The sequence below is a fragment of the Aricia agestis genome, chromosome 17 (genome assembly GCF_905147365.1).
Source record: "Aricia agestis chromosome 17, ilAriAges1.1, whole genome shotgun sequence".
Taxonomy (NCBI): domain Eukaryota; kingdom Metazoa; phylum Arthropoda; class Insecta; order Lepidoptera; family Lycaenidae; genus Aricia; species Aricia agestis.
This window is the reverse complement of record NC_056422.1, coordinates 10,105,129-10,220,290: the sequence shown is the minus strand read 5'-3', so window position 1 is coordinate 10,220,290 and position 115,162 is coordinate 10,105,129. Positions and strand designations below refer to the sequence as shown.

The window sequence follows — 115,162 nt, the reverse complement described above, 5'->3', positions numbered from 1 at the left end:
TTTTTGCTCTATCACGGTACAGAACCCTTTATGAGCGAGTCAGACTCGTGGGCGGGGGCGCTGCTGATATAGGAGAACTGTCAAAAATTTGTTTTTGTATGATGGCAGCGTTAGTTGCTTTTTTCGCCACGTTCATTCAAAGCATTGTCAGCTGTAACGACAAAACTCAATAAAACTAAGTGTGTTTCGTTTTCGCATTTTTGGTTTCAAACATCTCTTTTTTTTCAATTACCAAAAGTAACGTAAAAGTAACATCTGTAGTCATGTCGAGGCAACGCTGAACTGAGTGATTCTTCAAAAATTATTCTCCGCCTCACTTTCGTGGTAATTTTTTATTTTCGAGTTATCTTTAAATAAATGCAAATACCTTTAAGGTGCTCTAAAGATAATTAATACGATCTTTAAGGCATGTAAATCGGTCCATAAACTACTGAGATAATCAAATTTGAAATTTCGGTCCCCACGAAAGTTGCAACAAACTCCACGAAAGTTATGATTACATTTTCTAGGAACAAAATATGGATTGATATCTTTTTTCCTTAAAAAATAAAATAAATTATTATTTAATTAATCAGTTTTTATTAAGATCAACAATACTAAAGATCATGGAGCTTTAATTTGTTGCTTGATCTGTCAAGTAACCGATCCTGAAATTCTGTGATATTTTCGAGGTTCAGGTGATTTTATTTGAAGTTCGTGAAGAATAAGTGATTTAGGAGGTCATATAAGGAGGTTTTGAACTAAATATGGAGATTTAGGACACAAGATCATAATATTTTCTTCGATTCAGTTTGTGGGGTATATACGAAGGCTCGCTTCGCTCGCTCTCGTCTGAGTATCGTATCGCATTGCATTTGGATTGAGGATGTTCACGTAAATCCACTAGATTAGAAGCAGATTCGATATATTTGGGGAAAAGATCAGAAGTTAGATTGATGCATAAAGCCACATATGTTTTGTTTTTCAAAAAAAGCTTGTAGAGTGAAAAATTAGTTCTGGGTACCAAAACCATAGCTGGAAATACTATACTATAGTCAATTCACATAGGAAAACGGTGTACAAAACAGGAAAGTTACCTAGGTCACTAGGTAACTTTCATGGGTGAAAATCCACGAAAGTTACGAAAATTTTACATTTTTTAGAATTATGATTAAAGTAATAGGTAAATAAACAAACAAAGTACTAGGAAATAATCTCGATCATATACCTTATTCCTTAATTTGATATGAGTGTCATAATTATAAATTATTATCATTCAAAACATACTCGCAAAAGTTACGTGACTACAGCGACCACAAAATTTTTAAGGAATATCTTATCTTATATTTTTTTTGTTTTGAAGCAACGAGGGTTTGAGTCCCCTGTACTGATGCTGGAAAGACACTGAGCGTTGGTGCAGCTAAAACGTGTAACCACAAGTCGTCGCGTTCGGAAGATAGGTGCAGTTTTATTACCCGCTTGTGAAACTAGCAAAATCGTGTGACACAGACGTTATGCCTATTAACTTTTTTAACTTAAGGTATAACATTATTTTATTTTAGGAATTAGGTAGCCCAGTTAATCTAGATTGTTTTGATGTATCACACTCTATGGTAAATAAATAGAATACAAAAGTTATTAAAGCTTTCCGTAAGCGCGAACAGAGTGTGACACGCGGAGAACACCGATTTTGCCCCCGATTTCGACATTTAATTAACCATTATACAAAAACTATAAATAATTATAGATGTTTTTTATTGAAATCAGATACTTAAATAAATGAGGAATAACGTGTGTTTGGTCCTAACGCTGTATGTTTATTAGGGTAGTAGTAAAGAGCGTGTGACCACATTTTGAGGGGCCTCGGAGAATTACTCCACTAGTCTCCAACTAGTCTAGACTCTATTCTCTACTTTTTAAGGACCTTTTTGTACAGTCTGTCAAGATTCAAGAAAGAGTCGACGCAGAAAAAATTTTCTAATGCCGCGGCCGCCGGCCGCATACGCATCTATCGTACGATTCGTACGAAGCTTCGTGCTATGAGATGAGAGTGATGCCGCGGCCGCATACATGCGTAGTGCTTCCAGGCGCGGTCCTAAGGGGACATGCCCCCCCCAAAATCTAAGGTAAAATTGAAAAATCTCAAAATCTTCCTAAATATTAAAAGGAAATTTCTTGATATCCCCTAACCACCACTTCGTCTGACCTTAGACAGCTGCTGTGAACCCAGAACCGTCCGAGGACGCAGATAAAAAAAATAGTGAAGTGACTACTGAGTGACCCCCCTAAAATTTCAGGCTGCGACCGCGCCTGAGTGCGCTAAGCGCTAAAAACTATACTATTGGGCGATCTGCGTGTATCGTCCAATAGTATCGTCTCTTTCATAGCACGAAGCTTCGGAGTTTGGACGATACACGCGGGTGCGGCCGGGCCAAGTACAATGCACAGAATACTAATACTCCTAGTCCAATGGTATCGTTTTAAGCAAGAAGCACTGCGTTATTTATTTATTTATTTTATTTATTCTACGCAGGTGCGGCCCGGGCATAAACTTAATCACGCTCAAAAGTCGTTTGATGTTTCTTTTATCTCGATTTAATAAGTTTTTTATATTTTTATGTGATTGCAAAATTGTGTACAGCATATCTAGCTCTTTTCGACAAGCTATAATAATATATTGTAAAAATAATAATCATAATAATTCCTATCAACAATGATTTAAAACTGAGTAGATCCAAGATATCTTTGGTATGGTCATGTGGGTCAAGTGTGCGCAGCGTGTAAGTGTGCGCATTGTAAATATCTCGAAAAATATACGACGCTAAGGAACGGCAACTCCCCTCTTCAATAACCCACAGGCACAGCCCACAGGACGCCCTACGAAGCGCTCGTGTCCCAACAGCTACGCGCGCGCCATTTTGGATTAACAGATAAATGAAGATTTTTGCACAAATATTTACGATATTTTGTAATTTTTAATCCGTAATCTTTTGAAGTCATGTACCTACTTCTTGTTTTTTTAAATAAGCTTTTTGCTATCCAGTGCACCATAATATCAAGTTTGTTATTTGCCAGTGCTTAGGATATTATGATGATGCAATAATTAATTACATTCGTTTTTGTTGTTTAATTTAAGTATGTATAAGTAGCTAAAATTTTAAATAATACAAGAATATCGTTTATGTTCTAAAATATATATATTTTGTTGTTGCGTACTCTTACCCAAAGTGCTGCGTACACATACCCCGATACCCGACTCTTACTCCAGTGGGTAAGAGTGCGCAAATGGAAGGGTTATTGTTTTCGAAAGTTTCTTAAAATATAAGCTACTGAAAAATACTATTGTTGTGTTTAAGTTGGTTACAAATAAACAGTCTTACAAATTAACACACTTTTGTTTCATTGTACTATACTCCACTCGGGCTAACTTGTCGCTAGCGGTCATTGACTCTCTGTCAAAAAGTTGTCATTTTCCATATAAAACCACGATTGATAACATCTGACACTTCATTGTCAATCGCGGTTTATATGGAAAATGACAAGTCTTTGACAGGGAGTCAATGACCTCTAGAGACAAGTTAGCCCGAGTGGAGTATAATTATTATATTTGAGTTTTTTCAGCGTTGCCAGAATGTTACTTTTGTAACATTTTACGTTACTTTTGACCCTTGCATGTTACATTCATGTGACATGACTACAGATGTTACTTTTACGTTACTTTTGGTAATTGAAAAAAAAAGATGTTTAAAACCAAAAATGCAAAAACGAAACGCACTAAGTTTTATTGAGTTTTGTTGTTACAGCTGACAAGGCTTTAAATGAACGTGGCGAAAAAAGGAACTAACGCTGCCATCATACAAAAACGCCATTTTTGACAGTTCTCCTTTATCAGCAGCGCCCCCGCCCATGTTTATATAATTTAAGTTTTGTTTAATGACCGTCATGTTGGTAGACTTGGAGCTAAGCAAAATAAAATGCCTTCGTAAAAATAAAATATAATCGGCCAAGTGTGAATCTGACTCGCTCATAAAGGGTTCCGTACCGTGATAGAGAAAAATAGGCCAAAAATTGTGTTTTTTTTTGTATAGAGATTATTTTATTAAATTTTCATTTTAATTTTTTTTTATTAATAAATAAAGTACACATATTTAATAAAGGATTTTGTGGAGATATCAAGTGCCTACCAGTTACCATTATAGATATCCAGCAAAAAATTCCAAAAATCAAGTTAGTTGTATCGGAGCCCCTTTTAACTATTATATTTTATATTTTGTTTTTAGCATTTGTGTTATAGAATACATAATCATGTGAAAACTTCATAAATCTAGCTATAGTGGTTCTTGCGATACAGCCTGGAGACAGACACACGAACAGACGGACGTACATCAAAGTCTTAATAATAGAGTCCCGTTTTACCCTTTGGGTACGGAACCCTAAAACTCACTTCATCTCTATATGTATAGTATTTTTCGTGCATTCTGGATTCTGGATTCCCCCCCCCCCCGTTCATTTAAAATATTAAAAAATACGAAATGTTACTTTTCGCCTAAAAATGTTACTTTTCGCATGACAGTAACTTTGGAACATACATCACTGGCAAAACTGAGTTTTTAAACCATCAAAGTTTAAATGCGCACACTTGACCTGTGTGTGTGTACAGACTATCATTGACTTCTGACTTCTGACGATGTGATCCAGTAAAAAATTCGTTGCCTAGCAACGGTATCACTCATTTTGTTGATTTCAAATCTGTCAAAAATTCGAAACCAAAAATTTGTGTACCACTTGGTACCTACCTAATTTTTACAATATTTTGTTGATTTCTTAAATAAATTAACACTATTTGATATCTTAAAAGTTAAGCATAGAAAAAAGCAGTTGAATTCTTAGAATTTATACTTAATCAGTTGCCAATAACCATGGATCAGTTAGCTAAGTGTGAAATTAATTATTCAAACGATAATAGCACTAAGGAATTTTTATTAAATGAAAAGACTTGTGAAATGTATAAAGATAGCGATGACGAAATGAAGATGATATTCAGCGAAATAAAGAAATTGTCTGACACCAAGAACAATTTCTCTGATGTGGGAGAGGATAGTGAGGATGTGGAATTAATTTTGAAAAAGGCAGAGGACATAGCATTGGAAACTGAGAATTTACTGAAAGTTGGACCTCCTCTGCCCAACAGCATCTGTACCTCGAAGAGTGCTAACAATATTCCTGATATAAGAATCACAAGTTCCAATGAAAATGATGTTACTACTAAGAAAGATACTAAGGTAAGGGTAATTTATTAAAGTTTAGTATGGGTAAAAATGAGGTAAGTACTTAAAATAAATTTATTTTGGAATATTTATTCACATAATTTATATAAATAAATAATTTATCAAATATGAATTCACAACCTTCACTCTTTAATGTCAATCAAATGTTGCATTAAGCTTCATTAAGTTTCCTAGCCAGCACTCGCAGACCTGCCAATGATTCCTTAGCCACGGGTTCAATAAAGGATGTTGGTAAAATGAAACCATAGCGACCAGTGTCACTGAGCTCAATAGTGTAGGAGTATTTGATGCCCTGAGCCTTTGCCCAGTCGTCAGAGCCCCCAGAGGCAGGGTATAAAACACCGCTAGAGGAACCCACTGTGTATTTTGAACCACCAACTCTCTGAATTTCCTGCAACCAGAAAAAAAAAGATTTTATAATAGTTTTTTGCATAGCCATAGCTGCATACTATAATCTAGTAAATTAATTATTTTTTTGCCATTTAAAATTTTCTTGTCCATATTCTACCATCTTTCATATTATTTTTAAAATGAACCAAAAAGAAAGACAAATTTTAACAAACCTGTGCAATTTCTTTGCCAACAATGTCTAGGTCTTTGTAATCTGGAGGCACAGCATCATCATAACCCCATGGGTACAGAAGATATTGACCGTAGCTGTGGTAAGTCAAGTACGCCTTAAATTCAGCTGCACTATTCAAAATAAAGTCCTGTAAAAATAAGCTATATTAGTCAAAAATATTCAAGGTATTGAAAGTATACAGAGTGTTTTTTCGCCAAGTTTGAGCTTATAGAACTGACAGGCATTGTCAATAAATAAGAACTGGTGTTCTGTAAACAACTTACTGAAACAGCCTTAGATTCTGGTTCAGAGAAAGCCTTGGAACCGCGGTATATGTCACTGCAGGGATTGCCTGATGATCCCTTACCACCCCAGTGGTGACTGAAAGAAAAACGAAATTATTGTTAAAATTCACAGTTGATTATGAATAGCCAAAATAGTCTAGTAATTCCGGCTCCTCACGGCGCGTAATATATGAGCGCAGCGCCAGCTCGAGCCACACGCGTATGAAGGGGGTGGCTCGAGGTGGCGCGGGCTGGCTCGAGCAGGCTCGTCCGATCCGATTGAAGTCGGTACAACTTCAAAGGCGCGGCTCGTCGCGACTCGAGCGATATTACGCGCCGTGAGAAGCCAGCTTCAGATTGTCTTTTCCGCCATTATCATTCATTTCTCCATATCTAGTTTTTACCCGAAGTTCCTGTTAAGATCAGTGCCCAAGCATTGTCTTGTGCCCGCAGGGCGACGGTTCTTCCTCCATAGACGATCGACTTGGTGGGTGTATTCATATCCATCAGGGTTGACCACTGGCAGGAAGTACCTGGGAAAAGTTATAGCAATAAAACGCGTCCGCTTACATCCCTGAACTATGTGTTGCCAGAAAATTCGTTTGGTTAGAAATTACTTTTAATTTGCGCTGGACCTAATTTTTTTTACGGTAAAAAGTGAACCCTAAAGGTGGCTTTCGGATCTTGTCGCGAGCGACCGCGACCGGTAAAAATTCAAATAAAAATTATGACATAGAATATAGGTATCATTTTCTGCTGACATTTGCGTGGCGACGCATGCTGCCGCCGGCGGCGGCGTAAAAGCTAGTGGTAGAGTAAAATGACACCTATAGCCTATGGCATAAAGTGGCATTTCTTTTGAATTTTCGTCGGTCGCGGTCGCTCGCGGCAAAGATCCGAAAGCCAACTTTAGACTCCATTTCCGAGCCCAACTTCCAAATATCTTCATTCAGCGGGTTTTCGCATTTATAATATTAGCAGTCACAAATATAATATTGGTCCACCTACCAGTCAATGTTTTTGACATCATCAGATTCTTCGTCAAAGTTTTCGGCGAATTGGTTGATGAAGAACGTAACGGTGGCTGGGCTGATCCACTCTCTGGCATGAATTCCACCGTCAATGAACACGGCTTTATTAGTTGGCTTGCCGTCAGAAATGCGCAATACCTAAAATATCATGAAAAACTAATGAAGAATTAATTTTCTACGGGATCAACGTCAAAGAATTATGTTAAAAAAGGGTGGTAAAGCGAAATGATTATGGTCTATGGAGGTTTGTGTAGCCTATACCTTTTTGCGTTGAACTATCATAAGAAGCAAATTACCACAAGCCAACACATACCTTGAGATCTCTTCCTAGGAAAGACTTTCCAATAGTATTGACGCTGACAATGCGTGGATACGTTTTTGCGAGATAATCCATGAAGCCGTGGATATCTGTCAATCTGTGATATTGTTTCCATGTCATACGGTGTCCTGAAAGCGAAGAGTTTGAGGTCAAATTCGAACTTTACGTGGAAAGTATTTTTTTTTTCAGTAATATTGCAGTATTTACAATTTTGTGCTATAGTTAATCACTTGGTTAAAGTATTTTGTTAATCACGATTTACTTTTGGCTTTTGTTCTATTCAGTGAATAAGATGCTCCCATTGTAAATGATCGTTTATGTCCGCGATATCTTATTAATGGACCAGCCAACATTGACCATCCCCAAACGTTGCATGGCGGTCCTTTTTACTGAAAATATATTTATTACAAATGGAATTGCCCCAATTAACACTAAATTGATAATCACACCGTCGACCAGCATTTTAGAAACATCTAACAGTTCTAACACAGCTCGTTATTACGTGAACATGCCGTTACAATTTCTCGTTGTTTTATAACGAACCCCAATTCGCATATGGCCAGTACTGCATTGGAAGGTCGAGGGAATTGTAGCCCATATAGGCACCTATAAAACTTGTGCGTCGATTGGAATCGGACACCCTGTAACGCCAAAAATTGTAAGCTCTAGCTGTAACAAAACGATGGTGACCCTGGAGTATTGTGTTTGGGTCTTTGTTGACTTAAACGGACATAGCGTATATCTTTCCTTGTATTCACCAACTCCTCGTACCTTGTCTGTCTTGTAATTCTATCTCGTTTTCATCTAATGGGGGGTTTTCTTCATCGATACGTTTTTGCAAGTCTACAATAATGACGTCAAATGGAACACTCTGTTTTCTTAACTCTTGACTAACATTGTTTATAGCCTCCGGCTTCACAAGTAAATCTATGTAGCTGTGGTTTCCTCCCCATGGAGATATCACTGAAATTAAAAATAAAATATAAATTAAAAACACTTAAAAATCCAATCAAAGTTCATCTTTAAAATTAATTCCGTGATGTATTTTAAGGGATTCTTTGAAATACATAGTAAGTTTCAAAACATAAGCTACAATGCTACATACTATTACGGCTGCGGAGATTGCCAAGTAGAGATCGGACTTTGCTGCTCGAGGTTGGGACTTTCCATACTTGGGCCCCACTGTAGTCTACTTTCTCGCTCTCTTCCAAAGATTTTACTAAAATATCATTGCTTTCTTCAGTCGGAACCACTGCTTCCAATGGGTCATTCTCAGAATCTGATGTTCTAAGAATTACATTGTTTTCTTCGGTTGTCACTTCAATAGCCTCGATAGCTGCGTCGGTTTGCTCTTCAGGTGGCAATTCAGTTGTCGAAAGATCAGATGCGTCAGTTGTAGACGTTTGCAGTTGCAGCCACACATCCTGTGGTTGCTGGACGGAGTTACGTGTAGGCCATTCTGTGAAAATAATTGGTCACTATGTGAGAAATGAGACGCCAATGCCAAATACATATTATGAAATTGCACGTAGGTATCAGTTTTATTCTTTCTCATTTGATGCTTCTAATAAAATATTTTTAATGGCAATTGTTAGAATGCTTGGCTTGGCCAGGATACGCACAAATAACAAAAAGATATTATCATTTCTGCCATTGTTATTAGACTCGGGTTTTCTATTGAATATTTTTATGTGTGATCTCGTAAGTCTGTTCCACAAGTGCCATTTTCTTCAAAACCTGATCTCCAGCACCGAAGATTATGATTTTGGGCTCATTCGATTCTGGCTATCTGATTTCTGATCTGATCTGGCGATTGATAGTATTCCCATCTAGAAGCAAAAAATAAGTGTTTGGTTTTTTTAATATTTTAAAAACTATTTGAGATAATCAAAATTTGAAAATAGATCCTTAAAGAGCAGGAAATTTCCTAAAATAAAGTCCTACCTCTCAGAACTGTATCAACAATCCTTATAATTTTAATTAAGCGAGGAAAATAACGGTAAATACGCGTAGCTCGGGTTTCGCGTGATTCGCTGCAAATTTTTTTGAACTTATTAAATATTAATTAAGGAATAATTAAGAAGACAAAGAAATTTTCCTGACGGTGTCGTGGGTGTCTGTGGTGGTATCAAATGAAAGAGCTTTATTAGCACATTTCAATTACTTATGTAAACATTATTAGCTATTTCTCACGGGTTTGCTAGCAATCACCTGATAATTGCAAGAATTAATAAATCACTTCAATGCATTAAGAAACAATAAAATATATTAAGTAACTATTCATTTGCTCACTAGAACCAAATAAATTGTAAAAAAGCCTTATGATTCTCGATCATTTGAGGAGTTGGAAAGGTTAAGAAATTTATCGAGCGAATCATAGCCCCAAAATACTTAATTGAAATAAAAATAAAGTTTAAAAAACTAAAACCTGACTACTAAAACACGCTCTAAAAAGTACGAAACAAGAAAACAGTTTATATTGATATCGAAATGTTTAAAGGCTAGCCGTGGTCTCGTATTACTATAGCAAAACAGATTCATTATATAGATAACTAGCTGTTGCCCGCGACTTCGTCCGCGTGGACTTCAGTTTATAGCGCGCGATGTCAACAAAATTGGTGTCAAAAGCTTTTATAAAAAAACCCTGGTACCCCTTAAATCAATACAGCTGTGCAGTGTGCAAACAATAAGTACTTCATTTTTGTATGTTAAACTTTATATATTATGCCAAATTTTAAAGCTTATTTAGCCCCCCAATTACACAACTTTACCCATAAACTATTTATCATTGATAGGTTTAGCCCCAATTTCACCAACGTCTGTTAGTGTTAACAGCTTGTTAAAATATCCTGTCTTCTCTTTCATTCATATGAAAAACAAAACAGCTAACGTGATACTAATTCGAGCATTAACTTTAACAGTCGTTGGTGAAATTTGATCTTAAGGTTACGTCACTGCCTGCACAGATAAAGTACTGAGTTATTTAATACCGTAGAATAGATATAACAATCGAAAAAAATCGAGACTTAAATGTAGGATGATACCACCTCTTATAGAAAGCCTTTTGAGCAAGCGTCAGCGCGATGTAGAAGACGCACGGCGCCATCTATTATGAATTTTTTGAACAAATTTACGACCCTTACAACCCTTTTTTCCAGTAAAAAAGTAGCCTATGTCCTTTCTCAGGCTTTAGACTATCAGTATACAAAATTTCATTACAATCGGTTCGGTAGTTTTGGCGTTTGGCGTGAAAGCGAGACAGACAGACAGACAGACAGAGATACTTTCGCATTCATAATATTAGTACAGATTATGTGCACACTGCACAGCTGTTTTTGGGTATTTTGATTATTATTAAGGGCCGCGCTACACCGGAATGGCAGCGGCGAGGCGAGCACTTTCAGCGCTGCCATTCCGGTGTAGCGCGGCCCTAAGAGGGGTACCACTTACCAGGGTTTTAAAAAGTTTTTAAATTTGACACAAATTTTGTTGACACCGCGCGCTATAAACTAAAGTTCACGCGGACGAAGTCGCGGGCAACAGCTAGTTATGAATAAAAACAATAATATATAATAAAGTAGGTACCGTATGATTAGTTCTGTTATAATAATGAAGTAAAAAATAAAGCGCCATCTGTTTTCATACATTAGAATTAAAATGTTGATTGCATTGATATATTTTCTGGATGGAATATAGGCCAACACAACACACTCGAACTCCTTAGAAATGCAGTAGGAGTTCTATAAGATAAGATAGATTGATTATTATTATAGCAAGTGATAATATTATTAAACATAATATTCTAACGTATTAAAAACTATAAACAAAAACATAATAACTAATAAGTATGATTAGTTTTATGTTCCAACGAAGTAAAAAAAAGCGCCATCTGTTGAATCGTATTAGAACTAAAATGTTCATTGCATCGCGTCGATATATTTCTGGATTTTTTATAATATTATACATAAAATATATTTAAGATTTTTGAAATAATATTTTAATACACATCCAAGACCCTGGAACATTGAAAACTTTTTGTTCCGCCTGCGGGACTCGAACCCAGGACCCCCGGGATGAGCGCTGGCCACGCGCAATGCGAATTCATTTTCATCGATATTTTCATGGAAATAAGATATTTTCCCACATCAAAATGTAGCCTATGTCCTTTCTCAGACTCTAGAATAACTGTGTACAAAATTTCATTGCAATCGGTTCAGTAGTTTTGGCGTGAAAGCGAGACAGACAGACAGACAGACAGACAGACAGACAGACAGAGATACTTTCGCATTTATAATATTAGTTTTTGGCGTGAAAGTGAGACAGACAGACAGACAGACAGACAGAGATACTTTCGCATTTATAATATTAGTATGGATTAGTATAGAAGTATAGATACATAAAATATATTTAAGTAAAAAATAAAACGCCATCTGTTGAATCGTATTAGAACTAAAGTAAAATAAAACGCCATCTGTTGAATCGTATTAGAACTAAATTGCATCGATATATTTCTGGATTTTTTATAATATTATACATAAAATAATTATATTTAAGATTTTTGAAATATTATTTTAATACACATCCAAGACCCAGGAACATTGAAAACTTGTTCCGCCTGCGGGACTCGAACCCAGGACCCCCGGGATGAGCGCTGGCCTGCGCAATGCGAATAAATTTTCATCGATATTTTCATGGAAATAAGATATTTTCCCACATCAAAATGTAGCCTATGTCCTTTCTCAGACTCTAGAATAACTGTGTACAAAATTTCATTGCAATCGGTTCAGTAGTTTTGGCGTGAAAGCGAGACAGACAGACAGACAGACAGACAGACAGACAGACAGACAGACAGAGATACTTTCGCATTTATAATATTAGTATAGACTAGCTGTCCCGGTGAACTTCGTGTCACTTTAAAACCTTCCCTGGACTCCTACGAATATTTTAAGACTAAAATTAACCCAATCCGTTCAGCCGTTTTCGAGTTTTAGCGTTATTAACACAATTGGAAATCCATTTTTATTTAAAAGATAATAAAATTAAATGGGCATACATACGACCACGGCTATCCTTTAAACATTTCCATATCACTATTTAAACTGTTTTCTTGTTTCGTGCTTTTTAGAGCGTGTTTTAGCAGCTTTTTTTTTTAAACTTTAGCACACAACAGCGGTTTTTAGTTTTTTAAACTTTATTTTTCAAATATTTATTAGACTTAAAAAGTTTTGAATTATTAAATATAAGTTAGAAGAAATACTTCAGTAGTGAAATACAGTTGTTTCTTTATAAGCTTCGTTTGGTACAGATTTGATAAAGATATTATCTTTACCAAATCTTTTACATACTATCTATGGTACTATGGAAGCTAAGTATCTTTAAACCGCTTTTTAAGATCGTAGTATGTATAGCGGTAGTTATTTAGTATTCATTATAATGCAAGTCCTGCTCTTGCGACGTGATAATGACTTTCTCTGTCCCAGTACACAATAGTTAAAAAGGAAAGTAAATTCATTTTCACACATTAAGAGGATAAACCAGGGGCGAGAGAAATTGAAAATAGGTATTTTAAAATGTATTGCTGTCTCACCAATCTCAAGTCTCCCACCGCAGAGCGCGATAGAGACAACACGACAAAAGTTCTAATAAAAGAACAGAAAATCTTCGATTCGTTGTCCGCTGATTCCTTCTCTAAAACTTAACCGATTTAAGTAATTTTCTAATTAAGAATTAAAGGAAGGCTTGAGCTGTGTTCCTATGTTTTATTTTTTTTGTATATTTTAGTCAGTTTTGTTTTCTGGGTGTTTGAACACAGGAAAATCTGGCCATTTTTTTTTGAGTTTTTGGACGTTCTTATCTTTTTTAATAATAAAATTATGAAAAAAAGGAAAACATAGGGACATGCTAATAGTGGCCATAGATATTCAGAAAAAAATCATAACTCTACCGGCATTATCCAGGGAGGAAACAGGGGACGACGTTTGTATGGAAAAACGGCGGTGTGGAATCCTCTTAAGAAACTTAACACGACAAAGAAAATGCTCTTAACTGCATCGGAAAAGTTTACGTTAATTTAACTTGATGATGTCAATAAAAAACTAAATAAAAATAAGGAATAGTTGTACCTTTGCTGGTAGTATTAGGTACTAAGCATAAAACATTTTGCAGGAATTCAAAAGAATTATTTGTGCTTGGTATGTATAAACTATTGTTACAAATATTTGAATGAATTACGAGGCAATTGTTCTACATAATACAATTTTGTTCAGTTTTTGATATAGTAAAAACCCTACAAAGACATGGCCAAAATTAATCTGGACTCTACCAAACTTCAGAAAGATTTTCAATGGCTTTAAAAAGGGTTTATACGTAAAATAAATTTCGTATCGAATCGCTCTCCTAACATAGTAAACTTGTACGATTTCCGGGACTTGGCTATTATTTAGCTCACGTAGCAATCAAGGTATTATATGCTTTGAATTTTTATTTTTTCCGCTAACTAGACAATAGGCTTTCTTTTTTAATCGCTACATGTATAATTTAGGTTTATTGATTATGTATATTATCATCAATATTACGGATATCATCTAGAATCTGACTAATAATATGAGCGTTATATCCAAACGCCAGGTGCGTTTAGATAAAAAGCTTCTGGATCAATAATGTCGATTCAAGTAGAAAATGAAAATAATTAATTTGCACTGCCAAAAACAGTTTGCTGTCATACATTTTTCATTAATTTCTTGTTAGTCCAGTATGTATCCAGAGTAGATTTTCTTTAAATCATTTATTTTTATACTTAGCGTTAAACAGTTAACCGTACTCGGTACTTGGTAAAAAACGAAATTATTTTTGTCCAGAAAACTTGAAGTTGTAGTTACATATTTCGTATTCTAATTTAAAAAATCGAAGTATTATTTATAAAATCGAAGTGTTATTAACTATTAGTTATACTTGCTATAATAAAACAAAACCGGCGCAAGTATTACGCCTTGTTAAAGAATCTAGATAATCCAATGATATGAGAATGAACTTGTATATAACTGCATTGAACGTAAACATACAATGGCTTCGATTTAAAAAGCTAATAAATCAATTAACGTTAAGTGAAGCATCCCTTGAAAATTGCTTCATCCTTCGAAAAAAAAAATAGGCCAAGTTATAAAATGCTTTGTGCTATTCAACTTACCTTTACCCGGTTGTAGTTTGTTGGCCAATGGTGATGATACCACCGCCGTGATGGCGACTGCAAGCACGACCAGCCTGCCCCAGGGCTCCATGTCTACTGCCAAACGCAGCGGCTGTGCTCTATAGGAAAACGATCGTGATTCACCTTTCCTCCGTGCTGTATATGTTGTATAGCGATACGGAAAATGTACGTCGATGATCTGCGAAATTGTTGAGAATTTGAAAAGCCATCGATTTATTAATTTAATGTTATTATGTTCAGATCAAACATAAATATTGTTACCTCTTCACGCCCAAACCTCTGAACCGATTTTGCTGATATTTGATATGGAAATATTTTGAGTACGGCGAAAGGATATAGGATACTTTTACTCCGAAAGAATGTACGGTTCCCGCGCGATAAACTATTTTTGGCTTGTTGTCAAGTTGTTGTTGTTTAGTTGTAAATAAATTTTAAAAGATGTAGGTTATGTAGAGACTGGTTCCAAACCTACAAAATATCTAGTTACCTTATTGCCAATTTTTGTCACCCAATATGAATTGCAGCCTGTCTTTATAGGAGGTATGAAAAATGCCATGTATTCTTTTATGTCTCTTGAGATTTGAAGGCTTAGGTAACAAAAATTATTATGAGTTGCCTTTTAACTCACTACATCTATCAACAAAAACCTTCGTGGGGTTGTTTCAGGATGAAGAAAGAAATGGAAGTTTTCTTCTCAGTTGGTAGCAGTTACTAGGTTACATATATTTTTTTAATTTACTGCAATTTTTAAACCACTCTGAAATAGAAACTTTTGACAAACTCGTGTCTTCCTGGAATTTAAATCGACCATTATTAGTCCTGCCCACAGTTAAAGAAATTAGTCCAGGACCGGAAGAAATTCAACCTGCTGACCGCCGAACTTCGATATCTTCATATAGATGCACTAGATGATGATGATATTTTTTTTTATGAAATAAGGGGGCTAACGAGCAAACGGGTCAACTGATGGAAAGCGACTTCCGTCGCCCATGGACGGTCGCAGCATCAGAAGAGCTGCAGGTGCGTTGCCGGCCTTTTAAGAGGGAATAGGGTAATAGGGAAGGGTAGGGAATGGAATAGGGGAGGGTAGGAAAGGAAATAGGGGAGGGTAGGGAAGGGAAAAGGGTAGGGGATTGGGCCTCCGGTAAACTCACTCACTCGGCGAAACACAGCGCAAGCGCTATTTCACGCCGGTTTTATGTGAGCCCGTGGTATTTCTCCGGTCGAGCCGGCCCATTCGTGCCGAAATATGGCTCTCCCTCGTTGAAAATAGTCCTGCCAGGGATCAGGATTATTGCATAACAATTTCCTTAATACTTGGGTATCTTAAAGGCGTTCTTGTTTATTTTGGGACCAGAATGACAGCCTCCGGAGCGCAGTGGCCGGTCATTGCCACCGGTTGCAGTTATTTCATCACAAGACACAACTGTTCGCTGTAAACATGTTTTTCCATAGAATTTCGATAGGAATCGCCCAAGATCCGATTTTACAGTTAATCCGTATTGACCTACTTAGGGACCAGTCTTTAAAATATTCAGTTCTTGCAGGTTGTTGGTGGACATTTGGAGCATCGGAGGCTTTTTGATGATGTTGTTGTTGTTGTTACTTATGTTAAAAAAAGCCAATTTTCTATCAAAATACATACAGTTTTTTTAAGTTTAGTTCAGCTTTGAAGTTCAGTGAATGCTCAACAAAAATTTTAGGACCTTTTATAATGCTTGCTTTATTTTTGATGGTTGACGCTGTAATCAATACTAAAATAGCAGCAAAATTCTTTCTCCTAGATTTAAGTTCTATCATGATGTTGCTTATTATCATAGTCGGTACGAAACAGTTAGACATAAATAGGTAGCAAATCTTCGCTTAATAGTCAACATGCGGGTGTTTATGTCCCTAATTCACTTTAGCACCAATTCAAAGAATCTAACTTATTCTAGCCTACTGTAAGCTGATTTATGCATGTACAATGTACATTATATGCTTTCTGTATTACTAGATGACGCCCGCAATTCCGTTGCTCCGAAATTCGTTTATTACGCGAGAACCATCCACTTTTCCGCAACTGTCCCATGTAAAAGACATGGGATAGTCTCTCAAATGTTATTTAAATCGGTTCAGCTATTTTAGCTTGAAGAGGTAACAGACAGACAGACATACTTTAGCATTTATAACATTAGGAAGGACGTGAAGGAAGAAAAATACGTTTTGAAGTTAATCATCAAGGTGTGACCGACTATTAGACATGTTTGAAGATAATAATTTCCATAATGATAAGAGTTACTTTGTCATGTAATGTCCACCGCGAAATATTTTACGTCTTTCAGCTTAAGCACTTTTAATTATAGTACTTATTAAATATATTCATAAGTGGACAGATAAAATAACAGCATCGTTTTGAACTTACCGAACGCATGTGTTTTCGAGTGTAAATTATATTTCATAATGACCCTAGAATGGCGCCTCGTGGAACACCAACATTTTGTTAATTAAAAAAAAATGTTTCATAATACTAATATTATGCTTGTGGCGATAAACATTTATTATTCTTTACAGGTTAACAGCAAAACAGATACTCTTAATCCTAAAACACTCGGTGAAAGCCGACGCAAGCCCAAAGCGAGACCTTTCTCCGCTGGCGTAGTCGATACTAAGAAAAAGGATGCAGCTAGAAATGCTAAATCCGCAAACATTTCGCCGAAGAAAATTCAAACTTGTAAGCATGAGTCACTTGTAGAGGAATTAAAAGACACCAACGAAAGAGTAAAAGGCCTGGAAATTTTAAACGTCCAACTCACAGACGACAATAAAATGCTCAGAAAAAGATTAGAACAAATAAGTGAAGATAAACATATAGCTGAGCTAAAAGTGGCCGAATGTGAAAAATTCGTTCACAGAATTTCAAAAGAATACGAACACAAGAGTTCTGAACTTAAATCGTGTAAAGAGAACGAAAAAACTTTATCAGAAGAGTTGTTGAGAGAAAGAAACGATAGAAAGAGCATAACAGCACAAAGAGAAAAGGACGTGTCTGTTATAAAGGATCTGCAGAGACAAGTTAAAGAAATGGAAATGATTCTGAGAAGAAAACACCCAGATTCAGTTTCGGCTTTAATTGGTAAATACCTACTCGTGAATCTTATGTATAAAGTTATTATGAACTGTTAAATATAATATTTAATTGTCCTTTTGTGCTATTGAACATACTACATAATATATTATATTACTTATTCATATTTTATTCTTCCCCATTTAATGGGTTTCTAATGACAGAAAATAGTTTCAATGTTTACAATGCTCATATTATTTTATTATATTACTATAATCCGAATATTGTCTATGACTTATGTTGGTGGTAATTAGACCTGTTGTATAATTCCTTGGCCTACATACCTCGAATGGATATACTGACTAATCATAATAACTACAGTAGTATTTTTTGTTACCTATACGAATTATTTTAACTTTCATTCCACAATAAAATGCCTAATATTGTCCCAAAATATTTTAGTTGCAGCAAAATCATCATCAGTTGAAGATAATAAAAAGAAATTGCTGGAAGAACGGATCGTGCGTTTGGAACAAGAATTAAAAGACAAAGAAACACATTTCCAAGGAATACTGTTGACGCTACAAGAAAAATTCGGTGACATGAAACAAAAGTACGAAAATCATATCATCGACGTAGAAAGGCAATTGATGGACGATAGGAAAGTCAATAATGATTTGAGGAATAAGATTATAAAAGCAAATATGAGTAATGCAGAGACTCAAACTGTTATTAAGGTTCAACATTCGGCAACGCAGACGCTTTTAAAGACTGACCGAGCCTCGTCGGCCGTGAGTCGATTAACACAGAACTCTGCGCTTATTTTCAACAAGCTGAAAGAAGATAGTTATTTGGTAGCGACGATAAAAGGCCTGCAAGCCGAGTTGACGGTTAAACAGCGGACTATATCGAAGATAAACAGGGAGACGGAGGAGTTGAAGAAAAACTTACGCAACTTGCAGAGGGAGAAAGAAGGTATGTCATTTTAAAGGTAGCATATATTATTATGTTTATAAAAGTTAAATTAGCACACCAGAAGTATCCTTATAGTCTGTGGTATCAGGATGTGTCAATTTATCGCTTAACGCAACTAATTTTTGCAGTATAATTATTCTGATAAGTAGCAGATATTTTTGTATAAATTAAAAGTCTGAAACATTATGCTCAAAAGTACAAACAATCTTGAAAGCAAGAAACAGATACGTTCGAATATGCGTTCGCCTTAACATTTCGAATAGCAATGATCAAATCATATTCTTTGCAGTACTCCTAAACATAAACCCACAAAAGAAGACAAATTGTAAGCAGATCAAAGCGGCAGAGGGCGTTTTGAAAGCTCACAACGATTTGGAGGCAGAGTTGAGTGAGACGCGGAAACAGAAGGAGGTTTTGATGGAAGAAAGAGTAGGGTTGCTATCTTCATTGAAACGGACCAATGAGGACTTGATTACGCTGAAGAAGAAGAGGATTCAGGACGTGAGTTACTGTTTTTCTGCTATGCCTATAAATATAAAAGATAATATCTTAATTTCCGTTGGTCAATGGTCACGGCTGAACCAATTTTGACGTATTTTGACACAGATATTGGCTACTATTTTATGCGGCAAGTCACGGCTTCTGTAGGATTCTACCGCGTTTGAAGTCGCGAGGAACAGCTAGTTGAGAAACCTTCTGATCGTTAAACTGACTGACGCTTTTAAATATGCACATAATTTGTAATTTCTTTTTCAAGTTTTCTAATTGGTTTGAACCGTAACGATGTGATCTGGAGTTGGAGGGTGTGTAACTGAAAATGATAAACTATATTGTAATTATTTTCAGTTACACACCCTCCAACTGGCTCACGAGAAGGAACTAATGCAGATGAACCTACAACTCTATCCCCTACACGAAGAGATCAAAATCCTCAACCGGACAGTGGAAATACTCCAAGAGCGCCTTCGTACCGCTGACGACAAACTGCTGAAGTATGAGAGCAAAGTAATTGTACACGCGGGAGGAGATGGGAAGAGTACTCGTTGATGAAAATGGAGACTAAAAGGTTTGATTTTATTTAAAAGTGAGCATAAGGCGGATATTAAACGCGCTTTGGACGTATGGCGACATAGATTTTGATTGTTTGCACCAATCCGTTTGCTAATTTACGATGAATAATTCAATTAATCAGTTCTTTTCTGAGACTCAAAGCATCTCCTTAATAATATCATTCAGAGGTTAAGGCGTCACAAACACATTTTTGCATTTTTAATTTTACTATGGAATCATTCGAATCTCATCTGAACTCTGATCATCATATTTTGCTATATTACGCCATAGCCCATAAGCTTTAACAGGAAGAGCAAAATTTGATGTAGAAAGTTATACAACAAGTTGGGAAACTTGACTATGGAAATGTACTTTATACTTATTTAATAATAATTGATGAGTACCTATCCATTTATTTGGAAACTACGCACAAATATTATGTGAGAGTAATTCTTGTGTACAAACTATGTAGTCTGAAGTTTGAAGAATGGATATTTTAACCTAAAAATAATCGCGCAACTTTTGTGACAATACAATAGTTATACTAATAAATTTATTTAGTATTGTTAGTTTAGATTTAGGTAATGGACTTACTACTGCACAGAGTGTTAGTTTTGTCAGTTTTCAGCAATAAAAACCTAAGTTTAGTTTATTGTCACTAGATGGCGTCAAATATTGATACACCTTTAATTGTGTTTTCAAAACGTTTAAATAACTGAAGTAAAGTATAATAATTAACTGAAGTAAAGAGTACCACCCATGCCATGTTTGTGTCGTGTTTTTTAAATATTAAAGTGCTGCTTACGTGTGTCGCTTTAAGGTTTTTATTGTTTGTTTAAAAACGCATAATCAAGACGAATGCTGGCCAAAACAGAAAAAAATTAAACGTAAGACAATTTTTAGAATTAAAAAGAATATTTTTTCCCTTTAAGGGTCAGTTCAGAACGCAACGCGACGAGGCGAGGCGCGGTGCGGCATTTTGTATGCATTTGACAGATTTCAATTGCCTGAGATATCTTGCGAATCTGTCAAATCCATATAAATGGGTAGGATTTATTGAAGATTTTGGCCGACCTACTGTCCGCTACTGTTTTTTCACGTTCACGAATATTTTTGTCAAAAATGGATAGCTAACATCAATACTATTCAATACAAACAAAAAATAATCTTGGAAAACACAATGGCGGACGGGTCGGCCAGGCTCCATATAAAAATCTTCATACCCCTTTAGAAATGTATCTACGCGTCGCGTTGCGGTCTGAATCAACCCTAATTTTGAAGATATAGAGCAAAAATACTTACATTACAGAAACTTAATATAGATGGCGCGCGAGTCGCATGTGTTCACAGCTATGGAGCTAGCTATGGAGTTCTCCATAGCTAGCTGCATTTCATTATAATATTATGATGAATTTCTCAACATTTCCTGTGCATTTGAAAGGTATACTTATAACAATAGTAAAATATTAAATAGGTATAAAACAGCACACAAGTGCCTGATAATTGATATACAATATGTATGTACATATTATGAACTGTGATTGTCGGTCGATGTATTATACTCTAGTCAAGATATATTTTCGTAAGAAAATTAGCTTATAAGTCTCACCGATGTTCATGGTGCCTTGATGCTTTAAATAAAGGTTTTACTTGTCATAATATCTTTTCTTATAATCTATTATACAAAATTCCTATGTTATATTCCTGAAAACTGAAACATTATATTCACGCGTTATATTCTAACTTTTCAGACAGCATTTGGAAGTGGTTGTCTTCCTGAATGTTGAAACATAACAATATTACTAAAACATACTGACCAAAGTAATTAATTTAATTGTTTTTGGGCTACTTAAGGATGTATTTATAAATGTTATAACATTTATAAATTCAAAGATTCTGACCTAAATTCGAAATATATAGTAGAATAAAACATCCTGCATCGATTGATACCAAAAAATCAATACCTTACCGACAAGTTACGTGAAATAATTCATTTTAAAATTTTCATTTATCATACGTAATGTTTGCCGGAAGTGTTACAATTATTGAGAATTCGTCAGAATTGGGAACTTTGTATCAAAGATAAATAGCTAAAAAACTGCTTATTCATTTCTTTGTACGATTTGCGATTTTTCAAGTCCAAAAAAAAGTGGGTTCACCGGTAATTCTGAGGAAATATTTCAAATTGAAAGGACAATGCCCAAAAAAAACCCATAGTCGATTAAAATAATTTATGTACAGCAAAATAGAGCATAAATAGTAGATTGAAAATGTGCAATTCATTTTTTTCTAAACCATAACCGAAACCGATAATTTGAAAAAATAAATCTGAGATACACAGTATGGTATCTACTTCGAATCAAATAGTTATTTCCTTTGTTTTTGTGATCTTTCTCGTGAAAGCGATGTTGATAGACAATAATGTAAAATTAAATAGAAAAAAAATCGGCCAAGTGCGAGTCGGACTCGCGCACGAAGGGTTCCGTACCGCTATAGAGCGAAAGTAGAGAAAAATTGTTTTTTGTATGGGAGCCCCCCTTAATTATTTATTTTATTTTAATTTTGCGATTAAATATTAAAGTACACACATAATTGAGGATTTCGTAAAAAAATCATGTGTCTACATAATATTAGCCATTATAGATTAGGAGCCAAAAGGGCAAAAATCACGTTTTTTGTATGGGAGCCTCCCTTGATTCTTAATTTTATTTAGTTTTTAGTATCTGTTGTTATAGTGGCATCAGATATACACAATCTGTGAAGATTTCAGAAGTCTAGCTATAGTGGTTCTTAAGTAAGAGTCTGAAGACAGACAGACGGACAGATATCGAAGTCTCAGTAATAGTGGCAATGAGTGGCAGTCTTCCACCGTGCGTTTTTTGCGTAACTTTCTGCTGTGCACTGTAAAACTCTAAAATAAACTGTCACTATATTTTCAATACGACCTGCAAACCTTCAAAGGCCGGCAACGTACTTGCAGGCACGGCTGCAGCTCTTCTAATGTTGCGAGTGTCCATGGGTGACAGTATAGTTGCTTTCCATCAGGTGACCCGTTTGCTCGTTTGCCACCTTATTTTATAAATGATAAAAAAACGACCATATAACCGATATCGTGTACTTAATAATATAATCCTAAAAAAACAGTAGGTACATATTGTATAAAGATTATTTTCTATAATACCAAACTAACATTCTATAGGTACTGTCAGATATAAAAGTGATAAATATTTAAACATTAAATTCATAAATACATAATTACAACACTGTACATCTGTATTAAAAATGTTTTTACTACGTACTAATCGCCACACTTTCGTTTGTAGCATCGCGTCGTCCTGAATATCATATAGATTCCTATAAGGAAAGTCAATTAGTTACGATCGTTTTTAAAGTACTCGGTGATTGTTTAATCCAAAAAGTACATTGTATTTAGAATACAGTATAAGTAGTCTACTATGCCACATATAAATGGTTTCAATCGATTACGGGTTTTTGGTCCATACATTTTTGGGCATTCACCTTTATGAAAATTATCCTTCGAAGGGTGCGACAATACTTTATATGAACTTGGGCGGGGGCGCTGCTGGTAAAGAAGAACTGTCAAATATGTCGTTTTTGTATGTGCCAGCGTTAGTTCCTTTTTTCGCCACCTGCGAAAGCTTTGCCGAGCTTTCTTGGCCGCCATTTGCGGTAGTCAAATTACAACAAATTTTTTTTCAATAATAATTAAATATCGAATAGTTCTTTAAAAATCTATTATAATTCATAATAAGTGTCTGGGTGTCCAATTTTTTACATATTTAGTACTTTCATAATTTAATTGGATGTAGTATGGAATTTGACCTTATATACATCCTTAACATTACTTGTGTGCTTTTAGCTCTTTATATCTTAAGGTGACGCCGCGTTAAAGTAAAATCTGTGTTGGATATGTTTTAGATCGCTTGTTTTCTATGAGAAGCCGACGCGATGGAACAGCAAAAAATGGAAAGGGCGTAAGCGACAAAATGGTTTTTGTCGCGTTATTTATCTGCGAGCTCCCTTAAGCTACGGGCATTGGGCAAATTAAAGTGTATGCTTGAACCAATCTATGTACAAATTTTGTCCTCTGTTGGCAAAATACTAATCCCTTTTTTTACAGAGGTCTTTTTGATTATTTTGTGTTATAAAAGTTGACCAATCGTGTTATGCTATTTTTATTATAGGTAATTCAAAGACATGATGAATGACAATGAACTTTAATTTCTTAGCTTTAGTCATTGCTGAGAAAAATCGATATTGCCAAATTATCAAGGCGTCGCCTTAAACTTAATTATTCCCTGCAGAGCAGCAGTTGGTAATCTTTTAATATGGTACAGTCAAGTTAAAACACTGAAGTGCATGTCAGTAATATGTTTATTAACATAGTTCTAATATATACAATCATTGTATTTTTAAATAGAAACATTTTAGTGTAAAAAATCACATAAATTTATTAAAACATGGCGTTTAATAACATTAGGCTTGGTGTTTGACATTATTGCTACATCAACACTGATTTCATTTTCAATTATACCGTTCTCTTACACTATGCCATCGAACTCAACAAAATATATTATTGTTTCTCTGGTATATCACAAATGATCCACTTTACATAAATAAATTATACAATTGTCATCTTATTGTTTATTCTCGTCAATTAAAATGTCAAGAATCACTGTTCAATTCATTTGCACATCCACCATATCAAACATTAATTTCAGTTTGAATTGTTTTCTTTTACACATTTGACACAATCATCACCAATTCCCATAAACATAATGACACCTCTGTGTTTTGTCTTTTAACATTGTAGTATAAGTATGTTGAAGAACACCTTTTAAGAGTTTTAGCACTCTGTTAACCAAAGGAAGAAAGAAGTTATCAGTTACCACCTCACTATCTGTTATCACAATTTCAATTGTAATATGGTGCACTAGTTAGTAATGAAGTCTGACCACTTATGGTACATTTTGTACATAAATCCGTTGTCATGTCAGCAAAAAAATCACAACACATTCACTTTAAATGTAACATTGTGACTATGATTCACTATGTGCACTCGTGAGAAACAGTATAAGAAGCCAGTTCTAAATATATACCCTGGCAAGTATTAATGTAACACTTGAACGAAGATTCCACAGTATTGAAGATATAGAATAGTTTTTATTGTTTGTGTGCACCGAGTGCTAGTCTGCGTCACCGTTGTGCGTTAGCGGTTCTTCCTCTTCATCATAGTCCAATGATAGCACTGATGCTCTCCGCCTTTTGCCCAAGGGCGAGGCTCCACGTTCCGCAGGTCTCTTCTCAGGTGACGAAGGAGAGGGTGGCCGGTTCCCGTTGATGCCAGCGTGAGATGCTCTCAGTTCCTGCTGTAAGAACAATACCGTGCTCTGCATGCCCTCAACATCCTCGTCCAGTTCTTGAAGGAATTCATCTAGTTCTGAAATTAAAAATTATTAATGACAATAAGATTTGAAATTATTAGCATTGCAAATTACTAGAGTATAAATTTATTACAGCTTTACAAAATAAAATAAAAAACATTGTTTTTCAACATTATAAATTCACACCGACCTGATTGAGACTTTTTCACTTCTTCACTAAAACTTTTTTGCAATGCTAAATCACCTTCCAGCTTTGCTATCCTTCCACTGGATGTCATTTTTCCTAAATCCTCGTTTTCTTGATGAAGCAGTCTGCATTTCGCCATAAGTTTCTTTCCTGTATTCGAGTCGGGTGTAAATTTCCAAGCTGATAATTCATTTTGTGTTTCCTCTAATCTAGCTCTCGTCGATGTTAATTCTTGCTTTAACCTTAAAATGAGCATATTAACTGCTGGGTCTAACAAAGACGGTCTCCCGTTTAAGCTTGCATGTGAGGACTTCAATTCTGCAATTTGACTCTGAAATGGTAGAATTTTTAATGTTTATAGATAACATAACCTGAAGCTCAACTACAACAGAAATTTAGAAAAGCACACAGAGAAATGCTGACATCATATTTTTGGGTTTTGTGATGTCCCAATTGATAAGATTTTTTTGTCAAAATGCTACAAATAATAAAAACTAAGGAATCGTAACTCCCATACTATTTCCGTTTTAAATTTGGTTCCTTTTGATCTGTCATGTAACGTCAGCCTAGTACTGCTCAAGGTCACCTAAATATTGCAAATGTATTGAAATGTGTACCTAAGGTACACTTTTTTGACAAGTATTTTGGAGCATGTTTTTTGATGGAGTTACTTTTCCTTAGTTTTTATTATTCGTAGTCAAAATGTCTATTCTTATGACAGCTTGCCTTTAAGGCGGCTCATATTATAATTGTTATCATTAAGGTAACTAAGTAAGTTGATGTGGTAATATAGGCCATAAAATAGTGTATTTACCACATAGTCCTGTATTTCTTGTTCTTTAGCTGCCAGTCGTCGGACCAACACTTTTTCCCTATGTTGTGACTCAGCATACTGCTGCTTTACCCTATCTTCAATCTCTTTCGCCTTTTCCAAGCTGCCTATATACAATAAAAGGTAATTAGAAACATATTACTTGTAACAAACATATTACAAATCAACAGTCAGCAAAATTTTGGCCAGCAAGAGCCACAAGGTGGCTAAAGAAACTTTTTACAGGCCACAAATTGCCAACTGCTGATAAAAGCAAATTAAGAAGTAAATGTTTCATAAAAGCAAAGACTATTCTAATACAATTGTTTTTAACTCTATGCAGAGAGATTTTTTCTGATTTTGTAGAATAAAAAAAATGTTACACTTGATAAAGGTTTTACAATATTTTTGGCTACTTGATACATAAAAATCGACAATACCTTAACTAAACCTAACAAAATAGCAAAGTAACTTGATCATATTTTACTTGCAAAGAACAACCACTTGTCTAAATACACTAGGCCGAAGTTCGCCATGATCATGTCAGCAATGCGCTACGCAAACAATATAATGCGACGTAATTTCGGCATGGTGTGTCATTGGTAACTTAAAATACATTGCAGGCTTAATCATGCCGAACAGCCGCGGTTTTTCGGCCTAGTGTGTTTAGACATTTAATGTTTCAATGGTAAATCTTTTACAGAACAAATTTTTATGTAGCATATATTTATATCTTTGCAAGAAAAAGTAGTGAGATTTCTGTTAAAACTATATTGATACATTATTGTAGTAATATAGTTTTAGCTATCACTTTTTTGGATCTACCTAGATCTACTAAGACTTCATTGTGTTAAAACCATAATTAATAATTATTATGTCTGTCTTTTATAGCTTCACATTTAATGTAAACTTATAAAACATCTCATTCTTCTTTGTAATGTGCTTATTTCTATTATCTTATAAAACATTCTTGAGATAATGAGAAATAAGAAGAATAAAATAAATAAGGAAGGTTAATAAGTTTAAAGTTTGGACGACAAATACTTTATCAAAACAATTGATCTTTGTTTAATTCATCAAGCCCCATATGGTCACCAGTGACCGAGACAAATAGAAATTCTATTGTGTCGTGTTTTTCCACGATTGATGGGTTATAGGGCTACTACTAACTGAATATTGTAGCAACTTGGAAAAAAACATACAGCCATAAAATACAATATAAATCATCACAGAAAGAAATTCTTAGATTTCGTAAGTTTCACCACATGTGTCAGTGATGTTTTTATGTCTAGTGAATTAGTGATGGAGAGAAAAATACCACATTCAGAGATAAGTTATCCTAAACTTATCAGAAGATTATCAGATTTACCCTCCGTTATACAATTTGTTACTGATTTTATGTGATAAACTGTTAAAACAAAAGTTTAAAATATTAAACTGTTTTCAGATAGTTCACTTACAGATTACACATTAAAAAATAACATTTTATACAGTAATACTGCTTTTTATATGTAACATCATTTGTAATACTTTCTAAAGAAATTATTAGATCCTTTAAGCAGGACAGTCATATTGTACACAATAATATAATCTCCCACTAAAATGTTTACTTCATGCTTAGCTTTGTGTTAATTTGGCAGACATTTTCAATAAGTGGCTTTTACAATGTATCAGACCATCCGTAAGCATGGTGTAAACATTTTTTTGTAACAATACTGCTATGAATAGTACATATTTCACAATAAATTACAATTTAAGAATGTTAACAGTTGCAAAATAGACAGTATTAATTTCAAGTTTATAAAACTATTTTTATTCTATAAACAGAAAATATATTTACTTTCAACAGTAGACAACTTGCAGTGAAGAGATCCGCAATCGGCATATTTGTGAACACTGAACATAAACACTTCTCCACTTGGAGTATCACTGGCCGCTGGCCATCGGACATGATGCACTTCCACTGAACACTCCACTTGCACGGGATCACACAGTTCATTGCCTTTCAACACCTAGATACACCCTGAACCACATTAACAGCTAACATTATGATCACAGCAGTAAAACTAACCGAACAAGTAACATATCACTTATTATAGTTAAAGCATTGTCGATATAGTAACTAACAGTATCGCACATAGTCAACTCGGCGGCCGCAGGGACCGTGACCACTAAGAAGCCGTAACCTTGTCTTAAATACCTTCCAACTGTTTGTTCAATGATTCGAGGTGATCAATGTACAAGTCCTGATTTCTCCACGCGGCACGGAGCGAGTCATTGGCGGACTCGAGCTGCTGAGGGGTCAACAACACTCGCGCCACGTTCGAAGTCCCGCCGCCGGACCCGCCGTCGTTCCTAGACTCGCCATGCCGATCGGGATCTTCGGACATTGCCGTCTCTCAAAATTATATGTAACCACGCTCTTGACTGCAAGTAAAAACAAGTTTTTATATAGTTTTCGACCTCGATCGGTAGCCGTTACCACCTGCCATGACGCACATTACGAGCGTTTTTTTTTACATTTACGTAATACTTACAGCTTTTATCTAGCAAAAAGTACGTATCGGTTTCAACTTTACACAAATTGTTTATAATAATCACTGTTAGCAGTCACTGAAAGAAAATATCGTTAAAAATTAATCGAAAAACTGAGTAGACGCCATTTTATGTCGCTGTCGCAAACTCTGGCGGTGTTGCCAATTTCAATTCATTTTTGCGATAAATAAAAAAAAAAATTGTTGCCATTAATGATAAATAATAAAGTTCTAGACCTTAGTGTTTTGATTTTTGTTTTAGTTAAATATTTTATGTCTGCTTATTGTAAGGTATTAAATAATAATAATCTGACAAAATTAAATTTCGAAAGAAAGTTTTGTTTCAAGTCTTGTAAAAAGGTTTTGTAACTATATTGATAGATTGCGTTAAATAAGCTCTTTTTGCAACAACCAAAGATTTCTACGTCGTTATAATTATTAACATAATTATTTATGAGTAAGCTGTAAGACTGCCTATTTATTATCCCTGGGCCCCGTAACCTGTTGCCAAACAATAGGTCTGTGGGATATGTGTGTGGCAGCCAAAGGAAGATCTTCCGACCGAGCGAGGTGGTATGCTCTCGCCAGATGATCCCGACAACACTGCCAACTCTGTTGCCGATGTGGTGATGCAGGGGATGGAACTTTTCATTCCGACCTCTGTAGTGCCAACTGGCGGCAGATTTCGTCCCTGGTTTGGTTCATCCCCCAAAAAAGCTTCTCGCCGGAAGCAGGAGGCTTACCAATCCTGGGCCAACGCAGTGTCTGCTCCACGATCGAAGGCCTTTGATCGGGTTTGGCATAAAGCGCTGCTATCAAAGCTTCCATCATACGGGCTGCCCGAGAAATTATGTAAGTGGGTCACCAGTTTCTTAGCAGACAGAACAGGGCTGTAGCTACAGTCAGATTTGAGGTAGGGCAGCATTGGTTACAGGTAGGGCAGAAGTACAAAAAAATAATCATAATTTATTGATTTCTTGGGTTTTGGTATTTTTAAGGTTATAATTTTAAGGTAGGGCATTGCCCCCCAATGCCCCCCTCTAGCTACGGCCGTGAGACAGAAGCATAAAGGTCGTAGTGACGGCGAATGCTCGGAAACTCTGTCTGTTAATGCTGGTGTCCCTCAGGGCTGTGTGCTATCGCCTACTCTATTCATACTGCATATCAATGACATGTTACAAACCAACGGCATTCATTGCTATGCGGATGATAGTACAGGTGATGCTGTATATACCGGCTCCCCTAATATTTCTCGGCAAAATATCACTGAGAGTCGAAACGAACTTGTGTCTAAGGTGGAGAATTCATTAGAGAAGGTTTCTGAATGGGGTAGACGTAACTTAGTCCAATTCAACCCCAGTCCCCACCAAGACACAAGTCTGCGCGTTCACCACTAAAAAGTCACCAATGGTCGTTTATCTTCGTTTCGAGTGCACATCTTTAACCATCTCCCCTAGCATTGAGATACTTGGCGTCAACATATCGAGCGAAGTCCAGTTCCGATATCATCTTGAGGGTAAGGCCAAATTAGCCTCGAAGAAGCTTGGTGTTCTTAACAGAGCGAGACAGTACTTCAGCCCGGACCAACGCCTACAACTCTACAAGGCGCTGGTTCGGCCTCATATGGAATATTGTTCTCATCTCTGGGCAGGGGCGCCAAAATACCAACTGCTCCCTCTGGATCGTATCCAACGAAGGGCTGCTCGAATTGTTGACTGCCATAGTGTTTCAAACAGCTTGGACCCCCTGGAATTACGCCGAGATGTAGCTTCACTCTGCATCCTCTATCGGTTGTATCACGGGGAGTGCTCTAAGGAATTGTTCGGAATCATACCACCTGCAACTTTTCGCTATCGTCCCACGCGAAAAAAATACCATCCTCATCACCTTGATGAGTGGCAGTCTTCCACAGTGCGTTTTTCGCGTAACTTTCTGCCGCGCACTGTAAAACTCTGGAATGAACTGTCACCAGCAGTATTTCCGGACTGATACGACCTGCAAACCTTCAAGAAAAGAGCGTATTCCCTCTTAAAAGGCCGGCAACGCACCTGCAGCTCTTCTGATGTTGCGAGTGTCCATGGGCGACGGTAGTTGCTTACCATCAGGTGACCCGTTTGCTCGTTTGCCCCCTTATTTAATAAAAAAAAATGCTCGGTCAGGCCGAAGCCCGCGTGATACATTTCAGCTGTCGTATATTTACCGACGCACTTAGAAAACTTTGATAGTGCGATGCAGGAATGTTAGGCGAATAATTGTGGGTACCGCCACATCACTCCCCCCCGAAGACCGGAGGTCGAATCTTGAAGTCTTGTCGCTTGAGTCACCAGTGCCAAGTGAGTTCCAGTGAGTCGGAACTGTTGCAGTGAGTCCCAGTGAGTCGGAACTGTAAGCTGCTGCACGGGATCCAATGAGTCGGATAGCTGCCGTGCGGGGCCGATGCTACGTGCTGACCAGGAGAGATGAGCTCTGCTTGCTGACCGGTCGGTGTAGTGTAGGGTTGCCATCCGTCCGGATTTCCCCGAATTTGTCCTAGTTTGAAGGGCGTCCGGGGTGCGTCCGGCCGGGTTTATGAAAAGTGTCCGGTTGAAATCCAGACACTTGATAAGAAAATTTAACTTTTAAGTCATGCAGCAATAAACGAAAGATAAAAACTCGCTAAGCGTATACACGGTTTCTTGCACGGACTTGAGTTAGTCAGATTTTTACAAATTCTTGTTGGAAAAGCAAAAATTGTCAAGACGTTATCGTAAATACTGTTTAAGAGGTGTCCGGGGAAATAACCACATTTCGGCCAAATATCCGGGAATTTTGTCGTGCCTGACCGGCGAAGGGAATTTGGGTGATAGTGTAGTGAGAAAGCCCGATGATGCCGATGCGGAGTCCGCCCAGGCCGCGGTACATTGCGGCTAGTGGACGAGGTACCCGATGAGGCGATGCTGGCTGGCGCGGTGCGGAGGGGCGGGGAGTGACGATGATGAAGGAGGCGTGTTCTGTCGCGGGTCACCAATGTGGGATATGTGTGTGGCAGCCAAAGGAAGATCTTCCGACCGAGCGAGGTGGTATGCTCGGTCAGGCCGAAGCCCGCGTGATACATTTCAGCTGTCGTATATTTACCGACGCACTTAGAAAACTTTGATAGTGCGATGCAGGAATGTTAGGCGAATTGTGGGTACCGCCACAGGTCCATTATAAATTGAATATATTCAATTTATAATGGACCTGTGGCGGTACCTTTATATACTGTCTTTGGGTAGCTAACAGTCTAGACCAGGGGCTCCCAAACTTATTTTGTCTACTGCCCTTTTTGAGAAAAAATATGTTTTAGCGCCCCCATTGCATTGTTTCAATTAAAATAGCTCAATGATTTTATATTAATTATCGTTTTCATGTCAAAAAATATGTTCAAATGTTGTTTATTATGATTTTATGAACGCTATTTACGCATCCACATCCGCTGACATTATCTTTCTTTTTAACCCCCGACAAAAAAGAGGGGTGTTATAAGTTTGACGTGTCTGTCTGTCTGTCTGTTTGTCTGTGTGTGTATCTGTCCGTGGCATCGTAGCGTCCAAACGGGTGGACCGATTTTGATCTAGTTTTTTTTGTTTAAGAACTGACATGATCGAGAGTGTTCTTAGCTATAATTCATCATCATCAGCCTGCTCAGTGCTGGACAATCAGGGTTTATCTGGTTCATGAAAGGCCGTTAGCAACTTGTAGTCGTTTGATGGGTTTTATATTTCATTCTAGTTGTAAATATATAATATACGTATACACATAATAATAGAAAGTTGACCTGGTGTTGCAGCATCACCTGGTAATCAATAGGATATCCAACTCCTCGCCAACTTAGAGCAGAGGTTTCGTGTTTGGGCTCATTTTGATTGCGACAACCAGTAAGAAGTAGATAAACACTAAATATTTACATGCTGCTGCTCGGCCTCATCGAAAAGGACATTGATAAATGGTAATCATGAGAATATGATTCTGTTGATAGGAATTAATATTCTGCACTATAAACAACACAAGTTTAAAAAGTATGAAATAAAATTAAATTAAGAAATTTAAAAGAACCCCCGCCAAACAACTTTAAAAAGTAATGAAATAATATTTACTGTCTTCAAGTTCAAATAATTCCTAACTTTTTTATAATTATTATTATTATTATTATTATTATTTGTATTTTTTAAATTTTCTTTTCTCCCTTGTGGGGTAGCTACTGCAGTTGCGGGCTTGTGGCCAAACAACTGCAAGTAAATGTGAAATTAAGTGATGGATAAGAATTTTCGGACAATTCGGCATGTATTTAAGATGACTGCTTTCTGTAAGATTATGTATGTAAGTGGATGTATATTAAGTGTTTTGAGTGATATGTGTAGTGTCTTAGGTATGATGCCTGTGGTTGAGATGATGATTGGTATGATTTTAACTGTGCTTACTCTCCATTGCGCTTTTAGTTCTATTGACAAGTCTGTGTATTTTGTGAGTTTGGTTATGTGTGTACTAGTGAGGTTGTGTGAGTTAGGTATGGCGACATCTACGAGGTAGACGGTTTTGCTATGTTTGTCGTGAAGTGTGATGTCAGGTCTATTGTGATGTACGGTCTTGTCTGTCAGTATTGTCCTGTCCCAGTATAGTTTATAGTCGGGTGATTCTAGTAGTATTTGTGGTGTGTATTTGTAGTATGGTATTTTTTCTGGGATGAGGTTGTGTTTGTGTGCGAGTATCTGATGTATGATTGCTGCTACTTGGTCGTGTCTGTGTTTGTAGTCTGTCTGTGTGATGGATGAGCAGGCACCTGTAATATGCTGTATTGTTTCTGGTTGCTTATGGCAGTGGCGACAGTGGTCGCTGCTCACGTTACGGTCTCTAATAATATGCTTTCTATAGTTCTTTGTATCTATTACCTGATCTTGTATTGCGAGCATAAATCCTTCCGTCTCAGGGAACAGCTCCCCTTGCTTTAACCATGCGTTTGACGCTATTTTGTCAACGGCGTTGTTGGTAAGGTCAAGACGGTGCCGGCCATGTAGTGATTTTTGTGCCCATGCTTCGATTTTTTGCTGTTTTGTGTAAGTTTTTATAGTTTTTGCTTTATCAGCTAGTGCCAGTGGTGTGTAAGTGTCAGCATGACAAATAGCAAGGTGGAGTGTTTTTGTGTGTGCGTGGTTGTAAAAGAATGTTCTGAGTAGTGTTAATTGTCTATTGTGTAAATTTAAAATGTCGATGAGACCCCTACCGCCCTCTATTTTTGGTAAAATTAATCGTTGAAAGCAGGCTCTTGGGTGGTGCTTTCTATATTTTGTCATAGTTGTGTTTATTAATCTTTGTAAAGTTTTTAATTCTGTTAGGTTCCAGCGTATTACACCAAAGGAGTATGTGAGTATAGGTATGGCATATGTATTGATCGCTTTAATTGTGTTTTTTGCGTTCAGATGTGTGTGTAGTATTTTATGTAGCCTTGCTTTGAATTTCTGTTTGAGTAGATTTTTAGTTTCTTTATGATGTATTTGCTGTGATTGGTAGAAGCCTAGGTATTTGTATCCCTCTAATGGGTCAACTGGATCAATTATTTCGTCATTGTTAAGTTTATACTGTATATTATGTTCTATTTTACCTTTATTTATCGATTGTATTTTACATTTATCTATCCCAAACTCCATTTTTATGTCATTAGAAAAAGATTGTGTACGGTCAGCAAGAGCGTGTAAGTGGTTTAGTGTGTTTGCAAAAATTTTGATGTCATCCATATAGAGAAGATGTGAAAGTGATGTATGGTGTGAATCATATTTGATCTTAAATCCGTAGTCATTTTGGTTAAGTATAAAAGAAAGAGGGTTAAGGGCAAGGCAAAACCAAAGAGGACTTAAAGAGTCTCCTTGGAATATACCTCTCTTTATGTAAATGAAGTCAGTTTCAATAGCTTTAGTCGAGTCAAAAATTTTCAATTTGGTGTGCCAATTGGGCATAATTATTTCTAGACAATTTATTATTACGGGATTAATTTTATAATGTTTTAAAATATAAATAAGCCAGGAGTGTGGTACAGAATCGAAAGCTTTCTTATAATCTATATACATTGTATATATATTACGTTTCTGTTTAAGAGCCTGCTGTGAAATTACGGAGTCTATTATGAGTTGTTCCTTGCACCCTTGGCTAAACTTACGGCATCCTTTCTGCTCTTCAGCTAGAATATTATGTTCATTTATATGTGTATATATTAAATTGCTTATGCATGCTGTTATAATCTTGTAGATATTTTGCAGACAGGTTATAGGCCTATATTTTGCGGGGTTTGAAGTATCCGAATTATCTTTTGCTAGCATGTAAGTTATACCCTGTGTAATAAATGATGGTATTGTGTCTGGCGATTTAATGAATGAATTTATGTGCTTGAGTAGTATTGTATGTGTGGATGTAAATTTTTTAAACCAGTAATTATGTATGTGATCAGATCCGGTTGCTTTCCAATTATGCGTTTTACTTATAACTGCTTTCATATTTTCGAGCTGAATTTCTTCAAATTTCATGACAGGAATGTCTTTGACTCTATCTTTATCTTTATCAATCCATTGACTATTTTCATGTTGAACTGGATATGACCATATATTGGACCAGTAGGTATGCATGGACTCTGACGACGGTACAGGACTATAATTATTTTGTTGGCTATCATTGTTTTGAGTTAGTTTTCTGTAAAATAATTTTTCGTTATTTGTGAATTCCTTATTTTGAGTTTTTCTAATTGTGCATTCGTTATACCTTTTTAACCTGTTGGATAGTATATTTAGTTTCTGTTTTAAAGTATCTAAAAAATGTGTTATATCAGAGTTTTGGGCCTCGTGTTGGGAATGAATTTTATATCGTTGCTTAATTTTTTCTATTTGTTTTTCTAGGTAGGCTGATCGGGTACCTTTTGCATATGCCGTTAGTCGGCCTATACATGCTCTAAGTTCATTAATTCTACGTTCCAGACGTCTATGCCACCATGGTTTCGTTCGTGGTTTGTTAAAGTTAGCTGAATTGTTATTGTTGATTCTCACTCCGTTAAATTTGATTGTGGTGTATGCTGCAGTATAAATGTAAGTATGTAGCGTGTTAAAATCAGTGTCGTCTGTCAGTATGTTAGGAAGTATTTCAGTATTAAGGTAATGAACTATCTGTTTTATTTTTCTGGAGGGTTTTAATTTAGGTAAGGACGGCCGTGTTGTTGGATCGGTATCTTTAAATATATTATACGTATCTGTAAACATTTCTTTCAATTGTGCTTCTAATTCTGATGACAATTTTAAAGGTGAAGGTAAAATATTAGGACAGTCTTCAGTTGGTAAGTGAATACATTCATTTAACACGTTTTCTGTTGAATTAAGGTCAGGTGGTCTAGTCAAATCGTCTGTTTGTTCTTCATTTGAAGTATTCAACTGCTGCTGCACTTCATCGCGTATCCTTTTAAGATGGTCTTTAGATAGAAGGTGATTATTGACAATCGATCTTCGTTGGTCAGCTATTCTTTGTATTGACAGATGAGCTATTGAGGGGCATATGGTGGTAATTTCTTTATGTAATAATGGTCGGTACGTGGTGAGGTCAGTCTCTAGTTTGGTAATCCTGTAATAGGTCCGCATTATCGTTTCATTTATTTCAGTTGTCCATCTCATTTTTCGACTTCTACCGTTGGTGTCGGTAGTTTCTAATTGTGTCATATTTTGTGGAGTCAAATGCTGATTTTGGTTTTGTAGTAGAATTTTTACGTCATTTTTAATACCTATTATTTCTTGAGGGCTTAAAAGATGTCTCTGGACTATTGCTCGTCGTTGGTCACCTACTCTCTGCTTTGATGCTTCCATTTCTGGGTATTGTGATGAGAATAATGTGTGTAAATGTGATAAGTAAGATTTAGTATCGGATTCTAAATTTGTGAGTATGAAATAGTGGCGCATTATGAAAATGTTCATTTGTTTAGACCATTTTTTACGCTTGCACACCATACTGTAGGCGGGTGCAGTAACTCTGGCTGGGATAGCCTCCTGCACAACATCAACAGTAGATCTGATTGTCATAGGTGACAATGTATTTGATGAACTAGAGTGAGTAGCCATGATATATGAAGCTGGAGATGATGGTGGCGATGAAAAGAGGGATGAAATTGATGAGAGACTAGTTGGTGAGTTGTCTCGACTATGATATTGGCGTATGATAACATTGTTATTGTGTGATACGGTGCCCTCCCCAGAATACGCAGGGCAGCCCAGACCCGAGGGTCCGGGGCGGGATTCTCCATCGCGCAACGCTCCGGTACCCGCCTGGGGTATAATTCTGTTTCTTAGTCGCATCACATAATCTGGTTTCCTAAGAGAAGAGTTAACTAAACGAGAAATATAGTAAAAGGGAAAACATAGTTGGTGAAAGATAGATAAAAATAAAAATAAAGACGATTCAAAACCAAGGATTGACTAATAAAAAGACGATGAAAAGATTGATAAAGAAAGACAGAGCCGATGATCAGCCACGTGAGTACCTCACCCCGTAGAGGGTGGGGTGGCGCACCCAAGTGTTGCCCGGGGACACTAACTGGGAAGAACCGGCTTCACCCCCTTATTATTATTATTATTATTAAAGTAATATTTTAGTCCATAATTGTTGTCAAGGTGTGTCGGGGGACCGCCAAGGAAACTACAACCTACAACCGCCAAGTCGCTGCACCTGATTATCTCGATTCAGTTCGCTGTGAACTGATCCTTAAACTATAATGTTATGAGAAATCAAACATCTACATATTTAGCGGTCCCCCGACACACCTTGACATCAATTATGGACTAAAATATTACTTTACACAAGTTAGGATAATTTTGAACTTGAAAAAACTTGTTTTTTAAAATTTCTTAATTTAATTTTATTTCTTCTTCTTTTCCTTTGATATATATAGCCCCTCTTAAATATTAAATTTAATTTATTTGATGTTATAGCGGCAACAGATATACACAATCTGCGAATATTTCAGAAGTCTAGCTCTAGCGGTTCTTGAGTTACAGCCTGGAGACAGACAGACAGACGGACAGACAACGGAGTCTTAGTAATAGGGTCCCGTTTTTACCCTTAGAGGTACGGAACCCTAAAACTCAGCTCGTTAGGGTTCTATAATCAACAAAACTTAGTTGACTACTGAACCCTAAAATGGAACCCTAACAAACTGATTTTTTGTATATGTATTTGTATATGTAGGGTAATAGTAATTATATAATTTAATAGTAACATTGTCCTACAAATAGAACATTCCATATTTTAGGACCATCAAGTCAAAGTATGAAATCCTTTCTAACTCTGTTAGCTACCACTTTCAAGATTTTTCGCAGATAAAAATATTGTTCGTCTTATCAAAATGAAGCTACTCACAAAAAAATAGAGCTTGATAGTAATTTAAAAAAATTTGTTCTAGGGCATTTTCAAAAAAACGTGTACCCTTGCAAAAATATGTCTATATTTTTTAAGGTCATTTATTTACCTTTTTTTGAATGTCATATACAAGGAAAAATATTGAACTAATGGAATAAGTTAAAAAGAACGCTGAAAACGTTATATTATTCTGATATTATTGAAACAAAATCGAATTTTCGACGAAACAGATTCCGTTGTGCGACTAAATGTAAAATATAATTTAATACAAAAAAATACAGCAATAAATAGATTTCTTCGTTAATTTAATCTAGTGAAATGCATATTTAATTGTTTATTAAAAAAAAATTAGATAATTTCAAGGATCAACAAGAGTAGCAATTATTTTTAATCCATAGTGTGACTATGTGACCCAACCACTAGGTTATTTTTCATTTTTTTACATGAGTAAGTAATATTTAACATATTTGAAGGAGTTTTTATAACACAAAAACCTTTTATTTAAACATTTTTATTGTTGCACTACTTATAAAAGTAAAAAATTCTTTGATTTCATAGATTTAACTTCAATAATTAGAGGGACGAACATCTCATAATCATAAAGATGTGTTCACATGTCTACGAATTCCTAAGTTATTAATGACATCGGATTATATGCATGATCAAAGTGCCGAAATATCCATGCAAATATGCACGAAAAATGGTCAAAATATGCACAAAATATGCACAGTCAAAAGTCACATAATATTAAAATTTATTATTTTTTTGAAGACTTTTCCGGTAGTGACATTAATAAAAGCGCCAATTTTTATAATTTCACAAAATCCAGGATTTTTAATTTCTTGAAATAAAGACTTTATTTATTTATTATACGCCAATAATAATTTTCTACCAACATTTTCCGATTGCAATCTTAATGCCCATGGAAGTTAAACTACCGAAATATGCACTATCAACGAAAAATTGCCAAAATATGCACTATCGCCTAAAAAGTGACATTATATGCATTTGCATATGCAAGTATGCAAATGCATATAATCTGATGTCTAGTTATTATAAATCTGCAAATATCAACGACACAAAATGATTTTCAACTTTACTGATAGAAAAGTAGTGGAAATAAAATCAAAATTAAAAAAAAAAACTTTTAGGTACTTAAATTTTAAATAATAATTTGGCTGTAGCGATATCGATTTTTCAATGACTAAAGCTAAGAAATTAAAGTTCATTGTCAGTATTTACCATGTCTTTGTCTTTGATTTACCCATAGCATAACACGATTGGTCATCTTTTATAACACAGAATAATCAATCAAATAGACCTGTGTAAAAAAAAAGGATTCCTATTTTTCCAACAGAGGAGAGTGATTTAAGCTTCCAAATTTGTACATGGCTTGGTTCAAGCATACACTTTAAATTGCCCATAGCTTATATGAAATGTATTTATGGTTTTTAAATTACGCGACAAAACTATTTTGTCGCTTACGCCCTTTCCATTTTTTGCTGTTCCATTGCTTGTTTTCTGTGAAAGGCCGGGCCGGGCTTTCATAGAAAACTAGCAATCTAAAACATATCCAAAACGGTTTTTTACTTTAACGCGGCGTCACCTTAACACATAAGTAATAAAAAATATATTTGTACGTTAATCGTACCAGTTTAAAAATCTCCAATTTTCTTAATAAAATCTGTGAATAAAAAAATAATTTATTTAAAATGTGAACTAAGCTTTATGCTTTCCGCCTGTTGTGACTTGTCCGTTCCATTATATGTGACCATACGAAAAGTCACAAGTCGGAAGTCACGTAATATTACTTTCTTTTACTTTTAAAGTGTTTGTAAATAACCGATAATAGTTATCACAATTTCATTTTTTATACTAAATACTAAGCTAATTTTGCAACGTGTCAACAGTAGAAACAGTTGGAGAAAGTATAATAATGCTTACAAAATATGGTCACTTATCTGAACAAATAAACCGTTCCTGAAGAACCATCCAACCTGCGTCCGCGTCTTGTAGCAGATTTTTAACTACTAAATTCAAATTGAAGTTTCTCGATGTACAATGAAATATAGTGCTATCATTTAGTGCCGAAAATATTTTTGTAGTATGTTTATAAAACTAAAAAAAACGGTCACTAAACCGAACATTCCGGTCGGGTTGCTTTTTCATGATTATAATTTTAATTAATTTGTAGTTAAATTATGTTAGATTTTTCAATAACAAGACATTCAATTGATACATTAAGTATTTAGGAATCTAACATATGTTTTTTAAGTAACTTACTTTAAGAAAAAAAATAGTTATTAAAGATTTTGTTACAACTTCTGGGAAGGGGACAGGTGAATTTAATAGGTTTCGGTACTTAAAAACCCTTATAAATCTCATACTAAATAAAATTTTATACAAACGTGAATGTATTTTAATAAAAGAAAACTTGTTTATGCCCCTACATTAAAATTACAAAATGTTAGTATGTAATTTTTTACAAATAATCCGTAGCGAAGTCGAGGGACAAGGTAAAAACCAGGGGTACACATTTTTTTGAAAATGCCCTCTAGGGCTCTCGTACTAATAGAGACACATCACATTAGTCACAAAAGTGTTTAGAAAGGCTATTTTAATACAAAATCTGTTTTGTTTTTGTGAAAGCAAAATATTTTAGCAAAATAATATGTCTGTCCGTGTTTCAAATGAGCGCAATAGCCCTTCTCCTTTAGTGCGTTCGCTGCGTTAACGCGGGCGCCCGCGACGACGGTCAGCCGCGCCGGGCACACGCTCAACGCAGCGAACGCCCTTAGAAAAAACATGCGTTTTACTTTTATACAACCTGTTCACACTCGAAATTAAAACGTCATAGTGTTAACCTCCTACAAGTCTGACTAGTGATTGTCGATTGTTTCAGGACCATTTTAAGTTCAGATAAGGAGCTACCGCTGTATCTGCATTATCAATTATAGTAGGGTACGGGGCCCTGGGCCACGGGGCTACCCGCTACCCAACGTGTGTAATTTATATCTACTGTTCCTGAGGGCCTCCAAATATTTTTTTATTCGGGGCTCGACCAAGGCACAGACAGAACACTGTCGTGACTTAGGTAAGCGTTATGCCTATGTGGTAACAACTTGTCGATTGAGCAATGGGAAGGTAAAAGAAACAATGCAAAGACTTGTAATGTTAATTTATCTTAATTTAATGAATTACATTTAACAACACTTAGCATTAATGTTTAACATTAATCGTTAATTAATATTTAATATTTTGTACAATTAACGTTTAATTATATCACAATATGTACAAAGTGGAGCAATTCTCGTAAGTGTAGACTGTTCATAGTTTTATTACCCCTGAGTCTGTGAGGACCTTACGATGTGCATTGAAGGCCTCTACAAACGTAAGTAAGTACGTCCGTTTGTATGGAGGCCGGCCATGTTTGATTACATTGCGTTAGGAAGTCTTCTAAACGGCCATTTCATCAATACACATCGACCACGCTCATAGAAATTCGTGGGTAAAACGACTTTGAACGATCTTGGGGTCCGATTCTCTAACTTCGCAGTCGTTTTTATTTTAAGCACTCTCTTGTGAAAGCATGTGAGGAAGGCTGCGATTGCGACACTCGAAGTATGACAGTCGAACCCCTGAGTGCTTAGTCAAATTACATTCGCTAGTTTCGATAGCAAAATTAGATGTCAAATCAAAAACATTCTTGACTTCACCGCCCGTCGAAACTATTGAATGCACAGTCGCGAAACAATTGGGTGGCATGGCAGGGCTGGCGAAATGCCACGGGCCCCCGACCCAAGAGGACCCCAACACAAGAGGCCTCGCGCTCAGAAATATTTCTATACGTTGATAGTACATGTTTTATTATTACTTTCACAATTTTACTAATGAGGCCCCATCAACTTGCCACTGACCCTAGAAGGTATAGTTACACCACTGCGAATGCAATTAAAATTAGCACTATGTATCTATTTTGGATTCTCGAACTATTTTACGAGGCACGACCAGTTAAGAGAACGCCGGGCGCCAGACCTCCTGGCTGCTGTAGTTCATGTGTTTGACGTCCTCATGTGGGTCGCAGTTCTGTATCAGTCCACTGACTTCACTAGTCCCTGGCACCTCCGTCGTTATAGATATACCCCCATCGATATCACTGATCTTAATCTCGCTGGGCAGATACTGATCGGCGTTGTAATCCCGGCTGTGGACATGTACGTGGATTTGGTTCTGGTTGACAGTGGAATACATGCTGCCGAGGATAGGGTAAGGTGTGGACTGGATGCAGGCAGGTGGATTGTTGTTGATGTTGTTGTACTGATAGGTGCTGTAGTTGGACTGCCAGTTGTAGTAGTTGGGGTCGTATCGCTGCGGGGTGTTGAGATCGGTGATGGTGTTGGCTTTGTAGCTGGAGGCTTGGTAGCCGTAGTCCGCGTGCCCGAGCGGCAGGTCGGGTAGAACTGGAAAACAAAGAGAGTAGTTTTAAAAATTGCGATATCCTAATGATCGTTTCAATTTTCTGGTCGTCAGTCGTCACTCAAAATCGAATATAGCACCTTTTCGTTTGATATTTTGCTAGGCGATCCGCTGTGCGCACACTGCACAGCTTGCATTCTTTACTTGTAGCACTGGTCCTATCTGGATGCACGGTAGTGTTACCACCAAGACGATTCTTATTACATCCATACTTATCAATATTATTATAAACACGAAAGCGTATCTGTCGACTGTCTGTCTGTTACTTTGAGATTAAGAGATACTTAATCTCAAAGTAACAGACAGACAGTCGAGTCTCAGGAAGGACATAGCCCGGGCGCGCACTAGCGGCCAAGCCGCAGCGGCCAGGTCGCGACGGCCATCGAAAGTATGGTGTGGCCGCTGGCCGCCGTGCGGGCTACGGCCAGGTGCACTTGGTCTATGGCGGTTTCATACTATGGTATCTATCTTGATGGCCGTCGCGACCTGGCCGCTGCGGCTTGGCCACTACTCACTAGTGCTCGCCCGGGCATAGGATACTTTTTATCACAGAAAAATGTACAGCTTTTGCGCGACAAACAAATTTTGACAAACGGGCGTCATCTAGTCGGCTATATTTACCTGGTGGTATAGATATGGAGGTGTCGGGCTTGTAGTAGGTCTGTAACGGCGCGTACCCGCTGTACGCCGGGTAGCCCGTGTTCCACTCGCTCGCGCCCAGGATACCGCTGTTTTCTGGAAAGAGAAGATAAAAATTTGTTAGTGCTGATTATCTGTAGGGGAAAATAGGTAAGATGGAATCCTTTATTCATAATTTAAAACAAAAGTAGTAACAAAAAGACAGACGGACATACTCGTTTGCATTTATAATATTAGTATCCATGGATAATACAGCTGTAGTGGCTGCCAGATACTTCATACCATGAAGCTAAATATACAAAGCTTCATACTTCCAGCATCACACGGTTACCGCTACTCGATTCTAGATGTCGCTGGTAGTTGTATGACAGATTCAGTTTTTTTCAAATTGATTTTCGAACTCGGCTTGAACATGGCGTAAAGTACTAATTATATATTCCGTGGTAATACTTGAACGCATTTGTATAAGCTGCGAGCGCCAAACCGCGCGGGTCCCGCTGTGTCTGACAAGCACTTACATTAGGGAGTTACGCGAAAAACGCACTCATCAAGTTAATGAGGTATATGTTTTCCGTGGAACGAATTAATTTCTCCTACGGTACATTGCTAAGTCGTTTAGGCTATCAGTTCGCCATCGTACCAGGTGTTATATTGTGTATGTACTCAGTATGATTGTCACGTGGGCGAATGTCTGGGATTGCCTAGCTGAATCATACTTATGAGTAAGTGTTTAATAAATACTACGCACATAAGTACTATCAAATTGTTAGTGGTCTTATGGTATTTCACAAAAACTTGGTTTTTGATATCTGGTTGGGAAATTCGGCTAAACTGGTAGCTGTACTGATTAAACCGTGGGGTTGATGACTTAAAAATAATAATGAGTATTGCTATACTCCACTCGGGCTAACTTGTCGCTAGCGGTCATTGACTCCCTGTCAAAAACTTGTCATTTTCCATATAAAACCATGATTGACAATATCTGACACTTCATTGTCAATCGCGGTTTATATGGAAAATGACAAGTTTTTGAGAGGGAGTCAATGACCGCTAGCGACAAGTTAGCCCGAGTGGAGTATAGGTAGCGACATATTAACTTAATTGGAAGTTTGCCAAAATTTTTGTTTAAAAATGTTGTCTATTTTACATGGGAAAATGCCTTAAGCCTACAAAAAAATTCAGTTAAGTAATAACACAAAAACTATATCAAAATTAGTAGTTCATAGGCTCGGCATTATGTATTTATTCTCGCTTTATGCGGCCTCCTCACGTTGGCCAATGATGGACCATTTACTTATTCGTCAATCAATGTCCATGATCTATGTCGAACGTGCATCCTTATTCCTAAAGCTTCGCATTCTTGGTAATCATATTTGAACATCATGGCGAATGAGGATAACCTATAGGTTATATTATAAAGGTCATTTTAGGTGTTTTTCAACCTTTTTCATGACGCGACCCCCCTAGTATAAAAAAATCTTTTGCGACCCCCCAACCTTTGCTTTTTTTCATGCATGTATGTTATTTAATAAATTAAACTTTTGCTAAAATTATAACTTATTAATTACATGTACATAACTACTTTAAATAGTTTTCTTATTGAAATAGTTCTATATACCTCTGGCGACCCCCTTGCAGTTGCTTCTCGACCCCCAAGAGGGTCGCGACCCACAGGTTCAATCCCTGCTATAGGCTTTAATAACATACGTCTACTAGCTGATGCCCGTTACTCCATTGCGCCAAACTTCGTTTATGATGCGGGAACCGTACATTTTCCCGGAATAAAAACTATCCTATACAGGATGTGAAAACTAAGTGATAATACCTTATCACTTAGTACCTATGTATGAATCCCGTGTATAGAGTTCACTGTGAAAGTCGCAGCGCTGAGAGAGCAAAATTTTTCCACTTTTGTATGGGGAAACTCGTGACGTTGGGGCGCTTGCCCATACGAATCACTAAAAAATAATAGCGCTGCTACTTTCACAGTGAACTCTCTACAAGGAACACATACACACCCTAAAGTATTATCATGGATATCTCTCTACCAAGTTTCAGCAAAATTGGTTTAGCGGTTTGGGCGTGAAGAGGTAACAGACAGACAGCCAGACAAAGTTTCGCATTTATAATATTATGTATTAAGTAGGATGTGACTCAGTGAAAAGTTGTTGACACTTATTGAACCTGGATTATATGGAATTATGAGTAATAATTAAGTGATATAATTTGTCCACTTACTGTTATATAAAATAGTTTAGCAGAAATGTTCATTTTAGTAATTATTATCCAAGAATTTACAACTTTATTAAATGTAGCAGCTTTCATAAAACGGCCTACGGTTCCTGTGCGATAAAAAAATTCTGACAAAACTAGTGAGTAGTGACTAATGTTTAGAGAATTAATACGTTTATTATAAGTTACTAGCTATTTGACCGAGCTTTGCTCGGTATTCAATAAAACACGAATAAAATGACATTTTCTAAAAATGATTCCTAGCTAGATCGATTTATCGCCCCCGAAACCGCCTATATACTAAATTTCATGAAAATCGTTGGAGCCGATTCCGAGATTCCAATTATATATATATATATACAAGAATTGCTCGTTTAAAGATATAAGATAAGTTAGAACTGTGCAAGTTAAACGAATTTTCAAACAAAATAAATAATAAATAACGTCATTCCATTTACGTAGCCCAAAAGTTTCAGGTCGAAGTTTCGGTAAAAGCTCATTAAAAGTTATTTTACAAAGACAATAATTATGTTAACGTTAATGAATTTTGAATAAAAAATAGACTTTTGGAGCATTATTAATTTCTAAGAAAATCATGATTTAAGATATACATAAGTACATCCGCGTGCTCAACATACCGGCGCCTCACTGCCAAGATAGCCTGCAGGTCCATAAAATCTCTGTCATCATATTTCCAACCCAAGCAACTTGGTTTCGCCTGCAAAGGTGGCTGTGAGGCAGCCGTTCACTCTTTTCGCACTCATGTTCAAAATTCAAAAAATAGTATATACTTAAAGGTGGATGTTACAAACGCTTTCAATTCTGTAGACAGGGTCGCCATGTTAACACAGATAAAAACCAAAGCCCCCACCATTTTACCCTTCATGTTACAGTGCTACCGAGATCCCACTAAACTCATTTACCAGAACCATTTAATCCAGTCTGAAGTTGGCTGTCAACAGGGCGATCCTCTAGGTCCAGTAATTTTCAGTCAAGCTATTCACCCGGTCATCGAACTCCTTAATTCCAAATTCAACGTGTGGTATCTAGATGACGGGACCCTTGCCAGCGACGCATCTACAGTTCTTTCGGATTTTCAGACTCTGATTCGCGAATTCAAAATTATAGGCCTAGATTTGAACCTGGGGAAGTGTGAGCTTTTTGTCCCTGATGATTGTGGGGATAGAGATGAGATAATATTCAGTTTCAAGGCCGTCGCCCCAGAATTATCAGTGATTGAGAAGAGTGCACTTTTTCTCTTGGGTTCACCTGTTCTAGCCGATTCTTTTCCGGACTATATAAATGAAAAAGCACGAAATTTTGGTGAAAGTTTAGATCGTCTTCTCCAAATTAACAGTCACATGGCATTTACTCTGATTCGATATTGTTTATTCGTTCCAAAATTTACGTATGCTTTGCGGTGTTGTCAGCTCTGTAGTGTCCGACCGAAACTGATTTTTCAGCCGAAACCGAAACCGAAACCGAACTTTCGGCCTTACTCTTAGTTTCGGCCGAAACCGAAACCGAAACCGAAACTTGGTAAAACATTCAAAATTACGATTATTTACTGAAATTTATTGATTTTTAACATAAATTTTTAAACAATTTTTTAAACTAAAGAAAAAGTACCACAATGAATTTTTCACTTTTTGCGACATTTCTTACCATAAATATTATTATTCTTAGACTCGAATAACTTTTTGTACTATATTCCGTTTTTTATACGATTCCAAGTAGATGCGTTTCATCTCATTCACAGCAAATCCGATTTTTATCTTCTGAACGCCCAATATTCGAGTTTTAACTTCATAAAACACATGTCCTGTCGGTGTAGTATATGACAGATCGAAAAACATAGGCGAAAAAATTGTTAAGTTGACAGTTTTCACAGATATGCGCTTGGTTAGCTTATTTATCGTTTCTTGCTATATGTTACTAAAACAACGTGACAAGGCTCAAAGATGATAAAAATGTATAAAAATCATCAATCAAACGTATAACGTAAACTTAGATTCATTAATCGCGATTAAATGAAGAATGTAAAATCTATTTGAAACAAAACGAGATTCACGTCGCCATTTAAACGCGTTCATTGTTCAATGAGAACTTAGTTTAATAAAACGTTTAAGTGTGAGTGGTGAAATTCCCCTTAATTTATTATAACGAAGGATTACCCTAAGAAACAAGAGCAGAAGTTATTTGAAGTCATTTTATTTAGGTGCGATTCGCCTAAGAAATAGAACGCGCTTAGTGTACACTAAATTGGTTCTACACGTATAAACGCGTTTATAGCACCAAATTGCATTTCACTAACATAAAGTTCACAACAAATCCGAGTTTTATCTTCAGAATGTCCAATGTTGCACGGTTAAACTTCATTAAAGCCGTTAAAGTTTTACCAGTGTAGTGTCATGGCTAATCGAAAATCATAGACGAAAAAAATGATGCGTTTGGGTAGTTTTTATATCTTTTCTTGCTTTTTTATTGATCCCCGTAGGAACGCGTTTAATGAGAACTAAGTTTTATAAAACGAAGTTGTACGATTGGTGAAATCCTCCCTTAGACATACTACTGAACGTACATCGTTCAGTAGACTCCTGAAAACAAAATCAATAATTGCAGTATATTATTTTTATGGGAGTCGTGTCCATACGACCGCGGTCGAAGTTCAAAAAGAAATGATTAAGCAAACTTGCAGTTGACGTCACATTTTTTTTCTCCAGAAGGCGTTTTGCCACTAAACCTGAAAAATATACTGAGGGCCGCAAGAGTGAAGCTTACGGGGAAGTGGGCTAGATAAGATTCTAGCAGGGTAGGAACGGTCTAAGTCCTAAGAGATTGCGTGTCCAAAAAAAAAAGAGTGAGGCGAGATGATTTACTAGATAAATCTCACAAGATATATCCTAAGATATCTTATAATCTCACAGTCAAACAAAATTCTTAAGTAAATAAAGTTCACACACAATATAATCAATTTATCACAGCATTTACTAAATCGTTTGTTTGGGAAACATTGTTAAAATAGCACGTAATTTGCCAACAGTTATATATATTAAATAAGCCTGCTTTTATCGTAGAAATAAAATTCAATAATATAATTTTGATAAAAATAAGTTAAGACAGTTTAATGAAAATAAAACGAAGTGCTAATTTTTGATTTGGGACTAATCTGGAATACATAATCTCAAAACATGATTAAATAGATGGTGGCGAACTGAGCCAGGGCCTCGCTGGCAAGCAAGCTCGAGTTAATTGCGAAGTTTACCGAACGATGCTTGAGTTTCGGTTTCGGTTTCGGCTATATTTTGGCCGAAACCGACACTAAGGCTGAAACTAGATTTTTTGGCCGAAACTGGCCGAAACCGAAACCGAAATCGAAAGTTCGGTCGGTCACTACAGCTCTGGAAGTTCCCAGAACTTCTCCATAGCTTAGATGACACCCTAAAGCATACGCTTTCCACAATTTTAAACATAAAATTTGATGAACGTTCCTGGACCCAAGCTACACTACCAGTAAGGTTCGGTGGCCTGGGAATACGAAAAACATCGGACACAGCTTTACCGGCGTTCTTGTCCTCGGTCCACGCAAATCGCGCAGTAATAGCCAAAATTTTAGAGCCCTCATCTTGCCCATTCGTCATTCCCTTTGCGGACGAGGCCAAAGATGCCTGGAACATTGCTAGTGCCGGCAGCGAGGTCCCCAAGAACACATCTTCCCAAAGGCTCTCTGCGAACTGGTGCGTAATAAACTGTTTAACACGTCTACCAGCGCCGTAGAACGGGCTCGACTTTTGGCCGTGGAGAGGTGGGAGTCGGGAGCTTGGCTGCAGGCACTACCATCTAAAAATGTACATTGATTGCTGGACCGTAATACATTCCGTCTTGCCACTGCCCTGCCTCTTGGTGTCCCCCATGTCGTCCCCCATCAGTGTGTTTGCGGCGCGCGCGTTGACAGCTATGGTCACCACGGGTTGTGCTGCTCGCGAAGTGCCGGACGCTTTTAGCGGCATCACAGCCTGAATGACCTCATTCGTCGGGCTCTTGTCACTGCCGGCGTGCCAGCGATACTGGAGCCCTCCGGTTTGGCGCGCGACGATGGCAAGAGACCCGATGGAATGACCCTGGTCCCCTGGAATGTGGGTCGGGCCCTTGTGTGGGACGCTACTTGTGTCGACACACTCGCCTCGTCCCATATTCAGAGCACCTCGAGCTGTGCGGGCGCAGCCGCAAACCAAGCAGAGAACCTCAAGCGGCGCAAATATGAGAACCTCAGCGGAGATCTTATATTTGAATCGTTTGGGGTGGAAACTCTAGGCGCATGGGGTCCGGGGGCACATAAGCTTTTTAGAGGAATATCTAAGAAGCTTGTTGAAGCCTCCCGAGACCCCAGAGCTGGGAGCTACCTGGCACAGCGGATAGCAATTGCCATCCAACGTGGCAATGCTGTCAGCTTGCTGGGCACTCTGCCAGATGGGGACGACTTGGGCAAGTTTTTCTTTTTATAGTTTTATATTTAAAGTTTGTATATATAATATATCTGTATATTTTAGATTGTATTTTAGTGTTTAGATTTCTATCCTATTATTCTTAACATTTATTATTATTGTGTACAAAATAAAACTTACCTTTTGCGAATCATCCGTTGCATAAGTACATAATATAATATTATTATAAATAATTTTTATATGTACCCACCTCCTTACTAATATAAAGATCCATAAGACTATACTTGTAATTTGTATACAGACATAAGTCTGTATTACTATACGTGATACAATATATTGTATTTAAACTTTAATTAGTAAATAAATATATTCTACATTTCGACAATAGAAACTATTACAAAACTTTAATTTAAAGACTCAGTACACTATTCTGAAAATCAGGCTCAGGATATCTTTATCTAGTCAAAACAGCGAATCAAGACCAACTCTCTATCAATTATTATCAAATATCAAAGTTGATATGAATGTCTCGTTATTTTATTTATTTATTTCATAGACTCAACAACAGAACAGCATTTGGGACATTTTAAATTTGTACATAAAATTTGTTTACAGACCATTGTTAACCATTTGTTTAATTAAACCCTACGACCTTTTTCTGAAAATCGTACCCATGTAATAATCCCTTTAACACGTCTAGTGCCTACGTGTCAATAATCACACACAACACAAAGCAATCGGTATTATAGTAGTGATTCCCGTTGAATCTACGTCAATACAAGTCATACACAGTACACGATGCGTATTCTATACACGTACACATTTGCATGTGTTCCTGACCTTCGTAGTATTGTCTGTTCGGAGTTGTTTTACCTCTGATAGAACCTTTATAGCCTCGGAGTTAAGCATACTTTCTTTCTCGTATTAGCTCCGAAGAAAATTACCTTGAAAAGTGTTTTGTGGCAATTAAAAAATAATCGGTCAAAGTGCGAGTTGAACTCGCCCATGAAGGGTTACGCAGCAGCAATAAGGTTTATTTCTATGAAATTAAAAGGTTTTTGATTTAAGTATTTTTAAATTTCAGTTGATTTAATGAAAGCTAAATTAAGGTTTACCATACGTTGACGTATAAATAAAACTACTTGCTAGATCTCGTTCAAACCAATTTTCGTTGGTAGTTTTTATAGTAATGTAGATCATATATTTTTTTTAGAATTATCATGCCCCTACTTTAGAAGTTAGAGGGGGGGGGGGGACACACATTTTACCACTTTGGAAGAGTCTCTCTTGCAAACTATTCAGGTTAGAAAATAATGATACTAGAAACCTCAATATAATAGGCATGATGACTAATTTTTTTTCTTATCGGTAATTGAAAGACACTTAAAAAATAGAAACATCGTTGAAAGAATGACTCTGATAGCTTAAAAATTCACCAAGATATGACAATTCAAATATGTCATAAAAAAACCTGCCCGAAACGCTCCATACAAAGTGCTACGAAAGTATGACGTCAGTCTTTCGTAGTTTGTATGCATCGGGAGACAATTTTGTTCGACAGGTATATTAAATATTGCGTTTATGAAAGTGGTTTCATAACAAAAGTTGCTTTTAATTGCATAAGTTATCGAATTGTATACAAATATTAAGAAATTTAACTGAAAAAAAATTTGACTTGAATATCCAATTTTGAAGGCGCATAACAAAAAAAATACAAATGCTATCAAGCTGAAATTTTTTGAACACTTATTTTTTACCGTGATTTCATTCTTTTATTAACAAAATTCGCTAATCTTTGACCTTGTCATCATCCCTATTTTTGAAGACCTATCCATAGATGCCCCACACGCATAGGTTAGATGAAAAAAAAATTTTGTTTCAGTTGTACCTATGGATATGAACCCCTAAAATTTTTAATATTTTTTCCATTTTTGTATCAAAATCTTAATGCGGTTCACGGACTACATCTACTTACCAAGTTTCAATAGTATAGCTCTTATAGTTTCGGAGAAAAGTGGCTGTGACATACGGATGGACAGACAGACAGACAGACAGACAGACAGACAGACATGACGAATCTATAAGGGTTCCGTTTTTTGCCATTTGGCTACGGAACCCTAAAAAGAAGTTCTTACATTTAAAAAAATGCTCTGTCCAAATTTTTCTCTTTTTTTTTTAAAAAGACAGGCCTTTTCCTTTAGGTATATACACGAAATCATAGTAGACAATAAGTAAGTCTTTCAGCGCTGCTCACTGAGTTATATTAAGTACTACGTAGTACTTATAACTCAGTGGCGCTGCTACATTTACAGTAACTCTATCTTAGTTTAAATACCAAGAGAACTTTACACAAGGAACAACACTATACGCCCAAAGTATTATCACTAAGTTACCACCTGTATAATAACTATAGTCTGTACTTTAAGTACTTTAAGCAACTAGTCACTTTGATAACAATATGCAAATGTACCAAGTATTAATTATATATTTTAACGCATTTATTTGAATTGACGCACGTAGTCAGTAATGGATTTTCCCTGCCCGTGCTACACGTCGATTTTGACTCACGACAAATACAATAACCGGTTTACATTATTCCAATCCAGTGATCCAATCCAGCGCTGGATTACTTTTTTTTAATGAAGTAAGGGGGCAAACGAACATACGGGTCACCTGATGGAAAGCAACTTCCGTCGCCCATGGATACTCGCAGCATCAGAAGAGCTGCAGGTGCGTTGCCAGCCTTTTAAGAGGGAATAGGGTAATAGGGGAGGGTAGGGAAGGGAAAAGGGTATCGGATTGGGCCTCCGGTAAACTCACTCACTCGACGAAACACAGCGCAAGCGCTGTTTCACGCCGGTTTTCTGTGAGCCCGTGGTATTTCTCTGGGCGAGCCTGCCCATTCGTGCCGAAGCATGGCTCTCCCACGTCGTGAGACAGTGTAAAACTAATGGCTGGTTTACACGTATGTATTAAGTTCATAAGTAGTTAACTAAATTTTAACTTAATTTTAAGTTATTTAATTGCATGTAAACACACAATTTAGTAGCAAGTAGCAAGTTCAAAAGTTAAGTAAGTATAAAGTCATAAGTTAAATTTTTGTTGACTACTTTTCTAGTTAATACGTGTAAACCAGCCATAATGGGCCATTATACTAATGTAAATAATGTTCCGTTGAAAATACAATGGAGAATTTTATTTAAGAACTAGCTGTCCCGGCAAATGTTTCTTTGCCATATAAAGTATTTCGCCCGTATTATTTTATTGAAGTGACTAAATAAGTATAATGTTACCATGGCAATGTCCATCGCTATCCCGTCGCACAAACAATGGTCGCCGTCAGTCTCAAGTTGTAATAATTTACTATTATTTATTCAACAAATGCACTTATCAATATAAAAGGTACCCAGTAGCCGATTCTCAGACCCACTGAATATGCATATAAAATTTGGTTTAAATCAGTAAAGCCGTTTCGGAGGAGTACGCTATCTAACATTGACACGAGAATTTTATATATTAGATAAGAATAAGAACATTTTCTATTTTGTCACCACACAATGTTAGGCTTATTTATTTACATAAAGATGAATCATTATTATCATTTACGTCAAAATGAAATGGTTTAGCTGGCAATATTATGGTGATCCCTGAAGGTAGAGTCATGACCCAAACATTATAATTCTTCAAAAACATTTTACTAAGGGCCTGTTTCACCACTTTCTGATAAAGTGCAGAATAGGCTATTCACAACTTTTTTGACAGATTCTCCATACTTGATCTGTCAAGTTAATTGGTGGATAGCCTTTTTGTTATTATTATTATAATGAATACCAAATACTAATGTACTTGTTATTCTCATTAGGATTTTTTTTATTTAGTTTACTGCTAAGTAGAGCTTTCGTGAACGCTTTTCTTGATCCTTCTTTAAATTTTGAACTTACTATGGTAATATTAAATACTTTAATATACTATTACTTAAAGATTTATGTAAAATACAGTCTCCCTCTTTTGGAGTCAACTATCGAGGCCTCAGGACACTCCTGCCAAAAAGTTAGAAACGGGCACCAGTGTTGCCATTTCAATTCGCTAGTTCCCCCGTTGTGCACATCACATTAAAGGTGGAATGTATCAACGGCTGCATAAAACGCCTTTGTATAAAAAAATATAGCCTCCGCCTTGTGGAGTCAACTATCGAGGCCTCAGGACACTCCTGCCAAAAAGTTAGAAACGGGCACCAGTGTTGCCATTTCAATTCGCTAATTCCCCCGTTGGGCACATCACACATTATAGGTGGAATGTATCAACGGCTGCATAAAACGCATTTGTATAAAAAAATATAGCCTCTGCCTTGTGGAGTCAAATATCGAGGCCTCAAGACACTCCTGCTAAAAAGTTAGAAACGGGCACCAGTGTTGCCATTTCAATTCGCTAGTTCCCCCGTTGTGCACATCACATTAAAGGTGGAATGTATCAACGGCTGCATAAAACGCCTTTGTATAAAAAAATATAGCCTCCGCCTTGTGGAGTCAACTATCGAGGCCTCAAGACACTCCTGCCAAAAAGTTAGAAACGGGCACCAGTGTTGCCATTTCAATTCGCTAATTCCCCCGTTGGGCACATCACACATTATAGGTAGAATGTATTAGCGGCTGCATAAAACGCTCTTGCATAAAAAATATAGCCTCCGTTTTGGAGTCAACTATCGAGGCCTCAGGACACTCCTGCCAAAAAGTTAGAAACGGGCACCAGTGTTGCCATTTCAATTCGCTAGTTCCCCCTTTGTGCACATCACATTAAAGGTGGAATGTATCAACGGCTGCATAAAACGCCTTTGTATAAAAATCATATAGCCTCCGCCTTTTGGAGTCAACTATCGAGGCCTCGGACACTCCTGCTAAAAAGTTAGAAACGGGCACCAGTGTTGCCATTTCAATTCGCTAATACCGCCCCCGTTGAGTTAGGTTAGGTTCACACATCACACATTATAGGTGGAATGTATTAGCGGCATAAAACGGCGTCAAAGGAGACTAATTACGGCCCTAATCAACGGCCTTGATTGTCACGTGTTTGCGTTAGACGCTGACGAGCCATTGTTATGGGCTATTACATGTACAAACAACTATTACAGGTATGTTGTGGATGAAGGGATAATCCAAGGTAGTGATGGGATTTCTTCTACGAATAATAAAAACTAAGAAAACGTAACCCCCATACTTCAACCGTTTTGAATTTGGTTCTTTTTCGTACACTAAGAAATATGCCAATAGCTAGGAAACACTATCCTTCAAATTTAGGAAATAAATCCGTTGACATTAATAATTGTTACTTATATAAAACACAAAATTGTGTACCGAATACATGCAAGTGAGTGATGCATAAAGTATGCATGTATTCGGATCACATTTTGTAGACTCGCGGACAAAATTTTTGACTCGTAAGTCGTATCTTCCTTAGTTTTTATTATTCGTAGGATTTCTTCCTGTTTTATTGTCTGGACAGTTGTTTTTCTGCAGTTTGAAAGAAATGAAAATGAAGAAGTTTCCAACGTCTTGTCGACGAAAAAGCCAAGGACCAAATAAGAGTAAAAGCGGAATAAGTTTGTACCGTTTCCGGTTTCGAGACTTTGTAAAACTAATATATTCTGGATTATTTTTGCTGTGAAACCATGATTCCTACTTCACAGATAAATCCGCCGTTTCATACAAAGCGCTATCGCATGACATCTTAGCGCTGTTCAACCCTTTGTATAAACTATTGAAAACATCAAACAAAAAAAAAAAAACAGCTTGTATTTTTTAAAATCATTAAAAAAACAACGCAATTCCGATACTACTCGCTTAATCGTTTCGTTGTTTTCGATGCAATTTCGTCGCGCGATGTTTTGACAGCGCGGACTGCGGGGGTGTTAATGTGACATAACCCGCGGGCGACGGCGGGGGGCGAGCCGGGGGGCGGGGGGTAGTAATTATCCCACGTCACCAACAGACCTAGGCTCCCTATCCGTGACTGTATGCTACAGCTTCATAAATACAAATTGTTGCCTCAAGAAATAAGTTATAGTATTAACACGGGCGTACGCAGAGAAATTTAGATCATTTAAGCTTAATTGAAATAGGATTTTATAAGAGACAATTAATATTGTGTCAAACTCTTCATAAAATTAAAGTTAGGAAGTGATTAAATCTCTTTGAGTATGACCGTAAGCCGTAGTAGCAAAAGGTGTAAGAAAAATAATGACTTACAAAGTAAAGAGACTAAAAAAAGTTAAATAAAAAAGACCGAATCAAGAAATAGCCATTAAATTAAAGTAATTCTTTTAGGGCTAAGAATTTTAACGCTGTGAAATTAATAAGCACCTTTCCTTAGTAGTAAATAATGCTTCAAATTATTCATGTGATGATAATATGATGATGATGCTTCTATTGTAAGCTCAAACTTAGCTTGCACTAGCGCGTGTTTAGATAAAAAAAACTAAATATTTCAATTACCAACAGAGCGGTTACCCTACTCCATTTGAAGCCACCCGCATTAAACATTTCCAAAAAGTTGCACATAATTACAATATCCATTTGAAGCGTATTACATTAACAAACCAATTTTATAAATTCTGTATTAATAGCAGAATAAAAGCATCGATACTGCATTAATGGCAAACAAAACATCGCGGTTTTTCCTATATCACGAGCCGCGTTATTTTACATGACATTTTATCATACGCCGCAGCCCGCCCGCCGCCCGCGCCACCGGACTCACCCCACGGCTTTTATTTAGACACCTAATTAAATATTTATTAAGTGCATATCTCAATTATACATTAACCTGATTTTAATTTCATGTTCGAGCGCACAAAATTAGGAACAGTGGATCAGACCGCAAAATGAAGTGGGTTTGTGCAAACGAGTACACTCGTCGAATCGAAATCATTATTGGGTACTTTTCATACATTAGAGCACCGACGGGTTAGCGTAAGTCAATTAATTTTACGTCATCGAATTGTGATGTTTAAATACTATAGGTTCACCAGAATCTGATGGCAAAAAGTGAGAAAATAAATTGACTCTAACAATATCGGGGTAATTGGAATAAAACATTTTGATCCTTTTTTTTTCATATAGCGGCTGATTATGAGTGTTAAACATGCAAATATAAATTCTTCTACATAAACTAAGCGGCATTAAGAAAAGTATGTTTAAAAAAAACAATCTCATAATATCATGAGAGCATACTGGGAAGTTATCCGTAAAGTCAACGAACCTTGACAGATAAAAAGTAAAAACTTTGAGGGTTGTCACAAACTGGTCCGAAGCTGTACAAGCCATAAGATTCCCACCCCGATTCCAGCAGGATCGCTTACAGTAACACTATACATCCGCCCGCGAAGCCGACACCAAAACTCCACTGACTTACTGGTATTTTTGTCATTAATCACTTTATAGTCTGTGATTTATTTTACTTTTTTTGCGATATTTTTTGAGGCTACAAAGGTGTACTTGAAGATCGATATGATTGGAAAACTCTGTGTATTCCAAAATTAATATTATTTATATGCTAACTTAACCAAATAACATACTAAGCCCCAATTTCACCAACGACTGTTAAAGGTAAGTCTCGAATTAGTATGTATAATCTTTTGTTTTTCTTATGAATGAAAGAGATGATATGACATTTTAACAAGCTGTTAATACTAACAGACGTTGGTGAAATTGGGGCTAAATATAAGTACTAAAGTCCCTCGTTTATTGTTCTCATTCCACGAGTCACTACGCAGGGGCCTGGGACACAGTTATCCATCTCTTTATCACCTCTAGCCTCTAGGTAACGTAGAGTCTATTTTATTTGGTAGTAGGTGAATTATATTTCTTCATTAGCTCCAACATTTAGGTAACGTCGAATCTATTTTATTGGGTAGTAGGTAGTAGCTATTTATTAGTCTGACTCTGTGGTAAAACTTAGGTGGTACCTATATCTAAAAGAGGCTGCCCTTGAAAACAGAATAGAAGCAGATTACTACGGACGAACATAAAATGTAAGCAATTTATCTTCGTCAGTAAATTTCGTCGGAGGTAAGAAGGCAATATGAAGAAAAATAAAAATCTAATCCTTTACAAAGCAAAAACGGTAAAATTGTCCGGTTGAGTGCGCAAGTCGCTTAAGACACGTTCACTGCGGGTAATGTAACTTGTTGAGATTACAGTTGTGGCCACTACACCAGCGAATTTTGTTAAGAAATGTAATATAAGAAAAGTTACGCTCACGGCTCAACTTAGTTATCTTTATAAGAAATCCTATTAAATAATAAAAAAAAATTAGTAAGGTAAATTACAATATATATATACGGGTAATATATATGGGTAAGCGAAGTGGGGATAAGCATATTTGGTTCCCGTATACGGTATAGATTAAAGTGTAGACGAAGTTAACTCAAAATTATTAAAATTTTTTTTTTTCAGGCTTTTGTAAGAAAATTCATAAAACAAAATATATATTTTATTAATATGGGCAGAATTTAATGAAAGTGAATTAAAATAATTTATAACGATTGGTTCCAAATAACGAAACTGTTTAGTGTTTAAGTTAATGACTTTTGATTCAAAGCTTATGCAATATAATCATTAACAACTTCAAGAAATCATATTATTGACGTCACACCGTTTTGACAAGGCTCTGTAGCTACAGCTCTTGTATTTAATGAAGTAGCTGATAGCAAAACCTTTGTGGCTAATCGCTACTGCTCCCGCTAAACGCCTTCCTCATGGCCCCACTAAAGGTATTGTTACAGGGAATGGATCCGGGCGATTGACGATCGTTGATACAGCCCGCCGCCCGTAACACTATCCGCTGCACACGCGATACGCGGGCTAGCGTTACATCTCGACTCTACACTCACAATGACATTCTTAGTCTACCTACTGGAATAACGCCTACTTTGGGGCTCCCACACATAACTGCGAATTCGCATCGCATCGCAAATATCTCCGACAAAATTCATAATAAAAATGACATTACGATGCGATGCGATGTGAATTCGCAGATTTGTGTGGGAGCCTTAAATCTTGTGTTTAGAGATTCAGAGCTATTTTGCCTGAGAGAGACGGACGAGATAAGGAGCCCATAAACCTAAATCTTATGCGCGGACTAGTATGCTATAGCGTTACATTTGAACTCTTTAATCTACACTCACAATGAAATTCTTAGTCTACCTACTGCCTACTTTATGCTTGTCTTTAGAGTCTCCTCAGAGATATTTTTTCTCCAAGATAAGGCTGAAATAGAGCCTTTATAACATACGCGGACTAGTGGGCAAGCGTTACATCTCGACTCTACAATCTACAGTCTACACTAACAGTGACATTACTAGGCTACTTTTTTTATTTGTTAATATTAAGAGTCGGTTCCAAGCAATTTTTTTCCGTGATAAAAGCCACATAAACCAAAGAATAGACTTGATATACGCGGAGTTCCATTTCGAAGAACAGCAACGCTGTAAGAATTCGAGACATTTGCGACGAATAAAGTCATTGTAATGTAACTTCAAAAGGTTGCATCCCAGCACAATAATTTTAGTGATAGTCGACCGTAGTTGATGTTTTTCAATCGTTCAAAATTATTTTGCCAGTCATTGGAAAAAGCACAAAAACACCATATTTATTAATGTTGCTTTAAAAATTTCCTGTTTTTAAAGTAAAAGAACGCCTGTTTTTAAAGAAAAACAGTCAGTTTTTAAAGCAACGTTAATAAATATGGTGTTTTTGTGCTTTTTCCAATGACCAGTACTGTCCAATCTACTAGTAATTTACCCTACTTACTTTGCCAAGCTCTACGTGATTGATTTGAATTAAAACCTTTTAATTTTACACAACAAAATAACGGCGAAATGGGGATAATATTTTAAATATTATCAACATCAAAATAACAGTTGTTTTGTTAATAACACCAAAACAAGTTTGTAAAATTATTTCACCCCAAAAAGTAGAGGAAATACAAATGGAGGAAATTGTATTTTCCTCTACGATGCCTCTACGAACATCGTAGCATAGACAAAAACGTTGAGGAAAGCTTCGCTCATGGTCAGTCGCGTAGCTAGGTAACCGAGCACCCTGGGACAAAAAAATAGGGCCCCAAATAATGGCGACGCAACACGCAAGATTTAAAATGTAGGCGAAGCCCCTCAACACAGGCGTATTTTGAAATTAGACGTGCCAGTTAACTTTTTCAGTCTAAGTTTGTTTAAGTTCAAAACTAATTAGTTGTTAATACTTTAATATCTAAAATATACCTCAGAAAAAAAATATAATGGATACGAATCATTTGCAATTCGTGGTTTGTAAATCAGATATTGAAAAGCTAGTGAGCTCGGGGGCCCCACCTTGTCCCTTAATGCTACGCCACTGTTTCGTGGTCAGTATGCCACCAAACCATATTTGGATAATATCTGGATTGTTCCATGGTGACCACGGATATACCAGGATAGTGCAGGTTATACAATAATTAACAAGATAAAATTAGCTTCCTGTCCAGCCTTTTCTGACTATTCAATAGCCAAATGAAATAATTTCACGAGAAAAAAGTCGACGAAATATTATGTAGGTATAGATCCAATGAGCGTCCGTGGTCTAATGGGTAGACCTTTGGTTCGCACTCTTAGAGGGTGCAGGTTCGAACCCGGGTGGAGGCGTGTACCTATGAGACATTTTCTGATCTCAAGTACATAATACGGACGCTCGTACGGGGAAGGAAAACCGATGTTTTCCTTCACCGAGGAAACCCGCACATAGTTGATCCCAGACGTATTGACTAGTTCTTTCCCCTGGACTAGGCCGACTATGATGCGAGAATGCCGTATGCGCTTGGGCAACCATACGGACATTTAAAAATCTTGTCCCAGGTGAGGAGTGGTTATTTTGCTCTGAAAAATACTGTATAAATCATCCATAACGGATGTAAAGGCCTAGTTTTTAATAGATCCAATATATGGCACGATCTTAAATATCTCGAATTGGTTAGGAAAGTACACAACTCCGATCCCGTATTAATAAGCTGCTCTTACGTTATGTTGTGCAGTGTGCTACTAAGGTTCGTAGTAAACTTACATTCCATAATTTCGACACCGAACTAAGAAATAATAAAATCGGCCAACTGCGAGTTTAACTCGCGCACGAAGGGTTCCGTATCTCAATCGAGCAAAAATAGGCTGAAAATTGTGTTTTTTGTATGGGAGCCCCCCTTAATTATTTAATTTATTTAAATTTTATTATTGACTATTAAAGTACAAATATAACTGAGTTATTCGTCAATATTTCAAGTGCCTATGTGTTGCAGTTATTGATATCGAGCAAAAACTAGCAAAAAAAAAAACACGTTTGTTGTAGCCCCCGTTAAATATTAATTTTATTTTGTTTAGCGACGTATTTTTTGAAATCCCAAAAATTTTTAATCTTGCAGGTTTCTGGCAATCCTGAGCACTACAGCAAACATCAGCTCATTTTTGAGCCGTTTGTGGAAAAAGAAATGTTACATTTAACCCTATTTTTCATTTCTAACTGCGCTGTCGCAATTTTCGAATTAAATGTTACTTGCACCAGGGGATAATGAATAGTTAGAATTTTCTCAACTTCGAGCAACTGCTCACCACTCCTCGTGTCCTCTCACTGGGATAATCGAATCATTGCCAGGCGGGCGAGCGCGCGTTTGGGACTAATGTTCTTTTACGTTTAGATTCCTGAATGCCACTTCATTTGTTGATGCTAATGCGTGGCGAGTCATGCCGTGTTGATTTCATCCTGATTAAATAAGAAGAAAGTTTTATTTAAAATGCTACCAATTAGAATGTTTAACCGCGTAATAGAAAAATATGTGATTAATTTGATAGAGTCATCTTTACTTTATATTTACACGAGCTTTTGCCCGCGGCTTCGCTCGCATTAAGAAGTATATTATATACAAACTTTCATCCCCTATTTTACCCCCCTTTATATATAACTTCTTAAGACTTAACTTCTTAAGACTAATTGGAGAATGTAAATGATTTCTCACCTCGGAAAGTAATCTCTATCCAGCATCTAGATATTTTACTATCCATATTAAAATACGGATTGAATAAGAAAAGCCGCTAATGTATTATCCTAACGAACGGTGAATGAAAACGGTGCGTTTCAAGTCAATTTTTTCCACAAATAGGCATGTTTTATGGGTAAATTGGACCACGATATTGTTGTTTAGCAATCAAATATCGGTAATATCGGGTCAGGTGGCTCAGAGCCTGCGGTCGGCACAGGATACAAGCTCGCAGTGTAATGAGCAACACATAAAGAAACCTTACAAATAAACCCACGAAAAAAACGAATCACATCACTATCCTTGAAGGAAAACCCGTATCGGATAGCGTCATTTTATCCCTTTCTAGCTGCATATATCAGAGAAGGATGGTAATCCCGATTTGTCTTGTAAAGGTTCGCGCACGCTATGCTGAGCCGCAGCGTGTCGGGGCCAGAGCGAAAAGATCGAACCGCTTGAGTACAGAAAATGATCGCATCACTATGTCGTGAGTTGAAACACAGGACTAGTATTACTACAAGGCGGGTTTGCGTCCTGCCCATTTACTTCCCAACAAGGGTGTGCTGCGGAATGCGGATTTTGGCAATTCACTGTACTCAAATCTATCAAGAATCAATGCACTGCTCTCCGCTCCGATACGCTGCGGCTCGGCATAGTGTGTTACACTTTAAGTGTACTACAATCAATTATTTTAACACGGCTACCTTCTGGTACGGATCTACATTATAACCAGTAATAACACATTATCCGGATAATCCACTCGGAACAGAATCGATTTGAGAAATTTGTGTTGTAACGATCATCTTTATTCGGTTTCATCCGATTTCCTGTTCTTAATTTGACATGTTTTGTAAATTGTAATACGATTACGCGTTTTGTAGTATCTTTTAAAAAAGTCTATCTTTTTGTCTTTAGACTAAACCTATATTTTGGCATCGGGTACACGTACAATATATTATTATTGTGCATGCATATTAAAATTATATTCTGTTCATAATAAGTTAACACTTGCTTTAATGTTTTCAGTGTTCTCACTGGTTTTTAGTTTGTATGCTAATAACTTGTTCTTTTATTTAGGTAACTTTTATTCTACTACAATTTTACGAAACATCTAATATAGCTTATGAACAGTTGATAATAATATTCACAAATTAACTTTTTTGTGTTCTTTTTACATAATATTATATTGTTGGTAACTCGCACGTGTATTCTTACACTTCATGTACTTTTTGGAATTTGTACTACTTTCTTACTTTTTAGTTTTTATACAAGTACTCAAGGCTTTAGTAAGGCTTCGCTTGACAGGTAGAAAACCAACTCAATTTGTTTACAACTTTTTTAAAAGTTTAATCAGTTTTAAATATTTTCCGATGTTGGTTGACTGATAACAAGTGGCATTATATTAACAAATTAAGAGCTCACCTGACTCTAAAAATCAAACATCGTCCTTCTCTCTTCACACTCACGCCCGTCTTTCATATGCCAGGTGACAAAGGACGACGCGGAATCATCGCCGAGTTAGTTTTACTTGAATAAAAGACGAACTATAATGATTATGAAAAAAGTGTTTTGAGCAAATTTAGGTTTTATCAATACCTTTTTAGATATTAAAAAATATTAAAGAAAAGATAGCAAACTTCGAAGATCCAAGCAAAAATGTGTCTAAAACAAGGTTTTTTGTAAAAAAGAAACTATCGAGCATTTTTTGAGTAATCGTGTTTTCGTCTTGAGCATTAATCTTTATGAACTGAAGTTACTTGTGTCAAAAAATCAGTTTTCTAGACCTTACAGATTTTGAGATCTAGGTTAAAGTGTGTAGTCAAGTTAGGGTCATATGGGCTCTTAAATGAAGACTACTTCTATGCGGTCTTAGTACAGTTGTACGGTCAGGAAAATCAATTACAAACCAGTTTAGACGACCTCTGTGGCTCAGTTGGTGGGCTGTTGGTAGCTCAAGCCGGGGTCGCGGGTTCGAATACCGCCGACGGAACAAAAAGTTTTCAAAGTTCCTGGGTCATGGATGTGTATTAAATATGTGTATCATATAATAAAAATCTTAAATATATGTATAGTATAAAAGTATTAAATATATTTCCGTTGTATGGTACCCGTAACACAAGTCCTTCAGGTACTTAGCACGGGGCTAGACTGACGTGGTGTGAAGCGTCCATAGATATTAATTATTATAATTATTTCTTCTGTCGACTTTCGAGGCGCCGGAGTTCTGGCCGATGGATGTAGTCTATCGGAGGTTCCGGGGGAGACTCCGGAACGAAGCGAGTCACGTCGTCGGCAAAATGTGACAGTGTTAGTTTTTAAGTATATATAAAATATGTATGTTATATTTAAAAGGTATTTGCTATATGGGCCTCTAATGCCCGAATTAAATGATTTGATTTGATTATTATTATTATAGTTAAGTAGATACACTCAGGAAAATTAAATTCTCTGGCTAAGTACAGTCAGGGGCCCTATCATGAGCTCTTAAATCCATTCACTTTACGTCCTTATACAGTCAGATAAGGACGTAAAAAGAATGGATTTAAGAGCTCATGATAGAGGCCCAGGAAAATTAATGCTTGAGTATAAAAGTTCCAATCATTCGAAGTCACTCTTCGTTTCAGAAAAGATAATTAGACAAACGAAAAACCGCAGATGGAAAACCGGTTTTTCGATTTTCGCGACAGATCAACCGCACTTAAGTATTCAAGTGGAAATAGAAAATAGTGGAACGAATTAGGGGCCCCCTTAATTAGGGGGGCTTAGTGCATAATGTATATTACACGGCGAGACGAGATAGACGAGACTTAATTGTAGCTATGAAAACCGTAATCGAAATTAGTCTATCGGTTTGTATGTTTGCTACCTTTAGTATGAATGAATGAATGAAATGAATGATGTATGTATGTAAGTATGGAGATACTATGAGTCTCGAACTGAGAAAATGTACGATTCCAGTGAAATTATTTCGATGTAACGAAATCGCAGGATACATCTAGTAACATTATAAACTTATAATTTGTAAGTTAGACTTTTGAAGCAGATTTTGTAGATTTCTGCTTTTTAGGGTTCCGTACCCAAAGGGTAAAAAGGACCCCTATTACTAAGACTTCGATGTCTGTCCGTCTGTCTGTGTGTCTCCAGGCTGTAACTCAAGAACCGCTATAGCTAGACTTCTGAAATTTTCGCAGATTGTGATTTGTTGCCGCTATAACGACAAATATCTACTAAAAACAAAATAAAATTAATACCTAAAGGGGCTTCCATATAACAAACGTGATTTTTTTGCTTTTTTTTGCTCGATATGATTATAGATATTGGCGTTATCGGCAATACATAGGCACTTGAAATATTGACGAAATACTCAGTTGTATTTGTATGTACTTTAGTAATTAATAATAAAATTTAAAGAAATTTAATTATTTAAGGGGGCTCCCATCCAAAAACACAATTTTCAACCTAATTTTGCTCTATTGTGGTACGGAACCCGTCGTGCGCGAGTCCAACTCGCACTCGGCCGATTTTTTAATTCTGTGTATGAGGTTTTATTGTTCTGTGATAGCCCTCATGCAGTGGCCGTTACGACTACATTACTGTCTACACAAATTCTACAATAAGATCGCACTCGATCTTATTGTATCTTATCCTATGAAAGTGAGTTTCGAGGCATGAGAATTGAGTCCCCGTTTATATTATTGAACAAGCAATTTACTATTAGAATTACTAAGCAACCTAAGGATAAAACGTAAATATTATATTAATGAATGAAACAATATACATATATATTATATTTGAAACAATGTGTTTAGGGGTTATCGCGGTCAAATGTGACCACAAGTACGTCATACTAAATATCCTCTAACGTAATATAGTTAGGAATATAACTGTTATTGTGTATGCCATATTAATATGAGTCCATTACATAAGTAGGTGTAATATGATTCGAACAAAAATGTATTCTAGTCTTTTATGAACATGCAAAAACTGCGAATCTACAAATGAATGTAAGTTTAGTGTAAATAAAATCACTTATGTTCCTGTCGTGCTTTACAATCGAAGACTGCCGATTTATGGATCGTAGATGGAATATCACTATTTTTTTTAATTCTTAGGGTCAATTCAGACCGCAACGTGACGCGTAGATGCATTTCTAAATTTGTATAGATTTGACAGATTTGTAAGACGGCTCACGCAAAGCACTTGCAGCTCTTCTGATGCTGCGAGTGTCCATGTGCGACGGAAGTTGCTTTCCATCAGGTGACCCGTTTGCTCGTTTGCCCCTTACTTCATAAAAAAAAGGCATCTACGCATCACGTGCGGTCTGAATTGACCCTACTTTGCACCGAGACGAAACGAGGGGCGATGCATAGTACTGATACAACGAACGAACGTTACTGAAATGATGATCGATACGCTTCTGACAATATCTGATCATCAAACAAAAAGCTAAGAATTACAATATTATTTGTTTGAGTTTTTTTATTTTCTATCGAACACACATAATAGTATTAAGTATATTTCCGTTGTCTGGTACCCGTAACACAAGTCCTTCAGGTACTTAGCACGGGGCCAGACTGACGTGGTGTGAAGCGTCCATAGATATTATCTATAATATAAAAATGAGTCGCTGAATGTGTTGCTAGGCGCAAAACTCGAGAACGGCTGAACGGATTGGGCTAATTTTAGTCTTAAAATATTCGTAGAAGTCCAGGGAAGGTTTTAAAGTGACACAAAGTTCACCGGGACAGCTAGTTATTATTATAAAATTACTAGCTGTCCCGGCAAACGTTTTTTTGCCATATAAAGTATTTCGCCCGTATTATTTTATTGAAGTGACTAAATAAGTATGTCACCATGGCAACGTCCATCGCTATCTCGTCGCACAAACATTGGTCGCGGTCAGTCTCGAGTTGTAATAATTTACTATTACTTATTCAACAAATGCACTTATCGATATAAAAAGTACCCAGTAGCCGATTCTCAGACCCACTGAATATGCATGTAAAATTTTGTTAAAATCAGTAAAGCCATTTCGGAGGAGTACGCGGCCTAACATTGTGACATTATACGTGGGAGAGCCATGCTTCGGCACGAATGGGCCGGCTCGACCGGAGAAATACCACGTTCTCACAGAAAAGCGGCGTGAAACAGCGCTAGCGCTGTATTTCACCTAGTGAGTGAGTTTACCGGAGGCCCAATCCCCTATCCTATTCCCTTCTCTACCCTCTCCTATTCCCTTCCCTACCCTCCCCTATTACCCTATTCCCTCTTAAAAGGCCGGCAACACACCTGCAGCTCTTCTGATGCTGCGAGTGTCCATGGGCGACGGAAGTTGCTTTCCATCAGGTGACCCGTTTGCTCGTTTGCCTCCTTATTTCATAAAAAAAAAAAACATGAGAATTTTATATATAAGATAAAATCTTTTTAATTGGTTGCGATTTTGATATTTTCTTAGCACGACACGACAACGATATAAACAACCCCAAAGGGGACGACATCTAGCCCACGTCCGATTACATCCCGCCGATTGAAACCGCAGCTGGGAGCCCTCGTCGATATTTCGTTATCAAATTTTCACACGCCCACCAAGATTGACTTTATTTGAGTAAGTGCAACCGCAGCGCTTACTGATTCTAATCGAAATCGGACGAACACTATTTCATCGATTCTTAGGGTTCTGTAACCGAATTACAAAATTAAAAGAAGATTTTTTTTAATCGACTTTCAAAAAGGAACGTTGTATGGCTCTACATTTTTCTTAGCAAAATAACGTTTGAGCTACAGCATGGAAAAAAAAAATGTTTTATGGTCTTTTAAAACCGACACAAATCTTACTTAAAATCCTGAGGAGTAAATCTATATATATAATCTTATATATATACAGGTTCTGTATATCTTATATATATATATATATATATATATATATATATATAAGATATACAGAACCTGTATATATATATATATATATATATATATATATACAGGTTCTGTATATCTTATATATATATATATATATATATATATATATATATATATATATATATATATATATATATATATATATATATAAAACTCAAAGGTGACTGACTGACATAGTGATCTATCAACGCACAGCCCAAACCACTGGATGGATCGGGCTGAAATTTGGCATGCAGGTAGATGTTATGACCTAGGCTAAGACCGACCGCTGACCGCTAAGAAAGGATTTTTATCCATTCCAAACCCAAGGGGTTAAAATAGGGGATGAAAGTTTGTATAATACTTAATACTAATAATACTTCTTAACGCGAGCAAAGCCGCGGGCTAGAGCTCGTCATCAATATATTGTAAAACAAATTTAAACATCTGATTATGACGAAATCGATAGCAAATTTATTAATTAAAAAAAAAATGACGCGTATGAGAATCATAACGGCTAGGATCTTTACTTCCCAAATTCCAAATCCCAAATTGTCAAATCATGCGGCTTCACAAACTTTAATTCCCACTACGGAACCCTCATTGAGTCCGATTATTTTTTTCACTTGTAACAATGGGTACGGTAGCCGTGTAATAGCACCCGATATCGATCATCGAGATTGATCAATCAGATCACCGATACCGGAAATGAGCCGCGAAGCTCAATTGAATGTTTTCCCAAATAACTTTTCATACAGGTGTGAATTTCTTTTTAATGGATCAATTTGTGTAATCATGAAGCCATCACCTTGATCGTGAAGCCATTATTTTTTCAGCTTTTCAAAGTGACGAATAGGGGTTGAAAAGATAATGTAATTTGTAGTTTGATTCATATTTTAGGCACACTCAGGTAGGATATAGAGTCATTACCTACGGTCATTACACACAATAGTTATTAGGTCAGGTAGGATATAGAGTCATTAGGAATTTATTAACCTTTAGAATATATTACTGAATAGTTGTAGTAACTATTTAGTAAAGTAAGTAACTGGTAAATGTAGCATTTAATCATAATATAATGTTTCGAAGCACGTTTTTATGTGCTTTCAGAACGAATGAAATGTTGTCCTCCATCGTTTTATGTACCAAAAAAACATAACACTTGGAATACGGTAGTTCTAGTTTAGGTTCCGAAGTTACATAAGCTACTTTTTGACAATAAAAACACATTATTTCTGCTTAGCTCAGGTGGGAATACTTTAAATGGTAGACCTGCCGAATTATCAAAATTATAGCCCTATCTAGCGGTTCTTAAAGCTATGGTCCCAGTAATGACTGTCGGCGTCTGTTTTTTCTCTCTCGCATTTGAAGTTATTGTTATTTCTCGTAGGCCATCCCGAGGTTGATGACCTGCTTCTGAATGAACCATTCAACTTTTTGTTTCATCAATTTTGATACGTGCATCATCGTTATAGATCTGGAGTGATGGCAATCTTTGTTGCATAAAGTTATAACACTTATAACTTACAACATGCTATATTAAATAAATGTTGTGTTTATTGTCTTCATTAACGTTAGTCGTTAACGAAACATGTTATTCTTATTTTTTTTAAACTATGTCACAATTTTACGTTACTTCTTACCAATGGCAAGCTGTTCAAAACTAGACTATCCAGAGTTTAGTTTTGAACCTACCAGCGGGGCTAAAATGGTCACATTTAGCAATTCCTCTCAATCAATTCAGCAAATGAATTGTCAAAACTGTCAAACTGACAAATGTCAAATCAGTACAAAAATACAGAAATGAATTGCAAGCAGAGTTGCATTTTGCGATTTTAGAAAAATGAATCATAATATGATTCATATCATGATTCTTCAAAGCGACCATTTTAGCCCCGCCGACAACCCGAAGGCCTGACAAAAGTTTTTAGACATTAATCCATTTCATCAGTAGTACGCTACGCTGTAAAAACCAATTATCAAAACCAAAACCTTTGCTCTAAGTAAGGACATGACGTTCAAACATCGCATACATTGTTATTGGAATCTAATCAGCATGGTATTGGCGAGTCGCAAGGTGTTCCATCAGGGCAGTAATTGGACGGTTCCGATTGTTGGACGGCCATTACAATTGTCGGCAGTGGCGGGGCAAGACCTAAAGATGGGGGCGAGAGTGTAACAAAATTAAGTGATAATACTTTAGGGTGTGTATGTGTTTCTCGTAAAGAGTTCACTGTGAAAGTAGCAGCGCTGAAAGACCAATTTTTTTCACTTTTGGATGACGCCAGAGAACGGATTTTGTCGAGAAAAAGAATTTTCTGATACTCAAACTTTTATTTATAAAACTTTTCATTTATGAAAATAAGAGTATCAAAACTCGTGGTCCAAGGGGCACGAGGTCCATGGACCGCGAGGCCGTGGGCGGTGGCCCACACCGCCCACGCCTTACGCCGCCTCTGATTGTCGGACGGCCATTACGATTGTCGGACACGTATTACATCCCAATAGGTTCAGGCTACCGACTTGATGATTTGTTGCAACACGTCTTCTGTATCATTATGGGTGTATGGATGGTTTAAATCGAATTGTTTTGCTGGTAATTTTTCTTGTATGGTTTTATAGTTTGGATTTATATTTGTGTGAATGTGTATATCGCGCGGGAATCGTACCTTTTTCAGGGATAAAAAGTATCCTATGTCCTTTGCCGGGACTCAAAATATCACGATACCAAATTTCAGCTAAATCGGTTCAGACAGACAGACACACTTTCACATTTATAATATTAGTATTGATGGGGGGATAAAAGTTCTAACACTCTGTAAAAAGCTTTATTTGAATTGTGCCAAAGTTATGAAAAAGCGATTGGCAACTATCATGTTTTGTATGAAATCTTTTAGTGATATGTTGTGAAACGCTAAAGATAATATAAATGCAGTATATATGCTTATTATAAACATATTTTAATACAACATAATATTAAACTATATGGCCACCTCTATCTTATATCTTTACGTGGGAGAGCCATGCTTCGGCACGAATGGGCCGGCTCGACCGGAGAAATGCCACGTTCTCACAGAAAACCGGCGTGAAACAGCGCTTGCGCTGTATTTCGCCGAGTGAGTGAGTTTACCGGAGGCCAATCCCCTACCCTATTCCCATCCCTACCCTCCTCTATTCCCTCTTAAAAGGCCGGCAACGCACCTGCAGCTCTTCTGATGCTGCGAGTGTCCATTTGACGACCTCTGTGGCTCAGTGGTGAGCGCGTTGGTAGCTCAAGCCGGGGGTCGCGGGTTCGAATCCCGCCGACGGAACAAAAAGTTTTCAATGTTCCCGGGTCTGGATGTGTATTAAATATGTGTATGATATAATAAAAATCTTAAATATATGTATAGTATAAAAGTATTAAATTTATTTCCGTTGTCTGGTACCTGTAACACAAGTCCTTTAGGTACTTAGCACGGGGTCAGACTGACGTGGTGTGAAGCGTCCATAGATATTATGATTATTATGGGCGACGGAAGTTGCTTTCAATCAGGTGACCCGTTTGCTCGTTTGCCCCCTTATTTCACTGTTACACCTTCATACTGATGAAGCATTCAACAAAATTTTTGACCGACCGTCTTTAGTCTGCAGTCTTCGCGGCCCTTAAAACTACTGTAAGAGTGCTTTTTTAACAAAACTTAAAACCTGCTCTGCTCTATTAAGACCTAATCAAGAGCTAATCAAGCAAACAGTTGACATGCGCGGGCGCAGGATTAGTAACAGCTAATAACCTCCATTAGCGCAGATTGCCGCTGATGGCGCGGGCTTGCCGAGTGTACGCCCAAAAACATGGGCTAGGAAGGTGTAGACAGGACAAGTAGAAAAATAACTAGATCGTTTAGATTTTTTTTTTTTTTTATTAAATAAGTGGGCAAACGAGCAAACGGGTCACCTGATGGTAAGCAACTACCGTCGCCCATGGACACTCGCAACATCAGAAGAGCTGCAGGTGCGTTGCCGGCCTTTTAAGAGGGTATACGCTCTTTTCTTGAAGGTTTGCAGGTCGTATAGATACTACAATATTACGGACATACACACTTTCAGACGGTCAATGACACCTCTCTTCTGTCATGTTAAACACCGTCCAGACTCCAGAGCCTGTTTGACAGCGAAGTTAGGAATCAAAATGTGTCCGTCAACCGCATCAGTTACGAATATTATTTACTTTAACTGTAACTAAATGAAGATTATGACATATGACTCGGGAGATTCATGCTTCGGCACGAATGGGCGGGCGTGACCGGAGAAATACCACGGGCTCACAGGAAACCGGCGTGAAACAGCGCTTGCGCTGTGTGTGAGTGAGTTTATTGGAGGCCCAATCCCCTACCCTTTTCTCTTCCCTTACCTCCCCTATTCCCTTCCCTACCCTCCCCTACCCTCCCCTATTACCCTATTCCCTCTTAAAAGGCCGGCGACGCACCTGCAGCTCTTCTGATGCTGCGAGTGTCAATGGGCGACGGAAGTTGCTTTCCATCAGGTGACCCGTTTGCTCGTTTGCCCCATTATTTCATAAAAAAATAAGCCCCGTACATTATCTGTCAAATTCTTCATTAAATTGAAGTTTAATCATCATTACAATATGTCTCCTTCCTCTGAGTGCGGGCGTTTGTATTTTAACATTGTGTAAGATACCTTAGCATTGAGGTGTTGGTTAGCTTAAAAGTGTTGCTATTTGTATTTAAATAAATATTATTCACAATATGACAGATTCTATCTAATAAAAATGAATCATAAATTTTGTTGGTCTTCCTAAAAACTCAAGAACGGTTGGACCGATTTTCTAATTATTTTAGTCTTAAATATTTGTGGAAGTACAGGGATAGTTTATATTAGGTGAGAAGTGATAATATGATGTTCGTCTGCCTGCCTAGCATACGCCAACGAGATATCTCACTCTCGAGATAATTAAAAACTACTCGTCTCATAATGTCAAAATCTCGACATTATCTCGACAAATCTCTATTAAAATGTGTTATTTCGATGATAGATCTACGCGAGAAAAATGTTTTACATATGCTAGGGTCAATAGAGATGAAGAGACAAACCATCAAAAATCGAGAAAACATGTAGCGTGAGATATCTCGTTGGCGTAATATGCTAGGCAGGCAGGTCATCTAGTTTGTTTTTATATTTAAAAGACGAATTAAAAATGAGCATGCTCTATATTCGCTTGTACTTACATATTTTTACTATTTAATTTTAAATAAGGACGAAGATAAGTGGTACATGTGTAAGGGCAAAGTAGGTCAAATGATTAGTTATGTACGCACAATAAACATATTGTTGCCCAAAATATAAAAAAAAGTACATAGTATAGTAACAGTCAGGAGTCAGGACCTATTAATTATTTATTTAATAATATGTTAATAAATATAAAATCCAGAGCCAATATAATTATTGTAAAGCCGTCACCTAGCCCAATCTGTTAAAATTTATTTTTATTTCTGACGTAGTAGGTAATAGTTTTAGATTTTTATTATTATTTTGATCTTTGATTTCTTAACATTATTTAATTTATTTTAAATCGAGACATACCTAACTGATTTCAGGATGACCAACTTTTTTTATGCCGAATTACATCCTCCGTACGCACAATTCACGTTTATCATTTCTTCAAGTTTTGTCTTAGAATGTGTGATATTCTGTGCCTTGTCTACTAGATTCATCGGCATACAATTTTCAGTTCGTCGGCAAATAAGACGGCAGTTAGAGGGTCGTGATTCCACTGGTAATAATGTATTTAGCACACACCGAGACACTTGCGTAGTTATTTAGGACATCATTACAGCGAAATTATGCGCTAGTGCCGACGACTGGTGTCGTTACCTGTCATTACTTTTTTCAATTACGATTAATGTTAGAAATGAATTATGAAATTCGCGAGATGGATGTTGTCGTCTCCCTCTGCAATTATGAAGTTAGTGATGTGACAGTGTTTGTCGATAAAAGTTTAACGCTAAATTACTTTAGCGATGAATAATTACATTGCCAAATGTGTCGTCTTTTATAGGAGACGAGCTGTCCTGGTGAACTTCGTGTCACTTTAAAACCTTCCCTGGACTTCTACGAATATTTTAAGACTAAAATTAGCCCAATCGGTTAAGCGGTTTTAGCGCTACTAACACAATTAAAAATCCATTTATATATATATTATAATAATGTGATCCTAATAATTATTTGAATACATAAGCAACAATTTTTTATAATCGTCTATTGTCGTTGTTGGTTTATTTGCTTAGGCGACGAGGATAAACAGTGTGCTAAGTTGCATACTGTGTTGCAGAGAAATACTTTACCTTAAAACTTAAATGAACCGAACAAAATCGTGTCAATAATAAAAACAATAATAAAAACATACATACCATCGCTAGGGATGTTCGCGTTCGTTTTATACTCTCTTTCCTCATGTGAGAGAGATCTGATGCTTCTCGTGGAGGATTTGTACTCCATATCCCGGAGCAGCATGGAAGAACTCGGAGAGATGAACGGCCGCTGGTAACTTATCGACCGAATTTGGTGGCTTGAGGTATTTGTACCTGGCGAAAAAAAGTAATCGATAATTTATTTACGCTGGATCAACCTCGTCAAAAGTACACAGGTATGCCGTATGGCCCTTGTGCTAGGCGATAGAAATTGAAAAGCATCCTTATTTCAATCAGGAAGATGGCTGGGTTCTGAACTATTTGGTATCCAGTGATTAATAAACAAAAGGATAAATCTAGAATACCACGGACGTACCACGACAAAGTCCGTAAGTAACTGTAAAAGTGTAGAGTACTCGATACTCGATAGTTCGCTAGCACATCACTATCATAAATAAATTGGTATAATGTGAAAAGTAAATATTTCTGTGGCGCAGACTGAATAACCGATGATATAATAAATGTAATCTATTTCATTATATCTGATTCATATTATGTTGTTGCTATATGTTTAAGTTATCAGCTAATTAGCTGATTTATAATATAAACGAGAATCATCATCATCATCATAATATTATACAGGACGTACTGGAACATAGAACTCATTAATAGAGTATTTATTATTTCTGTATGGCGTTGGGGTGTTTCTCATACAAACATAAAAGTCGAAAAAAACGTAAGACTTACTGCAGTAAGTAGCGCTGCTAATTTTAAAGTGAACTTTATAAAACTCTATAAAATATTATACACATCCTAAAGTATTATCATTTTCGTTTGTTACACTTTTTGAAGTTAAAATGGTGGGTATAGATTTTAAGAAAAGTGTGCGTACAGAGGAATAAATATTGAACTTAAAATTTACGATCCTCATTCCTCATTGTCTTCGTAATATAATTTGTTCATGTGTCAACAGTGTTTAATTTTACGATTTACAAATGTTGGGAAAGAATTGGCCAAAAATGTAATGCAAGAGGAAAATAAAGTTGAAATATTCATTCGTTAACAACTTTACACGAAAAAATCTATTCCTATGACCTCATACTTAGCGTAGTTTGTGAATGAGTTCCAATTTCAAATTTTAATAAAAACATCACTATGTCATTATTTATAATTTATCATTATATCGGATATCAATTAAATTAAATATGATTTTTATAACCCATAAAGAAATCCTAATTCTCTCAGTGCAAAAAGAACGGACGTAATTTTTTCAACTTTCTTTTCAACTACATATCAAAAATAAAGGCAGGGAAAGGACCCACAGCGAATCGCATTTTGTTCCTTCGTCAAAAATAAATAGGCATGTGTCAATCAGCTTATTAGGATAGTTTTTTTTAAATAACAGACTGCGGGCTTCGGAAAAGGCACCGACGCAATTATAGCGGTTCCTGTTTGAAAAAATGTGCAGATAATTAGTTTATGAGCTTACACAATACATCGATACAGCAATTATGTGAGGCCAGCGCAAACAAGGTACTTTGATACCTTGTAGGGATGTGCTGTTTTTTATCGATACTTTTAAATTGTTTTTTTTTTTGTTAAATTTTACTTTCGATATTTAGTATCGTTTTGTTCAATTGTATTACAATGTTTATATTGTGCCAATTTGATCTAGATATAATATTTTCTATTTTAAGTAACAAATGTATTATTTATTAGTGTATAAAAAGAAGATACACTTTACATTTAATAAGTATTAACAAGTAGATATTTTGATGTTTTATCGTTAGAAAACAATAATTTTATACTAGTATTGTCAAACTTATTTAATTTTAAGAAAATCAATATAAACTGTGGTTTATACTTTTAAAAATAAATTACAGAAGAATAATTTTCTGCATTAAAAACGGAATCTCTATGTTACTTATTTGTAAATTATTATTCAATTAACTTTTAGATTTCAATTTACTTTTTAACATGCATAACTTAATAAAGCGACTAAGAATAGAAATTACTTAATAAATTACTTAATACAAATTACTTAATAAAGCGACTAAGAATAGAAATAAGCGACTAAGGGTAGGTTGCACCAGAGGCGTTCTTAGTTAAGGTTAAGGTTATCATCAAGTTTTTTAAAAGTTACAGTTATAGTTAAAGTAAGTTGGTGCAACCCACCCTTGCTTTACTTGATTATTTTATCATCACAATACATTATAATTATCGATACTCTCTATCGCAGCCCTAGGGAGGGTCAGCACGAAGCGGCTTACACCGGGGCACCAAATTAAGACTATTAAGTAAAACTTTTAAGTCCCTTGTGCAGATCTTCCGTTCTTGTGCCGCGGAGTTAGGAGCTTATAAGTTTGTCTTTTGTTGTTCATCAGTATTAGGGGGATTGTCGTTTTTATGAGATGCGCTGATTACAGCATAAAGGGTTCATTATTTTAATGATCTATTTGATAACATTCAGTCTGTTTAAGCCTTTATGAGATAACATTGATAGAGCAATGTAGAGCGTGTTGACCAATGGAATAATTTTACTAAGTTTAGTTTTGATCTTGAAATTTTACACTACATTGAACCTGGATTGTCTATTGTCAATTTTAACTACTATATTTTTCTTTTCATCTTTTTTTTTTTTAAATTCTTGTTTTTTCAAAGTGTCCTCAATTATTAGGTGGTGATTGTCACCACAGGTAGATGTATGATAGCTATTAATATGATGCGCCCAAGCCGTGACCGCTTTAAATGGAATTAAGGATTAAATTAACAAAACTGCAGTTTGCGAGACTAATTTAATATTTCTTGAAACCTTTGCGTGTCGTCGCTGTATTTCTAGAATAATCAGAGTTTTTAAAGCGCTTTCTTAAACCCTCAAACCAGGACTACAGCATATTTAAGCGCATGACGTGTCTAGGCCATAGTCTTTATGCGCTAACTGTCTTGATTTTTATTTTCGGAGCTTATTCATATGTCCCTTAAAATCCTCAATTATTCGGCGGTGTGGTGATCCCACCAGCTACTGTGACCACGTCGAGGCCACGCAGAGGACAAAAGTAGCAGTTGTGGCGTGCGTGTCTACGTGTTATTATTGACGTAATTTCACTATTGTCCGCCACCGGCTCTGCCTAACATATGGTGTAACGTGCCTTTTTCACCGTCAGCCAATTTCGATAGCTTCTTACAACTCAGTTTCGCGTGACTGGTAGCGGATGGCGGAAGTATTAAACGGTTTTAAAAAATATGCTTTTTCTATATGAAGGATCTGCTGTACGATATCCTAATATGTAAAGAATAACTTATCTGATATTTTTGTACATATCCATCGTACAGTAGGTAAGCAGCGATGAAACTATCTGATAAGTTACTCGTCTAGGCTTAAGAATTCATATTAACAAATTTTTTAACAATATAGAACATAATGGCCAACAACTTCACAGGATCCTGAACTTTGGAAAGAGAGAGGGGAGGCCTTTGCCCAGCAGTGGGACACTGTAGGCTGATAATAATAATAGTAATAATAATAGAACATAATAATTATCTAAACCCAACAAATCGCTTTTAAAAGTTTAAAACTATATTATACTGAACAGCATTTGTAGTTAATATAGCTTAAGTTAAATTCAGTTTCTATAGTATTGAATTATATAGAACTCTAGATTTTAGAGTCTTACAGAAAGGTGTCAACAACGGCGTGAAACAACGCGGTGAAAATTTTAAGGAATACTATAGCTTTAAACTCATGGTAGAGCTACAGAAAGGCAACTGATATTGCGTTCGGTTAGGTGAAACATTTTAGTAACTTTTTAAACAATTGAAATAATTGACTGCACACGTATAACAGCGTTATCATAGACTCCAAAAGTATACGTCCTTCGTTGACCTATAGCTGGTCCCGTGGGAAGAAACCTGTTATCACGGTGATAGCGCGGCCGCAGCCGATAGCATATCACGCACAAAACAACAATGTAGCAAGTCGAAAAACCACAAAATCGAGCTCTCTATGTATTTGAATAGACAAAAATTTTCCACATACACCACGAAGATAATACGCCTGGTATTGATATTCGAGAAACCAAAGATATGGCGTGACCAAAGATATTGTGGGTATTGAAACAACTTTGTCGTGTGTGTATCGCCGGGGAAAAGGAGGAATCCTATCCTTTTTAAAATTTTTTTCAAAAAACGGGGGAGGTGTAGTGTGTGTATCGCCTCCCTCCTATATGAGTTAGGATAAGTAGTTAATAAAAGCAGTTATTAAACTTAATATTTCGCGAAGACAACTCTCTTTCACTCTGTCCCCCCTAAGACTGACGTTGCAACTTCACTAATAATAATTCTTATAGGTAATATAAGCTTCGTTCTTTATAAAAATAATATACTTCATTTAGTGAATTTGTAACAACTTTCTAATTAAATGAGTAATGAGACTAGATGACGCCTGCAACTCCGTTGCGCCAAAATTAATTTATCGCGCGGGAACCGTGTATTTTCCCGGGATGAAACCCTATGTCCTTTACCGATACTCAAAGTATCTCCATACCCTGCAAAATCGGTTCAGCGGTTAGGGCGTGAAGAGGTAACAGACAGACAGACAAACAGACGGACAGACAGACACACTTTCGTATTTATAACATTAATTCATGGTAGGAGTTTTTCGTCGATTCAGAAAAACTTGCTATTTTGACTTACCACAGTGTTGTATTGGGATGCGATATGAAAATAACGATAATAATAGGACACATTTTAATTATTTGCATCTCTCGCGGTTTTTGTCACATGTCATATAATATTGGCGGTACGTTTAATTTAGTTATATAATGAATGTATAATTAGTTTACGATAGTGTTTCATAATTCATTAGCGTTAGTCGATGCAGTGACAGGTAACTGCTTTTCAAATTGAGTTTTGATAGTTTTAAATTAGTTGTAGAATTTGTTGTGATGTAGAAATCGTTGTTACCCACTCGATATTTTGGTTAGCATGATTGATTTTGATTATTGAATTCAGATAATGACTTTTACTTAGCTATCTCTATTCTCTACTGTATAGCAAACGCAAGCACATATACTAATAATAATATCTATGGCCGCTTCACACCACGTCAGTCTGGCCCTGTGGTAAGTAACTGAAGGACTTGTGTTACAGGTACCAGACAACGGAAATATATTTAATACTTTTTATACTATACATATATTTAAGATTTTTATTATATGATACACATATTTAATACACATCCATGACCCAGGAACTTTGAAAACTTTTTGTTCCGTCGGCGGGATTGGAACCCGCGACCCCCTTGAGCTACCAACGCGCTCACCACTGAGCCACAGAGGTCGTCGACTATACTACACTACTACATCGACGATACTAGCTCAGCAAGCACACGAAAAGTTATAATATTATGATTTATGCAAAATGAAGACTTAAAATGTGTTGTAACTTGTAAGCTCACTTGCTTCAATCTGGTTAAAGTTTGTTTTTTTTTTAATAAAATAAGGGGGCAAACGAGCAAACGGGTCACCTGATGGTAAGTAACTTCCGTCGCCCATGGACACTCGCAGCATCAGATGAGCTGCAGGTGCGTTGCCGGCCTTTTAAGAGGGAATAGGGTAATAGGGGAGGGTAGGGATGGGAAGGAATTAGGGGAGGGTAGGGAAGGGAATAAAGTAGGGGATTGAGCCTCCGGTAAACTCACTCACTCGGCGAAACACAGCGCTAGCGCTGTTTCACGCCTATTTATTTCATTTCTAATAATTAAATATCCTGTAACTCTACCTCGTCCTTAAAGAGGAGGATGACTCAGACTATAACTCAGACTAACACAAAATATACGGAGGCAGTAAATTTTCTTCTTATTACAAAGACACAAGTTCCACGTTACTGTAAAGTACTAGATGACGCCCGCAACTCCGTTGCGCCAAAAATCGTTTATCACGCGGGAACCGTACATTCTCCGTGATAAAAGGTATCTTATGTCCTTTCCCGGGACGGGAAGTATCCCCATACCTCAGCAAAATAAGTTCAGAAATTTGGGCCAGAAAGAAGAAGAACAGAAAATAACTTACTAGTTTTAGATCTCGGCTCCCGTGGTCCGTCCACGGTGACCTTGATGGCTTTTTGGTATGTCGTCACCTGCGGCGGACTCGTCGATATCGTAATCGTAAGAGAGAAACTCTTCCCTGAAAAAAAAAAGGTTTAATAAAAATAGACGAACAAACGGGCCCTTATGGAGGGTTCCGTACCATTAATATATGCTATGCTTGATTAGTACAAAATAAAATATGAAAATCAATAAGTAACACGCTTAGATTATATTTAAATATCTCCTGTGAAATTGTGCATTATGGTCTAATCAACGATCGCTAGAATAGTCACAAAACCGAGTGTAAAAATTCGTATGTGTGACTCGCAGTTTGCCGTTTGAACTATAGTCTATGCTCCATAGTTAAATGATTATTACTATTGTGATTTGTGATCAAGAGCAAGCCGCAATACACAAGATCGATTCTCGCTCTTGAAACCTTGAAGTCTACATCAAGCTAAAATCTAACTTAGAAGCACAATATGCTAGAAATTAGAATTTTCGATCATGCAACTTACCTCACTGCCAGTCGTGTCTATGTTATAACATTAACAGCTATCCCAGCTGTTAAGAGTCCGGGTGCCAACGCAATTCTCTTACAAACGTAATACCAATTTTGCAGTGAATCTTTGTACAGGAACCTAGGTAATTACTATCTTATAAGCTGAATAATAACTCAAATCTGGTAAATATGCTCGTATGGGAATGATATAACATAGACACGACTGGCAGTTAGGTAAGTAATAAGTTGCAGGATCAAAGATTCTAATTTCTAAATTCTTGCACATTGTGCTTCTACGTTAGATTTTAGCTGATGTAGACACAGATATTAGGGAATATATTATGCTATAATTATATAGATAATAATTCAGAAGGCACATTAAAATAAAGAGTTTTGAAAATCGGTGTACAAACGGTAGAACTATTGCTTAACGTAATATATTGGATAAACAGAAGAAATAAATAAATAATTTTAAAAACTTTAACATACCTAAGCATACCCAATTACGTTCATAGAACATTAAAACATAGTATTGTATGTTGAATGACAGTACACTGTGTGGAAATAGCCAGCTTTTTGGGCGCACGATTTGCGGTCGCTAGTAATGAATGCACCGATAAATACGGAATAAAATTACAGTTAAAATGAGTGGATTAACATGTCTAATACAGATAATACGCTTGTACCACTCGATTTAGTATAAATGATTGATTTCGACGCGTTTAGGACTTTATTAATTAAAGCTGGAATGATGGGCTTAATGAGGTGTTGGATAAGTAACTTCGGATGTTGTATCTACTAGATACTATCTACTCAGTACACACTTTTAAACTAATATTATAGATGCGATTTGTGTCTGTTACCTCTTCAAGTTTAAGCCGCTAAATCGATTTTGATGAAAGTCATGAAGATACCTTGAGTCTCAGAAAAAGAAGTATAGTTTTTAAAGTAGAAAATTTATGCCGCATATAAACGAATTTTGATGCAACAAAGTTGCGGGCAAGTTTAGTATTCAAAGTGGGAATTGAACCATCGACCTCTGCGGGGCTAAAATTATCGCTTTGAAGAATCATGATATGAATCATAATATGATTCCTTTTTCTAAAATCGCAAAATGCAACTCTGCTTGCAAGTTGCAATACATTTCTGTATTTTTGTACTGATTTGACATTTGTCAGTTTGACAGTTTTGACAATTCATTTGCTGAATTGATTGAGAGGAATTGCTAAATGTGACCATTTTAGCCCCGCTGAGCTACGCTCTAAACTACTAGACCACGGCGGCCTTGTTATAATATTGTGACCCTTAGTAACACTATAATCACTGAAATTTTTGGGAATTACCCATTTATCGTAGGTAATTTATCCTTATACGCGCGTTCCCATGCAGATAGTAACGCGGCTTCCGGGAACGCACAGCGAGTCAAGACTTGAATCACTGAATGTGCTGATAAGTTAAATCGTCATATTATAGAGAAACTATTAAATAAAATAATACGTGTAGCACTCGGAGACAGACGCGGTAAATCTGTTGCATAGCATTTTTAGGGTTCCGTAGTTATCAACTTATGCAATTATGATTCGCATACGTCTAGTCGTACGCACACAAACACCGTGCCGAAGTCTGCCGAACTGAAACTTAGGCGATGCGCTCAAAGCTCGTGATAAAAGCTATGTAATAGCTTAAAAGTTATTTCAAAAGTTTATTATTAATCTAAATATAAAATTGACTCAACCATCAGTCCGTCACTCATTAGAGACTAGAAATTATTTAAAGACGAAATGACTAATAAGATATTATCGTCACCCGCGTTTTGAAACCTCCGTCCTTTTTAGTCAGCCCGAAAATTAGAACCAGTTCGTCTCTCAAAAGTGGCCAACAGTGAATACTTGATGAAGGTTACGATACAAAACATAATATAATATTTTTGCCGTTATCTTAAAATCACTATTTAATATAGCTAAGAGGCAATCTTTCGTGTTCAATACTGCGTTTTCCGAATTCTGCGGACTGAGCATTGACTATGCGCTGACATGAATAGTTGGCTCCTAAAATGTTACATTTTGGGAATCTTATGGCAAACATTTTCTGAGCAAGATAACTTATTTAAAGCGAGAGGCTAAACAACAATAATACTCAAACTTATGTTATCAAGAGTGTTCCTTTAAAGAGTGAGCACGGGCCGTGTCGGGGCTCAGCGTGCCGGGGCTCATCGAAAAAATCCGCCTCCATACAATTTGTATGGAAGCGGAAATCCGCTGCGCCCCGACACAGTGTGCGATACGCGCATTCCATAAATTGTATGGAGGCGGATTTTTGCGATGAGACCCGGGCCCCCGGCACGCTGAGCCCCGGCACGGCCCGTCTCAGTGTGCTCACTCCTTTAGCATTCACGTTTGTCATTTCGCTCTAACACAAAGTAAGCGCCATCATATCAGGAACAAATCACCATAAAACACCCTTTAAGCCTGAGAGGTGTGCCACGAAGTATAAGAATTATGGCATTTAAAATCGCTATTAAATTACGTTCTTCATGATCACTCATCAACAATTTAGGAGCTAATACAATGTGCGGCCGTAAAACGTAACATTGTAGTCCAGGAGGTGTTGAGAGAATATTCAATTATTGTGCGCGGGCGCAGGGGTGAGCGGCCATCTTGATTTACGACGGAGCGTAAATCCTGAGTGACATTTGCGAGACGAAGTATGTCTTTTTAGGAAAACGCTTGCGGTGAAGATCGTGATGGGTATGGAGAGACCGATGTGTCTTTGTGGAGGGATGTAAAGATATTATGTAAATTGGTATGGAATAAATATTAGATAATAGGTTATGTGTAAAGACCGCCTACGGATACAATTAGTTCAAACGCTTAACAAACAACATTAGCGGAAAATTCTAAGATATGAATCTCTTTGAATTTTCCGCTAATCTTGATAACTGATACCCAAAACCCAATTATTTCTGCGTGCGATGACATTTGGAGTTAAAGATGATTTCATATTTAGCATCATAATTCCAAATTCCGATATGAAGAGATGATGGCAACATCATTTGAATGGTCACACTTGGTCATGGCGTTTAGCCCGGCCGCACATTGTCCGAATTCTGACCAGAAACAGTTGAATTTCGCCGGACCGCCACCCCGCACACTATCCGAAATATCCTTCCGGCGAGTTCGAGCTCACTCGGCTCAGTACAAAATGTAAGAGACAGCGCGGACGTTCAACTGTTTCTGATCAGAAATTTCGGACAATGTGCGGCCGGGCTTACAGACCGTTTCCAATTATGGTTGATGAGCAGTTTTGACAGTTTTATAAGAGTCAGAGTATCAAGTCACTTACTTCCTTCTTACAATATATAAGTTATCACAAAATAACACCATTAATTTATTACAAGAACACTTAATCACAGTTTACTATTAAATATAATACAATAAGTAGCTCAATCAAACGCGATATAGAGCAGATTGGTAGTTCGCAATAACATGACTAATATGTTGAAAGTATTTTACCTCTTAAATGAACTTTACATCAACGACATAAGGACTAATCTCATATTCTCAGAGGTAGATTATTTCTAAATGGTCAGGATGAATCAGAGCTGATACTAGGTCAATACAACCTGTCCAATATGTTTGTCCTTAGATTTTATTCTATCAAAGTAAAATATTATAGACATAGCACATCGAGGCAAAATGTAGGACTAAGGATTATTGTGGCCATTTCAAAATTTCAGGTACGACTACATAGCTGTTTCCTGTCCGAATCCGGCTTACTAAAAATATTCTGGGTTTATACTTTTTAAATCGTTGACAAAAGTGTATTTTTTATAAAATTAAAATTAGGGGGAAAACGAGCAAACAGTTCACCTGATGAAAATCAACTACTGCCGCCCACGGACACTCGCAACATTAGAAGAGTTACAGGTGCGTTGCCGGCCTCAGAGGAAATACGCTCTCTTCTTGAAGGTTTACAGGTAGGGCTATGTGTAACAATGATAATAGAGGACTTTAGGGTTATAATTTATTAATCATTTTTACTGTCAATACTCAGACCAATAAAAAAGAGTCAATATTATAACATAACGCGTTTGTTATGATCATTTAATTTCATTCATTAAATTTTAGGAGCGACTTGCTAGGAACTAATATAGTTTACTACTAGGGTTTTTCTATTGTAGTTCCTAGAGGACATATTATATTTAATATTATGTACAGTAGTTGATACCAGCTGCGCAAAAACTCGTATATCGCGTGGGAACCGTATATTTTTCCGGGATAAAAAGTATCCTATGTCCAGTATAGACTAGATATTGCCGCCAAAATCAGAAAAGAGGCTGTGACATACGGTCGGACGTATAGACAGACAGACAGACGAAATCTATAACTTTTAAGAGTTTCGTTTTTTTCTTTTGGCTACGAAACCGTAAAAAAGAGATAATATTTTGACATTTTCATCCCAATGCTTTGTGGACTGTCAGTAGTGTTCGGTTAAAATAGCTGTTAGCTTATTTAGGCAAAGAATTTAAGCTGTTTTTGTCTCCCATTGATATTTTGATACACCGTCCACCTGAGCGAGCCGAAACTGAGTCACAATCAAGTCACAATCACATCGCATTAGGCGGTCATCTCGCGGCGTGTCGGGTTACCGCGGGCGTGGGGCTTCGGCAGCACAGGGTTACCGGTTACGAGCATAGTGCTTGTTTTATGCTTGTAGCTATTTTAGATAGATCATAGAAACATAAGGAATGCAGACTAATATTATAATAAATGAGAAATCGTGTCTGTCTGTCTGCGTGTATTTTTACGCCAAAACCGATAAAACGATTTTGCTGAAACTTGGTTTGGAGATACTTCGAAGGTGATATGATTATTTTTGTCCCTGATAACCTTTCGAACGTACTTTACATAGACCAACATAACTTGAAATACCTTTAACAGTAAAAGCTCTATACATAAGCTCTCTAATGTTCAAGCTATTAGGCACACGTTCCGCCGAATGATAATGATCACTCGAATCATCACTGATGACTCTATCACGAGTCCAAATTGTCACGAGCTCTAAATATCATATTTAGAGATAGCTTTACTCGTAAATCTATATGACTCTATGTAGAGCATAAAGTTAATATACCTAGCGGAATAGAGAAACAAAAGCCTGAGCAAGCGAGATGTCACTATCAGTAACACTGCGTGGTAAAAAGAGACGTGTGATACATGACAGCAGCACTCTTTTTTTGACGTCCAGTCGGCACGTGCTTCACGTTGATAATTTAATCTCATAGAAATCATGTTCAATCATGCTTGTGTGAGTGTATACGTACACATATTTTTACACACAGATGAAACCAATTTCGGTTTTATTTGACAGCTCGAGATTGTTGCTCTGTTGCGCTAGGTATATTAACTTTATGATGTAGAGTTGCCTATACCTACTTTTTTATGACACGTACTTTTCAGTCCTCGGTAAAAATAGGGTGCTACAAGTTTGACGTTTCGTCTGCCTGGTTGATATGACATAGGTCCCATAGGGTTATAATTTAGTTTTATTTATGTGCGACTTCTCTTACACATATTTTTAGGGAGTTTAAAAGTAATGGAGGTAAGTATTAAGTAAATAGTTTTATTTTTAAGGACGTGTAATAATTAATTAATTGTGCGGTCTAAATCACATACTAAATAATTTATAGGTAATATTTCTTTATTATCATAATATTATGAATGAATTGTATGTTACCTACTTCTCGACTGAATATACCGTACTTATGTAACACATCTTCTTTTACTTCACTGTTAACATTTTCATATTATTATTATCGTTACATGTGTTATTTTGTATTAAAATTAAATGTATAACCTACCTAAAGCCAATTACATCCATCAAAGAACTTTCTAGAAAACTCATCTCTGAGCATTCTCTATGTGTAGACAGCATTCTCTATGTGTAGACAGCAATATTGCGCGAACGAAGACGACAATAAAACTCACTTTCGCATATATCAAGTTGTATTTTAATTTCCAAACCGCAGAGCTCGCGCTTTACTGTTCCATTGTGCCCGGCCCACATGCATAAACCTAACGAACTAAAGTCTTTTATGAATATAGACTAAATAACTATAAAAATATGTTTTCAGCTTAAACGCGTGTTCTGTTATTATTCTATGAATAAGCTATGAATAAGATCAATTTTGCATTAGGTACCAAATTCAAATTTAGAAATGTCATCTCTTGATGTTAAATAATATCTAAACAACCTCTTGAATTGCCTAAAAACCGATTTAAAAAGGTATATATGTTCAGTAGTTTCTGAGATAGGGTATTTTAATTCACAATTTTCTTTCCATGTGCACACATTATCTCATTTGGTTTTACATTGAAAATTCATATTATGTAGAAAACTTGCAACGCTATCTCTTACCAAAACTCTTCTGCTATAACTAAATTTATTGAAAAATTTTCAAAACTATTAATTTGTAAGTACTTTGTTTGTGTGTATGTTTTCTATTTTCTATAAGTAACAAATTCAGCCTTGATTTTAGAAGGATTTAATTTGGATGTATCTATTCACTCTTTGAAGCCAAACGTTAACCAAACCAATTAAAACGTTAAGAGGATACCACAGCGGCTAGTGAAATGAAAAAAAAGTACGTGTAATACCTATAGCTGTCTCCCTTACCTCAAGCCTATACCGCAGAACGCGATAGAGACAACTGCAGAAAATCCAAAAAATCAACGATTCGTTGTCCCCTGATTCCTTCTCCAAAACTTAACCGATTTAAGTACTTTTTTCATTAAAGATTAAAAAAAGGCTTGAGCTGTGTTCCTATGTTTTGCTTTTTTTGTATAATCTATCCAAATCTGTTTTCTGGACGTTTGAAGACAGTGGAAAATCTGGCCATTTTTTTGGGTTTTTGAACGTTCATATCTTATTTAATAATTAAATTATGAAAAAAAAGAAAACATAGGGACATTGTATTAGTGGCCGTAGATATTCAGGAAAAAAATTATAACTCTACTAGCATTATCCAGGGAGGAAACAGGGGACAACGTTTGTATGGAAAAAATGGCGGTGTGGAATCCTCTTAAACTTCTGTGAAAAAACCTCGGAAACCGCAGTTTTGTTATAATCTTTTAATATACAACATTGACCAATATGTCAAAATATCTCATTAGTCTTAAATCACTGGCCTTGGGCCTGTATTCACTTTGATTAGTGCGAGTTAGTAAGTACAAGTGATAAGTACAGGTGATTAGTGATTAGGAGAAAATAAATGAATTGCACAAATCAGTCGCTGTCCACACTTGCTTTCTCCTAATTAGTAATCACCTGCACTTATCACTAATAATAGTGAATACAGGCCATAAAGCGCGCTAGATTCCTAGGTCTAGATTACCATCGATAATTGCTTAATCTAGCCCGGCCTATGATTTGTGCATGTGTTCGGCTAGTTTACAACTAGGGTAGTTTACTGGGTGTCTGAACGAAGAGTTATCGTTGACTAGATGTTGCCCGCAATTGCGTTGCGTGTAAATGGAAAAGCACTAACAGAGAAGTTGATTCCTAGGCAAATGGAGGACCTACGTAGTTTGGTCGCCATACGTCAAACCCAGCCGACAGATCACAATTAACATTTAATTGACACGATCCGACCAAATGACGTTGGTCCATCAACTGCCTAGGAATCTATTTCCTCGATGGTACAATGTTTAAGATAAAAACCATCGTTGTCCTTTTCCGACAATCACAGCGTTTTCCCAGCAATTTGAGTATAATAAAGTAACAAATACACGTCACACTTTCGCATTTATAATATTATATACAAAAGTTTTACGAGTAGATAATATAATATACAAAAATTTATATAATGATAGAGAGGTCTTTGTAGAATACATAACTTTTTTTTTATTTAATTTTTTTTGCAATCATCCTGTAAAAATAATGCTCATTTTGTGCTTTTAAGGAGTGAGCACACTGGGACGGGCCGTGCCGGGGCTCAGCGTGCCGGGGCTCATCGCAAAAATCCGCCTCCATACAATTTGTATGGAAGCGGGTGCGCGTATCGCACACTGTGTCGGGGCGGATTTTTGCGATGAGCCCCGGCACGCTGAGCCCCGACACGGCCCGTCTCAGTGTGCTCACTCCTTAAGAGTAAAATACAAATAATGTTGAAACCTACCTCTACGGTTTCCCACTAAACGTAGGTATACTAAAAATAATCAAAACCATAAAAAATCTTACCTCTTCCACTTCTCCCGACGAACCTCAGATCATTGAATTTGGCGACCCTATTCTTCATCACCGCAGTGTTATTCCGTAACTCGGCTGACACGTTCTCGTCGTTGCCCGCTCTGACTGTCACCTGGGTGTTGGTAAAAATAGCATTAGCAATAATTTAATTATTCGTACTTGCAAAAAAATACGATCATGAAAAAAATAACGTCCGCGCTGTTACGCACCGCGGTGCTAACTGCTATTGAACCTGCTATTTTTCACTATCCGAAATAATACTCGACGCGAGAGGTGCAATGCGAACCGAGAGTTAATAATAATAAATCATTTATTTCAGACTAAGTCCATAATTTGTTAGTAACTACAATACTTAAAAACTATGTCAGACATAATCAAAAAATTAATGATGCCGCGACTTTAGCAAAGCAATAGCACGTAGCATGCTATGACACGAAAAATAGCATGTTAATGAAATTAACAGAGAATAGCATTTATTCCCATTACCTGGGTGCCATCCAGCACGTCTCCCAGTGCCACCACCTTGAACCCTCCCGGCAGCGTCTTGTTGGAGCGCCAGTGCTGAGGCAGCATGGAACACATGTAGTCGGGGCTGCCCGTGCGAACTGCAAACAACTATTTTTAAATCATTTGCTCTTTGGGTGGAGAAACGTGGTAAAGAGAACTTGTGCTATAAGCGTGACCATCGGAACTAATGTGGAATAACACCCGATAAAATCGAGTAGGTCTGCCATTTACCTATGAATTTCTTGTACTTCTTGTACTATCTGAGTATTTGATTAATAGGCAGATGGCGGACCGACGTGATTTGGTGGTGGTAACATTGAATTGACTTAACCCCACCGAATGACGTAGGTCCGTCATCTGCCTACGAATCAATTTCTTCTATGGATTCGCCTATGAACCAATTTCTTCTTATACTTACTATCATAGATGGTGGACTTACGTGTAAAGTTAGATTGACATAACCCATCTAATAGTTAGTGTAGGTTCGTCATCTGCTTATAAATATACTAGCTGTCCCGGCAAACGATTATTTGCCATATTATATAAAGTATTTCGCCCGTATATAAAGTATTTTATTGAAGTGACTAAATAAGTATGTCACTATGGCAACCTCCATCGCTATCCCGTCGCACAAACAATGGTCAGACTCGAGTTGTAATAATTTACAATAATTTATTTAACAAATTCACTTATCAATATAATAAGTACCCAGTAGCCGATTCTGTGGGTCTCCACTGAATATGCTTATATTTGGTTAAAATTAGTAACCGTGTCGGAGGAGTACGCGGACTAGCATTGTGACACGAGAATTTTATATATAAGATTTCTTCCGTTTTTCGATATGAACCAGTAAGTTCCTGAGATTAGTGCGTTCACACTCTGAAGCTTTGTAATATACTTAAGTATATTATATAGTCAGTCAGTATGTGTGTGTGTGTGATTATAATAAAACAGTAACGTAGTAACGTATACGTCATGACCCAATTTAATTGTAATATTACCTAATTAATATAATTATATCCGTATACGGTAAATATCATTTACCGGTAATTCTATAGTAGGTAGAACAGATAAAAATTAATGATACGCATACCCCATTGGAAAATCCAGGAATTGATTAGTACAGGAAAACTATTAGGTACTTTATCCTTCATAATTTGTGGTAAATGACAATTAATTTGTTTCAAGTGTTGCTAGGTGTGATAATACAGAGGAAGTTACAAAACGGTTAGTCGGAAGGTAAAATTTTATAATACGAATATTCTAGAAAATTATGTGACTTGGTGGACGACGGTGGGCAATCCACGAAATAATAATAATAATAAATATTTTTTTCATCAAAACATTCTACATACATTATATTAAACAAATGTTGGCCTTCCCTATTAAGTACTAGTGCACCTGTGTCAGGAAAGGCCACTCTAATTCCTTAGCATACTCTTATTTACATTAGACTGATGAAATAGTTACAAAAATTCAGATTAATACCCACGCCGGTTTCGGTGATGGTGGCCGCTTCAATTAAGACCAGGCCAGTTACGTATTTAATTTTGTAATTAATTTTATAGTGCCCAAGTATGTGCGCAGTACACAAAAGTTTTTATCCCTTTACTCTCATAATCCGGTAGGACTAACTACCGACACGACTGGCGAGAGATCAGGACCGACTTACTCTACAAAACTGACCTTGTACTATTATCTATTCTGTGCCTGCCCCCTTAGTGACCTTACCATGAGCTCCTAATTATTCCTTACAGATTTCGCTCAAACAAAAAACACAATTTTGTTTATATGTATAAATAGAGATAGAGATCATAATGTATTTTGTTTCTACGCAATTTAAAAGCAATATTAAAGTAATACTGATATTAGAGCTCGTGGTACGCACCCAGAGCCATATCTGACTTCCGAAAACCCCACAATCTGTCAAATACACTTCTATTTGATAAAGGTCGTTGGACTGAGAAAAAACGTAGTTTAGTGGTTTTTCTATTTACGGAAGCAAAACCGATTACAGCCGCAAGTGGGTGCGGTAAAGGGTTGTCTCCCAGCTGGTGAAAGCGGCACCATCGAGGTATTGAAAGTTTTTATTAAACTTAGTGTTAATTGATTTTTGCGGTTGTAATTTTGAGATTGGTGAAAATGTTGCGTTACCTTACTTTTCTTCAAAAGAAAATCAATTCTATAAGTGTTTTGTGTTTATATTACTTAGTATAGATTTATTCATTTGAGCGAAGTTACTTATCGCGCGTTCGGCGTAAAGAAGGCTAGACAGAACGATATTTGACCTCGATACTTTTTTATAAGTACCTGCATGGTAAGGGCAGAGGGCGTTGATAGTATTCCTGTGCGTCAACTAGATGGCGTTTTTTAATATTTTTTTTGAGTATATATTATGTATGTTTTTTTTAATATATGAAATAACTTCGTTCCATTCGGGTGTCCCTTGACACCTCTCAAGTTTTATTATTATATTTAAGTTCGTACAAGTTCTCAAATATTTCGCTAATATCCTGCGGACCGGATGTAAGGAATCTAAAAGGTAAATTCTACTAATGACTCTACCTGAACGTTTTGGCACAGGTTATAAAATGGTTATAACTTTTTAAATAACTTAATTCTTTCTAAATTGGATAATATTTAGATAATCTATCAGAATATATCAATTTATGTAGAGTAGGTAAATATCAATATGAATAATATTCATAAATATGATTATTGATTTGTGTTTACTCTATACTATCACTTATTGCATAATTATTCAAAATTTAATATGTAATTGGATATACAGATTATGAGTCTATCTAGATAGATAGACTAGCCATGGCCTTTATATTGCAAGTAATTGTGTAACAAATCAGTTGTGAAGTTCAAGGAAAGGTTTGTCAACAATTAATAACACATATTGATGCTAGTAGTAATATTAAAATTGTGTCTGTCTGTTTAATCTTCATTTTTGGTTAAAATTGCTATAAATATACCGCGCGAAATAGCTATCCTATTTCGCGCGGTATATTTATAGCAAAAATGGATAAGTATAGGAAAATATATGGTTCGAAGAACAAGGCAATATAAATAAAAAATATGTTATATCTTTTAGTACAATATGTTATCTTAATGTAGTAAAATATGTTATCTATTAGTACAGATGTACTAAAAGAATAATTTATTTAATATAATGTTTGAAAAACATTTTTCTTGCTACCAATTTGTTTTATCTAAGGGTTAACAGATTTCTAGGTAGACGGCTATAACAGTACCAATTTAAATGCCAACTATTAACCGCGCACATAGAACTATCTACTAATTAATAGTTAATACATGTAATAGTTTATTAATATGAAATAAGGGGGCAAACGAGCAAACGGGTCACCTGATGGAAAGCAACTTCCGTCGCCCATGGACACTCGCAGCATCAGAAGAGCTGCAGGTGCGTTGCCGGCCTTTTAAGAGGGAATAGGGGAGGGTAAGGAAGGGAATAGAGAAGGTTAGGGAAGGGAATAGGGTAGAGGATTGGGCCTCCGGTAAACTCACTCACTCGGCGAAACACAGCGCGAGCGCTGTTTCACGCCGGTTTTCTGTGAGAACGTGGTATTTCTCTGGTCGAGCCGGCCTATTCGTGCCGAAGCATGGCTCTCCCACGTATATATAATTCTTTGTTGCTCACCAAATTTTAGTCTAAATGTATTAGACTAAAATAAATTAAAACGGGGTATACCCGAACGAAGTTAAAAATATCACCAGGCATTATACAATCAACAACATAATAATTATTATACCATCAATTAAAAAACCCACTTCAACCACGTCTCGAGATATACATAAACATATTATGACTTCATCTGACGGATAATACAGTTGTGTGTTGCGAGTTGCGACGTCACATACAACAACTGTACATATATTGTTATATTCTCGTAGCTATGAAAATGGATCGCTAATGTGTGTGTAAGCACTAATCTGGAGAACGGCTAAATCGATTTCACTTATTCTTTACTGTGTTTCTTAATGAATGAAAGGTTGTTATTTGGAGAAATATTTTAAAAATTCCGTGGATGATTAGAAACTTTAAGAATTCCTCACTACCGTAGAGAATTAGGTCATTATGCTTCAGACAACTTAGTAGATATGACGGGATGACCGTCGGGCCCGCTAGTTAAGAAAATTCCAACTCACAATAATATATATATATATATATATATATATATATATATATATATATATATATATATATATATATATATATATATATATATATATATCTATATATATAGTTAACAAATAAAACATTACACACACTACAACACACACACTAGGAAAAATGACAGATTTTTGAGTGACAAGCCTATACATACGAATTATACTCTTATTTATGGTTGAAGTCTGTTGACAAATTGAATATGGATTATAATTTTTTTTTATTAAATCTTAGAAACTATATTAGACAATGCTTACACGGCCAGTCTGAGATCAGCTGAGTCCTAGAGACAAGAGTTGAAAAAAATATGATAAAGTCAATATTTTTTTACGAAATATTGAACTATTATAGTCCTAATATTGTTGACACTAAGGTCGAATTTCGACCATTGGGCGATCTCTAGTAATTTTAATTCAATCAAGACAACAAGAAGATCCATATGTCATTGACATAGAGCTCACACCAGAGGCAAAACAAACATGAATTCTTTAGTCGTCGAAAATCCGCTTATGTCATACGCTAACAACCGCGGGCCGTGACGTACACGGTACAGTAATGTACGCGATCGACGAGTTAAACCGACTTTTTGACCGCCAGGCATGTCGTCATGACATGACAGTCATGCAACATCACACATGACATCATAACGTCTCGAGTGGAGGTTTTTCCGCACCGAATCCGTGTTACACAAAAATCTGGGAATACTTAATTTTCATCTTTAATTTTTTGTGTATTCGACAGATCCTGCTTGTATATTCCTGTTTTTTAAACAATTTGGACTTTGGCACGCGTCATATTAATATAATTATACAAATTTTATCTTACTACACTATATTAGAATAACGTCTTTATAAAATCATAGGATATTTTTAATTATTTATAAATTACATATTAACAAACATGCACTTTTAACTTTAGCATTTATAGGTTATCATTTTTTTATGTAAGTAACTTTATTTAGTTTTAAGTTCTCATATAAGTGACTGTATGTCTTCTGAGAATAAACCTAACCTAATCATTATTATCAGTTTGTAAAATAGGACACTGGACAATATCAATGATTAATAATATGATATAAAAAAAACTTTATAGTCAATTACCATAATTAAATAATTTTAAAAAATATTACTAACTAGTAGGTTTATGGCAGTTATAAGCTATTTATAGCTGTTGTTAAGTAGTTAAACACTGTTTTAATTTTAGAACGAGTTGCCATGACTCTAACCAAATATTCTCCATATTCTCCGAGTTAAAATCATTATTCCAAATTCAAATTTTTAAATACGTCCATGACAAACAGAACGCAGTCGCAGTTTAAATTTTTTTATCGCCTCCGGCAATTTTTTTTACCGTCAATACTAGTACTGGCTATTTCATAAGGGAGACCATTTTAAAATGATTATAAAGAAGAAGCTAAGAAAATATTAACAGCGACTATAATTAGGCACGAATCACGATACTTATGTCAAAATATAATATTAATAATATAATAATAATATCTACATGGACGCTTCACACCACGTTTAAGTCTGGCCCCGTGCTAAGTACCAGAAGGACTTGTGTTATGGGTACCAGACAACGGAAATATATTTAATACATTTATACTATACATATATTTAAGATTTTTATTATATAATACACATATTTAATACACATCCATGACCCAGGAACTTTTGAAAACTTTTTGTTCCGTCGGCGGGATTCGAACCCGCGACCCCCGGCTTGAGCTAACTGAGCCACAGAGGTCGTCAAAAAAATAATATATTAACATAGTATTTCCCTATAATCGAGGAATGAGGGGAGGGGGGGGGGGATACTTTTACTAGCTCATGGGGTCATACTACCCAGAGTTTATGTACCTTGTTATAATAAGTTCAGGGGCCCACTAGGACCGTGCATTGTCGTTAAAATCATCATTCGAATTCCAAATGTTTTCTAATACGGCAGTGACGGCGCGGCATTGTTGATTGTAAATGGGCGTCCAAATGGTTTTGTTGAACAGCCCCTGACCTCATTAGCTGGCATTGAACGATCTCATTACCATGAGTGCTTTTACAACCACCCTTACCTACCTCACCACCTACTGCCTAAACCTGTACACAAGAGTATACTATCGTCTATCACTAATTGTAAAAGCATTGTTGGGGTCAGATTTTTCACCAAATTTCACCCAAATGTGGGATTTTTGAGTAGGTAAGCATATTTTGTGCTTCTTATAGTCAGCAATCATTTTCCAATACGGATATTTATAGTCAGCAAAATACTTTCTAATTACTTTAGAAAAAAATATTTAACTAAAAATGATTTTAGGTACTTGTTTAATTTCACCCGTAAATGGAACAAAATTGGAATCTGGCAACATTAACATCACGTACGGCACGCAATTTTGAAGCGGCAAAAAACGTGGCATAATAATGATTATAAGTTTGACTTCATTACTCAGTGTTACTTCATTACTTATACGAGGTGTAAAAAATAACGATAGATGTTTTGTGTATACAATCAACGGAACAGATTTATAATACAGAAAAGTAAATATATTGTAGCCTGTAATATAGAGTTTGCGTTAGGCGATACGTGCAGAATCATCCATACATATTAAGATGATTAAATAAATTATCTCAATATGTATGGATAATTCTACAATATTTTACTACTACAAATATTTTTCATCTAAATTAATTAAGTGCTCAAAATAACTAATAGTAGATTTTATGAAAAAACTTATATTATGATTTACTACTAATATACAGGGTGTAACAAAAATAAGTGATAATACTTTAGGGTGTGTACGTGTTCCTTGTGAGTGAAAACGGCAGCGCTGAAAGACCAAAATTTTTTTTCACTTTTGTATGGGGAAACTCGTGACGCTCGGGCCCTTGCCCATACAAAAGTGAAAAAAAATTTCGTCTTTCAGCGCTTGCTACTTTCACAGTGAACTCTCTACAAGGAACACGTACACAGCCTAAAGTATTATCACTTATTTTTGTTACACCCTGTATATTCTGTGATTATGACCAGGCACACACTAAGACGTTATGAATGTTAAATATAAAAAAATCATTATAATGTTATTGAAATTAAATAACAAAGTACTAACTAAATAAGGAAACATACCATGCGAATTCGTAGCTTAAAAATATTTTTCTGTAATGTTTAAGTTTGGCGTATGCGTTGAACTCTTTTATTAGAAGTAATGTTTATCAGTAAGATCTACATATTTTGCTACTCCAATATTTAGTATTCTAACAAAATTTCGAATATTATTATCACTAATGAACTTATACAATGGAATAACAATTAGATTAATTTCAAACCTATGTAAATTATTATTATTTGTAAGTTATTTTATAATGTTTAAGACATAATTATTTATTCGATAAAATTATAACTGTCCAAAAGGAGGCTTTATATTAACGGTAAATTAAAAGTCTCACAGCTCATAAAATATATATAGATATTTTTCCGTTTCTATGAATTTTAATTTAAACGTAAACAAAATAACTCGACCTAATAATGTGCCGTAGTATTTCCTTTTCGTCCGGTCAGTAAGATGTGATATCTAAATTGATAGCATTATAGAAGTTTTGTTTACGTTTACTTCAACATGAGTCGGAGTTGAGCATGTGAGTAGGTTTTATTTTTGGCCTTTTAATAAAATTTATTTAAAATACTTTCTTTTGAATATTCATAAATTCTACTAAGTTTCTTTTGAATATTCATTAATTCTTTCTATTAATATCCAATCATGGTTTTAAATATCATAAAATCTAAGCTACATATTTTAATAAATCATCTTGTTTATAAAAATTTAATATTCATATCTATTTATAGATAACCTACTTAATGGTAAAAATCCGATAACCGAAAATAACCATCAGTTTCGAGGTTAATATAACCTGCCTATCTATTTTTAGACATCCAATAAGAAAAAAAAGGTTTGATTTACTTTCTATCTTTCTTGAACTATGTATGAGAGTAAACTGGCCTTTTCTTGGTTAAAATATTGCTGTTATTTTGTTTTATTAACCAACGGATAGTACGCTGTATGCTGTACGCCTGTGTTATTTCAAAAAAGTTAGTCAGTCAGACTCTCAGTATCGTTTTAAACAAAATTATCAAAAATAAAAGTAATAAAACAAGGACTTAAATAGGATTAAATAAAAAAAACTATATAAACACATTCAAAATACGCGGTGGTTCCCCTTATCCTAATTATTATGATGTTGATGAATTTAAAACTGGTCTTTAAAATGATCTGTAATCACTAGTCAGCAGTAAAGGTACTTCTTCAGAAACCATAACCTATAATATTCATTTTAACCTATAATATTGATTCAATGACGACCAAGTTTTGGGCAATATTTGGGTATATTTAATGACTTAAGGTAAGATAAGTTTAATGAAATCTATACTAACAATTAAAAGCTGAAGATTATTAGAAGATTTCTTCTTCGTTGAACTTCTGTTTAAGTACATTAAAAAAGTCTTTTTGTGAAGGATAGCACATTTATCGGGGAAGGCTTTGTGTTAAATACGAGTAGCATCAAGCTGCGACCAAAAGGTGCAAAGAATTAGTGGAAAAGGTGAAAAGAGCGGGGAAAATTATTACATCCATGTTATGACGTGTTGACGTGGATAAAGTCGTGTGTGTAATAAAAATAAAATACAAAAAAGACACATTTATAAATACTAAAAGGGAATATTATATAAACATCTTTTAAAAAATTTCGAAAACTTTTGTCTGTTATCTCACCCCGCTTAAATGGCTAAACCAATTTAAATGAAATTTGGTGTGGATATCTCCACACCAAATTTCACTTATCCGTCTCTCTTTGAGAGACGGATAAGAACATAGGATAGTTCTGGTTGCGGAAAAATGTACGGTTTCCGTACGATACGTCGCAATGGAATTTATCTGGTCAGGTAATAAATTAATCTTATATTAATAGGAAGAATTACAGTTATCACAAAACCCGGAAGCGCGCGGGTTTTTACGTCCATAGTTGTGTTCGGAGTCGGACATAGCGCGGGGATTCCTGCAGATTTCCCGATATCGTTCGATATTTGAATTTAAAGTTTTTCTTTTAAGTTTTTGTATTTGAGTTTTTTTAAGCGACGCTAAAAACCCAACAACAATAAATTAATTCCAATCTGCGGTGTTTTTATATTTAGGGTGAGGCCAAACGAGCGTAATTTTGTGAGTCGTGAGTCGCAGAATTTCGGTCGCGTAAATATCTTTTTGTTGTTTTAAATAAAACTATCTGAAAGTTGTATAACAGAGCGCACTTTATTTCGAGAGACTTTTACAAAAAGTAGACCACAGTAGACAATATGGAGTTCAGATATGGAAATTGACTTGTCTTTAGTTCTGATGGCCATAGACTAAAAATGTTTCTTTTTTATGTGAAACAATAAATAAGCTAAGGTTCAAATTTTTATAACAACACTTTTCATACAAATAATGATTGATAAAATTACGGTCGTGTGAACCAAACAGGACTTTTAAATGAAACTGAATGCAGCAGAATTTCTGCCAGCCGAAATTCTGCGACTCACAACTCACGAATTACGCTCGTTTGGCTTCACCCTAGTCTCACATTGTAAATAAAAAAAAACGCTGTAAAAATTCGGAAGAACACGAAATATTGTGATATAAAAATATATTGACTAATATTGCTTATAAGTTATAATAGATGTTGCACTCAGGCAGCAACTTTGGCGCTTCAAAATGTTTCATCGCCGAGTCTGAAGGATGTAACAGACAGACAAACAGATTCGGAGGCTCAGATGTTTACTTTTTCCCCAAGTTTTTAAAAGTTTATTTATATAGTATATCAATATATTAGGCTGTGGAGTACGAGTACTAATGAAAAAAAATTTAAATGCACGTACAGGGAAAGTAAAGTGCTACAAGGCTTGGACGGGGCGCTGGTGGTAAAGGAGAACTGTCAAAAATATGTCAAAAATGGCGTTTTTGTATGATGGCAGCGTTAGTTATTTTTTTGGCCACGTTAATATAAAGCCTTGTCGAGCTCTAACGTCACATTTCTATATCACAACTTCGGCGGAATGGCACCAAGCAACTATAAAGTAGAGCTTAAAGGCCCTCTTTTTTGTCTATGCCCTACCCCATAATCTTATATATAAAATTCTCGTGTCACAATGTTAGGCTGCGTACTCCTCCGAAACGGCTTTACTGATTTTTACCAAATTTTATATGCATGTTCAGTAGGTCTGAGAATCGGCTACTGGCTACTTTTTATATTGATAAGTGCATTTGTTGAATAAATAATAGTAAATTATTACAACTCGACACTGACGTGATCATTGTTTGTGCGACGGGATAGCGATGAACGTTGCCTTATTTAGTCACTTCAATAAAATAATATAGTATGGCAAAACTACGTTTGCCGGGACAGCTAGTGATACTATAATACCCTGTAATATGACCCTATATAAGGTTTGACAAAAAATTAGTAAAACCAGTTTAGTTAAAATTGAGCAATACGCGTGAACGCAGTTTAGTATTATGTAAGTTATAGTGGTTATAGTAATTATACAACAGGAAAATATTTGGTAAAATTATTACAACATCGACAAAATACTATGTATTATAATTATTTATATTAAATCATGCTATTATGTTTTGTCTGATGTTTTATAGACGCGGAGGCGTGCCGCTTGACAGTAATTTTAGTCGATTTGTATCGGTTCTATAAAAGTAAGAAATTAGTTTGTTGAAAAAAAAAACAGCTGAACCAATCATAAGGAGAGCTAAATAGTAGTACAGTGGCTAGTGCAGTAGTTGAGTCCCGGGAAAGAATATACTATGTTATTTTCCAGGACTCAAATCCTATTAGGATAATTTAATATCTTGAATAAAATGTACAGTTCCTTGCGGCTAACATTCACACCTTATAAACCTTCGATTCTGTGGACTTTCACGAATATTTTAAGACTTAAATGTGATAAATCTGTTTAGTATTTAGCCGCTGTAAGTGTAGTGGCAAGACTAACAAATTGAAATTCATTTTTATTTTTATAGATAGAAGATAGACCATTAAAGCCGTTTAGGAGTACGCAGCCTAACATTGAGACACGAGAATTTTATATATAAGAGAATAATATAATTTCTTTATAAAAAAATTAAAGTGCTGCTTTTCAAGAAACTATTAATATGTACTATTAATATGTATTGGAACATTAAAACAAAAAAGTTAAAATAATAATTAAGCAGGTAACGTAAATAAAAGGAAACAATCATAATACGACTTCTTACCGGAGAAACAACGCATTTTCTAGCATTTTCTTCTGGAATTAACGTGTTTTTTATAGTTCTCACCCAAAAGGTAATCATGGGACACTATTACTAAGACTTCGATGTTTGTCCGTCTGTCTGTGTGTCTCCAGGCTGTAACTCAAGAATCGCTATAGCTAGACTTCTGAAATTTTCACAGATTGTGTATATATTCTGTTGCCGCTATATAACAACAAATACTAAAAACAAAATAAATTAAATGTTTCCCATACAACAAACGTAATTTTTGTGCTTGATATCAAAACGGTATTTACTTACATAGGCACTCGAAATATTCACGAAATACTCAGTTTTATTTGTACTTTGATAATTTATAATAAAATTTAAATAAATGAAGTAATTAAGTGGGCTCCCATACAAAAAACACAATTTTCAGCCTAAATTTTTTACTCTATTACGGTACGGAACCCTTCGTGCGCAAATACGACTCGCACTTGGCAGAGTTTTTTTAATTAACTCATCTTAATTTTTTTACCTTTCTAACTTATTAAGTAATAAATTAAATTAGTAAGAGTGAATGACTAGTTTTCAGGAATAATAATTATTGCAGTTTGCTAACGTGATCTGGCAACACTACAGTTTTGACGAAGAAAACTCCCACAAGAGAAATCAACGGGAAGGAAGGAAATTTAACTGTACTTTGTGAATATGACAATGCAATGGAGGGTAAACTTGTAACTTATTATATTTTATGTTTTGGTATAAGTCAATAACTTAATTTCATATCCATACTTCCATACTAATATTATAAATGCGAAAGTGTGTCTGTCTGTCTGTCCGTCCGTCTGTCTGTCTGTCTGTCTGTCTGTCTGTCTGTCTGTCTGTTACCTCTTCATGCCCAAACCGCTGAATCGATTTAGCTGAAATTCGGTATGGAGATACTTTGAGTCCCGAGGAAGGACATAGGATACTTTTTATTCCGAAAAAATGTACGGTTCCCGCGCGATTAACGAATTTTGGCGCAACGGAGTTGCGGGCGTCATCTAGTATTTTATATTTTTTGAAGTTGAATTGAAAGAAAAACAAATAGGACATTTTTTTACATGTTTAAAGTTGTATCAACTTCATACATCGATATTTTTAAGGTTCCGTACCCAAAGGGTAAAAACGGGAATCTATTACTGAGATTTCGATGTCTGTCCGTCTGTCTGTCTCCAGGCTGTATCTCAAGAGCCGCTATAGCTAGACCTCTTAAATTTTCACAGATTGTGTATTTATGTTGCCCCTATAACAACAAGTACTAAAAACGAAATAAATATTTAAGGAGGGCTCCCATACAACAAACGTGATTTTTTTGCTATTTTTTGCTCGATATCAATAACGGCAATATATAGGCACTCGAGCTATTCACAAAATACTCAGTTTTATTTGTTCTTTAATAATTTATAATAAAATTTAAATAAATGAAATAATTAAGGGGGGCTCCCATACAAAAAACACAATTTTTGGCCTATTTTTGCTTTACAACGGTACGGAACCCTTCGTGCGAGAGTCCGACTCGCACTTGGCCGATTATTAGTTATTGTTGCTTCTTGAGTCGGGGGTTGAACAAGGTGCTTTTTTTTTAAATTCAAGCTATGAATATACAACAATGTTTGTAAACTTTCCTATTATTTTTTTTTGCTTGGAAAAATGTATGTTTTTTTTGTGGGTTTTTGTTTTTTTTTGTGATTGCACGGTTCCTGTGCTTGCTTACCGAGATCAGGGTGCTCCTGTAACGTTTCCTCGAGGATGCTCTGTATCCAGTCCGGTTCCCACTCCATCTCTCGGCGCCGCCGGCTCCTGGACTCATACGGCAAGTGCATCCTTCAACGCATGACACCACCGTGCTTCACACGTCAAAACTTTGTCGCGCAATGTTTCAGTTACGATTTTTTTTTACTTCAACACAAAGAACGGCGTTTTGCCACCGACGCTAATAATACTTTCTCTTGTTTACGACGCGATGAGTAATTTATTGTAAATCACAAAACCGCCACACATCTGGCTGTGGTCCAATTTTTTTCCACTTTGTCCTTCACTTTCGGTTTCACTTAGTCCTACTCGAGATCATGAGTTATCTAGTCAGTCGAATTGCATTTGTTTACGCGGGTGTAAATTTTCCTCAATGAGAATCACTATCCAGCCTTGACTGTTTAAACTTAACTTTCGACATTTTTGTGAGTCACTTATCGTGCGGGACCGTCCGAAGTGTCTTAGGCGAGGTTCCGAGAAGCGATCGGCACGCGCCTGTCAACATCAGCTGGGCCGTTTTCCCGCGTCGCGTGACCGCTGATCGTGCGTGCTGCCCGCGCGCGCGCTCGACGTCGACTGACAGCGCTGACCCGCCGCCATGCTGTCACTCGCTGCCTTCATTCTCTGCGGTCAATCTGCGGTCTGGCCACGCTTCATTTGCCGGGAAAATGTTCGCCGCGCCCCCTCCCGCTCGCACTAGCGTCGCGCGCGGCAGGTGTGAGCGAAACGCGCGCAAGTTTGTCACAACAAACATTTTTGTTTAGTGCCATTGTTAAATGGAAATTTTAATGAGCTTTTTCATTTTGATGTGTCTCGCCCGACTGATGCCGAGGGAGATAGACTGGCAGTGAAGCTGTACACAGCAAGATTAAACGGAACATTAGTATACTTTCGATGTCTATGAAAGATTAAATTTTCCGGATAAAATTTTCCACAAGTCGAAATAACACTATGATAGTTTACTTTCCTTCCTATTCCTATCATGCTCATGTTTATTTTAAATATGAAATACATTTAATCACACAAACATAAACCTTGTTTTTGTTATTTTTCATTAAAAAAAAAAACAAAATTTTTTCAGATACAAATTAAAACGTACCATACCAAATTAGTACCATACCATCATCTAAGTATAAACCATCATGATACTTTCAATTATCTTAAGACTTGTATTCTGGGAGTGTCTCAAGATGGGCGTGCGCTCGACTGGGCGTGGCCGCCCCGCCCCGCGCCGTAAGACGCCGCGCGGGAAAAATACTGCACTTGTTGCATGCCGATTGTCGAGTTTTCAATTGATTTTTATGAGCACTGCCGATATAGACGGGAAAATGTAAGGGGTTTTTAGGGCCCCTAGCCATGCAAGTATTAAAATCTCCCATGATAATAGAGTGCTTGTAGTTGGGTATGTAGGTCTCCAGTATGTGTTCAAAAGTTGAAAAGAGGACAGTAGCAAACTCCTAGGAGAACTTTATTGTAATAGTCAGTTGTAGTTCAACTAGTATACAGAGAAAAGGTGGCATCTGCAAATATATTGGCCCCCTTCAATATTTTAATGTTTTAACAATGCTATCCAGTAAAATTTTGGTGGTGATGCTCGCGGCATGCTACTAATTTAGCCCCGTATTCGTTATCAAGTTCGATTGTCATTTGATCGAGTTTAAACTTGCGACCGGCGAAACTTTAAAGTGTGTGTGATTTTATTTCGATAGTTGATATGAAACAGAAATATTTGGCTTCTGTGTTGTTGTGTTCTCCTACGGAATTTAAAAGGTAAATATAAAATTATAAATCAAATCAAATCAAAAATATTTTTATTCGGAGTAATTTTTTTACAAAAACTTTACCGAACGTCGATACTACGGTGCCTACCACCGGTTCGGGAACTAACCCGGCGAGAAGAACCGGCGTAAGAAACTCGCACGGGGCCATCTTTTACTAAAAAGATGGAAAATTACAATTTAAAACATATACAGTACAACACGGTCACATTAACCTGACGCACCACTGGAATGTATATGCAAGCTTCGTAATGACGTCATCACCATGCGTCTAGTTAATTTGACTGTGTTATATAACAATATTATCACTAAGAGCTATTTACAATAGGAATTATAAAAAATATTCTAGTAGCCTGTAAGAACCACCCTATTCCCAAGGTGTGTTGTCGTCGATGAAATCATTGATTTTATAATAAGCTTTAGTACACAAACGATCTTTTACTACATTTTTAAATTTATAAATTTATTTATACATTTAATAAATATTTTTGGTTCGCCTTCGACGGGATGCTCGCCTTCTTTCTCTCGTTTATTCCACTATACATGATCCGCATTTACCTTCGTACTTAAAAAATAATTGTCTATTTGGACAGGCAGACGTTAAGGATTTGCGATCAGTGTCTAATTTGCTCCTGGAAATGCCTGTACATTACACCAAATTTTATGGATCATCCTTTGCCATTACCGGAATAAAACTTTGGAACGCTTTACCAAGAGACATAAAAATGACTAAAATGCTATTTCGGTTTAGGACCTTGGCCAAGAAACACTTCCTTGCTATTGCTTATAATGACGATTGATACGAGTAGTAATTGCATAACTTGAATTCATTCTCTCTCTTATCGCTAACAATAATTATTATAATTCGACTATTGATAACGTCTCAAATAAATTGGCTAAGTTTAAAAAATTAATTGTTGGTTTGTCGCGTTAGGTTGTTAATGATGTTTCACTTCTTAAGCTACGTACAATTTTTGTTTTGTTTTTGTGTTAACCCTTCTTTGTTCGTTTCTTTCTCACATTGTGGCTTGTTTATATGTAATTATTGCTTATTTATTGCCATTTTAGATTCATCGTAGTTATTAGTTCTTAAGATTGTGTGTAAGATTTGTGCATGTAGAACTATACCTGTAATTTAGGAAACATTAATCTTTATTCTACAATTGTATGTTTTCTATGTCAAGATATTTTCTAATGTATTTCCTTGTTGGTGTGTCAAATAAATAAATAAATAAATAAATAAATAAATAAATAAATAAATAAACGTCACATAAATACTGAAATACAAATTAATGTTCCATCCATCTGAAATAATATTTATTGTTTGTAAGTATTAGACAGGCAAAATGCGTGTAATAGCTAGATTGCCTGCGGGATAGTAAAAGTTCTCAAAAAAAAAAAAACACTCCGAACCCGTATCATGCCCAACTCACCCATTCCATAGTCAGCAGGGATGCTCCTCAGGCAATTGCAGTAGCAGCAAGCCCGTTGGATCTTGTAGGGGCAGGATGCTTGTCTTCTCAAGCACGTGGTCCGCTCCGGAGCGTAGCTGAAGTACTCTTGAATTTTGATGCACTTTGGTCGGCCGACCACACAAAAAGTTCACAGCGATTATATTGAAAAACCAAAACGGGAAAGAAACTTGAAATTCCAGCTGGATTAAGCCTTTTCAAGGAAAAATTATCAGAACAAAATTTTCTCGTATGCCATCAAGCCCGGTCCGCGGCAAAAAGGGGCCAGCAAACACTTGTCATCTGTCAAGTGTCAAAGATATGTCTTCTTCGTCTTCTTCCGACAGTGGTGAATTGCCATATTATGTTAAAGGTTCATCCAACGGTTGATGAACAGAAACTCCCAAACTGAGCTACATCCTAACAGTGGGAATCAAACACAACACAAATCCAGAGTGTAATTTGAGAACTTATTATTTAATTATTAAGGAAATTAAGGAAATATAATACATTAAATTATAACAAAATTAAGTGCACAACCAAGTATGTAAGTATGTATATATTATATTATGTGTGTATTGTATGTATCTGTGTATTTATTAGGTATAATAATATTATGTATTATGATTTATTATTATTATTATATTTTGTATTAAGTACGCATAGGTCAGAGCAGAGGGCGCTGCTAGCATCCGACATGTTGCAGAAACGTTGCCAAACGTCGAGTATCAATTATTATTTTGTGTCTATGCTGGTGCTGCCGCCTAGTCCCTAGCTTGAAAACATTACAGTAATATATTATATATCCTATTCGTGTGTTTGATTTTGTATGTAACGAAAGTGCATTTTAAGATCTTCGTGTTATAAAATTAATAAAATATTGCCAGTCATGTTCCCGTTTGACATAATTCTATAGGGCGGTGTCGCGTGCGGCCACAGAGACCGTATACTTTTTGTCGGTCAAATTCACCGCAGAGTCCTTTGGGCGTAATTATTAATTAGATCAATGATTATAACCCTTATAAATTAGACTTTATTGGTCACGTTCCTATTACCAATCAATTATGCTTACACAGGTGCTACAATCTTAAATACATTTTTTTATAAAATAAGGGACAAACGAGTAAATGGGTCACCTCATGGAAAGTAACTACCGTTGCCCATGAACACTCGCAACATCACTTGCGCCTCTACACCATGGCCCATCGTTGGCCTATTAAATGGCCCATGCGATGGCTATACAATGGAGAGACTGGCAACGCACCTGCAAGTCCTGCAACTCTATTATTTTCTTTTTAAACATGAAATTCTAGTGTCGCGATGTTTGTTGTCAAACTTTTTTCGAAATGGCTGGACCGATTGTTTTGTGTACTTATTACATGGGTGGTGGGTCTGAGAATATTTTTCACTCTCGAAATAACGTTGTAGCGTATCCAACGGGTTTCCAGTTCAGAATTTTTTTCCGACCTACCTTTAGCGTTCTTTCATCGCTTTTTCTCCCGCGCGGTAAACGCGAGATGTTTGTTTCTGCTGTTCCTCTTTTAGTTTCCGCTTCTGCCTTTCGGCCGGATACGCCATAAAACGCCATATAAATAGGCCGTATAGGCCGCGGCCTAGGGGCGACAGCGTCCAAGGAGGCGGCAGCTTTCGTAGAGGGGAAAATAAAGTGGCCTACACTCATAAAATGTAAGAGTTAATAAGAATGATGGTGAATAAGTCTAATAAGACTTTATAGAAATCATTGGTACCTAATTGTTAGTGGCCTCGGCGCCACGTGACTTTTCCAACAAGAAGAAGAGCAAGTTATTGTTCAGAGCTTTTATGAGTGACAACGCCATCTAGCGGCGAATAGCGGCCTATTGTATAAAATTATGTATTTCTGCAATAAAAATATAATTATATACAACAATATAATTTATATTATCCAGGGTATGTTTGTAAAAAGTACAGTAGCACAAAATCCTTTTGGCTCTAAATCAAAATCAAGACTAACATTCAGATAACTTACTTAAAATAAGGTTTGCTGATTTTTTGAAGATTGAAAAGATTTAGGTAACAGGAAGCATAGTTCTATGTATATTTTTTTATTTACTTAAAATTAACTTTAGCGCTTTATTTATGTTATCTAAACAGATGCCAAAAAGGTATAACTAAAAATTTCATTACAATAAGATTAATAAATAATAATTGACCAAAATATCATTAAATTAACCTGAGTGCGGTCCTGAGTAAATGTATGTACTTAATATATATATATATAATATTAAAGTCAGTACTTATAATATATCTTCGAACATATTATATTATGTACTATCAGAGAAGTTGATTCCTAGGCAGATGGCGGACCTAAGTAATTTGGTCGCGTTACGTCAAACCCAGCCGACAGATCACAGCTAACATTGAATTGACATAAGCCGACCAAACGACGTAGGTCCGTCAACTGCCTAGGAATCAATTTCTTCGGGTATACATAAACGTATGTAATATAATAATACCTATAGGTCTAAAAATGCACTATATCTATTACAAATTACAATATAAGTCAAATAGTATTCCACTTAGCAATCCACAGACCTTGACATTACACAGTGTCGAGTGTCGAGTGTTGACATTTCTATTTGTTACAATGTCTACAGTCTACTTCATATAAGTATTGCATATGAGGAAAATATGTAGAATCAATAAACCGTTTATGTAATCATCATCACTACATAATATTATTATGAAACAAAGTCGCTTTTTTCCCTCATGTCCCTTTGTTAACTATCTTTAAAAATACGCAACGGATTTTGATGCGGTTTTCTTTAATAGATCTCTATCTATTAAAGAAAAAAAAATAAAGTGATTAAAGAGGAAGGTTTATAAGTATAATAACATTCATGAAATAGTGGAGAAATACTGTTAATTTTGGGGTTTCTATTTTTTTTGTATTGTACACTATGAAACGGTCTACAGAAAACTCCGCGATGGTATATGTCTATCTCTTATGGATATCCCACAATAACATTTTTTGTCAGTTACTTTTAACTTCAAATAATGGCTAATTTTCGAAGCGATTTTAACCAATACGGCAATAATCTTTATTCAATTAAATACTTTATTGATTTAATTACATAGTTTGAGTCTTTAAAGTAAATCTTTGTTGGTTGGTAATATTGACTTGGAAAAAATTTAAACTGAATTGAAAGTTGCTTCAGTGAGAATAAACAAGAGATATATTTTGTAAACTTAAGCAAAGAAAATTCATTAAACTTTGCATAAGTAAGTGGGCTACTTACTTGAAAGTTAAAATATAAAGTAGTCTCAAGTCTTAAGTAATTACTATAGATATAGTATAGACTGCTTTTTGTTTCAAGTTTCAACTTTCAAGTTCCCATAACCTCAACTGCTATAGACTCTAATATTAGCTGTTAAAGTTATTGGCCGTTGCTATGAAAAAATTGTAGGCGCTGGAACATAATTCCTTTGCCGAGACGGATATGATTTAATCTGTTTAAAACACTAGTACTTAATAATTTAAATTCAATTTTCATTTATTGATATTCAGACTTCGTTCATCGCTGTATATCTGTGTGTGTTTAATATTTCAGTGACATTACATTTTTTGTTGGGGTAATGCTAGCAAATAGTAAAAACAGAACGAAATACATATTTCGAGGGAATTCTCATAATATTAGAACAAACATATTGTTTTAGTGACATTCAAATGAGATATATTTTGTGTCTAGACTCTCTAGACTAGAGTAATATATAGAAATCGGATTATATGCATGATCAAAGTGCCGAAATATGCAAGCAAGTATGCACGATAAATGGCCGAAATATGCACAATCAAAAGTCACTTATCATTAAAATTTATTATTTTTTTGGATAGCTTTCCGGTGGTGCCGTTAAGAAAATCGTCAATTTTTATAATATTTTCATAAAATCCAGGTTTTGTCATTATTTTTCTTACAGCGCCAATTCAATATTAATTTTCTACCAACTTTTTCCGATTGCAATCCCATGGAAGTTCAATAAATCGGTAACTACTTTATTCAACATTTTTGACTAATATTGCCAACTACAAAGAAAAATTTTGTTTCTAGAAAGATAATATTGTACCTATCGGGTGTATTGCATTCTTTAATAGGGGATGGAGCTGTTTTGTGGCCTCAGTGTGTGTCATGAATCATGATAGCTAGTCTGGAGACTGTACGAAGTTCTACCGAAATATGCACTATCAACGAAAAATTGCCAAAATATGCACTATCGCCTAAAAAGTGCCATCATATGTATTTGTATAATATGCAAGTATGCAAATGCATATTACATATAATCCCATAGACTTAATATATATTATAGGTTTATGATCTAAACTGAATTTCAAAAAGCGACATCTCGTGAGGAATATAAATATTACATGTGAAGATACTTTGCTTGTTGATTTGCGAATTTCATATTTTATCAACAGATGGCGCGTTTATGAAGTAACTGATTCCGCACCGTGTCTGATCCAGTAGCAGGTAGGTAAGATAAGGTTTTCAGCATTACAAACTAGATGTCGTTACCTACTCTAAAAATAAGTTTGGTTACCTGTAACAGTGACTATTCCTGACTCCCCTGAACCCTTAATTCTTAATATGACCATTGACTAAGGGAATACTTTTCCTTAGTGTATGGTTTGACTTTATTAAGCTAATTATTTTATTAGAACTCGCTATAAACTTTCTACTTTCTATACTAGTGCTAGTACTTATTTAGAGTGCGTATGTGTCCCCATGGGCGTACCGAGGGGGGCAGGGGCAGGGCAGCTGCCCCCCCTGGATCATGTTGACGTCCCCACTAAGTATCTCATCTAGTACTTTTATAGAAAACTTATTAAATATATGAGCGATTCTTTCACAGAAGACGTAATAAATCGATTTGCCAAAGACCGTCGAAAATTAGTTTTAAAATAGATAATGTATAATATAAAATATGTATATATTTTTTTTCTATATGTTACTCTCCCCTTACTACCCCCGATCCTAATTGCCCCCCCATTTTACTATATTTTGTTTTTACTTTACATAAATGTGGCAAGGATAATTTCCTATAGGCACTTAAATAGTTTTCCTATAGCATAGTAATACCCCCCCATAGATACGTTTTCGCGCGTTATGATTTTAATTTTTTTCCCTTTATTTCTTCTTTTATTTTCTTTTATTGTTGAAAAAGCAGTGTATTCTCACGAGGCACGCCTAAGATAATAATCTAAATTATCAAAGATAACTCAATTGCAATCCAGTCAATTACATTCCAGTGTATTCCAGTGCCCGTTTTCATTGTTCCAATGTCAATCCAGCGCTGGATTAGACAACTGGATTGGAATAATGTATTGAAACGTGCCATTAGGTATCTATCCAGTTCCAAAAAATAATGTAACAATGTCTACTGAAATTATATTTGCTCTCAAACATCCTTTTTGGCAAACACTTTGTAAAAGAACCGAATCTTAAATAAATAACCTGCGACATAGCTGACTTCATTCAAAATTATAATTCCCAAAATCGAATAAAAGATTCTGTGTAAGTAAATATTTGGATTTGTCCTCACAATATGTCGGTATGTCCGTCGGTCACGCCCTCTCCACTGCACAATACCAACAAATTGTTATTTCCACGCCATAAAACTCAGACCGAAAGAAACTATTAATCTCTTACTCCAGATGTTGCGAAATGGGGTTCAGTTTTTTAATATTCTGAATGAGAATTCCGAGACACGTTTGCCGTAAACCAGACTTGGTGTCTGCTTTGATATTTTATAACTCAATCAAGTTGTATAGAGCCAAGAGCGAGTCGGCCATTTGTAGGCTGAATTTAGCTACAATTTAGCTACATTTTTAGTTGAAATCAACACATGCAATACAATATATTGATAAAGTTATGTTACTACACACCAGTTATTAACCCATCAAGCCCCATAAGCTCACCGGTGAGCGAGACACAATAGAATAACAATAGAATTCCAAGAATCCACCATCGAAGGATTAATAAAGATTGTCATTGCATTATTTCATCACATACATTTCCTTACCCAAAGTAAAAAAATAAATAAAAATGATTCATTATAATACATACTTTGCATTTATTTTGGCACGTCTTAATCATACTATACTTTTTAGAGTTTTTAGTAAACTATGTAACTATGAGACCTTTAAAAAAAAGACGGATGTTTGATAGTACCTAATATTAAAACCCAACATTTCATGAAGAATCACTGTTCCCGTGTGACACTTTATTTACTTAGAGCCAAGCAAAAGTTTTACAACGTGTACAATAACGAAATCGCGAGCATACGCCCACGGGCCACGGGCAAAATCTTTACAAAATCGATAAAATATATTTCACAATATAATGATTTATTAAATGTCTTCGTTTTTCATTACACGTGCAAAATGTACGATAAATCAGGAGGCTCGAGTGTGTATTGTGCCTTTATGGATGTTATGCCATTCATTACACACCATTAAATGTATTATAGCAAGATGACCAACATACCCTGAGCTCTCATGGTGCAAAATATGCCAAAATGACTATCTATAGTATAAAGCTGAGGAGTTTATTTCAACGCGCTTATCTTACGAAGTACTGGACAAATTTTTATGTAATTTGGCCCAGATGTGGAGTAGAGAACGGGAAATGACATGGGCAATTTTTCTTTGCAGGAAAATGTATGGTATTTGTTTACATGAGCTTAACCGCGCAGAACGTCTCGTAGAAAATACTCTGCCGGTATATTGGGAAGAGGTCATCGTAGGCTGGTCGGTCTTACCTCAGTTGACTTTGTTTGGATGCGACATCCAGATAAAGATATTAATGTGTTGATAGCGAGCCCCCGCTACAATAGTTTGGTGAACATAAATGTTATAATACCGCGGGTTCTGTTGTATGTGGCTTTCCGAGAAAACAGGGTTATTATTATTTTCTTGAGTTCAATAAAGTTTTTCGACTAACTAAAATTGAGACTAGAACAATGATATTATATAAAAAAAACTCAAAGTAAGTAGAATATCATTGGACTAGAATGTTAGAAAACACCAAAAGGATTATTTTACTAGATGACCCGATGAACTTTTGATCACTTTTCTTCTATAACAACCTTCTTTGGACTTCCACGAATATTTTAAGACTAAGATTAGCGAAATCGATTTAGTAGTTCTCGAGTTTCATTGAGACTAACAAAAAAAATAATTTTTATACAGTGATAATAACTTTAGGGTGTGTATAAGTTCCCTGTTTGGAGTTCACTGTGTTAATAGCAGCGCTGAAAGACTTAATTTTTTTTTAAATTTGTAAGGGTAATAGCGCCCTAGCGCGATGACTTTTCCCATACAAAAGTTAAAAAAAGTTGTTCTTTCAGCGCTGCTACTTTCACAGTGAAATCCCAATACTCATACACACCCAAAGTATACTATGTATGACTATGTTTTATTACACCTTGTATTATATAGACAGATATTGAAACCCATGTGGGTTCCTTTGTTAAAATAATTTTATTATTTCTCTACATAAAATATTATGAGGAACAAACGTAACTTTAAAAGATAACAAGAGTAGTAGGTTTACGAATAATTTTAGCGCAAATTGACTAGCTATTTTTATATAGAACATAATATACGCCATAATGAAGTTTTGGCGTATATTAATATGTTCTATATAAAAATAGCTAGAAAGGAAAGTGTTGTTAAATATTCGCCAGATGTTCTTTGTATAGGCACCGCGCAGTTTTACAAGTGTTATACCAGAGACCTGGCTGCCTAGCATACGCCAACGAGATATCTCACTCTACATGTTTTCTCGATGTTTGATGGTTTGTCTCTTCATCTCTATTGACCCTAGCATGACACACATTTTTTCTCGCGTAGATCTATCATCCATATAACACATTTTTATAGAGTTTTGTCGAGATAATGTCAAGATTTTGACATTATGAGACGAGTAGTTTTTAATCTCGAGAGTGAGATATCTCGTTGGCGTATGCTAGGCAGGCAGACATACACTGGTCTCTGGTTATACGTTTTCTGAGATGAGAGAGAGAGAGACAAACTTCATATCAACTTATTTTTTTTGGTTATGTTGCCAGCGTTATTTTCTAAGATTACATCAAATGGGCAGAATAACGACAATTGTTCATTGAGTACTCTGCAAACCGTTTTTAACCGGCATAACGCATTTGTTTGCGGAATCCACAAAGGCGGGACAGATGTCTTTTTCAGTTTTTTACCATTAAATCCTTCGGATCAGAGTTTAAAACTTATTCATAGCAACAACACCTACGTAACAAGGCACATTGTGCTAAACAATGCCGGCCCAATGCGACGTGAAATCTCAAAATAATCCACTTAAGGGCATGTCGTCGTTTTTTATCAAAATAATGCCATGGTTCATTGAATTTGAAAAAAAAAACACCGCTGCGGGGCACCTAGTGTGTGCAAACAGAGATTTGTGAGCTGCACCGGGGTTGCCAAGGTAAAAAATTTACCCGAGAAGTCGGTGAAATTTTATGATGAAATATTGTATGTGTAATGTTTAATTTAATGTATAATTTTGTTTTGTATTACTACGCTGTGATAGTTTTTTTTTTATCTATGGACGCTTCACACCACGTCAGTCTGGCCCCGTGCTAAGTACCTAAAGGACTTGTGTTACAGGTACCAGACAACGGAAATATATTTAATATTTTTATACTATACATATATTTAAGATTTTTATTGTATCATACACATGTTTAATACACATCCAGACCCGGAAACATTAAAAACTTTTTGATCCGTCGGCGGGATTCAAACCCGCGACCCCCGGCTGAGCCACAGAGGTCGTCAAAAAGTTGCATGATATGTCGAGTTCATAATAATATATATATATATATATATATATATATATATATATATATATATATATATATATATATATATATATATATATATATATATATATATATATATATATATATATATATATATATATATATATATATATATATATATATATATTTAAACTCCCACTAAGTACAAAATTATACACCTATTTAACATTTTACATCTAAATAAAGAAATTAGAAAGTCCGTAGCGGGCTCTACGCGCTGCCTAC

At 36.1% G+C, this 115,162-nt stretch overlaps 5 protein-coding genes across 8 annotated transcripts; 1 reads left to right on the top strand and 4 right to left on the bottom strand.

Annotated features, from left to right (window-relative positions):
• The first annotated feature begins 4,820 nt into the window (after positions 1–4,820).
• On the top strand, positions 4,821–20,638 carry LOC121735362 (centrosomal protein of 162 kDa). 2 transcript variants are annotated; one of them, XM_042126165.1, is made up of 5 exons: positions 4,821–5,261; positions 17,224–17,785; positions 18,179–18,691; positions 18,981–19,192; positions 19,580–20,638. In XM_042126165.1, the coding sequence occupies exons 1-5, from the start codon at positions 4,899–4,901 to the stop codon at positions 19,736–19,738; spliced, it is 1,809 nt and encodes a 602-aa protein (XP_041982099.1). In that variant the 5' UTR covers positions 4,821–4,898; the 3' UTR covers positions 19,739–20,638. The 2 variants fall into 2 exon arrangements, with proteins under 2 accessions (XP_041982099.1, XP_041982098.1); XM_042126164.1 differs by having other exon boundaries at positions 19,538–20,638.
• LOC121735363 (carboxypeptidase B-like) lies at positions 5,356–14,802 on the bottom strand. Its single transcript, XM_042126166.1, has 9 exons — positions 14,650–14,802; positions 8,569–8,922; positions 8,235–8,426; positions 7,458–7,591; positions 7,122–7,282; positions 6,518–6,646; positions 6,114–6,210; positions 5,831–5,977; positions 5,356–5,658 (listed from the first exon to the last, which is right to left on the bottom strand). The coding sequence occupies exons 1-9, from the start codon at positions 14,738–14,740 to the stop codon at positions 5,419–5,421; spliced, it is 1,545 nt and encodes a 514-aa protein (XP_041982100.1). The 5' UTR covers positions 14,741–14,802; the 3' UTR covers positions 5,356–5,418.
• A 3,480-nt stretch (positions 20,639–24,118) lies between the features above and the next one.
• On the bottom strand, positions 24,119–28,826 carry LOC121735414 (pre-mRNA-splicing regulator female-lethal(2)D). Of its 2 annotated transcripts, XM_042126242.1 has the most exons (5): positions 28,682–28,826; positions 28,345–28,571; positions 26,148–26,272; positions 25,337–25,664; positions 24,119–25,202 (listed from the first exon to the last, which is right to left on the bottom strand). In XM_042126242.1, exons 2-5 carry the CDS (start codon positions 28,532–28,534, stop codon positions 24,949–24,951), a joined length of 897 nt encoding a protein of 298 aa, XP_041982176.1. In that variant the 5' UTR covers positions 28,535–28,571; positions 28,682–28,826; the 3' UTR covers positions 24,119–24,948. The 2 variants fall into 2 exon arrangements, with proteins under 2 accessions (XP_041982176.1, XP_041982177.1); XM_042126243.1 differs by lacking the exon at positions 28,682–28,826 and having other exon boundaries at positions 27,985–28,437.
• Positions 28,827–29,968: 1,142 nt separating this feature from the next.
• On the bottom strand, positions 29,969–34,815 carry LOC121735681. Its single transcript, XM_042126583.1, has 2 exons — positions 33,118–34,815; positions 29,969–29,998 (listed from the first exon to the last, which is right to left on the bottom strand). The coding sequence occupies exons 1-2, from the start codon at positions 34,756–34,758 to the stop codon at positions 29,969–29,971; spliced, it is 1,671 nt and encodes a 556-aa protein (XP_041982517.1). The 5' UTR covers positions 34,759–34,815.
• Positions 34,816–41,261: 6,446 nt separating this feature from the next.
• Positions 41,262–103,381, bottom strand: LOC121735552 (protein lozenge-like). 2 transcript variants are annotated; one of them, XM_042126399.1, is made up of 7 exons: positions 102,782–103,381; positions 89,546–89,674; positions 89,051–89,171; positions 80,294–80,407; positions 74,226–74,399; positions 43,172–43,285; positions 41,262–42,534 (listed from the first exon to the last, which is right to left on the bottom strand). In XM_042126399.1, exons 1-7 carry the CDS (start codon positions 102,875–102,877, stop codon positions 42,086–42,088), a joined length of 1,197 nt encoding a protein of 398 aa, XP_041982333.1. In that variant the 5' UTR covers positions 102,878–103,381; the 3' UTR covers positions 41,262–42,085. The 2 variants fall into 2 exon arrangements, with proteins under 2 accessions (XP_041982333.1, XP_041982332.1); XM_042126398.1 differs by having other exon boundaries at positions 41,263–42,534; positions 89,546–89,664.
• Positions 103,382–115,162: the final 11,781 nt, after the last annotated feature.

What these genes read in the sequence shown, in the direction of transcription:
- LOC121735362 (XM_042126164.1), top strand. Translation starts at nt 4,899, where the DNA reads ATGGATCAGTTAGCTAAGTGTGAAATTAATTATTCAAACGATAATAGC. An exon ending in CTTGCAGAGGGAGAAAGAAG is followed by an intron (nt 18,692 to 18,980) that starts GTATGTCATTTT and finishes TATTCTTTGCAG; the next exon opens with TACTCCTAAACATAAACCCA. An exon ending in AGAAGAAGAGGATTCAGGAC is followed by an intron (nt 19,193 to 19,537) that starts GTGAGTTACTGT and finishes AATTATTTTCAG; the next exon opens with TTACACACCCTCCAACTGGC.
- LOC121735363 (XM_042126166.1), bottom strand. Translation starts at nt 14,740, where the DNA reads ATGGAGCCCTGGGGCAGGCTGGTCGTGCTTGCAGTCGCCATCACGGCG. An exon ending in CAGAATCTAAGGCTGTTTCA is followed by an intron (nt 5,978 to 6,113) that starts GTAAGTTGTTTA and finishes TTATTTTTACAG; the next exon opens with GACTTTATTTTGAATAGTGC. An exon ending in TTGGCAAAGAAATTGCACAG is followed by an intron (nt 5,659 to 5,830) that starts GTTTGTTAAAAT and finishes TTCTGGTTGCAG; the next exon opens with GAAATTCAGAGAGTTGGTGG.
- LOC121735414 (XM_042126242.1), bottom strand. Translation starts at nt 28,534, where the DNA reads ATGTCCGAAGATCCCGATCGGCATGGCGAGTCTAGGAACGACGGCGGG. An exon ending in AAGAAATACAGGACTATGTG is followed by an intron (nt 25,665 to 26,147) that starts GTAAATACACTA and finishes CTACCATTTCAG; the next exon opens with AGTCAAATTGCAGAATTGAA. An exon ending in AGTGAAAAAGTCTCAATCAG is followed by an intron (nt 25,203 to 25,336) that starts GTCGGTGTGAAT and finishes TTTTAATTTCAG; the next exon opens with AACTAGATGAATTCCTTCAA.
- LOC121735681 (XM_042126583.1), bottom strand. Translation starts at nt 34,758, where the DNA reads ATGTATATAGATTATAAGAAAGCTTTCGATTCTGTACCACACTCCTGG. An exon ending in AACTAAAAGCGCAATGGAGA is followed by an intron (nt 29,999 to 33,117) that starts GTAAGCACAGTT and finishes TACCCCATTCAG; the next exon opens with AAACCTTCTCTAATGAATTC.
- LOC121735552 (XM_042126398.1), bottom strand. Translation starts at nt 102,890, where the DNA reads ATGCACTTGCCGTATGAGTCCAGGAGCCGGCGGCGCCGAGAGATGGAG. An exon ending in CGTCGGGAGAAGTGGAAGAG is followed by an intron (nt 80,408 to 89,050) that starts GTAAGATTTTTT and finishes TTTTTTTTTCAG; the next exon opens with GGAAGAGTTTCTCTCTTACG. An exon ending in CTCCATATCTATACCACCAG is followed by an intron (nt 42,535 to 43,171) that starts GTAAATATAGCC and finishes TTTGTTTTCCAG; the next exon opens with TTCTACCCGACCTGCCGCTC.